The 144,179-nt window shown below is 36.3% G+C and overlaps 4 protein-coding genes and 1 long non-coding RNA gene across 8 annotated transcripts; 4 read left to right on the forward strand and 1 right to left on the reverse strand.

Annotated features, from left to right (window-relative positions):
* Positions 1-37,939: 37,939 nt before the first annotated feature.
* LOC131152002 (double-stranded RNA-binding protein 4-like) lies at positions 37,940-56,289 on the reverse strand. 2 transcript variants are annotated; one of them, XM_058103553.1, is made up of 5 exons: positions 55,620-56,289; positions 53,123-53,385; positions 38,907-39,120; positions 38,605-38,733; positions 37,940-38,520 (listed from the first exon to the last, which is right to left on the reverse strand). In XM_058103553.1, exons 1-5 carry the CDS (start codon positions 55,642-55,644, stop codon positions 38,486-38,488), a joined length of 666 nt encoding a protein of 221 aa, XP_057959536.1. In that variant the 5' UTR covers positions 55,645-56,289; the 3' UTR covers positions 37,940-38,485. The 2 variants fall into 2 exon arrangements, with proteins under 2 accessions (XP_057959536.1, XP_057959537.1); XM_058103554.1 differs by having other exon boundaries at positions 38,605-38,695; positions 55,620-56,286.
* Positions 56,290-58,579: 2,290 nt separating this feature from the next.
* On the forward strand, positions 58,580-66,546 carry LOC131151328 (uncharacterized). Its single transcript, XM_058102576.1, has 3 exons — positions 58,580-59,020; positions 65,690-65,839; positions 66,163-66,546. The coding sequence occupies exons 1-3, from the start codon at positions 58,595-58,597 to the stop codon at positions 66,238-66,240; spliced, it is 654 nt and encodes a 217-aa protein (XP_057958559.1). The 5' UTR covers positions 58,580-58,594; the 3' UTR covers positions 66,241-66,546.
* LOC131151329 (uncharacterized) lies at positions 62,661-64,963 on the forward strand. The gene is made up of 2 exons (XR_009135714.1): positions 62,661-63,909; positions 63,982-64,963. It is a non-coding gene; the product is annotated as an uncharacterized LOC131151329 (long non-coding RNA).
* Positions 66,547-70,201: 3,655 nt separating the features above from the next.
* Positions 70,202-94,986, forward strand: LOC131151590 (WD repeat-containing protein 55). Of its 2 annotated transcripts, none has more exons than XM_058102838.1 (15): positions 70,202-70,550; positions 70,650-70,682; positions 70,822-70,886; positions 71,023-71,110; positions 71,249-71,321; positions 74,993-75,099; positions 75,285-75,327; positions 75,430-75,486; positions 76,259-76,335; positions 76,541-76,589; positions 76,667-76,713; positions 76,838-76,911; positions 81,687-81,742; positions 82,292-82,412; positions 94,603-94,986. In XM_058102838.1, the coding sequence occupies exons 1-15, from the start codon at positions 70,456-70,458 to the stop codon at positions 94,671-94,673; spliced, it is 1,056 nt and encodes a 351-aa protein (XP_057958821.1). In that variant the 5' UTR covers positions 70,202-70,455; the 3' UTR covers positions 94,674-94,986. The 2 variants fall into 2 exon arrangements, with proteins under 2 accessions (XP_057958821.1, XP_057958822.1); XM_058102839.1 differs by having other exon boundaries at positions 70,212-70,550; positions 70,628-70,682.
* Positions 94,987-96,271: 1,285 nt separating this feature from the next.
* Positions 96,272-104,685, forward strand: LOC131151591 (uncharacterized). Of its 2 annotated transcripts, none has more exons than XM_058102841.1 (5): positions 96,272-96,780; positions 102,077-102,328; positions 102,604-102,672; positions 103,569-103,761; positions 104,010-104,685. In XM_058102841.1, exons 1-5 carry the CDS (start codon positions 96,385-96,387, stop codon positions 104,441-104,443), a joined length of 1,344 nt encoding a protein of 447 aa, XP_057958824.1. In that variant the 5' UTR covers positions 96,272-96,384; the 3' UTR covers positions 104,444-104,685. The 2 variants fall into 2 exon arrangements, with proteins under 2 accessions (XP_057958824.1, XP_057958825.1); XM_058102842.1 differs by having other exon boundaries at positions 104,013-104,685.
* The last annotated feature ends 39,494 nt before the right edge of the window (positions 104,686-144,179 follow it).

Below are 144,179 nucleotides of genomic sequence, written 5' to 3' on the forward strand. Positions count from 1 at the left end.
AATTTGGATAAAATTGAATACAATTTTAGATCTTATTTTTTTCTCAAATTTGTATAAAAATTTAAATTTGTATTTAGTAAGATGGATTTTTGAGATTCGGATTTAAGTTGTATGAATTTAGATAAAAATTTAATACAATTTTATATTTTATTTTACTCAAATTTGTACAAATTTAAATTTAAGATTCAAATTCTAAACTTATAATCAAATAGAGGTGAATTTATGCTATGAAATTCAAAAGAAAATATAATTTTTTTGCTCATGAAAAGTGTTTGTTTATGTTGTGTTCTCTAATGAAATAATGCTTGGCTTGAAGTTGAGCATGCCCAATCCATCATCTTCTTCAAATTTCAAAGCTTCTGTAATGCCAATGTGAATACCCTTTTTGTTTTTTGTTTGTTTTTCAAAGGTGGTGTAAAGCCTCTAACCATTTCTGCTGAATCCACCATCATGTATGTTTCTTATTCTATGCCAGCTTTTGATTGCAACCTTGACTGCTTGTGCTTTGGGAAAGACCCCTAATAGTAAGAGGGTTCCATGATTCCCTTATTTCAAATCTCTATTTCATTGGGCCATTGGGACACTCCTTCTGAAAGAGGTCACCTACCCCAATGTCTTTGTAGGGGCTAACATAAAGAGTTCATTTCATCCATACTATATATCCATTACCAAGCCCCACCATTCATATAATCTAAAAGGTGTTTTTAGCATTTTGTTTCCCCCAAAAATACTTCTTTTGGCACGTCTATGGGGGAACCATATTTATGCCATCAATTATCAAGGATAGTAGAAAGGGTCTGTCTAGTGACATCGACCCAAGAGATATCCCACGGGGTACAACTAAGAAATTATTGGTCAAGACCATTCCTAAGAATGGACTAAATAGGAAAGGAACCTAGTTCCAAATCCCATTTGCCAACACCCACTAGGTTAACAAACACCGGGTAGTAGATGGCTGAGGAGAACTAGTATTTGGCCTCACATGCCTCTAAGAGGTAATAATAGTTATGAAGACCCTTTTAGAATATTTCAAGGCCACAATGAAGGCTTGGATGGAGGACACGTTCAAGGTCTCATGAAGGACATTTTATTTTTTGAGGCACATTGAAAGGTTGAGAAATTTGATTGTTAGTTAGCTTGGGGGCTTTTGCTTGTTGATGCATATGATTAATGACTTATCCCATTTTTGGGAGTTCAAAGTTCACACATTTGATTTGAATTTATGTGAATTTGGGTGAAATGTAGTATAAAATTATGCTAATACAAGTTTGAGACTACCTATTATCATTTATGACTAAACAAATAAAATTGAGTTCAAGTAATCAAAATTTCAAGGTAAAATAAAAGAGAAAATAAAACTTCACATAGCAATCGATCAACCAATTATGGGTAGTTGACCGGTACCCTTTCCTAGCCCCAGCCTCAGGATTGTTAACCAGACCCTTAGGGGCAGTTAACCAAGCTAGATAATTTCTAAAATTGTGTTAATTTGTAACGCCCTGATTTTGTACCATTTTTTTTTTCCTAACATAAAATATTATTACTTTGATACCCTTAAAACGTAGTCAAAGTCAACTAGGACTCATAGGTTCTGGGAATTTACCTATTTATACATATATGTCATCTAAACAACGGAAACTCTAATATACTTAACTTATATACAATATCAGAGTTTCATTGTTTCTAAATATATACATATATCCCAAAAATCCATCCTACCACCAACCCCTTGTACTTACCCTGCAACAGAGGTAATACTAGTGAACTCCTTTATCATGGAGCTCGCTCCACTCGTCTGTCGGGATTTCGTGAAATATTTGTAATGCTGGAGTGAGACACCTCTCAGTAAGGGAAATAGACTAATATCAGTGTGTGGCAACATGAGTTTTATCATATTATAAACATATACTACAAATAATATAACTATAATATATATCTTAAACTGTAACTGATAACACATGGAAAACTATACTTTTAAACATAATCTTACTAAACCATAATGAATTTTTGTATCATTTAAATCATCTGTTAAATCTGTATATTACTGAATTCTTACCCTAGATGTATAACTGCAAATCATGAATTAACCCGGCATGACTTGGGTTGTGCGGCCCGTAAGCTAGACTTAACACTAGCTGGCCTACTAGGTTAAGTCAAACATGACATAACTACGCATGATTGCCCACCCTTCCTGGCCTACCCATCCTACTCTCTATCAAACCTCTAACGGATCAGTACACATAGGGTATCCTACTCACTGCCTACACTTTCGGGCTAATCGGCCTCCGACCCACACTTCCTAAATATTGCGGTTGCACTGTCAGCTATACACCAATCTGGTCCGCCCATCCTACTCTCCGTCAAACCTCTAATGGGTCGGTACATAGTGGGTATCCTCTCTCCGATCTAGCTAGCTAGCAACGATGTCGAGCTCATAACATACGTAACCATCTAGATTCTGTTACTATATAATACATTTTACATAATATATTTTTGTTCTTAAATAACATTTTCATATTTCTAAAATAAAATTTGTTTTTCACATATTTCTGAGTAAAAGCTGTCATTTTATAATTTCTGAATAAATTGTCATACTAAAACTGATCACAACATTTGCACCGACTTATCATATCACGGCATCTGCGCCGGCTATCATTACATGGCATCTGCCCCGGCTATCATTACCCAGCATATGCGCTGATTGTCATATCACAATATACTACAAATATCTTAACTTATGTACTATTTATGATCTTTCTAAAAATTGCTGTAAAATCAAACTTATTCTATGAAATATAACATATTCTGACATACTGTTACTCCATTAAACTTATACTCATGCCACACGAGTGAGTTCTACTCTGTATTATACTATAATATGCTATCAAATCTATTCAATACCAGTATTCCCAAAAACTACATTAATTCATAAATAAATTTCTGAAAATAATTGACTTAATTTATTCCCTTACCTGTTTCCTGAGAAGCTTGTAGAAAAACCCTAAATCACGTATGTGGCGTTCAGAACTCCAAACCTTGAAATCACATTAACCCCAATTTAAACAACTCAAAAACCCAAGTATATTACCATCTAACATCTTTCTTGGGTTCACATATTCCAAATAACTGCATAAACCCTAAAATAACTTACTTTCCCTGATTTTGGGATGGTGCCGAAGAATCCCAAATCAGCAATTTCTTCCAGTTAAGTTATAGAGAATCTCCCTAAGATTAACATGGTAACTTTCGATCGTCGAAATGGGGTAAAACAGGGTCGGATCAGAGGAGCTAAGGAGGATAAACCGGAAGTAGAAAGAGAGAGAGAGAGACTATGAATTTCTCACCAAAAATATGATTTTTCTCTATATATAGGCGGTTGTCCACATGGCCTCGTCGATAAGACGCGTGTACTCTTCGACGAGTCGAAGAAGGGTATTCATCGATGAAGATCATGAGTTCGTCGACGAACCCTTAATGACTTGAATTTCTTGCTCTCAGTATCTTCTCGTCGACGAGACACGTGTACTTCATTGACGAGATCTAGAAGGATGTTCATCGACAAGAACCCTAGGTTTGTCGACGAATTCTTGCCGATGCTCCTTAATATAATTCATTTTCCTTCTTTTCTTTTCCTTTATTATTTTATTGTTATTATTTTTTTTGGTCTCTACATCCTCCCCTCCAAAAAAATTTCATCCTCGAAATTCGCTGACTATACATGTACCAAACTCTAAAGAGAAAATTTTCCTGTACTTTTATTAATTACCCTCACTTATGGCGGAGGAATACCATGGTTACACATACAGCTCTGAGAGATTACAATAACTAACCAATATTCTCCTAAAACCCAATATATCCTATAATTCAAAACATAATTTATACATATATTACCCTGCACTGCATAAAATAAAATCGAAAGAATACTTACCTTACCTGAGTTGTTACTTTACTTTTCCTGACTAATGCTAATCCCCATGGAACAGATGTGGGTACTTCTGTCATATCTCCTCCTATAACTCCCACGAAGCTTCCTCCATTGTATGCTTCCTCCACAATACTTTCACTATTGGAATTTTCTTGGTGCGCAACTCCTGTTCCTTCCTATCCAGAAGTTGCACTGGTATTTCTTAATATGTTAAAGTATCTCTAAGATCCAACTCTCTATAGCTAATCACATGGAAGGGATCTGAGACGTATTTCCTCAGCATAGATATATGGAATATATCATGAATCCTAGACAGTGTTAGTGGTAAAGCTAATCTATAGGCAACTGGACCCGCGCTCTCTTAAGTATTTCAAATGGGCCAATGTACCTAGGGTTCAGTTTGCCCTTCCTCCCAAACCTCATGACACCTCTCATCGGTGCTACTTTCAAGAATACATGGTCTCCTACATCAAACTCTAATTTTCGGCGACAAGTATCTGCGTAACTTTTCTGCCGACTCTAAGCTGCATTAATTCTATCTCTAATAAGTCGAACTTTATCATATGCCTGTTGTACCAACTTTGGAACCAAAACTCGCCTTTCACCCACTTCATCACAGTATAGTGGAGAACAACATCTCCTACCATATAATGCCTCGTAAGGCGTCATTCTAATGCTGGCCTGATAGCTGTTATTATACGCGAACTCAACCAGCAGCATAAACTGGGTCCAACTACTCCTGAAGTCTAGCACACATGCTCAAAGCATATTTTCTTGTATCTGGATCGTCCTCTCTGTTTCCCATTAGTTTGGGGATGAAACGTTGTACTGAATGATGATGTACTAGTCTATTCAAGGAGCTATGAGGAGCATGAGACACATTCGAGGCAGGTCTTACAGACGCTTAGGGGAAAGAAGTTGTATGCCAAGTTCAACGAATGTGAATTCTGGCTCGAGAAGGTTGTGTTTTTGGGGCATGTCATCTCAGGGGATGGAATTTTTATGGATCTTAGTAAAATTGATGCGGTAGTGAATTGAGCTAGACCGAGAAATGTCAAGGAGATCAAGAGTTTATTGGGGCTAGCTGGATATTATCGTTGTTTTATTGAGGGATTCTCAACTTTATCAGAGCCTCTGACGCGACTAACTAGGAAGAACATCATATTTGAATGGGACGACAGCTGTGAGCAGAGCTTCTAGGAATTGAAGTAAAGGCTTTTCACGGCACCAGTGTTGATCATTCCGTCAGGGGTTGAGGGTTATGTTATCTATAGTGATGCGTCTGTGAATGGACTTGGCTGTGTATTGATGCAGCATGGTATGGTGGTAGCATATGCTTCTAGGCAGTTGAAAGAGTATGAAAAAAACTATCCTACCCATGATCTTGAATTGGCTGCAGTAGTACATGCATTGAAGATTTGGAGGCATTACCTGTATGGCAAGCGATGCAAAATCTTCTTCGACCATAAGAGTTTAAAGTACTTCTTCACTTAAAAGGAACTGAACATAAGGCAAAGAAGATGGTTGGAACTTATTAAAGATTTTGATTGTACTATCAGTTACCACCTAGGAAAAGCAAACATGGTAGTTGATGCGCTGAGCATGAAGTCTGTGAGACCAGTGTTGGCAACTATGGAAATTTAGTATCCGATCATAATGGATCTGGAGAGCTTCAACATAGAGTTGGTTAAGAGTGATCCTCAGGCATGTATTGCCAGTCTAGTGGTGTAGCTTACTCTACAGGAAAGGATTAAAGCGGCTCAGAAAGAGGACCCAGAATTAGTAGAAGTGATAGCCAGAGTACGAGATGGTCAAGGAGAGGAATTTTGTATTACAGATGACGGAACTTTGCGATTCCGTTCTAGATTATGTGTTCTTGCTGATGCTGATATCAGAAGGACCTTCCTAGAAGAGGCTCACAGATCTCTATACACAATTCATCCCGGCAGCACAAAAATATATAGGGATCTGCGAGACTCTTATTGGTGGAGTGGTATGACGAAGGAGATTGCTAAATATGTAGCATAGTGTTTAACGTGCTAGCAGGTAAAAGTAGAGCACCAGAGGTCGGCAGGCCAATTGCAGCCACATTTTATCTTATAGTGGAAATGGGACCACATATCTATGGATTTTATTTCAGAGCTTCCGTCAACATTGCATGGCCAGAATGCAATCTGGGTGATTGTAGATCGTTTGACCAAGACCGATCATTTCCTTCCCATCAAGATTAGCTAATCCATTAACAGACTATCAGAGATTTATATTCAAGAGATAGTCATTTGCATGGTGTGTCAGTGTCTATAGTGTCAGATTGAGACCTACATTTCACGTCCCGATTTTGGAGGAGCTTGCAGAAGGCTCTAGGGTCTCAATTATCTTTTAGCACGACATTCCATCCTCAGTCAGATAGGCAAACTGAAAGGATGATTTAGATATTAGAAGATATGCTTCGAGCATGCGTGCTAGATTTTAGGAGTAGTTGGACCCAGTTTATACCGCTGGTGGAGTTTGCGCACAATAACAGTTATTAGGCCAGCAATGGCATGACATTGTTTGAGGCGCTCTACGGTAGAAGGTGTCGTTCTCCTCTATATTGGGATGAAATGGATAAACAATGAGTTGTGGGACTAGAGTTAGTCCATCAAGCATATGATAAGGTTGCTCATCAGAGATAAAATCAGTGCAGTTCAAAGTTGACAAAAGAGTTACGCCGATACCTGCCGCAAGAAATTGAAGTTTGATATCGGCAATCATGTGTTTTTGAAAATAGCTCCGTTAAAAGGGGTTATGAGATTTGGAAGGAAAGGTAAACTTAACCCTAAGTTTATTGGCCCGTTCGAGATTCTAAAGAAAGTGGGGTTGGTTGCCTACAAGCTAGTTTTACCACCTATGTTGTCCAGGATACACGACATATTCCATGTCTCCATGTTGAGGAAATACGTCCCAGACCCTTCTCATGCAATCAATTATAGTGAATTAGAGCTCAGTGATTCACTAGTTTATGAAGAGGTACCAGTGTAGATTCTGAACAAGAAAGAGCAGGAATTACGTAATAAGAAGATTCCTCTAGTAAAAGTCCTATGGAGAAATCACGCAATAGAAGAAGCTTCTTGGATGCTTGAGGATCAGATAAGGCAGAAATATCCGCATTTATTCAGTAGGGTTCTGTTAAAATCAGAAAAGTGTAAATGGTTATGAAATGTTTATTTTGCAAGTTAGTCAGTATATGTAGTAGTTTAGTTAGTAAGTAGTATTTTGGAGAATTTTATTTTGCATATGTAATCTCCCAGAACTCTGAATGTAACCACAGTATTCCTCCGCCACAAGTGAGGGTATGTAATAAAATAAGTAGATCGTTTGTTTTTAGGGGATGGTGAACCATATGGATAGTAAATTTCTAGGACGAAATTTTTATAAGGAGGGGAGAATGTAGAGACCCGATGAATTAAATTAATTAAATAATAGAAGGAGGAGAGAAAATAAATTGTAAATAAGAATTCAACAGGGTTTCGTCGACGAACGTAACACGTTCATCGATGAACGCGCTTTATGTAATCATCGACGTGGACATATGTCTCGTCAAAGAGAAGTTACCGAGGGGCTATTCTCAGTTCTGAATTTTGTCGATGAGGAATAAGCGTTCGTTGACGAACTCCCTTCATGGCCTTATTGACGAGGTGACATGTCTCGTCGACAAGTGTAGGTGTATAAATAGCCTAAACTCGGTTTTCACGGCAGAATTTATGCGAAGAACCTCTCTCTCTCTCTCTCTCTCTCTCTCTCCTTTTCAATTTTCCTTCCTTCTCTCTAAGATTTTGGGTCCATTCTTTGCCGACTCGACGATCTGAAGCCGCCAGGCTACTCATGGGGAAGTTCTCTTCAAATCTATTAGAGGAGATCGTTGGTGGGGCTAACTTGGACTCCATCCCAAGTTCAGGATAAGAATTTATGTTGAGTATTTGGCATTCCTACAATTGTAGGAAAGGTAGCACTCGAAGAAATACTAAAGTTTTGTTCAGAGCAATGTTGTTTTTAGGGTGTTGAACAGGGAACCCTGCTGGTGCAAGACTAGTCATTTTAGGGCTTTCCAATAGTCAAGTAAGGGAGTAAACTAAAGCAGTAATTTTTCATGAAAATTTTTATTAATTAATAGCATATTAATTTTTAGAAAACATGTATTATGTATGAGTATATTTGGGAAAATGTACATTTGGAAAAATGCTGCTATTACACAGGAATATATATTTTTGGTATAAAATGTCAGAAAATGTAATTTCAGAACAGAATTCATGTTTTATTAAGTTTGTGTGGCATGAATATTATTTCACGTATATTGTATTATGTTAAGTCATATTTACAGAAAAAGCATGTTTACAGTTATTTTCAGGAATAACACGCTAAAACAGGAAATTATGATTTCAAAATATATGATAAACAATAAATATTTTCAGTTCAATATTTATGATATGTTCGGCGCAAGGTCGTGATTATTTATGTTATGAAAGAATATAGAAAATGCTATTAATCTATTTATGTTAAAACGGTATATGATTATGCATTATATGTTATCAGAACTCGGATGATAGTTCAGATCAGTTTTTAGGAGCACGATACCGTAGCTATACAGTTCAGTTTAGTTCAAACTAACTTGTGCTAACTACCCCTTCCAGTAGAGGGGATGGGAGATAGATAGTCGATGTGGCTTTCAGTGTAGAGTTGTAGACGTCCACCTGACAGTCCAAACCAAGGTGTTGCGGGCCTATCATACTTACAGACATTTCTGACTCGGCAGTGCTCGACCAGCCATTATCGAGTCTCGCCTTCGGGCTGCACAACCTGTCATGGGGGGTAATACATGACATCAGCTAGCTATTCATCTTAGGTATATTTTAGTACTACTAGTTATATCAAATGATTTTATGAAAAGTGAGATACAATATGATTTTGTATAGCTATGAAAGTGTATGTTTATTTGGTTATGATATTATCAGTGTTTTCAAGCATGTAATATGTACTGTATATTTATTATAGCACGCAAATATTCATGTTTCCACACAACTGTATTTAGTTTACTTCCCTTACGAAGAGGTGTCTCACCCTAGCTTAAACCATTTCAGGAAACCCAGACAGACAGGCGGACCGAGCTCTGCGCCATTAGAGATAGTTTTTACTACCCCGCTAGGAGGGTGAGTTTTTGAGTTAGGATCAGGTTTTTGATGTAAGATCCTAGTTTTATCTTTTGGTATTTTTGGGATTGTATATATACATCTACAGAAGTATAGTAGAATGTAAGTATCTCTGGTATTGTATTTTATGGTTGGGTGGATGAAATTTATATTTACTGCTGCTTAGGTGTCCGCTGTGTATAACAGGTGTGCCCCTGTTACCCACGGGTTCGGGTTGACTTTGTTGTATTATAAGCTATGGTATCATGGTATTTAATATGATTGATTATGTAGTAAATTAAGCAGGTCGTTACAATTATGAAGCATGAATCTTGATATTGATATATGAGTATGAAATTAATTCTTGACCATATCAGTTTACATGCTAATGAGGGATCACATTATTTATCACTTGCACGATTAACTAATGGATAAGCATATAATGATTGAAATATATGCTGGCTTATGGACCTTTGCATTGCAATCTAAATGTGAAAATTTTTTTGGTCTGTAGTATCTTTGCATAATATTTATTTTGGTTTATCTTCTTGTTGATATAAAAAGGGAGAGATATTTGATTTGAAAACTTGATATCCATGAGCAGCGCATGATATGATATTGGTATTATTCTTGATATTGGTATCCATGAGCACTTACATGAAATAAATTAATATTTGAAGCATGACATGATAAATTTAAAAGCACAATTGGTATTTTCATGAATATAGAGTTTACAATTCACGAATGAAAGTCTGCATTTATTGAATATAAAATACATGTCATTCAAGGGGAGTTAGAATTGTTAAATAATGATATCATGATTTATGTTCATTACTGAAAATCATTGAAAATTATGATATACAATCTTTTGTATTTTCTCATACTACTTTGGAAACTTATTGTCTATCTTTTTATGCATGTTGAATGCAATGTTTTTGTTTTAATTATTCACTTGATCTATACTTTTGCTTATGATTGTTCATTGCCTTAGTATTTATGTTTTTCTTGATATCTTACTCTTTTTGATTGGTGTCAAAAGGGGAAGAAGTTTAGGGTAAAAATTGAGCATGATACTGCATACCTAAGCATGTATATTGACTCAACTATGAAAGTATTTGATCTTGAATGATGTGATCTTGATCTTGAATGATGTGATTTTGATATATGAGCAATGATATTGAAATTGATCTTGATATTGCAAATATTGTTAAGTTGATGCTTATTGTAAGGGGAAGTCTTTTTAAGGCTTACTCAATTTTTAGCTCCTTGTTTGTTATCATCAAAAAGGAAAGAGATTGTTGGCCTTGCAAATGATAACAAATCGGAAGAACTTAACATATTTGGTTAAATGATGATATTTCAGGACTCAAGTATGTGAATACAAGGTCAAGTGCTCACAAGGATCATTGAAAGCTTATACTCCAAAGAAAGATGATCCAAAGATAGCTCAAGCAACATCAACATGATTAAAGTGTGTAGAAATCTAAAGCTGACTCAAGCTCAAGTCAAAAGAGGACACAAAGCAATATACCATGGAAGAATTCAAGTTTAGAGTTTTAGGCTTTTGGACCATGTTGTAAGTACTTCATATTAAAATATCTTATGGAAATATGTTGAAGCTCTTTAAGGGTTATTATGGACTTAGAGAACTTTATTTCAAATCCCAGAAAATGTTTTTTAAGTAATCAAAGGAAGAGAGCAAAAAGGTTTTTGAAAACAAATATGAAAAAACCAGAATTTGGTCTGCTCAGACGATTGAAGTTTTACTTCAGAAGACTGAAGAATAAGTTTAGTCTGCTGAAGAATTTCCTGTTGAAATTTTGAAGAGGCAGTACACCCTCAAAATACTGAACTGGTAAGCCCAATCAACTAATCTTGTTTCTAGTTCAAATTTTTTGATGTTTTAAAGTACTTCAGAATACTGAACCCAACACTTCAGTCTACTGAATACTGTTAACGGTTAGAAATTTTAAATGTTTTAAAATTCAAATTATGGTTTCTTGTGCTCCAAATTTTATAAAACTTGGGAAATACTCCAAGTAATCTTAGGCAACACGAAAATACTTTTATTAGCCTGTAAATACATGGTTTTAGCAAATCAAACACACCAAGAATTAAAAATTAGCAATCAAGTTCTCTTTGCTTTCAATCTTTAGAGGCTCAATTGCACACATCCTTGCTGAAGTTTTGCTACTAAGTATTGCTAAGATTTAATCACTGAAGTTAAGCACAAATTCTGAATCTTTCAATCAAAGAAGGAAGATCCCAATGATAAATTCTCTTGAGCTTCAATCTATTTCAATTTGATATTTGATATTGAAGTATATAGTGCTTTAAATTGTATTAATCTACTCTTGTGAGAGTGTTATTGTACACAAGGATTGTTTCTTGTTTCCTTGTAGTGAATTGATGGTTCAGGTTGTTGGATCGTTGTGCTGAGCATGGGCTATCGCTTAGAGAGGCGTTGCTCTAACCTATTGAAGGGGTCACCAAGCGTGGGGTATCGCTTGGAGAGGCGTTGCTCTAGCCTATTGAAGGAGTGACTAAGCGTGGAGTATAGCTTGTAATGGTTTGGTCCGTCCGAAAAGGAGTGTTCTAGTGGAATCCTTAGGTGGTATTGGCTTAAGGCGAGGATGTAGGCTGGGGATAAGCTGAACCTCATAAAAATATTAGTGTCTCTCTTTCCCTTCTATTTACTTTCAGCATATATATATATATATATATATATATATATATATATATATATATATATTGTGTGGAGTTTATGCAAAGTGCAGGTTGCTGAAAAACAAAACCGAGAATAAGAAGACTCTTAATATAAGAAAGTACGTTTTGATTAAATTTTTGCAGAAACCCAAAATGGAGTACATTGTTTGATCATTTGCGGAAATCTTATTTAAGAGAGTGCAAACAAATTTCATTAAACTTACATATATTCACAAGGCTACATACAACCAAATACCTTGAGTTCAATTTCCAAAAAGCTATCTTGATTGGGTATTTTGTTATTGATTACTTTAGTTGTTGATTGGTTGTTGGATTGTTCAAGGTTTTTTTTTACTTGTAGTGTTGCTTTGTGGATTGATTATTCAATTAAGCTTTTGTTGTGTGTTTTCTAAATCAACAAGAAGTTAGGAATTCTTAAAAAGAACTAAATTTTTTAATAACTCAATTCACCCCCATCTTGGGACAACTACTTTACTTTCAATTGGTATCAGACATGTGTTATAACAAATCTTAAAAGGTAGTTATATAAAGATCTACATGGCACATGTAGGAGTAGCTCCCTTTGGAGAGGGCCAAGACCGTCTAACTTTTGTGGTTGAAATTATAAATTTTGGAAACAATGAATGAGGATATATATTCAAACCATGGATTGGAAAGTAAGGAAGGTTGTCACACACGGTGACTACATTCCTACTAAACATGTAGATGGCAAAGAAGTTCCTAAAGAAGAAAAAGACTTGACCAACAATGATTACAAAATTATGCAAGTAAACTCTAGTGCCATGAATGCTTTAGATTGTGCTTTAGATGTTAATGAGTTTAATAGGGTCATGACATGTAAGTCAGTCAAAGACATTTGGGACAAGCTAGAAGTAACCTATGAAGGAACTATAGATGTTAGAGATAGTAGAATCGATATACTCACAAGCGAGTATGAGGCTTTCAAGATGAACCCAGATGAAACCATAACAAATATGTATACTAGGTTTACACATATCATAAATTCCTTAAATGCTTTAGGAAAAACATACTCCAATTATGAGATGATCCGTAAAATCCTTAGAGGTCTTCCACCCATTTGGGAACCAAATGCCACAGCTATAACGGAAGGAAGAAATCTTTAAAAACACCTCATTAGATGAACTCACAGGATCCCTTCTCACATATGAGATTGCTATGAATGAAAGAAGTGGAAAATATAAAACTCAAGAATCCATTGTTTTTAAAGCATCAAATGAAAACTCTAGTGATGAAGATGAAGAAGTGATGGATGAAAATGAAATAGCCTTCATATCCAAGAAACTTGCAAAATTTCTTAAAAGGAAGAATAAATTTACAAGAAAAATCCAGAACTCAAAATTGGATGAAGAAGAAATAAAGGAAATAAGTAAAAGGAAAACAAAGGTTGAACCTCCAACATGCTATAATTGTAAGAAAGTTGGACATATAAATCGGATTGTCCACAACTTAAGAAAGATTCCAAAAATAAAAGGAAAAAGGCAATGAAAGCAACTACTTGGGATAATATGAGTACAAGTAGTTCAAACAATGAATCAAGTGACCAAGAGGTCGCTTGCTTTAGGGCATGGGACGATGAGGAAAGCTCCTCATCCAAATCAATTAATGATTCTTGCAATGATTCATCTGACAAATCCAATGATGAAAGTATACCATCTTATGAAGAACTTCAAAATGAATTATTCAAGGTGCATAAGATCTTAGTTAATGTGACTAAAAGATATAAATCATTGAAAAATAATAATGAAGGTGTAATGAAAGAGTTGGAATCTCTAAGGCTTGCTGAAAGAGAAAAAAATTTAAAAATCAATAGACTAGAAAGCAAGAATGAGAATGTGATAAAAGATCTAGAAGATTTAAAGTCCAAAACTTCTATTGATAAAGAAAAAGACTTATATATTTCTGAACTAGAAAATAAAATTACCCAGATGTCTCAAAACCAAGAAAAGCTATAAGATAACGGTAAAAATACCCTAGACTCAAGAATCAATGATCTTAAGAGAAAATATGAGGATCAAGCTAAAATAATTTACAATTTCACTAGAGCAAAAGAGAACTTTCATAGAATGATTGGTGCACAAAGAATGTCTTTAAATAAAGAAGGCATATAGTTCAATGGAGTTGAAAATACAAAGAAAAAGAACCTCTATTTGGGGTACTTTATAAAAGCCTCTAAAGACTATGCTAGCACCTCTTCTAATGCTTATACTCACACTATATGTTTTCTATGTAAGAAGAAAGGAAACATTAAGTTCGAATGTCCATTAAAGAGGAATGTAAAAATTAGACAAGTTTGGAGAATAAAAGAATTAACTTCTTCTAAACCATCCGGACCCAAGAAAGTATGGGTGCCTAGATAAAAAGCCTAGTTCACAAACTAAGGACTTCAAAGAGATTATGATTAGTCATTCCCTTTTAGAAATTAATAAAGCTACTTAATCCAAATCAATAACAAGAATATTGAACTAGGTGAAATAGAAAATCTCAAAGAAGAGTTTAAGAGCTTATTGACGACTGTAACATTGAAACAAATAAAAACAAAAATGACGTTGTTGGCCAAAATCATAGGATAATTCGTACAAGGTTTAACTTAGAAAATATTAAGATTTGAAAAGCAATATAAATTTTGGGAATTCATATGAAATCAAAAGAAAGAAAATCTAAAGCAAATTGAGCTTATTGCATGAGTATTGTTGACCTGATAGGTCATACCCTGTTTTGATTATGACAAATATTCTGATATTTAATGGTTGATGAGTTTGTGTGCACGATAAATTGGAAGTTTCAATATGATGCACATGGACTTGAAGAAGCTAAAGACTCAATCCATTTATTTGTTGTAATTTAATTAAGGTTTATTCAGATCTGTAATAATTAAAGATCAATGGTCTGTAATAATTTAATGCATTACATGAATGATAGGATAGATAAGCTTAAAGGCCTTAGATCGACCATAGGATTCAAAGTTTTGCATGAAAAAGTTCCCTATTGTCTTTGAATTAAGTATCATGTGATTAGGGACAATTTCATAAAAGGAATAGGACCGAAATGCAAGGTGTTGGCATGTTCGGTCGATCGAACTCCAATGCATAGAGCTCTTCAGTCAATCGAACCTTCCCAGGGTCAATTGTTTGACCCTTCGGTCGACTGACCTTAAAGTGTGCTACAATGCCCTGGTCGACCGAACGAATACGTGGGAAGTCCCAACGTCCTGGTCAACCAAACCTCCATGTTCAAAAGGACTTGATCGACCAAAGTATATGAAGTTCGGTCAACTGAACTTAGTCTGGTCGACCAAACCTCGGAGGGTTTAGAATCGCCTTTTATTGGTCGACCATCTTCCCAGTTCAAATTCATCTTGGTCGACCAAACTGAGCACCCCAGTCAATCAAACCATGAAAATGGTCGACTGACCCTCTCAGGTTGCTCGAATTTTACCGAGGTTAAAACGCTGTTATTTTTATTAACCTTATTTAAACTTTTTCAAAAATACCAGATAGGTCCCGAACGGTTATAATTTTTGGGGTGTCAATATATAGCCTCTCATTTGGTTGGATTAGCATCTAATTAGCAAATATCATTAGCAAATTTTCTCTGAATTTCAAAAACCCTAGTTCTCACATTCAAGCTCTCTACTTCCATTCTTACTCATTCTTATTGCAAAAATCGTTTAGTAAGAGTGCTCTTGTGATTATTCAATAAGTCTTACACTCTTATCTGCTCTGTTGATTGAGATTCATTTTATTTTGAGAGTAAGCACTAAGTTTTTCTAGGAGACTTTGTTTATAAGTCTTCCGTAGGAAAACTTCTTTGAACCTGTGAGTTTTGTATAATCATTGCAATACTTAAAAGCTCGTATTGCATTTTTTTTGTAAAATAATTTTTTTGCAAACCATTTTCAAATATCTCTTGTGCTTATTTTTGAGAAAAATATTTTTGAGATATTTGCTTGTGTTGTGAAAGATCTTTGTTACTGAATATTGTGATTGATATTATTGTCTTGACACAAAGATCCTAACACTCACACTCTCACGCGCTAATTGCTATACTTGCATTATTTTTTAGAGTAGAACATCAAAACTACATTGAGCTTATCATATCTTATCATTCGGTAGTGTGTTGATTATATTGGTGCAAATCTTCTTGATTGAGAAGCATATAGTTTGTACGCAAATTTTATTGTAAATCTGTTGTATTCCAGGCGTGGCCTAAGGGGGCAGTAATCTAACCCGGAAGGTTTGTTGTGTAGGTTGAGGTCAGCCCTGTGCTAATTTTCCTAATTGTATTTAGGTGCCGCTGCACCCATTAAGTGAGCCTATAGTGTAATCATTGTGCTTGTAAGCCAAGGCGGGGATGTAGGCAGTTTGCTGAACCTCGATACCATTTCTGGTGTCACCTCTATTTACTGCTTTATCATGCATGCTTAATTAAATCTCTTGTGCAGTTTAATTTTCACTGAATATATATACTGATTTATTTTATATACATTAGATTAACCTTAGGCTTGTGTAATACTGCTGCTAGCGGATTGACTTAGGATATTAAATTTTAAAATACCAATTCATCCCCCCTTTTGAGATTACGGTAAAGCTAACAATTGGTATCAAAGCCTAGTAGCTTAGATTTAATAGTTATTTTGCAAAAGATCTTGATGGCTCATAACACTGTAACCCCTTTCGCTGAAGGACCCTCTTCCACACGACCTCCTATTTTCAATGGTGTCAATTACACCTTCTAGAAACAGAGGATGCGCATATATCTTCAGAATATTTACTGGAAGGTGTGGAGAGTTGTCTCTAAAGGAAACTATGTTCCTATGAAAACTGAAGGTGAAACTAGAGTTCCTAAAACTGAAGAGGAATATACTAATGATGATATGAAAGCTGTTAGTTTAAATGCTACTACCATGAATAATCTATATTGTGGTCTTGATGTGAATGAATTTAATAAAGTTATGGCATGTTCATCTGCTAAGAAGATATAAGATAAGTTAGAGGTCACATATGAGGATACTAGAGATGTAAAAGATAGTAGGATTGTTATGTTGACCAGTGAGTATGAAGCATTTAGGATGAACACTGATGAGTCCATTCAGAACATGTATACTAGATTCACACACATCATTAATTCACTACATGCATTAGGTAAGACCTATCCTATGTATGAGATGATTAGGAAAGTCCTTAGAGGTTTGCCTCCTATTTGGGAAGAAAAGGCTACGACCATATCTGAGGGTAGAGACCTTAAGGTTATGTCATTAGATGAATTGATAGGTTCATTTATAAACCTATGAGTTAGCTATTAATGAGAGACTTAATGAGCACAATAGGATGAGAAAAGTAACTACATTAAAAACATCTGCTAATACATCTAGTGAGTGTAGTGAACCCGAATCTGGCGATGACATGGCTATGCTTACTAGAAAATTTAGTAGGTTCTTGAGGAAGAATAGTAGACAATACAGAAAGTACAGAGAGTCTACATCTGAGAAGGGAAAGTCCAGTAAAAGAAAAGAAAAATTGAATGCTCTCACATGCTATAATTGCAACAAGGTTGGGTACATGAAACCTGATTGCCCTTTGCTGACAAAGGAGTCTAGGAAAAAGAAGAAAGTCATGAAAGCAGACACTTCATGGGATAGACTGAGCAGCAGTGACTCAGATTCAGACCACAGTGATTCAAAGGTTGTTAACCTGTGCTTGATGGCACACGGTGATGAGGTATTATCTTCCTGCTCATTATATTCATATTATTCTGATGATGATGATTGTGAATCCGATCGCATGCCTAGTTATAAAGAATTGCAATATGAATATATTCGCGTGAAAAAATTGTTAAATAAAATGACCAAGGAAAATGATTTTTTGAAAAAGAAATGTGAAAATTATTCAAATCTTGTTGAAATGGGAAAATCTGTTCATTCTTCTTGGCAAGAAGAAAAGACTTTGAAAATGACTGAACTGGAAAGAAAATTGGAGGATAGCTCCAATATTATTTATAAATTTACTGAGGGTCAACGCAATTTTGAAAAACTCTTTGGGGCCCAAAGAAACTCTCTTAGTAAAGAAGGTCTTGGATTTAATGGTATTTAAAACGTGAGACAACCTAATCTTTACTGGGGACACTTTACTCGAAAATCAAACTCCCAAATTCCACCTAAAGATCCTCAATGTCGATTGATATGTTTTAAATGCAAACAAATTGGTCGCATTCAATTTGACTATCCATTCAGAAACAAGCATGTAAAAATTAAAAAAGTGTGGAGAGTCAAAGGTGAATCAGGAACTAACCCCTTTGGACCCAACAAAATTTGGGGACCAGCGTCAGTTACTTAAATATTTTTGCAGGTATGCTTAAGGTCATCATCCTCCAAGGACAAGTGGTACTTGGATAGTGGGTGCTCATGGCATATGACCGGCGACAAATCCAAATTCGCATCCATCACTCCCAAGGAAGGAGGATTCGTGACATTTGGCGAAAATGCGAAGGGGCGAATCATCGGCGTAGGTAAGGTTGGTAAGGAACCTTACCTGGTTATTGATAATGTACTGTTTGTTGATGGTTTGAAACATAATTTGTTGAGTATTAGTCAATTATGTGATAAAGGGTACAAAGTGTCTTTTGAAAATGATAAATGCATTGTTGAGAGTAAATCAAATAATAAAATACTTTTTACAGTTGAACGTCATGAAAATGTATATACAACTAGTTTTGATGATTTAGCTTCTCAACAAGTTACATGTTTTTCCATAATAGACGAAGCTAGTTGGTTATGGCATGGACGTTTAGGACATGCTAGTATGGATCTCTTATCAAAACTTGTGAAAAAGGACTTAGTTAAAGGCTTGCCAAAACTCATTTTTTGAAAGATAAGATTTGTGATGCATGTCAAATGGGTAAGCAAACTAGATCAAGTTTTAAGAAAAAGAAATTCATATCCACCATTAGACCACTTGAAATGCTACACTTAGATTTATTTGGTCCTGATCAGGTTCAAAGTCTAGGTGGTAAGTTGTATGCCTTTGTTATTGTGGATGATTATTCTAGGTTTACATGGATACTATTCCTTTCTCATAAAGATGAATCATGTGAACAATTCACTTAATTATGTAGAAGAATTCAGAATGAAAAAGGCTATAAAATCACACACATAAGAAGTGATAGGAGAACTGAATTCAAAAATGATGGCATAGAAAACTATTGTGACTTAAAAGGCCTTTGATATAATTTTTCTGCACCTAGGACCCCACAATAAAACGGTGTTATAGAAAGAAAGAATAGGTCACTGCAAGAAATGGGTAGGACTATGCTGAATGAACATAAATTACCCAAATATTTCTGGGCTGAGGCTATAAGTATTGTATGTTATGTCATGAATAGAGTATTAATCAGGCCTTCACTTACTAAGACTCCATATGAATTGTGGAACAACCATAGACCTAATATTTCCTATTTTCATGTTTTTGGTTGTAAATGCTTTGTACTTAGAGATAATGAACATTTAGGGAAATTTGACTCTAAATCTGATGAAGATATTTTCCAAGGATATTTAGTTAATAGCAAAGCATATAGAGTTTTTAATAAAAGAACATTGGTTGTCATTGAATCTATTCATATTGTATTTGATGAATCTAATTCGTTTTCTAGAAGAAATGATGAATATGATATTGATATTGATATTAGAAAAGGTTTAGATAAAATTTCTATTGAAAACAATGTGGATATCAACTCAGCAGCAAATGATAAATCAATTGAAAATGAGAAAGTGAAAGTGAGGCTCAAGAACTGCCTAGGGATTGGAAATTCATTAGGAACCATCCTTTAGATTAAATTGTTGGCCTTATAGGCTACGTAAGTTTAATTGTTTTATTTTGATGATAACAACTTATTAGTGGTTCTAAGTAAGCTTATCTTTGCACAATAAGCCTTAGTAATAAAAAACACAAATGCAAAGATTAAGTAGATTCTTAATAGGTCATACATCATCAAAAAGGGGAGAATGTTAGCCCTAACAGCTACACTATTTTGGTTTATATGTTTTGATGATATTAACCTATTTGTTGCTCATAGTATTTTTCATCCTTGCGGATCTTATCTAGTACAGGTACAAAGTGTTGGATACATGAAAATACCAAATTAGAAGCAAAGATTGGACCGAGTAGACATCAAATAGGAAAGATCGGAAGGATGCTGACTCGAAAGCACCAAAGCACATCCTGAAGTTTTTATTAGGTATAAATTAATTGTAATAAGGGTTATGTGAGTGAGTGCATATTGTAGCTCTTGCAGTGTGTGTCTTGCATGATTTCTAGGTAAGAGTTGAACCATTGCATAAGCATACTGGGACACATGAGCATATAGGATTAGGGGTGAGCAAACGGTCGGTTTAGCCAAATTCGGGTAATTAACCGAATTAACTGAAAATTTTGGTTAAATAATACCATTAACTGAACCGATTGAATTGGAGGAGGAAACCGAACCGAACTCGACCGAATTACCCATTTAACCGAAATTATTTAAAATTGATTATTATAAAAAAAAATTAAAAAATCAAATCCAGCTTTAATACCTTATTTATTAATTTTATTAATAAAAATGATGGCTGGTGGCTGAGACGCAGGGGTCCGAATTTGCACGGCGAGCTGGTGGCTGAGACGCTGGGGTTTGGTTTGGCACGGTGAGCTGGTGGCTGAGACGCTGAGCACCGAGAGGCTGGACTTCGGAGATGCTGCTGCTGCAAGCTTGCAAGCACCGGGGCAGTCGGCAAACCTGGCGACGAACAGCCAATTACTGAGTCAGCTACTGAGTCAGAAGCTGGTGCCCACCACGGAACCCAAGTACCCAACCTGCTCCAGAGAGGCTACCGCAACCTCCAGTACTTCGTGGAGGACAACTAGAAGCGTGTGTGGGTGATCCAACTGTGGCTCGCTGTCTGTGCCACCCTCTTTACCTGGAAGTTCATCCAGTACAAACCGGCCGGTGTTGGACGTCATGGACTTATGCATCACCACCGGTCCACCACCAAGGGCACTGCCGAGACTCTTAAGTTCAACATGACCCTCATCCTCCTCTCCGTCCACCGGAACACCATCACTTTCCTCCACAGCCGCACCAAGCTCAGCGCCGTCATCCCTTCGACGACAACATTAATTTCCACAAGTATATCCATGTTCATAATAAAAAAATAATTATATTCATAATTTATACTTAAAATTTGATTAATTAATAATTCGATTAATCGGTTAACCGAATTATTTTTTGTTGTTAACTGAACCGAAACCGATTAACCGAAGTTTTGTAAAATCCCAACCGAACCGATCGAACCGAGTTTTTTACCCGAACCGAACCGACCAAATTCGGCCGGTTAATTCGGTTTTCACCGAATTATGCTCACCCCTGTATAGGATCTACACAAAAGTAAGAAACTCACAATTCATAGTTTTCTAAGTTAAAACAAGAGTTTGTTAAATGAATCCTAAAACTAAAATATGTTTTTAAAGGGATAAGTTTTTAACATCCTAGTTTTAGGAACATTTTTACACTTAATCCCAATTGTGTTAAAACAAGTTTTATGTCCCAAAGGTTCAAAGAAAGTCAAGTATATTTATAAAAGGACATACTAAGCATATAAGATATCAAAATGGATTTTCAAACGTGTTTTATTAATTAAGATATCTTATATTCAAAAGGAAACTCATTTGGACAAGTTTTAATCTTCATTAGACTTCATATATTTCATATACTTTTGTCTAAGTATGTTTTGAGTCATTAAAACCCTTTTTGATAAGGAAAAACAAAGCAATCGTCACTACCATAGTGCAGCCTTGAGTCCTAAACAACCTTTGGTATTTTGGGCATAACTTTTTCTAAAAAAGTTCAAATGGGACGATCTTGGTGTCCTTGTAAAGTTAAGACAAAATGCCACAACTTTCATGTTGATGACTTTTTCTTATTCAGGGACCTCATCGACGAACACAGAGGATTCATCGACAAGGTGCAGTATATGATTAGTCAACGAGTGCAGAGGCCTAGTCGACGAGTCCAACAGGCAGAATGACACTAACGGACTAAAAATGGCTAGTTTACCAAATAAAATATATTTTCTACCCCCCAATGGCTAGTTAACGGCTCCTAAGGATCTTGGGCTATAAATACAAGCTATTAGACTTGTATTAACATGGTTTTGAAGGCTTTTGGTCATTCTTAGTGAAAAATATCTTTTTACACCAAAACTTAAGCACCTAACACTTTGCATTATTGTTCTTCATTCACAAGTGTTCATTCTCTCCTGCTCTTTAATTGTGTTTGATTCATTACTTGAGAGATAGTGTGAGGTTTTCTTTGTATATAATATTTGCTCATTTGAGGAGCATCATATTATATTTCCATCATCTTCTTATAAGGCTCTTTGTGGACCATTTGGTGAAGGTTCTTTATGAACCGAAAAGGCTCTTGGTGAGTGGGTAGGGATTTGTTCCTGAGTTGTAAGGCTTTTCCTCCAGTGAAGGAGATCGTATAGTGGAATCCTTGAGTTGGTCTCAAGGCGTGGATGTAAGCTTGGTGTTGAACCACGTAAAAATACCGGTGTTGATTTTCTCTCCCTATACTCTTTATTATTTGTCTTGTGCATGATTTAAATTTCATATATTGTGATATAATTGTATACATCTTGCCAAGTGTTTTAGTTTGTAGAGAAAGTTTGTAATTCTACAAAAGAGTCCATTCACCCCCCCTCTGGACTATATACTCCCGGGTTAGGACAACGAACAAGTGGTATTAGAGCAAGGCGCTTGTATTTTCGGAGTAAAATCCAGAGCGTTGTTAGCTTTGGTGTATTCCCAAGAGGGGGGTGAATTGGAATTTAAAATTTTTTCCTAGGTTTGACCTAAATAGTATTAGTACATTTACAGCCTAGGGTTTGTCTATACAGTTCCAAATACGCAGATAAATATAACGTGCGAAAGTTAAAATCATGTGCAACATTCACCAACTATAACATACATGTGCAGGAATGTAAATTGCAAAGAGATAAGCAGTGCACACAAGATATGTTATTGGGGTTCGGCCAACTGTGCCTACATTCCCGCCTCTAGCTCGCAAGCCCGAGAATTCCACTAATGGCTCACTTAACGAGTGGAGCGGCACCTAATACAACCAGGTCAATTAGCACAGGGCTGACCTCAACCTTTACAACTCTCCTTGAGGGGCGGAGAAGGCCCTAGGTCAAATTCACAGGGCTGACCCCAACTTGATCCTTCCAGGCTACATCAAACCCCCTCAGGCCACGCCTGGAAATACAATAATATGTTTCTCAATCAAACTGGTACAGTGATTATGCTTTCATGTAAAGTAAATATGTACCCAATACGCGCAATATACTTAATCAATCACATACACATCAACAATGTAGGTAAATGTAAGCTTAATGATGTGTATTTTTGTGCAAGCCACACTCAACAAGATATGATCGCTAATATGCTCAAGAGTGTTCTAAACAAGCAATACCTTGGAATTTAAGCAAAGCATAAATCAATAGAAAATCAATATTCCAAAGATATCAATTCAATATTCAAACTAGTTCAAGAAGATTTTCCTCAATGAAATACACACAATACTAGTTTGAAAAATATTTTGCTTGTTTGGAAAATATTTGCACAACAAAAATCCAAGCTATTGGACACTTGTAATAACAATGCAAATATCCTAAGCTTACTAGGTTATCCCAACACAAGATTTATAGTATGAAAATATGTGGAATAAATCTAAGTTAAAACTCCCCAAGAAAGGTATAACAATCAATCAATCAAATGAGAGTTTCTAGCAAAGTGTAGCAATCTCAAGCACTCTAAATATGCTCTCACAAAATCAGAATATATCAATGAAGTGAAGATTTGAGAGTATTTGAACAACAAGAGTGTTTTCAAAAGAGAGGATTTTTGGCTAATGATTTTTGGCTAATCTCTTACTAATCCTCACAAATGAACCCTTATTTATAGACAAGGTAAAAAATATAACTGTTTGGGACCTATTGGGTATTATTATAAAAGTTCCAAAATACTTAAGCACATTTAACCCTCATTAACCCGTATTTACCTTAGTTAAAAACTTTTTAACTCAGCGAGGTTCAGTCGCCCGAATAGACACAATCATAAAAGGTCTTTAAATAGGTTCGGTCACCCGAGCTAGAGTTCGGTGGCCCGAATTAAAATCAGAAACATTTGCTGCACGGTTCGAGTGCCCGGTGCTAAGTTTAGTTAACCAAATTGACAAATTTGGTCGCTCGAGGCCTGATTTGAACTAAAAGGTTCGACAGCCCGAGTTGGTGAAAAGCACCTGACAGAGGTTCGGTCATCCGAGGGAGATACGTTCATTCTTGGTTCGGGAGCCTGAACCCAAGTCATACTATTGACTTTTCAGCAGTTCGGGCGCCTGATGAGTTTTGAACTCCTGTGGTTCAGTCGCCCGACCTCTCATGTATTTTTGCAATTTTGTCCAATTTTACTTCAATTAATTCCCCAGATAAAATATGTGTTTGTGGGGACAATGTGCACCAAGTGTAGGGACCTAGGGTCTTTTCAAGTACGCCCAAAAACCTAGCGTCGGTCGACCTTCGGTCATTGGGTCTCTATGGTCAGTCTATGGCATTTTTGAGCTTACAAAACCTACATGCATAACAAGAAGGGATTATTACAGACCATATACTTAGTTACTATTACAGACCCATATTACAATCATTGATTTGACAATACAAATTAAAGTCTTCAGGGTCTTCACACTTTACTTTCATGTGCCATCAATTTAATCTTCCTAATATGGTCCTACACACAAGCTTGGCAAACGTTAAATACCAAGAGTATTTGTCCTTATCAAAACTGGGTGTGACCCATGGGGTCAACAAGCGTAAAGATCAAATGGAGTATTTGGCGAGTACCTCCTCCCAAGGACAATTTGTCGTAAGACCTTCATTGTTCAATGGTTCAAACTAGCCGACTTGGAAAAACCGAATGACCATCTTCATCCAAGCACACAATCTCAAAATGTGGTGTGTCATCTCAGAGGGAAATTACGAATTCAAAAATACCAAGGGTGAACCAAAACATCTTGAGGAGATGTCGGGCATAGAAATAAGGTTAGTTGAGCTTAACTTTCAAACCAAAAAAATTCTTTACTGTGCTCTAAGTGATAATGAATACAATTGTGTTTGTGGTTGTGATACCGATAAAGAAATATGGGAAAAACTTAAAGTCACATATGAAGGTACTTCACAAGTTAAGAAGTCTAAAATTTATATGTTAGTCAATGAATATGAAATGTTTAAAATGGATGAGGGAGAATCCATCATGTCCATGTTCACTCGGTTCACACACATTATAAATTAATTAAAAGCACTCGGTAGAACTTATTCTATGGAGGATAATGTTCAAAAAGTTTTACGATCTTTACCCTAGTCATGGCATGCTAAATCTACCGCCATTGAGGAGGCAAAGGATTTAACCAAAGTCACACTTGATGAGCTTATTGGATCACTTATGACTTATGAACTTAAAAAAAATACGACTTTGAATCCTCAAAAGCCTAAGAAGGATAAATATGTTGCTCTTAAATTATCTAGTCCAAAATTCAAAGAAATGCTAGAAAATGATGAGGATAGTAAGGATGATATGGAATCACTCATAAAAGACTTTAGAAAATTCCTTGAAGAAAAACAACACTTTAGGAAAAAAGAAATAAGAAAAAAAAAAAGAGAAAAAAACACATTCATGCTTAATGCTAACGAACAAGAAGATGAAGTAAGTTCGGATGAGGAGGATTATGCACCTTCTTTTGATGAAGTAATAGAAAATTGTGCTAAATTATATGATGAATTAGTTTTAGTAAAAAGAAGGAACAAAAATATGGAGAAGGAACTTGCTTTGTCAAAACATAGGGAATCCTCATTGATAGAAGAAACTAATTTTTTTTTTTAAAAGAATGAGAAGCTTGTTTTAAATTCGCAAAAGGAGCAAGTAAAGATAGAAAACTTGGAGGAAAATTTGTCAAAATACAAAGGAAAAGAACCTTGTCTTTGTTCCTCCTTGAAAAATGAAAATGCTTCCCTTAGAAAAGAAAATGAGTAGCTTAATGAAAAAGCCCAAAAAGACCATAAACTTTTTCAAGAGTAAGTTGAAAATTTGAAAAATCAAATTGGAAATATTATGAAAGAAAAGATTCTTGAAATAGAAAAAAGAAGATCATAGCAAAACCATTAAAGGAAAAGAAAACTCTAAAGCATTTTTCGGAGTTAAGAAAAATAATTTTTGCAAAAAAAATTTTAAACCACATAGTCATGCCTTAACAAGCAAAAAATAATACAAATAAGTTAAGACCCTTACATGAAAATAAAATTTGTTTATATTGTGAAAGAAAGGTCACATAAGATATTTTTGCCCTTATAGAGGAAATAGAGGCAAACAAAAGAAGTTAGAATGGGTAGTGAAGAAAAACCCATTGGCACCCAAGGAAGAATGGGTACCCAAAGGAAACACGTGATCTTTGAATTCTTATTTTCTTAGAACCTAAGATTAGGAATTAGTTTTAGGCAGATTTTATTTTACCTAGGTAAAAAGAATATGATGACTAAGATGTGCTTAAAGGATAAAATCCCAATTTATGCATTCTAAATTGTTAAATTACTTTGTTGGGAACTTTTGAAAAACATGTCAATATTGATGAGTTCAAATTATAAAACCATTGTGATGCTTTAATTGTATATGTCATTATCAATTGGTTCCTTTTTGAGAATGTTGGCTATTATTTATGAGATAAATAACATGTGCTCCAAGCTTATTAAATGGAAATACCTTGTTTTTATTATATAAGTTACTAAGGTTTTGAATTTAAGTTCAAAGGCATGCTATGATAGGTAAATCCATCTCTTATGGAAAAGAGATGTATTTCTTAGTCACCTAATTCATTTTGATGATATATGCTCTTATTTGAATACATAGTAGAATATCTAAACATAGCATTCATGAATTGAGTTTTAGTAAAAATAATCATAACAACAAGTGGCATTCTAAAATGAAGCATTTATTTGTGATATCATATGTTTGAGGAATACCTTCCCATTAGTAGCAAATTAGGAGAACATGTCTCCTATTTTCTAAAGAGCATTGTCAAATAAAGCTAAGTTTACATCTACATGCTCTTTGCCAAGTTGTTAGGACATAGTTACCATGCTTAAATTTTCAAGCATAAATATTTTGTGCTTATTTTGAAAATGTCCATTTTTGAATGATCATTGAATGATTGATTCAACATCAAGTGGAAATAAACCTTAGAAATCATCATTCATGAGTAAGTAAGGAAACCAATCTGGGCATTTCACATGTTATAGTCTAGCACCAACAATTGGTTTATGTGTTTAGCACATACTCACCTCACCACCATGGAATCTTATATTAAAGGGGAGAAATCATTTTTAGCTAAAATGAATTGCATCTCTCTTTTTTATGATGATCAAAGGGGGAGAAGATTTTTGGTGTCCTATATGTTAGGAATAAGATGTTTGATGTTATGTGTGGGGGTGAAGTGAAATGCATATAGGGGTAAAATGCATATGGTGATATGATAAGTTCATTTTGTTTATAGTTTTATCTTAAATGAACTATTTTATGGTATGCATATTTAAAGCTCTAATAGATATGAAAAATATAGATAAATATTTTTACCTTATATGCATATAGTAAGGGGGAGCAAATGTTAGTTTTATCTAAGAATATGCATAAATTGAGGGGGATCTTTAAAATATACCCATAGGAGAACACCAATGGTTTGTCATCATCAAAAAGGGGGAGAATGTTAGCCTTAGAGGTTACGTAAGCTTAATTGTCTTGTTTTGATGATAACAACTCATTAGTGGTTTTAAGTAAGCTTATCTTTGCACAATAAGCCTTAGTAAGAACAAACACAAATGCAAAGATTAAGTAGATTCTTAATAGGTTAGACATCATCAAAAAAGGAGAGAATGTTAGCCCTGATAGTTACACTATCTTGGTTTATATGTTTTGATAATATTAACTTATTTATTGTTCCAAGTATTTTTCATTCTTGCATATCTTATCTAGTACAGGTATAAAGTGTCGGATACACAAAAGTACCAAATCAGAAGCAAAGATCGGACCGAGTAGACATCAAATAGGAAAGATCGGAAGGACGCTGACTCGAAAGCACCAAAGCACATCCTGAAGTTTTTATTGTGTATAAATTAATTGTAATAAGGGTTGTGTGAGTGAGTGCGTATTGTAACTCTTGCGGTGTGTGTCTTGCCTGATTTCTAACTAAGATTTGAGCCATTGCATAAGCATACTAGGACACATGAGCATATAGGGTTTGCACAAAAGTAACAAATTCACAATTCATAGTTTTCTAAGTTAAAACAAGAGTTTGTCAAATGAATCCTAAAACTAAAATATGTTTCAAAAGGGACAAGTTTTTAACATTCTAATTTTAAGAACATTTTTATTCTTAGTCCTAATTGTGTTAAAACAAGTTTTATGTCCTAAAGGTTCAAAGAAAGTCAAGTATATTTATAAAAGGACATACTAAGCATATAAGATATCAAAATGGATTTTCAAACGTGTTTTATTAATTAATATATCTTATATTCAAAAGGAAACTCATTTGGACAAGTTTTAATCTTCATTAGGCTTAATATATTTCATATACTTTTGTCTAAGTATGTTTTGAGTCATTAAAACTTTTTTTGATAAGGAAAAACAAAGCAATCATCACTACTGTAGTGCAGCCTTGAGTCCTGAACACCTTTCGGTATTTTGGGCATAACTTTTTCCTAGAAAAGTCCAAATGGGATGATCTTGGTGTCTCTAGAAAGTTAAGAAAAAATGTCACAACTTTTATGTTGATGACTTTTTTTTATTCAGGGACCTCGTCAAAGAACATAGGGGATTCGTCGACAAGGTGCAGTATATGATTAGTCGACGAGTCCAACGGGCAGAATGACACTAACGGACGAAAAATGGTTAGTTTACCAAATAAAATATTTTTTATTTTCCCCAACGGCTAGTTAACGGCTCCTAAGGCTCTTGGGCTATAAATACAAGCCATTAGACTTGTATTAACATGGTTTTGAAGGCCTTTGATCATTCTTAGTGAAAAATATTTTTTTACACCAAAACTTAAGCACCTATCACTTTGCATTATTGTTCTTCATTCACAAGTGCTCATTCTCTCTTACTTTAATTGTGTTTGATTCATTACTTAAGAGATAGTGTGAGGTTTGCTTTGTATTTAATATTTGCCTATTTGAGGAGCATCATATTATATTTCCATCATCTTCTTGTAAGGTTCTTTGTGGACCATTTGGTGAAGGTTCTTTGTGAACCAAAGAGGCTCTTGGTGAGTGGGTAGGGATTTGTTCCTAAGTTGTAAGGCTTCTCCGCCAGTGTAGGATATTGTATAGTGGAATCCTTGAGTTGGTTTTAAGGCGTGAATGTAGGCTTGGTGTCGAACCATGTAAAAATACCGGTGTTGATTTTCTCTCCCTATACTCTTTATTATTTGTCTTGTGTATGATTTAAATTTCATATATTGTGATATAATTGCTTGCATCTTTCCAAGTGTTTTATTTTGTAAAGAAGGTTTGTAATTCCGTAAAAGAGTCCATTCACCCCCCCCTCTAGACTATATACTCCCGGGCTGGGACAACTAACACAAATCATAGGTGAATTTTCACGTGGTATAGCCACCCAATCTTCCTTAAGAAGCCTAGTAAGTCATTTTGTATTTCTATCCCAGGATGAACCCAAAAACATTAAGGAAGCCATAGAGGATGAATCTTGGGTAATGTCTATGCAAGAAGAATTTAACCAATTTGAAAAAGTAAAGTGTCGACCCTAGTTCCTTGACCCGATGATCATACTCTTATTGGAACTAAATGGGTTTATAGAAATAAAAAGGATGAAAATGTGGTAGTCACTAGAAATAAAGCTAGGCTAGTTGCCTAGGGATATAATCAGGAAGAAGGGCTATATTTTGAGAAAACTTGTGCTTCTGTAGCTAGAATAGAAGTCATTCGTATGTTGCTTGCTTATGCTGCTTTTAAGAACTTTAAATTGTATCAAATGGATGTTAAAAGCGCATTTCTAAATGGCTATATTAATGAAGAAGTGTATATAGAACAACCTCCCGATTTTGAAAATCATAAATATCCTGATCATGTATACTGGTTGTCCAAAGTCTTATATGGATTGAAACAAGCTCCTAGAGCTTGGTATGAGAGGCTTAGTGGGTTTCTATTAGAAAATGGCTTTACCCGTGGCAAAATTGACACTACTCTTTTCATCAAATCTAAAAATGATGATATGCTCCTTATGCAAATCTATGTAGATGATATTATTTTTGGAGCAACAAATGATGATTTGTGTAATGAGTTTGCCAAATGCATGCAAAGTGAATTCAAAATGAGCATGATGGGTGAGCTGAGTTTCTTCTTAGGACTTCAAATCAAACAGGCTAAACATGAAACCTTTATATGTCAATCTAAATGTGTAAGGGACTTGCTAAAAAAATTTAATATGGAAGATGGTAAAATTCTTAGTACTCCTATGAGTTCTTCCACCAAACTTAATAAAGATGAGTAAGGAATCCCTGTTGATGTGAAATTATATCATGGCATCATAGGTAGTCTCCTATACCTTACAACTAGTCGTCCTAATATCATGTTTAGTGTGTGCATGTGTGCTAGGTTTTAGGCTGCTCCTAAGGAGTCTCATTTGTTAGCAGTCAAAAGAATTCTTAGGTACCTAGTTGAGACTATAGAATTAGGTTTGTGGTACCCTAAGCATATGACATTTGAGATTGTGGGTTACACTGATTCTGACTTTGCCGGTAGTAAGGTTGATAGGAAGAGTACTAGCGACACTTGTCACTATTTAGGACAATCTCTAGTTTCTTGGTTCTCCAAGAAACAAAACTCGGTTGTCTTGTCCACAAACGAAGCAGAATATATTGTGGCTGGAAGTTGTTGTGTTCAAACACTTTATATGAAACAACAACTTATGGATTTTGGATTGAACTACGATACAATTCTGATAAAATGTGATAATACTAGTACAATTAATATCTCTAAAAATCCTATCTCACATTCACGAACCAAACATATTAAGATTAGACATCACTTCATTCATGATCATGTACAGAAAGGGGATGTGGCCTTTGAGTCTGTGTGCACAAATGAGCAGTGGGCTGATATTTTGATGAAACCCCTTCAGGAAGATAGGTTTATACAGATTAGACAAGAACCAGGTCTAATGCATAGTAAGGGGAGCTTCTTAACATAGAAAACATGCGGCTCTGAACTTTAAATCTATCAACACTTTATACTTTATGAGTTTGTATGTGTTTTGCAAATGCATAGCTATCATATATCTTGCATGTTGATAGTTATATTTATGTTTTATGTCATACTAGACTGTTTGAGTTAGTAGTTATGGATAAATTGTTAATTTAGAACTCAAACAAATCATTTCTATATAGGTATTTTTGGGAAAATGTTTTATTTTCAAACGGCATACTGCTGAAATTTCTAAAAATTTTCCCAAACATATCTTGTATTCAAATGATTCATACTTCATGCCTATGCTTGTGTGCTTTATAGTTCTTATAGCCTTTTGTGTGCAGGATCAATTGGAGGTTTTAATATGATGCAAATGGACTTGAAGAAGTTAAAGACCCAGTCCATTTATTTGTTTTAATTTAATTAAGGTTTATTCAAGTCTGTAATAATTAAAGATCAATGGTTTGTAATAATTTAATGCATTACATGAATGATAGGATAGATAAGCTCAAAGGCCTTAGATCGACCATAGGACCCAAAGTTTTGCATGAAAAAGTCCCCTATTGTTTTAGAATTAAGTATCATGTGATTAAGGACAATTTCATAAAAGGAATAGGACCGAAATGCAAAGTGTTGACATGTTCAGTCGACCGAACTCCAATGCACAGAGCTCTTCGGTCGATCAAACCTTCCTAGGGTTAATTGTTTGACCTAGGGGATTAAATATTAAAATACCAATTCATGCCCCTCTTGGGATTACAATAAAGCTAACAAGTATTTTGATAAAGAAAATATATTTAAGCAAAGTGAGAGATATTTGAGAATGAGAGATACTTGAGCAACATAAGAACAATTTGAGCAAAATTGTAACACAATGCACAAATGATAATAATATGCTCCATGCTTATATGATATGTTGATATGCTACATACTTACATGCTAAATGCTGATATTCTGATATGCATATGTGCTGAGATACTAATGATATGATAATATGAACTAAATACTGAACTATGACTATGCTAAAATGTTGACATGTATATATTGTCAAAGACATGATAATGACTTAACTTATACATTGCAAATTTGAGCATGAAATTATTGAGCATGATTATGAAGTATGAATCTTGATATTGATATATGAGTATGAAATTAATTCTTGACCATATCAGTTTACATGCTAATGATGGATCATATTATATATCTCTTGCATGATTGACTAATGGATAAACATATTATGATTAAAATATATGCTGGCTTATGGACCTTTGTATTGCAATCTAAATGTAAAATTTGTTTTGATCCTTAATATCTTTACATAATTTTTATTTTTGTTTATCTTCTTGTTGATATAAAGAGGCAGAGAGATTTGCATTGAAAACTTGATATCCATGAGCAGTGCATGATATGATATTGGTATTATTCTTGATATCAGTGTCCATGAGCAGTTACATGAAATAAATTAATACTTGAAGCATAACATGATAAATTTAAAAGCACAATTGGTATCTTCATGAATACAAAGTTTACAATTCATGAATGAAAGTTTGAATTTATTGAATATAAAATACATTTCATTCAAGGGGAGTTAGAATTGTTAAATAATGATATCATGATTTATGTTCATTATTAAAAATCATTGAAAATTATAATATACAATCTTTTGTATTTTCTTATACTACTTTGGGAACTTATTGTCTATCTTTTTATGCACGTTGAATGCAAAGTTTTTGTTTTAAGCCTTCACTAGATCTATACTTTTACTTATGGTTACTCATTGCCTTAGTATTTATACGTTTTTCTTGATATCTTACCCTTTTTGATTAATGTCAAAAGGGGGAGAAGTTTTGGGAAAAAATTGAACATGATACTACATACCTAAGCATGTATATTGGCTCAACTATGAAATTGTTTGATCTTGAATGATGTGATCTTGATCTTGAATGATGTGATTTTGATATATGAGTAATGATATTGAAATTAATATTGAAATCGATCTTGATATTGCAAATATTGTTAAGTTGATGCTTATTGTAAGGAGGAGTCTTTTTAAGACTTACTCACTTTTTTGCTCCTTGTTTATCATCATCAAAAAGGGGGAGATTGTTGGTCTTACAAGGCTTAAAATATTGTTTTGATGATAACAAATTAGAGGAACTTAACATATTTGATTAAGTGATGATATTTCAGGACTCAAGTGTGTGAATACAAGGTCAAGTGCTCACAATGATTATTGAAAGCTTATACTCCAAAGAAAAATGATCAAATGAAACTTAAAGATTATTAAGGCATGAATTCAAAGAAATCCAAAGATAGCTCAAGCAACATCAACATAAGTAAAGTGTGTAGAAATCTAAAGCTGACTCAAGCTCAAGTCAAAAGAGGACACAAAGCAATATACCATGGAAAACTCCAAGCTTAGAGTTTTAGGCTTTAAGACCATGTTGTAAGTACTTCATATTAAAATCTCTTATGGAAATATGTTGAAGCTCTTTAGGGATAATTATGGACTTAGACAACTTTATTTCAAACTCCGAAAAATGTTTTATAAGTAATCAAAGCAAGAGAGCAAAAAGGGTTTTGAAAACTAATATGAAAAAACCAGAATTTTGTTTGCCTAGACGACTGAAGTTTCACTTCAGAAGACTAAAGAATTAGTTCAGTCTGCTAAACAATTTCAGTTGAAATTTTGAAGAGACAGTACACCCTCAGAAGACTGAACTGGTTAGCCCAGCCGACTGACCCTGTTTCCAGTTCAAATTTTTCAATGTTTTAAAGTACTTCAGAAGACTAAACCCGACACTTCAGTCTACTAAACACTGTTAATGGCTATAAATTTTAAATGATTTAAAATTCAAATTAAGGTTTCTTGTACTCCAAATTTTATGATAACTTTGGAAATACTCCAAGTAATCTCGGGCAACACGAAAATACTTTTATTAGCTTATAAATACGTGGTTTTAGCAAATCAAATATTCCAAGAATTAAAAATCAGCAATCAAGCTCTATTTGCTTTCAATCTTCAAAGGCTCTCTTGCACAAATCCTCGCTGAAGTTTTTCTACTGAGTATTACTGAGATTTAATTACTGAAGTTGAGCACAAATTCTGAATCTTTCAATCAATGAAAGAAGATCCCGGTGATAAATTCTCTTGAGCTTCAATCTATTTCAATTTGATAGTTGATATTGAAGTATATAGTGCTTTAAATTGTACTAATCTGCTCTTGTGAGAGTGTTATTGTACACAGGGATTGTTTCTTGTTTCCTTGTAGTGAATTGATGGTCCAGGTTGTTGGATCGTTGTGTCGAGCATGGGGTATAGCTTGGAGAACCCGCCACCGAAAGTGAACCGGCAAGCCGAGAGAGGAGGGAGAGATGATCGGGGAGCGATGACGGACTCCGAGTGAGCCTATAGGAGAGAGAGGGTCATGGTAGAGTGAGAGTAGAGAGAGAGAGAGAGAGAGAGAGAGAGAGAGAGAGAGAGAGAGAGAGAGTCCCAAAAGCTAATTTAGTTCCCGCACGCGCGCGCGCGCGAGAGAGAGAGAGGACTTTTCAGTTATAAAAATAAAAGTTAGCTTTGCCCTTAAGTAAGGCCAGCCCAGAGGAAAACTGTGGTTTTCCTAGGCTTCAGAAAACCGTCAACGATTTGGTCCTGCCAAACCATCTTTCCTTCTTTTTCTTTTCCTTTCCTTTATTTCTCTTTTTTTTTTCTTTTATTTTCTAGGTTCGGATCCCTACAACAATAATATTAAAAACAAGGACAAGAAACATTAAAATGAAAAAATAATAATTATTACTATTTTAAGGGTAATAATTATTACAAAATAATGATCATAACTAATAATATTTACAATTGCAATAATACTTATTATTTCAAAACAATAATAACAAAAATAACAATAATAATAAATAAAATTAGTAAACAATAAAAGTGTATTTTTTATTCTAGTATACAATCTATTGAAGAATATCAAATGTTGGAAGGAAATTGAAATTGCATCATTCCATATTACTAATCAAATTGCATTTCAAAATCAATTTCATTTATACCTTGATTCCATTCTTTCCTCGATTACTTTTGTACTTCAATTCCATTATGCAAATCAAACGAAGGACACAAGAAAGAGAATTATTATTATTATTGTAAATTGTAATAAATTGAAAGTTCAAAAAGATTAATAATTTTTTAGTCCTCGTTTCAAACTCAAAAATTACTAAAAGAAAAAAGAAGAAAAATATTAAGAAATTCATATTTTCATATTTGGTTATTAAAAAATAAATGAAATAAAAAATGTATCAAAACCAAATTATAAAGTAGATTACTAAGAAATACAATGTACAAAAAGTAAAAGTTGTTGAAGTAAAAATGTTAAAATGGATAGGTGATTAGCAATAAAAGATAAATTAAGAATTAAGAAACGAGTATACCCAATAATCTAAACATAACACTAGTTAAGATGAGATAATGAAGGAGCGGTTTAGATGATTTGGGTATCTGAAACGTAGGGAAATTATATAGGGGTTCTCCTCCTCCACGTATCCATGTGCCTATTTTTTAGATGTTAGATGTAACTAATTGGTTTGACATTCATTAATATCATACATGTAATAGGTGAACAGATTTTTATTATGTGTAAAATTTAGGAATAGACACACGAACATGTCGGGAGAGAGGTTTTCTGTATGATTTCTTTAAATCATTGGCCTAGTAACACATCTATGAAGAAAAGTGAATTAATTATGTTTCTGATGTGAAAAGGAGAGAGAGAGACTTAAAATATATTGCAATGAGATAATCAGAAAGGATTTAGTAGTTCTTAATTTTATAAATAAAAATATTTTATAAAGTGGTGAAAAAGAATTTATACAACTAATCTCATGTAGCGGAACTCAAAGATTGTTGTTGTTATTACTGTTTTTGTAATAATGTTTAATTTTTTTTAATTTCTAATTATATTAAAGTAAAATTTTATTTTTAATAATATTTGATATATTAAGAAAATATAAAAAAATAAGTTTATTTTTTATTTTTATTTTTTTTAAATAAAATTTTAAGATAAATAGACTTTTATGTTTGAGAGAAATTTTAAGTTTAGATTTATATGAATTTTAAAAAATATATAAAATTATATTAAATTTTATTTAAATTTAAATTTAAAACCCAAAACTTATGCTTCTAAAATAAGTTAAAAAATTAAGAAGAAGAAAGAAACAAGAGCCCTCGGGCACAAGTTCGGGTGGTAAGGACTTGCGTCAGACGACCTTAGACAGATGAATTTTGGGGTTCGAACCCTGCCGCCTATAACGCACAACCGCGATTTACCTCCTATGTGTTGGTCGAGGGCACGGCTGGTGTAGGCGTGGGATTAGTCTAGTAAGTAAGCCCAGGAAACCGACAATATCAAAAAAAAACTAGAAAGAGGAAGAAGAATATGAAGAAGTTTAAATGTCTCAACCAATGGAAGAAACCCAAATCTAAAACTCAATGTACGTATAAATTATAAATCAATATTAATATATATTAGCGGCCAATCAGATTTCTTTTTTAGGAGAGAGAGAGAGGTTGCAACGGGGGCAAGGCGGCCTAAAAAAATTATTATATAATGGGCACGCTATTCTACTTTTTAAAACTTCTAAAAAAAAAAATTTAAATAATAAAAAAATTAAATATTACATGTCCATTTTGGAATAGTTAGAGGGAAATTTTGAAATAATTATTAGTTGTAGGAATAAATTTGACATAATTATATGAGTATTTTAGGAGAATCGTGAGTATTTAAAGAAGTATTTTAAAATAATCACTACTAATTATAGGGATAAATATGATATTTTTAAAAGATAACACTAAATAAAGAATCGCCTTTATAGTAGTATAGATACACCCAAATTAATGATTAACTTAGAATCACCTTTATAGTAGTATAGATACACCCAAATTAATGATTAACTTATATTCTAAGTTACAAATGATGCTTTGTTACACAATAATACGGATGGGTCAGCTTTCGATTACTTTATGAACATTTACAGTACCTTTAGTATGTATAAACAAGACAAAATTCATACGCGATAAAATCGACCTTACCATTTAATTTTGTTAATACTTTTCATCTAATTTTTTAATATTTTATTTCTTTCTTATTCTCATTTTCTTGCATAAATCAAACATGATTTGACTTTTGCAATGAACGGCGCTCCAAACATGATGTTTTGACATAATAAAGTTCATCTAATATTACGTCAAAAATAAAAATAAAAAAAATTCTTACAAACCATGTTTTAATTATAACATATTGCATCATTCTAAAAGTTTATCCTTCCATCCTCTCCCCAAAACAAGAAAATAAAAAACAAATGCTCATTATAGCTTTTTTCTCTCTATCCCTCTCAAGATTTTTTTTCATCCTTTTACGTAATTCCTATTTTCACAAAAATCCTTTCGTTCCTTTCTCTCTCTTTTTTTTTTTTTTTAACAATTTGAATCTAAAAATATTATAATTTTTAACCCACACCCCCCCCCCCCCCGCCCCCAACAATCAAATTCAATCCAATAGTAAAATATGCTTGTTATTGAATTATGATGTTAGGTTGTGTTTGGAAAACTTTAATTCTTAGATTTGGACAAACTTAGTAGTACATTTTGTCAAAATGCAAACAAACTCAAAAGCCAATGTATACTCCTAAACACATTGATGACAAATGGACAACACCCACCTTCTCTACATTCCATTTCTATGTTGAAAAAACAAAATGTTAACAAAACCCAAATTTTCATCACAAAGAAACAACTTTACGCAGCAAGTATTATCAGAATTTCACAAAGTATCGAAAAAATAAAAGCAAAATTCCATGCTTTCTGTAAGAGTTCATCATCCAATCTCCAAGTCCATGCTTTACAAACACCAAAACACGTTACTTAAAATCAGGAATGCTAGCTAGAACATAGTCCTAGCATGACACCAAATCCGCAAATGTTGGACCATACTTCCTGTACATACCCATGTTCTGTGTTTAGAAATGCATGGGAACATAAAGATAGACATCAGACAATTAAACTTTCCAGCTTCTTCACAAAGAGAATACCAGTGAGCAGAATATTGGGAACAGCAAACCTGAAATCCTAGAACAATGGTAGCAACTATAACAAGTTCACTGCCCATGACGCTACATTTTCCTCTCTTGCAAACCACAATCCTCACTCGTAAATTCCTTCTTTTTTCAGTAGAAGAGAGGAAAAGGACACAAACATTTATAGCTAAGCCATTCTGCCCTCTGGAATCACCGCCAAATTTTTTGAGTTTTTGGAGAGGTGTTTTACGAGGGCATTTGTTGCTGCAGCAAAGAACCCACTGAACATGCCGCCAATAGTATATGATTAGCTCCTATAAACATAAAAAGTACACTAGCTAAAATCATTTATGTCACGACATTACCTGTCAGATCATGGATGGGAATGATGCCTTGGGTGAAGCCAGGTCCTCCACCCTTGGTTTTTCGCGGTTTGGAGATAAACCTGAACTTGGACTTGATAGAATTAATAAGAACACCAGTTGAATCAGATCCTGCAAATTTTTTTTCCTAAATGTAAATATAAAACATCTACAGTGCGCACACACAGGTGTCATAATCCTCCCTGGGGGAAAATAGGCTGGAGGAAGATGTAAATAAGAAGATTTAAGTGAACAATGAAAGCTAAGCTTAATGGCTTATCATGTGAACTAGCCTCCCTATTTACCAAGAAGCGAACGAATTGCAGCCCGTGCAGCCCGCTGTTCTGCCTCTATCTTGCTTCTGCCAACGTCACCGGTGTAAGTTTTACCATCAAAAACCACTGATGAGAGAAAAGCAGGACGAGACTCTCCCATCTGGCTAACTGTATATGTCGGAATTTTGGGATGTCTCAGCATGACAGCATATTCATTCAAGATCGACTTCCAAAATTTCGAATCCTAACAAGAATAAAGGGAACCAAGATAACAAGATCTCCCAACCAAAATTAACGTGCATGTAATTTAATTAATAATGAAGGAAATAAAAAACTTCCAGACAACAAGCATCACGACTGAAAATTATAAAATTATCTCACTTTTGAACATAGCATCTGCAGCAGATCAATGAATCTCATGTACAAGAAAGCAAATGTCAGAATTGTGGCACATGAAGTAGTAAAGAAAACTTTTGCTCACACATTTTCAGCACCTATACGGGATTAGAGGCAAACAACAAATAACCAGAGAGCTCAGAAAGTGCTACCAGTGAAAAAAAAAAAATCATTAACAAATGTTATTAGAGAATATCTGTAAGATTCACATGATAATAATAATTCATAAAACATGAAGCCAATTGGTATGCACTGGATAGGCAGCAAACTAGCCTCCTAAGTACTTGAGCCTTCCACTAGTATTTGTTTCTGACTCTGCTTTGCATAGAAGATGGACTTGATACATCCTAATCCTAAAAGTTTGCTAATAACCTGGCATTTATTCATGTATACTGTATTACAAGATACAGCTGCAACTTCAGCCACGTGTTGTTCAGCTCCAGCAGCAGCTACGTGTCGTTTGGAAGAGCCAGTAGAAGGCAATTTTGGATGAGCTGTATTTTATTCCTTCTTCTCTCTGTTAGTCTTTTCTGTTGCAGCTTATGCGCTGTATATTCTTTTGGTTGCTGAGTGTACAGATTCTGTTAGTTTGTTAGGCATAGACTTATATATGTGTAGCCTCTCTCCACCGTAATTTTTTATCACTTTTTTTCTCTGTCATTGGAAATATACAGAAATTCCTCCATGCAAGCTCGTTAACTCCTCTGTTTCTTTTCTTCTTCATTTCTTTGATTTGTTACATGGTATCAGAGCAGTGAGCGCAATCATCCATGGCGGATTCATCGACTGAGACTGAGACCCCTATTGCCGCACCTGCCAACCCCAAGACCAACAATAATACAAACACTTCATCTTCAAATTTCTTAAACCATGGTGATCCTGCCAATCCATACCAATTGGACAACGGCGATAACCCTGTCGTCAACCTAGTTACTGACGTTCTTACTGCGGAGAATTATGCCACATGGTCACGTGCAATGCGTCGAGCATTGAGAGCCAAAAACAAAATCGAGTCTATCAATGGTGCGATTCAGAGGCCCACTGACCCCTCCGACCCTTTATTGGAAATCTGGGAACGCTGTGATGATATGGTTGTCTCATGGATTCAAAACTCCATTAGCAACACCATTAAGTCTAGTGTTGTTTTTGTGGATGATGCTAGGGAGATTTGGCAAGAGCTGCAAGATCGTTTTTCTCAACAGAATGGACCAAGAATTTTTCAGTTGAAGAAAGCTTTGGCCAGCTTGCTGCAAGAACAAGACTCTGTGAGCCTCTAGTATGGTAAGCTCAAAACTCTCTGGGATGAACTTTCAATTTATGACCCAATTCCAGATTGTTGTGGAAAGATATTATTTGAACGCTATCGGCAGGACTGTGTCATCCAATTCTTAATGGGTTTGAATGATAGTTATGCTAATGTCAGAGATCAGATTATGCCACCGATGAACAAGGTATTTTCCTTGGTTCAACAACAGGAATGCCAACATCAAATGGTGTCTTCTGGTCCTTCACTTGAGTCCATGGCACTTGCTGCCAGAAAATCCTTCATTCCCACTAAGTTCACTTCAAAACCCGTGGCCCCTCAGAAAAGGGACAGACCATACTGCACTTATTGTTGGATTCAGGGGCATTCTATTGAGAATTGCTTCAAGGCAGGCAATGCAGCAGCTCCAGTTTGTGGTCACTACAACATCACAGGCCACACTGCAGACAAATGTTACAAGCTTCATGGTTACCCTCCCGGCCAAAAGCTTCATAACAAAGCCAAGGTCTCTCACTCCTTTGCAAACCAGTCAGCTCTCTCTGCATCTTTTGAATCTGAGGAAGGAAGTGATGCTAGGATTGGTTTAACCAAGGTTCAATATCAGTAGCTTATGACCTTGTTTTAGCTCAAGGATCCTTCATCCAACTTGAACCCCCCTAATCAAATTCAATCCAATCTTATTACTGCCTCCACCGAGCCTGGCACTTCAAAAATGTCTGGTATACATTTGAGCCATTCCACTAACACACAAAAAACCTAAGTCAGGAAATATACCTTGGATTATTGATATAGGTGCAACAGACCATATGGTATGCAACACCAATTTCCTTTCTATGATTACTTCAACTGTTTCATGCTCAGTAAAACTACCAAATGGTAATCAAGTCCCGGTCACACATGTTGGAGTTGTTAATATTTCTAAGTCGATAACTCTCCAAGATGTTCTTTGTGTACCTTCTTTTTCCTTCAATTTACTTTCAGCCAAGAAGCTTGCATCCTCACTGACTTGCTGCCTTGTTTTTTTTTTTTTTTCTGATTCTTGTTTCATTCAAGACCTTTTATCTTGGACAACGATTGGGATGGGTGAAGTGAGGAATGGCTTGTACCACTTGCTGAGAACTGAAGTGCCTTCTTCAACCTTAGTAGCTGTTTTTTCAAAGCTCCTCAAAAGGGACATTTCCATTCTGCTTCTGCCTTAATACTATCACTGTTTCAGACCTATGGCATTGTCGCCTAGGTCATGTTTCTTTTCCTAGACTAGGCTTGATTGAAGATCCTATTGTAAAAGAAAATGTTTCCCTTATTAATGAAAAGCCTTGCTATGTTTGTCCTATGGCTAAGCAACATCGTCTTCCTTTTCCCTTTAGTCAACATCATTCCTCTAAACTTTTTGAATTAGTACATTGTGATCTTTGGGGCCCATGTACAGTCACTGCCCATGATGGTTCAAGGTACTTCTTGACCATTGTTTTTTTTATCAGTAAAGGTAAATTTTATAGATCAAAATGGAATATGTATAGAAAAAACTCCGAACATACACCGCGCAGGAAGGCCAAGGCTCCCAATCTAAACAAGAAGCATCCAATCTAGGAAAACCTAGAAGCAAGCACAATCAAACCAAGACATACCCAGGGCATTACAATAAGGAAAGTAGAAGCAAATACATCCAAAAACTAGGCATACCCAGAAATCCAAGGGAACACAAGATTATCAGACCTCAAGGAGGCCTAGACCTCTTATTCCTGATCTTACTTTTCACAGGTTGAACAACCGTCCATCCATTTCCCATAGTCAAAAGGGAAGCATGCCCTGTGCCGTCAATTCTTTCAGCAACATCCGAATTAGGAATGGAGTTCCTACTAGCAATCAATTTCTTTCCAAAATCCTTCACACTCAAAACAGAAGGGGTAGCAATAGTCTTCTTTGTTTCTTTAGACCCTGCATTATTTGGGCCATCACAACTCTTCCCTTGTCCAACAACATCCACCAAGCCAGAATCAGGTTGGGAAGCAACCAATCGTTGCTGACTAGAATGCTGGAGCTCCGTATTATTTCGATTCACATCCAAACTTCCACACCCCTTCAGAGCGACTGAGCCAGCAAGAGGAATGCTGCCATCAACACCAGCCACCCCGGAATGCGACCTCTGTTGCTGCACTTGATTCATATCTTCATCCTGCAAAGAGTGATTCCCGTTTCCTTCCTTTAATTCCTCACCATCAATCAGTTCCTCAACTTTTTCTGTCTTCTTTCTTTCTGAGATAGGCTTATATTTTACCAACGGACACTGGCCCTCCGTGTGACCTATAAGCTTGCATCTCTTACAATATCTTGGAAGATTTTCATAAAAAATCTCCTGTTCAATGCAAACATCACCAGGAAGACACACCTTGATAGATCTTTTTAATTCTTTAGCAACATCAATCTCAACAAGTACTCTGGCATACAATAGTCTACTTCTTTCAGTGGTGAGCTTATCAGAATACAATGGATCCCTAATTACCGAACAGATTCTACCTAAAGCATTTGATGTCCACATCTCCATAGGCAAGCCCTTCAGCTGAATCCAAACAGGGAGGGTCGTTCTCTGTTCAGACTTAAACTGGAAGAACCTAGGCATTCTTTTCAGCAGAAAAGGTTTGCCAAAGATTAAATACGGTCCCTTTTTGTAGCACCTCAGATAGGTCTTCTTCCTTCTGAAAATGGAGGATTATCCAACCTATATCATGTTGCATGTAATCAACTTCAACTTTACATGATCTAAGCAAGGAGTCAAATGTTGTTTTACCCGGAAATTTGCTCGTAAAGTATCCAAGCAAGTATTTGTTAGCCACACTCTCATAGCTAAACAGATCCTCAGGTGGGATTTGAGCACAGGTTCCATCGTTTGCAAATTTCGGAATTGATCCGCAGCAATTGGGGTGTCTATTATTTGCAAATAAATCAGCCCACGCCACTCTTTTGTTGTTTCTCATTATGGTTTTGCCCACACACTCTATCTTCTGCTTCTGAGAGTCAATTCCAGGTTCAGTTGTCTCACAGATCTGCTACTGATTCTCCTCACTGAAAAATTCCTTCTTTCTAGAAGGAGCACCTTCCACGGCAGTTTCCTTTGTATCAAGCGACTCAGATACTGAGTCATCCTCATCTACCCATGATCTGAATTTTGGTGTCGAGCATCCACCGTTATCCACTTCAATTTTATTTCTCAGTGCTTCAAGAAATAGTTTTTTCCACGCTGCAGACTTGTACAGGCCATCAAAGCCTGTAAGAGACTTCTTAATGCACTCGTCAATTTCCTGATTCCTCTCGGCCTCGGTGTTAAATTTACCACCCTTTTTATTTCCCCCACGTTTACTCATTCTTACCCCTGCAGGACGAAGCTACTCAGCAGTCACCACACTTCACAACCCCACCAGAAAGGACAAACACATGGCACACACCCAACCACATGGCCAGACAGCGAGAGAGGAAATATCAGAGCGCAGAGGGACAATCTGTAAGGTCACTGGGAGTAATAACTACACTGACCTAACTCCAACACGTGGCGAGACCAGCGGAAGGCACGCCAACCAGAACCACCTAGGCACAAATAAGACGCGCACAGGGACTTCAATAAAATCACACGGAAAAACTAACACGTGGCACCAATGCATGCAATCGGACAGGAGAATAGCTGACAGGCATGAGGCGACCCATGAGCATGTGAAGGAGACTCGGACCGCTTTTTAATTTCAAAAAACCTGCCCATAAACAAAAACAAACCCAACAGTGACACGGCGAACGGATCAAACAGGCACTGTTAGCCACCACCGAAACAAGAACTGAGGAACAAACCTGTGCACTGAAAACAGGACTATCACCTGAAACTTCAAAACGCAATCATAATTCTAAAATGAAAAGGAACCGAGGCAAAATCCGTTTTCAATTAGAATGGCTCTATCATCTTAATCTTTCAAAAAATCAACTCAACTTCAGATCTGGCCTAGCAAAACCGAAGCAACAGAGCAGCCCACAGCCAAGAACACTCCAAAACCAGAGGGAAGCAGGTCTGAATCAGAATCAAAACCCACTAGCGGACTTCTATGTTTTTCTGGATCAGTTGACGGGTTTAGAAAATCACAGCAATCCATTGACGGTTTTGTTTCCGAGTGGAGAGAATCAAGAGATGGAACTTAAGCTAGAATGGGAATAATAAGTTGGTAGAGTATGTCGTCATTAGGGACGTTAAGTTATTAGAGTAAGTCTTATGGTATTATAGTGGTAGCAGATGTGTAGGGTACAAAGATTCTAAACAACTTTCTTGATTATCTCTTCAGGATGGAGTCAGGGGATAACATTGCTAAAGCCGGAGGAGGTAGCGGTGAGGGAGCTAGCCATGAGACTGGTAGTGACACTATGGTGGTACTTCAGGACTTCGCCCAGCAGTTTATGGCGGAGGTTATGCGGAATTCTAGGGGGCAGGACCGTCCCATGGCTGAGCTAGGAGGTTCTATTGAACAGTTCACCTGACTAAAACCCCTTACCTTCATAGGGAGCACCGACCTGATCCGTGCTGAGAATTGGATTCGGGAGATTGAGAAGATCATGGTTGTTCTGCATTGTATAGATGAGCAGAAAGTGCTCTACGCGACGTTTAAGTTGATTGCAGAAGTCGAGAGGCGGTGGGAATCGGTAAGGATGCTAGAGGAGCAAAGACCGGTACCAACGACTATGATGTGGAGCCGTTTCAGAGCAGTGTTCTTTGAGCGGTACTTTCCGGCCTCTGTCAGGAATGCAAAGATGGAAGAGTTCATGAGTCTGACTCGGGGGCAACTGACAGCTCAACAATACACCGTCCGATTCATGGAGCTGTCCCGCTTTGCTTCTTTTATGGTACCGGATGAGGTGAGGAAAGCTTGAAAGTTTGAGAGGGGTCTAAAGAAGGAAATTCTGAAGCAGGTGGCGATACTACAGATACAGGACTTTGCTACTCTAGTGGATAAAGTCATTGTGGCAGAGGAGAACCTGCAAGGAGATACAGAGGTCCAGAACCCGAAGAAGAGGTCGACGCCTTCCAGTTCTTACTCAGGTATGAGGCAGGGTTCTTGGAAGAAATATGGTGGTGATGGAGGCCAGCGGCGAGAGCCAGGTGGTGGTACATCTCAGGGTACCACATTTTCCTTTGCTGGTCCTACTTGTGGCAAGTGGCATGCAGGGAAGTGCATGATGGGTTCAAGTGTTTGCTACCAGTGTGGTAATCCAGGGCATCTGGCGTGAGATTGTGGCACACCGAGGAGCAACGCACTCCCACAATAGCCATATAGGGGTGGCTATCAAGCACCATGAGGTGGATATCAGAGGGGTACGACTCAGGCGATGGTGTATTCCTTAACTCCTGGTGACGCTGAGAACGCATGAGATGTGGTGACAAATAATATTTATATGTTTTCGAATAAAGCTGTTATACTATTTGATTTAGAAGCGAAGCATTCCTTCATTTTCCGAGGATTAGTCAAACTATATGGGATAGAGATACAACTATTAGATGATGAATTAGCAGTGGCTACACCATCAGGTTCAGTAGTCATATGTAGTAGAGTGATTCAGGATTTTCCAGTGGAGATTTAGGGGAGAGTATTGCCGGTTAATTTAATTGTGTTCGATATGCACAGCTTCGATATCATTCTGGGAATGGACTGGCTAGCGGTCAGTTATGCAAATATCGACTGTCATAGAAAGGAGGTAGTATTCAGGCCTCCCGGGGAGCAGGAATTCAAGTATGTGGGGTCGTGTGTGCGTTCAGCACCACGGATCCTCTCAGCCATTTAGGCGAGGAGGTTACTTCTGGAGGTATGCCATGGCTACCTTGCGTTTGTGAAAGAAACACTGAGAGAGGAGCTTAGATTGGAGGATATTCTCGTAGTAAAGGAGTTCTCAGATGTGTTCCCAGAGGACTTATCGGGATTGCCTCCTGACCGCGAGGTGGAGTTCGCTATTGAGTTGACTCCAGGGACGGCACCAATATCGAAGACTTCGTATCGAATGGCTCCAGCAGAACTGAGGGAGTTAAAGGAGCAGCTACAAGAGTTACTTGATAAGGGCTACATCCAATTGAGTGTTTTACCTTGGGGAGCACCGGTGTTGTTTGTGAAGAAGAAGGATGGGTCAATGAGGATGTGCATTGACTACAGAGAGATTAACAAGGTAACAGTGAAGAATAAATACCCGTTACCTAGGATTGACAATCTGTTTGACCAGTTACAGGGCACACAAATCTTCTCCAAAATCGATCTGCGATCCGAGTATCATCAGCTGAAGGTGAAATTGGAAGACGTACCAAAGACTGCATTCCGTACTAGGTATGGCCAATATGAATTTATGGTTATGTCTTTCGGATTGACCAATGCTCCTGCAGCATTTATGGAATTGATGAACAGGGTATTCCATGAGTACTTAGATCAATTCGTAGTTGTCTTCATTGACGACATCTTGGTTTATTCGAGGAGTCTTGAGGAGCATGCAACTCAGTTGAGTTTGGTACTTCAAGTGCTTAAGGAGAAGGAGTTGTTGGCAAAGTTTAAGAAATACGAGTTCTGGTTAGAGCAAGTGGCATTTCTGGGGCATGTTGTGTCCAGAGAAGGGGTATTAGTGGACCCGAGCAAAATAGAAGCGGTAGTGGACTAGGCGAGACCGAAGAAAGTGCAGAAGGTTAGGTGTTTTCTGGGTCTTACTGGATATTACCGCAGATTCGTAACGGGGATTTCAAGACTATCAGGTCCACTAACACGGCTCACGAGGTAAAACATGAAATTTGAGTGGACCGATGAGTGTGAGCAGAGTTTTCAGGAACTGAAGCAACGACTGGTTACTAATCCAGTGTTCCATTCCGTCAGGAAAGGGTGGATTTGTTATCTCAAGTGACGCCTCTAAAAAGGGACTCGGGTGTGTCCTAATGCAACAAGGAAAGGTGATTGCCTACGCTTCTCGTCAACTCAAGGAGTACGAGAAGAATAACCCGACGCACAATATGGAGCTGGCAACGGTGGTCTATGCATTAAAGATCTGGAGACACTACCTATACGGTGAAAGGTGTGAGATTTTTACTGATTATAAAAATTTTAAGTACTTTTTCACCCAAAATGAGTTGAATATGAGGCAGCAGAGGTGGCTTGAACTGATAAAGGATTACAATTGTACAATTAGTTACCACCCAGGAAAAGCTAATCTGGTAGCTGATGCTCTAAATCGGAAGTCAGTGGCTGCGTCAGTCTCAGCAGTGGGTGTTCAGCATCAGATCAGCATAGATCTGAAAAGGTTAGGCGTGGAGTTAGTGGAAGGAAATCACCAGGCATTCATTGCTAGCCTGATTGTACAACCGACCTTACGGAAAAGGATCAAAACAGCTCAGACGGAAGACGCATAGCTGGTAGGGGTTATGGAAGGGGTTCAAGATGGTTCAAATCTGGATTTCAATATCTTCGACGATGGGGTATTGAGATTCCATACCAGGATATGTGTACCGAATGATGCCGAGGTCAAGCGAGTCAATCTAGAGGAGACACATCGTTTGCTCTATACAGTACATCCAGTGAGTACAAAGATGTACAAGGATTTGCGGGAATCTTTCTGGTGGTCTAACATGAAATGAGAGATTGCCCGTTTTGTAGAGCAATGTCTGACATGTCAGCAGGTGAAGGCCGAGCACCAGAGACCAGCGAGACCGTTGCAACTACTTCTCATTCTAAGTGGAAGTGGGAGCACATTTCCATGGATTTTGTCATGGGATTGCCATTAGCATTTCACAAGCAAAATGCGATTTGGGTTGTGGTTGACAGATTGACGAACACAGCTCATTTCATCCCAGTTAAAGTCAATTATTCCATGAATATGCTAGCAGAGCTTTATGTTCAGGAGATTGTCAGATTGCACGGAGTACCGGTGTTTATTGTTTCATATAAGGATCTGCAGTTTAATTCCCGGATTTCGAAGAGTCTACAGCATTGAGATCTCAACTCACGTTCAGTACTGCATTTCACCCACAGGCCGATGGTCAGTTAAAGAGGACCATCCAAATTCTAGAGGATATGCTGAGAGCATGTGTCCTGGATATAGTTTTCAGGTCAGCATCGGGATAACACCGTATGAGGCACTATATGGCCGGAGATGCCTATCACCGTTGTACTGGGATGAGGTTGGTGAGCGACAGATTTTGGGGCCAGAGTTGGTCCAGTAGACCTCATAGAAGGTCAAGCTCATCAGAGAATGGATTAAAACGGCTCAGAGTCAGTAGAAGAGCAACGCAAATATACGCCGGCGAGAGTTAGAGTTCGAGATAGGTGATGTTATATTCTTGAGAATCGCTCTGATGAAAGGAGCAATGAGGTTTGGTAGGAAGGGCAAGCTAAGCCCTAGATACGTCGAACCGTTCGAGATTCTAGAAAGAGTCGGTCCGATGGCGTACAGGATAACACTACCTCCAGTACTATCTAGGATTCACGACGTGTTCCACATATCTATGCTTAGGAGGTATGTTCCAGATCCTTCGCATGTGATCAGTTACGAGTCTTTGGAGTTCGGGGACACGTTAGCATATGAGGAGATACCAGTTCAGATCCTAGATCATAGGGAGCAGGAGTTACGTACGAAGAGGATTCCGTTAGTAAAGGTACTGTGGTGTAATCACGCAGTGGAGGAAGCTTCATGGGAATTAGAGTCAGAGATTCGTCAGAAGTACCCACAGTTACTCAGAGACGCTCAGAGCTAGACAGGTAAACAAAACGGTAAGTAAGTGGTGTGTATGTATCGCAGTTAAAGTAAGTTTGTTTATGATTTAGAGTATGTTTGGTCTTCGGGAGAGTTTTGTATGGATATTGTAATCTCCCGAGACATTATGTGTAAACCACAGTATTCCTCCGCCATAAGTGAGAGCAAGTAATAAATTCGGGATGGGGCTGCCATGTGGGTGGTTGTCGACTCTTTCTAGAGTCAGAGTAGTGATAGTTCAGATGATGTAATAGCAACTGGTAGCAAATTTCGAGGACGAAATTTTTATAAGGGGGGAGATTATAGAAACCCGAACCCGAAAAATAAAGAAATAAATAAGAAAAGAAGAAAAGGAAAGTTAAAAATGAAATTTTAATAGGCTTCGTTGACGAATCCCCTGTTTTCGTCGACGAAGGCCCTTCTGTTATTCGTCAACGAAGTTCAGAGCATCGTCGACGAAGAAATCCCGAATGGCTGAAAATTTCAGGTTTAGAGTTCGTTGGCAAAGGTCTTCTCTCGCCGACAAACATTATTCTGCGGTTCATTGACGAAGGCGTCATTTCGTTGACGAATGTGACCGGGTCTATGACTTATAAATAAGATTTTTGGTTGCTTAGTGATTAAGAAATCACTTTCTCTCTCTCTCTCTCTCTTTCTAACCCGCGCCCACTCTCTTCAATTCACTCGTCGTTCATCGCCTGATTCGACGATCGAAAGCCGCTACGAGGATCTAGGAGGAATTCTCTCCCGCAGAGCTTCTTCTCCTCTGCTCTCTCGACAATTCCTCTAGACAATGCTTCTAATCTCTCAATGAAGCCTCCAGTCTTCTTCGACAAGTCGACGAAGCTTCCGTAGCTTTCCTCCAGCTCCTTCTCCCTCTCCGACGACTCGACGAAGCTTCCGTAGCTTTCCTCCAGTGCCTTCTCCCTCTCTAACGATTCCTCCAAGCAATCGTGGACCCTTCAATTTGATCTACCTCTGTTTATTTAGTTTTATATACTTAGAAATTAGTGGATGACTTTAATTTGGCTTTTTCTATTCTTTTGGATGATGCCTTAATTTGGTTTTTTTTTATTCTTTTGGTAATGTGGCTCATGTTTATTTTTTAACATGTATTATTTGTGTTTGTTATCTAAAATTGGCTTATATGATATTTAAAAATTATATTTTTATTTTTTTCTCCATTATTCTAAATTTTTTCTCATTTTTTTACTATATATAAATTGATTTTATTTATTAATTATTTAAAAAAATACAGTCCCAAAATACTTGCACCTCAACGCCTTAAGGCTTACACCTCGCCTTACACATTTTAAAACACTGATCTAGACCGTGGGAAAGTGTCTCACTAGACTTCCTCACCAACCAGCCCAGAGTGGGAGATGCAGGGTCTATACTTTTGGTTATAGACAGGTTTTTGAAGCACGATACGTTTCTATCCGCACCAAAGTACTGTTCGGCAAAGGAGACAGCACAATTATTCTTCAAGAATATTGTGAAGTATTGGGGTCTTTCTTAAGATATTCTCAATGACCGAGACTCAAGATTCACCGACAAATTCTGGACAGAACTTTTCAGAATCCTCGGTTCACAGATTGACATCTCTTCAAGCTACCATCCGTAGACAGACGAACAGACGGAGAGATTCAACGGACTACTAGAAGAGTACTTGCGCCAGTTGTCAATGCAACCAAGAGAATGGGTGAAACTACTTGATGTGGCTCAGTTTTGTTTCAATGCCCAAAAGAGCTCAAAAACCAACAAGAGCCCTTTTGAACTTGTTACAGGCCAGCAACCATTGTTACCTCACACAGTGGATGAGTCGTCTATAGGAAAGAGTCCCAGAGCATAAATCTTCACCAAAGAGTGGAGACAGAATGTCGAGATTGCCCGAGCCTACCTGAAAAAAGCTTCTAAGCAGATGACGTGGGCAGATTAGGGGAGAAGACCGCAGCACTTCAACATAGGTGATTTGGTGCTTGTTAAGATCAATCCTAAACAGATCAGGTCACTACGAGGATAAGATAGGAGACTACTTCGTAAATATGAAGGACTAGTCCCCATCTTGCCCAAGGTCAGGAAGGCCTTTTACAAAATTGACCCTCCGGCTTTGATGAAAGTGCATCCTGTGTTTTACATTAGCTACCTCAAGCCGTTCAACGCTGACACCTAAGATCCAAGTAGAGGTAAGCCAACCAGAGCAGAATTGAAGACAATGCAACCCGACAGACGAGAAGTTGAAAACATCCTGGCATATTGAGAGTTCACATCCTTAAGGAAGAAGCAGCAGAGTTCTTAGTGAAGTGGAAAGGCCTTGGCGATGAAGAAATCAACTAGATTTCTGCGAAAGATATTCAACCGTTAATGAACAAAGTTCAAGTATACCTAATGCCAAAGTTTATGAGGACGTCGACCACATAAATGGGGGGGGTCATGAGCCGAGCTTGCTCAAGGCATTATACTTGCCTGTGACCGCTTCTTTCATGCATTTGGGATGGGTTTTCATCATGTAAATACTAGTGTAGGGTTATTTTTCAGAGATAGTTTTTCCCTAAGCTAAAAAAGGGAGTATGACTCCTCGATCATATTGATGTTTCCTAGTGCCAGAGTGAGAATTGCATAGAAAGCTCTTTAGGGGACGGTGAGTGTTCATCAATTTGTAAAACTCACTAGTTATTGTCAACGTGTTTAGCCTACTTGCCTCCCTCGCTAGACACACATTGTTAACGGAGGTGTTGATAATGAATTATGTTGCTTTACTGCTTAAGCGTCATTGCTTTCATAATTTGCTTATTACGTTTGCTTACATTTGCTTGAATGACAATGAAAGTGTTTTGTTAGTGAATTGTAGTAAACGCTACGCTAGCTAGTTAAACAAGAGGGCTTTAGCTAGCGCCGCACGGTCCTTTCACAAAGGTGTGAAATATTCGGCCCGTGACACCCTGCATTCCATTAAAAAATCCAAGTAGAAGATATAACTTCTGTGATGGCTTGATATACATGATTGGCCTACAACCTAACAACTTCAGCTTTTAGATCAAGTATTATTGTAAATGGTATTAGATACACAGTTGCTAGGAGGTCCTAAGTTTTATTTTTGTTGCCCACATTTATCATCTACTTTTCAAAAATAATCTTTTTCCCAAAATGAATGTATTTGTTGTTGCTTCCCTTTCCACATGACACTGGGTTGCACATGTGGAGGAGTAACTATTAATCCTTGATATACACATTTATAATTATCATTATTTCATGCCTATAACAATTGCAAATAGCCTGGAATTCGCTATTAAGAAATGTCTCTTTCAATCAATAGTAAAAAGTTGTGCTTTATTATAAAAGAGCCCTCGCCAAAAACTAGTCCCTGTAAAATAGAACAAAAAAGAGCATATATATCTAAAGGCTTTGTGATTTGAGAACTATATGAAATACTAGCGAACTAAATCATGTCTACAAACTATCAAAACTTGAATAAAATATGAAATATTTTATGCAAAATCCCCCATCCATGCATATAAAAGAGCTAGATCACGAATATACTTCACAAACACCAAAAACAAACAACTTTCCGAACACAATCTAATCGATTCCCTTGAAAATATTACGTAAAATCCCATCACTAATGCAGACCACAAAATTAAAATAATACATGGGCACATGCTGAATAGTACAGAAAAAAGTGCTAAAGGAAACTTGAGCATCATAGAAACATAAACCTTACTTCTACACATTGTTTGAGCAATCAATTTTAATTAGTCAAACAAATGCTATTCAATCGATTTTCATTAGTCAAACAAATCCTAACACATGTCAAAAAAGATTACAAACATCATGCAATAACCTGATCTAGAAGGAGGGATTCTTCTTGCTTTGTCTGTTTCTTTATGCACTCAAGCGCATATTTTGCAGCACTTTGCTCAGCGTCTTTTAGTTTGAAAAATGTTTGCGAAGAAGGGTATGCTATTCCCTCAACAAAAACAGTTGACTTGAACTCTGGTGCATGCTGATACCCTTCATTGATAGTATAGTAAATTGGGAATGGCAAATTTAATTTTTGTGTATACTCTTGGAGAAGGTTCTTGTATGCCAGCGGCTTTAGGGAATCTAAACAAAGATAGCACAAGTGAGATGCCTCAACATTCTACCAGCATGCCTTCAAAAAGTAAAATAAAATACAACATCAAGAAAAAAAAACTAGCTCACACAGATACTTGCAGTAGATCCAATGATTACTAAAAGGAAATCCAAATCAAGCATCCCAAAGAAGTTATAGCCTTTGGTTTGCATCCTTATTGGAACATATCAATAGAAAACTTTCTAGCCAATCCCCCAACTCATTTTAATACTATTAACTACAAATATTGGCGAATATATCTTGGGAAAAGGGATATGTACCTTAGAATGGGATATGCATCTATATTTAATTGGGTCATTCATTCACAAATTTCATAACTTCATAATATTAGTTAAGTAAATGTACTTGAAACTTACATATGTATCTATTTATTTTAAATACATCTTACTTATTAATTTCGTGTGTAATGAAGGGTCATGTGTACCAGTAAATACACCCTAAGGCATTGACACTTCACACCACTCTTCTCATACTATTCTCAACATAACATTCTCTCATGCCAACACAATCATTTATAACTAGAAAGTTTGACAACCAAAGAAAGATGTTTTTTTGTAGAGATTTGAACTCCTCCATTTGCACAGGATTGGAGAGTCATGTGATTCAAAATAGGCTAGATATCTTGGGAAAAACAAGTCAAGAGGAGTTTTGCTACAACCATTTATGGGCTAGGCCAAAAACCTCAAGGGGCTTGAATCACCTTAAAAGAGAGCAAGATATATTGTAAAAATTGTGTTTAGTTTTTTATTTGTATTTTGTTTAATATTTATTTGTACTAAATTCTCAACAATTTCAACTTCCCAAAAGCTCCCAAATTCAACAATCTCACGAATTTGTGGCACCACATTAAAAATGACATCCATCTCATTTCCAATATTCCACCCCAAAGATGAGCCCACGCCCTTGAGATCTCTCAAAACATTTCCCATCTCAAAAATTTGGGGTTCACATCCCAAGTTTCTTAAAGCATGCCCAATATCCTCATAAATCACAAGATTCTGATATTCATCATTCAGTCAAAATCCAACCCCAAGATATCCACTTGAATTTCTTCGAGACCTCAAGCCTCAATAGTTTAGCTCACACCTCAAATGCCCAAGCTCAATATCATTTCATATCTTCCGTGTCCTCTTTCTTCAGATCCAAGAGTATCATCTTTCTCTATGGGTTCAAACTTCCTAAATTCAAGGAAAGACGCCCTTGGCAGAACTCCTACAACCATCCTCTTAGCAACATTTGCAGTTCCTTCGAGTCCATACATACAAAGGATCGACAGCCTCGACAGTCTAGACTCCAAACAAGTTTCAGATGACCCTGCCCAAGAGTTCACCCAAGGGCCACACGAGAGGAAGTCTCAACTTCCAGGGAGAAAAAGGTTGTCGCTAACACTATCTGTATTATTTTCTATAGGTGTGCATGTCCTAAGATACATTACAAGGGAATCAGAATTTCTAAATTATGTAGGAACTTGGACCTTTATGAGTATGTTTGCTGAGGATCATATGGCATTCTTTTCATTTCTAATTTTCCTAGTCCTGGAATTTAAATTTGCTAAACAAAGAAAGATTAATAACCAAAACAGTGAAGCATGCTGTCACATAGTAGTCTCAAGTGGAAAATTTCTTTGAAGAAAAAAAAATTAAAAAAAGGAGGAAAATATATCCAGTTCCACTTGGAAACAGTGATTTTATCCCTGAACCCTCATAAATGCTTCTTTAATGCATTTTTTTTTTTCATATAAATGTCATTTTATTATGCATTCAAGATCAGCTGGTACATCTTGGACTGCATTTTTTATTTTTGTACAAACAGCACTATCCATCTCAAGAAAAATCATCAATTATGTCCATGATTCATTTGTATCTGTTTTTTTTATTCTTAACCCATATCAGTTGGTCATGTTTGTTAGGGGAAAAAAAACAAAGAACAAAAAGAAAAAATTAGAAAAAATTATGAACTTGCATTTGATGAACCTTGATCAAAAAAATATGTTCTCATCTTTTTGAAAGAAGCAATCGTCAAACACTAGAAGACAGGCGTGCATGAACCCCACCGATGAAGGGATTCCAACTTCCAACTTAAATGAAATAATATAGAATAAAACTTGACATATACCGGAGGCCTTAACCATAAATATTCTACACAGAAAAACCTAAAACTGAACAAAACCCAAGAAGCGTGAAGCTAAGGAGAAGAAACTCACCAGCACAGGATGAAGAAGAAGCCATTCTAGTAGAGAAGGAGATGGTGTGAAGACCAATGAAAACTAAAATGAGAGTTGGGTTGCTGGAGCAGCAGACTTGCAGAGAATGGGGAAGGCTTTTAATGGTTTGCTATATATAAGCAAACCAGAGCAACGCAGAGCAGTGCACGAGGTGTGGGCGTCGCCGATTGGCTGTGGAGGAGGACGTAAACATCGTCTGGGCATCTTCCATTGGCTCCTCTGGAATTTCCGTACTTGGGCACGCGATGAAAGATTCCTTTCTTTTCTGTGTAATCTGTTTCTGGCGTGGCCCTTGCCCAATCCAATTGCGTCATTTTCGCATCAATTCTTTTCAGGAGTTGATTCAAAAATCTGGGTTTCAAAAAAATCAACTGCGAAATAACAAACAAAATATCAGTTTGAATCCTGATTTACTCCCTGCAGGGCCGAAGGGCCGAACTGTGGGGCGTGGGATTAGTCTCCGCTGTGGTGCATCCTAGGCTTGCTCCGGTAGATGCCGGCGAAGGACACCCGGCATTTCTCATAAAGAAGAACAAAAAATATCATTTTAAGCAATTTAATGCACATGAGAGATTAAGAGAACATGAGAGAATAAGAGAAAATAAAGAGTTTGGACACTAGAAAATTCAATATAGGTATGTTGTCTAATATTCTTTAAGCTTTAGAGGGCATATATATAGAGATTAGAATAAAACTAGGTAGCTTACACCTGTTATAAAAATTTTCAAGTTAAGTTGATTGATTGCTTACTGAGATCAGTCGACCGTTAATTAGTTGTCAAAGAGAAAAATCATATGTTAATTTGCAAAACTGTGCACAAAATAACTTTTCACCAATGTGAGTCAAATAGAGAAAAAATTCAAAACAACTTTTCTATCGATGTGAAACTTTTCTACCAATGTGGGATACACACAATACTTAGTCTATTTGTGCCATGTTTTTAATATTTTCAAGTGTTTTACAATATATAAAAGAATGAAAGTGCAAATAAATAGGATTTTAACTTTTAAATCTTTTCTCAATTTTTCAACTTCAATGACTTAATCCTATTAAAAACAAGTTAAGCACAAATCCTTTAGTACACGATAGTTCATTATTATCAATCCATTTTTATGAAACCTAGGGACAAACAATCTCCTCGACAAACTATTCACAAAAAATATAAATAAACATAAATCATTTATATATATCACACACAAGTTCTTAATTTTCATATTTTTTTCCCATTTGACATTATTAAAATTAGATTATGAGGAGTGAGACGGAAGATTTTATATATTTAAATAGAAAGGTACAATTTTATCCACAACATGTTCATCATAAAAAAATATACCAATATTCTTCGTATAAAAATTTTAACATGGTCGAATCTATGACAATTGATGATACCAAATTAATGCACACTGATATGAAAAAAAAAATAATGCTAATTGTTATTAATCATAAGTCACTCGAGAAAGTTGAGTGATCGAATAAAATAAAATAAAAAGTGTTCGAGTTTTGCAAAAGGATATTCTCAATTTTAAATTCAGTTAAACATAAATTATAAGTTTGAAACCCAATGTAGAATTAAAATCAAGGTGTTCAGTGTTCATAAATCAATCTAGATTTCTTAATACTCCATAAGAATAATGATTTTCAAAAATGTCAAAATTTCACAACAATCGTTATGATTTAAAAATATTCAAGGTTCGAAATGAAAAATTCAACCAGTGTTCTTTAATTATTCAACCTTTATGATCAATGCTCACAACACCAAAATATTTAATATTCGACAATGTCATGATATCCATTTAGAGTGCTCCCCTTTCGTAGATATAAAAAAGAATTTGGGTGAGAGAAGGTCACACAAATGAAATCCACTCGAATAAATTTTTAACTTCCTCAAAATACATCAAGATATTCAACATAATCAATTCTTATAATAAAACATTCAATCAAACTCAACTTCAATAATAATATGTCCACTTTTCATAATAAGATATTCCTATAAGCTCAATACCCAATATCTTCATATTCCAAAATGATCATCATTCAAATATTTTCAATCTCATCAATAAGTTATTCAATCATGACAAGATATTCACTTCAAACTTAATAGTCACAACAAAATATTCATTTAAGTATGCTCTCTTTAAAACAATGCATATATATATATATATACTCGAGATTTACGCATGAATTTTATAATGAGCATTTCAACATAAAAGGAATTTTAATTTTTCATCATCGTCCTCAACATTCAACAAAAATTCATCAAAACAAATAAAAATAAAAATAAAAAATCACAAATTTTCATCATATTTCAAAAGGTATCAAAAGATTTGTACAAATGTATCAATCAATCTAAGGAGAACACGACTTCAAAAATAATTAAATACCTTATTTAAGATGAAATTTGGTACAAAAACAATCAGTTTGAAAGTGCAACAATTTTTAAAAAACCCAAATGGTTTCATTTTTTTTTAATCATACTCAACTAAATTTGAAATTTTAAGGTGTTAAATAAACCATTTAAAAAAAAATTATTCAAGGAGAAAGAACTTATCCCTTTCTTCAATAGATATGAGAGAAAGATTTGTTGTCCCTTCATTGTAGTTTGAACCGAAGTTGCAATCTGACAAACATCATTGAAAGTCTTCTTCTTTAACCTCTTCATTTCTTTCTTGAGATATGGCCATTTGGGGTCAGGAAGTGATTTTCTCTTATTTGTTTATTTATTTTTATTTTTTTCATTCTTTTCATCATTATTAATTTTGGAAAAAATTTTAAACTTTTGGTGATGAGTATGATTTTTCGTCAATATTAAGTAAATTATAAGAATGTAGAATGACAATTATAGTGATAGTGAAAATATTAACTACTAAGTAAAATAAACAAATAAAAAAAATTAAGCCAATAGAGATTTACGAATAATAATAATAATAATAATAATATAAAATGTTAAATGCAATATGCTCTTGAAAATTTTGTGTTATGTCATGGTTAGTAGAATTTTGTTTTGTTTTCGGTTTTTCAGGCCAGCCAAAGCTGCCAGAGTCGTCCCTGTCTACATCCTCCTCGCTTTTTGTATTGTTCTTCTTCCAAAAACAGGCGAAATTTCTTGCAGAACCGAAAACCACCGCTCTTACTCTTCCCAAACGAAGAAGGAGAATCGAGGTCTGAAAATGGCGAGCTGCCCGTGCTGTAATCCTTCGATTTTTGTAAAATCAATGAACAAAACCTTCCTCAGATCCAGGACGTCACTAGTTGAGATGAGGTCGTTCCGTACGAGGCCAGCGGTTTCTAGGGTTTCAGGTGCTCGAGCTTCGATGGTGGACTCCTACGAGAGCTCCTCCAATTTCGCTAAGCGCATGGAACAGGCATGGGTCATCTCTCAGGTACTTCCCCCCCCCCCCCCCCCCCCCACCGGGGGGCGCCCCTCCTCCTCCCTCTCACACTTTCTCTATCGTGCTTAGGTTTTCTTGAAATTCCGTTTGAGGAGTTTCGCATGCTGTGCCGAAATGATGATTTTTCATTGCGTATGTTATTTTCCGATGATATAATAGTAGACAATGAGGCTGAATTAAAGATGATTCTGGACTAGAACTTTGTAGGTGAAAATCTGGAATTTAAAAGCTTTTGGACAAGAAAGAATAACTCGGGAATGTAAATTTACTATTGATGGATGAGGCGATGAATCGGTGAAATTGAACTTTTTTCATCTTTGGCTTAGCCATGAACTTTGCTAAAGAAAGGTCAGGCAACGAGGTAGATATGTGATTGAATTTCTTATCAGGTATGGGCTCAGTGAAATTGAACTTTTTTTTCTTAGGGTAAATTGCATGGTACAGCACATACGTCCCTCAAGCTTTAGAATAATTATAATCTATTCCTTTGAAGTTCTCTATCATTTATGGTACCCTTTACAATCAGTTGACAATATAAAGTAATCCAATATATCTCATAGTAGTATCATTGACTTTTTTCAATGACAAATATATGCACATTGGAGTAAATATGACTCTTTGGTTTTTAAGTTTATAGATTAAAAATAAACTGAAAACCTGCAGTCCTTTAAAACCTAGACCATCACTTTAATCAATCGGTTTGGTTTTTATTAGTTTTAATAGAATTTTAAGTGGTGCACCACACGTATATCTCACTGCTTAATGTAGAAGCTGACTCCAGCATTTCCTGTTGGGCTAGAAAATTAATTAACAAACTTAATACCCAAGCTTGTGTTTTCTTGGGTGGGTGGGATTGTGTTGGGGAAGAGGGCTTTTTCATCCCCACGCCTAGTCCATGTGGGATAGGCGTCACTATGTAGCAAAGCAGGTAGCCACATTGTAAATTGTAATGGTCTCAGCCCAACTCAAGTTAGTTATTGTCCACTTTAGCCCACTAGCCTCACAGTTTTGTCTTGTAAAAGCCGCTCCACAAAGTTGGAGCCTGAACCATCCTAATAACTCCAAGATCTCCCTGCAAGACATTCAATGTGGGATTGTGACAGGCTCTCCTGTTTGATCTTTGATGCTCTTGTTATAGTGGCCTACACTTCTGTGTAGGATTCACCCAAATGACGGTAACCCTAGGTGGCTCTATCTGCTCTAATACCAAATGCAATGGGTTTGGCCCAACTCCAGTTAATTATTCTCCGCTTTGGCCTATTGAACTCATAGACATAGTTTGTCCCACAAAAGGTTCCTCTCATTGGAGCCCAAATGCTTTTCATAAACCTAAGATCTTCCTAGTGCACGTTTAATATGGGATCATAGCACAAAGCATTGAGCAATGGAAGGGGGGAGGATCCCTCCCTTGTCCCACATCAGCTGGGAGCAAGGTGAGAGACCCTCTCATCTTCTATAAGAGGCCCACACCTCTGCCTATTCATTCGCAAAGAGAAACTACTCCACATGTTTGAATGAGTTGAAAAATTGAAACTACAACAACAACAACAATAAAACCAAGCCTTAGTCCCACTAAGTGGGGTCGGTTATATGAATCTTTTCCGCCAATTTATGTGATTGTGGATCATTTCTTTTGATAGATTCAAGGATATTAAATTTTTACTCACTATTTCCTCCAAAGTTATTTTAGGTCTACTCCTACCCCTTCTACTGCCCCCCACAGTAACTAAGTCACTCTTTCTCACAGGTGCACTATATGGCTTACGTTGTAAGTGTCCATACCATCTAAGTCGTCCCTCCTTTATCTTATCTTCTATAGGATTTACACCTAACTTACCACGAATATGTGCACCTGTGAGGAAGAGTTGAAAAACTGAAACTGAAATAATAATAAAAAAAAATCAACACAGGAATAGAAATAAGAATATTGATAAATTATGAGTGTCACGACGTTCCCGAACGCGAACTTGGGATGACTCAAAAATGATAATGAAATAAAGTGTGTGGATTTTGAAAATGTGATTTTCGTGGAAAACAAAGTGTATGGAGTCGCCACTAACCTTTTGAAGTGTGGTTAGAACACTTGATTACTATCCAATTAAGGGTAGAATTGGTCTGCGTTACTAGAGTCAAGTTCAGGACTTCAGTTACGCAAGGGGAAGGTAGTAGCACCCCCTACACGCCTGTTCTTATGAACAATACCAAATTAATAAAAACTTATCCCATAAATCAAATTTAATAAGTCTTTAAAAGTTACTCTCTTTCAAAATGTGTAAAAAAAAAAATGCACAAAATGAATACTATATAGATATTCCCTCAAAACCGGAGCATACCGTATACTGAAGAGCTCATGTCTCTCTTTTAAATCGCTGGGATCGGAAAATTGAGAAAATAGTTAGAAAAATACGCTCCCGGGATTTTGAAATTTTATAGAATTTTTTAAGTGTGAAAAATAATATTCCTGGAGGTTTTTGGAGTGCATTTGGGGATGAAAAATTTGCAAAAGATGAATTTCCAGTCTCAAAATATTTTTATAATTTTCTACAATTTTCTTGAATTTTAATTACAATTTTTATATTTTCCCCAAATTTTGAAATAACAAAAATATAATTAAAGGAAAACAATGAAAATCAAGTCAAAAAAATATTTTTGGCATTTTCTTATAAATTTTTTAAATTTTTTGTGATTTTCTGAGCTTTATGAATTTTTTTGTGGATTTTGAATTATTAAATGTTTAAATAATAGCATACCAAATAAAACAGTTAAACCGGTTCCATACCAGTTCAAGGGACCCAACCGGTTCAGGAATAAACCGATCAAAGGGGGTCAACTAGTTTTAGGCCCGGTCAAGGCCATCAAGTCAACACGCATTGCCTTCCGCGTGGGGGATGCATGATGCATGTATAAGCAGGAATGAATGAATATGTGTATGCATAGATAAGAATGAACATGCATGTATGGCGTGTGAATGGGCATGCATATGCATGCATGCATGAATGAATAATAAAATGATGTAATGCATGAATATATGTATGCATGGATAAGAATGAACATGCATGTATGGTACGTGAATGGGTATGCATATGCATGAATGGATAATGTCATGGATGATGATGTATGTACGCATGCATGAATATATATGTATATGCATGTGGGTATGTGAAAGTGCGTCAGGCTGTGAGTGCAAGTGTGTGCATGAGTGTGTGTGAGTGGTGCCAAACTCAAACTCCACAACTCAACACCTCTAGCATTTCATCAAACAGTTTGCATGCATCGGACAAATTCCCACATTATTAATGCAGATGAATCATCGCATTTTCCAAAAGCAACAACAAAGGCATTGTGAACTATACTATTCATCCCCAAACCAATCAAGACCACCATACCAAAAACCTAATGTAGCAATTCTAGTAAACCCGAACAAGCACAAGTACCCAAAATGCCAAACACTATGGAAATCAAAGAAACATAACTAAACAAGTTTGATTTAGGCATTTTATCAAGCAGGTGGTAGAGATTTAAAATCCAAGAACATGTATAAAGGAATTGAAATTTTGAAATACCATCCATTAATCAGGCACATAACAGATACCCGTCATCCACACCAATTCAACAAAACACGGTGATGATAAGTTCAATAATCAGAGTCAAAAAACGCAGAGCATACCTAGCTGTTAGTTTGCTTCCCATAGTGGGTGGTTCTAAAGCCGTGTGTGAGGTATGTAGGCAGTGAGTAAGTTGTTCGTGGCTGCTGGAGGGAATCTGCAAGTGAACGCTGCCTTGCGCAAGGCAGGAAATGATGGAGCTACTGGAGTGTTTGCCGGGGGCGGTGTGCTGGCATGGATGAAGCGGGGAAGGTGGCCATGCTGTTCGTGTCTCCTCCTTCGACTGCGTGTGTTTGTGAATAGAGCTTGGAGCGAGAGGTGGTGGCCGGAGCTGCAGAGATGATGTCGGCGTCACAGAAACAATGCCGGAGACGAAAAAGAGTCACGTGGGTGACGACGTGTTGGGTTTGCAGGAGTGTGAGATTGGCCAGAGTCGGGTGGTGATGTCGGATGCTCACGGCTGGGGGGGTGACGAGAACGAAGCGTGGAGCTGGAGGTTTTCTGCGACGCTTGCAGGCGGTGGTAGAGCTCGAGACGACGAGGGTGGTTGACGGCGTTAAGGGACGAGGCTCGGCTGGGGCTGTGTGCGAAAGAGAGAGTGGTGAAGGGGAGCTACTAGTCGTGGGGCAGTGAGATGAAGATAGAGTTGTGGTAGGCTGCGAGGGAGGCTGGTTTGGAGGTGCGGTGATGGTGGCTCTGGCTCGGGGAGATGGAGATTATGGGAGTTGTAGCTAAGAGTTCGTGAGGGTGAAGGTAGTTGGGAGCTGGTGGACCGCGAATTTGGAGCAGGACACTGCTGAGGAGGTGGAGATGGTGACAGTAGAGGCTCTCTGCGGCAGTGTGGGGTTGTTGGTTTCGAGAGGGAGACAGAGGCTCTGCGGGTGATGCTTGTGAACCGAGAGTGAAGAGAGGTTGTGCAAGGATCACCATAGACTTTCGAGGATCCGCGAGTGGGCGAATTGTGAGCCGGCGAAGGTACGGTGAGGTGAGGATCTATCACAGACTCATGAGGATCAGGATAATGGCGGTGACGCAGCCGTCGCACTTGATGCATCTCCGCCGGCGCCAGGTTTCATGATGCACGGCCACGGCGGGGGATCCTCTTCGTCTATGACGGCTGGGCGGTTGGTCACGGCCTCGGGTGAGAGAGTGGAAGAAGGCTTGTTGGAGATGGCGCTCGAAGTTGCAGGGGGTGGCCGGAGTATTGGAGGCCATGAGGTGCTGGGCTGGTCGTGGGAAAATCGAGAGAGATGGGAGAGAGATGAGGGAGGAGAGGTTGAGAGAGATCACTGGGCTTTGGTCTAAGGGGCGAGCCGAGAGAGATGGGAGAGAGATGAGGGAGGAGAGGTTGAGAGAGATCTTTGGGCTTGGGTCCAAGGGGTAAGCAGCAAAAAGAATGAGAGAGAGAGCCAGCGATGGTGATGGTGAAGGTGGCGAGTTTGCCGGTGGTTCGGGCGGTCGTGGATGGAGATGGTGGTTTTGGCTATGGTGGCGCGGCGAGAGAGAAAAAAAAAATGGAGAATGGGAGAGGGCCTGTGCAGGTGGTTAGGGAGATAGGGAGACCAGAGTGAGGATGAGGATGAACAGTGAGAATGGAGGGAGAGAGAGAAAGAGAGATGATATGCGAGGGGGGAAGCTGGAGAGTGCCAGAGAGGAAATGTGACGATGAACAATAGGAAAATATTCCCCCCCCCCCTCTAGTGCGTGCGTGTGTAGGCCTTTTATAGGGCTTCTTGGGCGCTAGTTTGTTTTGCATGTTACCCCCGGTTTCCCTTGGGTGCAACCATTACATGTACATTCTTTTTCTCTTATTTTTGAATTCTTTTTGATTTTTGCCTTGTTTCTTCTTTTTGTGTTTCTTTTTTTCTTTTTTGTTGTGAATACGAATAGTACTAACACTAATAATAATAATAATAATAACGATGCCTTTGTTATATTTGGCCCGGACAAAATGGGGTGTCCACAATGAGTACTAAATATATTAATATAAATTAATATTTATAATTTGGTTTTTCGTTCGTGTAAAACTGAAATCAAAAATTGGTTTTAATAAAATTAGAAAGCAAAATCAGAAATTAAAACCGAAAAATTAAATCAGTCTGAACGTCAGTTTTCGTTAATTTTTGTACACCCGAACCTAAGATCCTTTGTGGCCTAGGGTTTGTATGGCAAGAAAAGTGTATTTGGGTTTATTAGTAAAGGAAGATAGAGCAGGCTAGGATTTGAAGTTTAGAAATAATCTCACCTGGAGATTTTCGGTTGCTACTAGTTTAGGTTGTGGTTGTAATTTTTAGTTCTTAAAAAGAGTGACAATATATATATATATTTTTTTGGGAAGAAGGTAAGAAGAATATGTTAGTTGAATATGGAACAACACGAGAAATCTAGACAAAGCTTGAACAAAAGAAAACAAATAAGAAAAGAGCTAGATTCTCATACTGTTTATACTTCAGTATCTACTTTCGATGTTATTGAGGATACAAGAAGTAACAGAATTAGCATTTTGATTCATATTTTTTAAAATAGCAGCATTCATTAACTTCTAGATATGATAGACTGAAGCTGCCCATACCAACTTGTTGATAATTGCATAGTTGGAATTACCAAGAGGAGAAAGCAAGATCCATATTCCAGTCTGAACAAAATCTAAGGACAGACAATCAGGATTATTAAATTTGACATTTGAATTTTTGTAAAAAATTTGAAAATGCAATTTTGTTGTTCATATCTTATAATTAGGTTCACTTTGCTAGATAATAGAATTGAATTGGGAAAATGGTTCAGGAGAATTCCCACCAAATTGTTCTCATAGAATGAATGATATAGAATCATTTTTTTTTGTTGATGACTACATAATACTCCAAAGTCCAAAGTGGTGGGAAATTGCTTCCTTCATTAATTGTTCGGTGCTGCTTTCTGAATTTCAAGTAATTGGATAGGAGGGATATGCAAACCCCATGGTCTGTTTTAAATATCTTGTATTGGTTATCCAATTATTCTCATCTGATCCTTTTTGTTGCCCTACTAAATTCTCCAATGACGGTGATGCATGCAGCAACCGAGGCCAATTGCATGCTCTTCTTGCAACACAAGCGGGCACGTTGAATGCAAATGGTGTGGAGGTACAGGCTTCTTTATTCTCGGTAATAATATGCTCTGCCAAGTACCCTCCAGAAACACCAATTGTGTTATTTGTGGTGGAAAGGTAAGCTGATCATTTGGAATTGCTTTTATCTATAATTAATTTACAAAGCTAATTTTAGGCTCATTTTCATCAATTCTGTTGGTTAATCACATTCCAGGGGTTAAAATTTTTTATTTTTAACTAAAATCACTCTGGATAAAAATCAACTGTTGAAACTACATATGTTGTTGCAAGTTTCAATTTTGATTGAAAGCTGTTCCGGATTGCCCTAAGGCTACTCATAGAGATTTTTCTATGTTTGTAACTCTGTATTATACTGCACAAGATTTATAAACAAGATGACAGAAACCCTTCTCCCTGTTATAATGCATTTGATCTCCCAGGGTTCGATGTGCTGCTCCGATTGCAAAGGAACAGGTTTTCGTGCCAAGTGGTTGGGGGAGCCTCCCATTTCTAACTAGTCTAATGGTTCTGGCTCCCTGTAGTTCAAAAGAAGGCAACCATCAAGTAAAGTGACAGATGTTTTATGCTGTGATTTGTTTATTTCCAATCTGGAGTTACTGGCCTCTCCCGATCAGAGTGTAAATTCTTTTAGGATTATGCGACAAATCACACCCATGTTACCTTAAAGAAATTACCTCTGTTGTACCATTTTCAATCTTACAGGATGCAAGCAAAGTCTTGTCCTACGGTTGTCATGTTTTGTGAGTTTCAATTCAGACCTAAGATCTCAATTTGTTTACATAAAATATAATGCAAATTCAAAATGGCTGTCCATTTGCATATTCAATTATGCCTTATAAAAATATGTAGTTGTGATAGTGCTAAAATTTTGATGGCATGCATTGCCTAATTAAGTTTTTTTTTTTTTAATTTGAGAATTTCAATAATTGAAGAATTATAAAATATCAAGAAAAAAAGAATATACTTCACCAACCTCGTTTTTGGAGAACATCCTAGGCACACACAGAAGCTTGGAGTGGACCCTACCATTAGGTGGGTCCTTTTTAGGTGTTTGTCCCACTTGAACCTTGTTTATTTTTGGTGCAACTCTTTAACTCACATTCTTGAAGGTCTTTTTTTATTTTTTTTCAATATTTAAGCTTAGCTAGACTTACAATAAACACTATAATAATTAACAAAATCTAGAGATTGAAATTTTGTTAATCAATATTAACTTTAAGGATCTGTTTGATATCGTTGTTGTTTTTTATTTCCGATTTTTGTTTCTCCACAATAAAAAAACAGATTATAAAAATGTGTTTGCTTCTGCCGTCAGTTTTCTATTTCTATTCTCAACATTTAGTTATTTGTCAAAAAACTGAAAATCAAATTTTATGATTTTCAATTTTCATGTCCAATAAAATTTTTATTATATATTAAATTTTGAAAGTAGAACAATTAAGTAAAATAATCATAATAAATTTTATTTTTATTATAGTAGTTTTTTAATGTGTATAATTTACAATTTTGTAATTTTATTCATATTTTCAAAATATTTTGATTTAAAGATGAAAATGAGCATTTTTTAATTAGGTTTTTAATTTGTATTAGATTTATAAATGTTAACCAAATAGTTTGCTGATTTTTAGTTTTTAGTTTCTGTTTCTGATTTTTAATTTTTGTTTTTGATTTTTGTTTTCTAATTTTTGATTGCGATATCCCAAATGTTAAAAAAATAGTGAATTACAAAAAGTCTTTTATATTTGATAGTGACTATATTTATTGTCACATATTTTCAAATAACCTTTCTCTAGTTTTGATGTAGTGTGGTTGATAACTACAAGTTCATCAACTGTTTCAAGAAATTAATTAGTTAATCAGTGTTCATATGTTGGCATCTTAAATAAAATTGAAATTTCTCAAAAAGTAAGAGTAAACTTGACTCTTTTTACTTTATTAGTTGAAGAAGTGGGGTTCTTTGCCCTCCTCATTATTAGCCCATTGCAAGCAATTTCGTTTCTCATCTTTGTGCTTTATTTTTTTTTTGGGTGCCCTTATTTATCTCTTAGTTTTTTTCATCATCCTCAAATGCATTCATTTTCAAAATCTATACCCTCTCTTGTGTAGTCGTCTCTGATTTAATTATTTTGTATGATGCTCTGTACTTTTTATGCAACTTCACAAATTACATTTGTAAAATCTTAATATATAAATTCATAAAACTTGCAATTTAATTTTTATAAAAATCAGGTGTATAGTGCCCATATATATACAATGGATAAGGTTAGGAAATAATTGAATTACTTATGAGCTATTTGAACAAGCCTAACTCAATTTAACTTTTGACATATTTTATATGAGTTGAGATTAAATTAAGATATATTGACTTGCAAATAACTTTTAGATACCATCAAGGGGGACTATGGTGTTATAAATGATATTTAATCATTTGTTTTTCCTCTCACAATGAAATGATGATTTCTTTTTTTTGGCTTTGCACATAGCGGTTGGGCACGGTTGGTTAATCGAACAACTTGCTTAAATCATCAACCAAATTAAATAGTTGATTCACAACAGATGTAAATTGAAATTATAATTAAACCAAACTTTGATTAATCAATTTTTGGGTCATTGTCGATAGTAAATCAAATTAATTACAAAGTGTAAAAAAATTACATTATTTTATTTACATCTAATAACTTTAGATAATATTTTAATTACATAAAATATTTATAATATGTTTACTTAGTTCGATTAACCATAATTATTCAATGGATTGAACAAAAAACCAAACATTTAAGCAAAAAAAGAAAAAAAAAATGCAAACTAAAGCGAACTAAAAAAATGGTTAAGAAATTTTTTGGTACAATTAGTTTAGTTTTGTGATTAATTCTTTTTTGCTTTTGGTTTTTTTGTCATCTCCGCTTGCAATGCAAAAATTAAGGGGTAAAATTATCATTTAATCTTATATATATAAGTATGGATGGTGTCAATTATTTTGTGAATAAACATACTCTTAACTTTTGAAAAAAAAAAACTAAAAATTCATATAAAATGTATTTATAAATCAATTTGTAGAGATAAGTATAATTATTTTCAAAACAAAATTTATATAACCAACATTTTAAAAAAAAATCCTACACCACATATAAAAGTATAAATTGTATAAATTATCCTTTTGACATAAAAATTCTTTTCTTTTAAAAGTAAGACAAAATATTATTAAAATAAATAAATTTCTATATATATATATATATATAAATAAAGTAAGTTATTTAAATTAAATTTATAAAATTCTTTTTACATATATGTTAAACTTTGAACTTAAGAAAATAAATTATATTCAGCCAAAAAAATGGCAGTACATATATATATATATATATATAATTTATTTATTAGTGTCACTTGAAAATACAAATTTTTTGTTGAAAAAATAGATTTTAATTTGAATCATTATCGAAAATAAACAAATATTCTCTTGATACGTTCGAATAATTAAATTTCACAATTAAGAAATCTTTAATTTTAATATTTAATTGACAATATAGTTTTACCATCATTAGAGCTTATTGCTAAAAAAATATCAAAATTTTTTATTTGTGAAGTTTCTAGTGCATAATTAGTATAAAATAATTAATAACTAACTTTTTTTTCCTCAAATTCCAAAAGCACTATAATTAATAGTGGGGAGAAACTTCTCCTTAAATTTACCATCAAAATTCATAAAATATCATTAAATTGTCTTAAATGAGAAGTTTATTAGAATAACATTAATAAACACTAAGTCTTTAATTATACTACTTAAAAATATAGAGGCTGACTTATTATTTCATTATTTAAAATAGATTTGAATTACTTAACTTGTATTGTAAAAGTATTTATTGTAAAAGTAATGTTGAGTTTGAGTACATGAATTTCGGATTTTAGATTCGGATTTGAGTGAATTTGATTATTAAGAAATTTCAATACAATTTTATTTTATATTTTATTAAAATAGAATACAAATTTAAATTTAAAAGTTATTTAAACATAGGGTAAGTGAATTTTGTAAAATAATAAAAGATAATATGTGGGTTTACTTATAAGTGACGTTATTCATTAGCGAACTTAACTTTATAAATATAGAAATTTTTAGTGATTATTTTATAATTTTAAAATATATTAAAATATAAATATATATTAAAACATATTAATTATTGTTTAAACGATTCAATTATGAAATTAATAAAAAAATCACATATAAAATTAAAATTAATATTAAATAAATTAATAATTAGTATAATTATTTTTAATATAATATGTTATACATATATATTAATAATAATAATAATACTATTATTATACATATATATATTAAAGTTAACACTTTTTTTGAAAAGCCCCTTGATTTTAAACTATCATTTTATTATTTTATTATATTCTTAATTAACATTTAAATATTTTAATTAAGTAACAATATATATATATATATATATTCTTATTTTTTAATGGGCAATTATTTTTGATTGACATTTTATAAATCATCAGTAATTCCTACTTATCGATCCGACGGCAGAGCAAGCGGCCCAGCTCCCGCTCTACACACAAGCCCGAGAGATAGAGAAAGTGAGAGAGGGGGGCGGCATCAGGGGTGCGGCGGCGGAGGCGGTGGAGAAGGAGGCTCAGCCCCTCCATACGCACTAGCCCTAGCTGCAGGTTGCAACAACGTGATTGTGGTATTGAAATAATTTCTGATGGAGATTAATTTGGGAAAACTTCCATTCGACATCGATTTCCATCCTTCGGACGCCCTTGTCACTGCTGGCCTCATCAATGGCAACCTTCTCCTGTACTTATGCTCACTCCCCTCACTTTTTTTGTCTGATTGCCTTTTTTTTTTTTCCTAATCGAACTTCTCCATCACAGTGGCTTGTTTTGTTTCCTGTAGATACCGGTACAGTGTTGATTCCTCGCCTCAAAGGTAGAATTGACCTTCTATATTGAATTTGTGGCAATTAATTTGCTTGCGTTGTTTGTGACACGCCTGTTTGGTTGAGTAATCTCTCTTATAAAGTATAAACTGGAATTGAGAAATTTGTGTTTACTTTTGGAATCCTTAGGTTGTTGGAAATTCATGCACACAGTGAGTCTTGTAGAGCTGTTCGATTCATTAATGAAGGACGTGGTAATGTCTACAATTTGCTGTTATTAATAGTTTTTTTTGTTCATAAACAATTTAGTTCTTGTTATCCAGAGTAAAAAAATTCATCTAAAAATAATCCCACTAAGTTGCTTCTCTTTGTAATCTTTTATTTCATTAGCCATTGTTACGGGTTCTCCGGATTGCTCTATCCTCGCTACAGATGTGGAAACAGGGTCTGCAATTGCACGTCTTGAAAATGCTCATGGGTACGGCTTGTGTCTCTAGTGTGCTTATCTTGGATTTCTAATATAACTATACTTTTATCATTTACCTTTCTAGCTTATTACTTTGATGGTCTGATTATACTCATTTGAAATTTGATGTGACACTATAATGTTGTACAGGGCTGCTGTCAATCGACTTATTACTTTTACAGAGTCAACAATTGCCTCAGGAGATGACGAGGGTTGTATTAAGGTACATTACCTGAGCTTTTCATGCTACTCTCTTTGTTGTGTCCTTTAGACATTTTCTATGTTTATTTTCCTTGAAATTCTCACATGAACAAAAATATTAGGCCATCAAAAAGTGGAAATACAAGTTACATTGCTTCTTGTTATAAGGAAGAATGCATTATTTTTGTTTTATTTTTATAGTTAGTGAGAGCTCAATCTGGTTGAAGCTTTTCATAAGGTGCATCATCAGCGATTCAGCCAGCATGATGCGTTCCAGATGAGAGGTTTCAATGTTAAGAGTAAAGATTTTACTCTAGTGATATCCACTAACTTCTGGATCAATAGAACTGCTGGCTCCTTGGTCAAAGAACAAGGTGTTTTGCCAATGCTCACAATTCAACTTCATAATTCAGTGTCTTGTTTCACTTTTAATTCCCCCCTTCTATTGGTGATATGGAGCTGTTGGTGTATATTTCTAATCATTTGCAACAATATCAAGTAAAAATATATGAAAGATTTGCATATAATAATGTTCCTTTTGTATCTTAGTATCTTCTAATATGTTTCTAATTGTTGTCTATAATATCCAATGAAACATGCAAAAAAAGATAATTTTCCTTTTGTATCTTACTATCTTCTAACTGCTTTAGAAAATTTGCTGCAGCAGAAAGTGAAAATCAATTAAGTAACTTGGCCCTTGTGCTAACTGTCAATGGAAGAAAATATGATGTTTTACGTTGTATAGGTTTTCAAATTTTTGTGCAAACTCTATCTTCATTTTGATTTTGGCTTACCTTGGAATGGAATAGCTAAACAGAGACTAGAGATTTGGGTTTTATTTTGTTTGTTTGGAATTGTGCTTCATTTTCTATTGGCTCTCAAATATCTTCTTATGTTGGTCTTTACCAAAGTTAAAAGCACTTCTACCAAAGTTAAAGGCCACCCTCCTTCTTCCCCCTTTTGTTCTTCACTGAAATTTGTATGAATAATCTGATGAAGCCTAGTGTCACAGACCGCCAATTTCAATTCAATTAACAGGCTGCGCGGCACTCGTCGAGGCTCTCCCTCGACAGAGTCAGCCAATAACTACATGTTCAATCCGGCTGTCATGAACACTCGAGAGGTTTCCGAAAGCCATCATAGGCAAGAAATATCAGTTCCAACAATAATGAATTCATGAAGACAAGCGACCTTTATACTCAATGACATGTGGAACTAGTTGTTATATTCAATCAACAAGACAACCACACAAGCCATCATCTGAGTTATTCAACATCCAGTATAAAAATCCCTGGCGAGGGCAAGTGAAGACATCTCTCCTCTCCGTTTAACCGATGTTACACTGTCAAATCGTAACATTATCCCCCTACTCACTCTATTGATGACCTCGTCGATGTATTTATAAAAAGACTTCACACTCTTGTTGATGACCTTCATCATTGACTATATGTCTACTAGGTTATACTCTACATATTTAGTATCTACTCTATATGACTCGTCCACGGTATGAGGGAACCATGAATACTCACTTGTAAAGAGCTAGAAAGGGACACAGATGCATCCATTGTGTGAGATTACGATGACTACTGACTTGCAAAGAGCTGAAGAGATAAAAGACTTATCCACTGTGTGAGTTAACTACGATTATTGACTGGTAAAGAGCTATAAAGAGGGTACAACTCATCGATTATGTGGGATAATGACGACAACTAACAGGTAAGGATTTGAAAAAGATACAACTTATTGACTATGTGAGGTAACTACGACAACTGACAGATAAAGAATCGAAAAGATCTGCAACTCATCCATTCCAGTTGGTTGTCTTTTGGGTATTGAAATCTACCGAAACTCTCATTGTAGCATTGTTCAAGTCATTAGAGGCTTGCAAATATCTATCTTAACTTGGTCAGAGCGTGCGACGTTCACCTTGCCTACCCCTTTTCGCGCGTTTGGCATGTCATCGTGCCTACTTTCCTAGGTACTTGGCGGGAACCATTATCCTATCTCTGCCATACCAACCGAAGCATGCATCATTTACCCTGCCAACCCTTTTGCGCTTGGTGTGACTCCCTACCTTCTTTCCCGAGCATTTGGTGTGAACCAATGCCCTTTCTCTACCATGTTGATTTACAGAGCATGCAGTGTTCACATTGCCTTCCCTTTTGCACTTTTGGGTGGCACCTTGCCTACTTTCCGACGTGATTGGTGTGAACCATTACCTTCTCTCTGTAGTCTTACTAGAAGTCCTCTGCTCACTTACCCATCAAATTGTCATGGATTCTTTTCCCATCCTCTGTATGTTCAATATAGCAACGATCTCAATTAACTTTCGTAGGGCGGCCTCAAGCTCTATTGGAACAAACCCATGGGATTCTAGATTGCATCCGACCTCGATGTCTTTCAGCCTATTCAAGGCTTCCGACAGCTCAATATTCTCTGACGGACCTCAAGCTCTATTGCTCTGTTTCCCACTGGGAGGCCTCAAGCTCTATTGGCTTTACCCTTTGGGACAATGAATGGAATCATGCCCTCAATATGTTTCAGCCTACTCAAGGCTTCCAATGACTTAATATTCTCTGGCAGACCTCAAGCTCTATTAGTTTGCTTCTCGTAGGTAGGCCTCAAGCTCTATTGGCAGTACCACTTGGGATGATGAATGGCATCACGCCCACGATGTGTTTCGGCCTACTCAAGGCAACAACTCAATACTTTCTGGTAGACCTCAAGCTCTATTGGTCTGCTTCCCGTAGGGAGGCCTCAAGCTCTATTGGCACTACCCCTTTGGGACAAAGTATGAAATCACGACCACGATGAGTTTCCGACTAATCAATCCTCCTTTCGAATACCACAAGCACTGTTTGTCCGTCTCCATCACGAGATAGGAGATAATATCATGCCCTCAATGTATTTCAACCTATTCTCGAGGCTTCCAACTACTCCTTACCAGGGATTTTCATACATGGAGTGACTTACTCGAGTTTCACAATTCTATTTTCAAAATCAATTTTCTCTTTGGCGGCCTCAAATTCTATTGGCACTCCTTTCTTTTGAGTCATCCCTTGCTTTACATGCCTCTACATTGTTCTGTTTTACAAAGTTTTAAATTCTCATTTTTTAACTCATAGTGTTCACGCCCACCGGGCTCATGCATATTGTGCTTTGATACCAACTGTCACGGACCATCAATTTCAACCCAATTAATGGGCCGCGCGGCACTCGTCGAGGCTCCCCCTCAACAGAATCAACCAATAACTACACGTTCAATCCGGCTGTCATGAACACTCGAGAGGTTTTCGAAAGCCATCATAGGCAAGAAATATCAGTTCCAACAATAATGAATTCATGAAGACAAGCGACCTTCATACTCAATGACATGTGGAACTAGTTGTTATATTCAATCAACAAGACAACTACACAAGCCATCATCTGAGTTATTTAACATCCAGTATAAAAATCCTTGGCGAGAGCAAGTGAAGACATCTCTCCTCCCCATTTAACCAAGGTCACACTGTCAACCCCTAACACCTAGCTTCTTGTTCCGTTTATTTTTTTACAGAATGCTGGTTGATAAAAATGTGAGCATATATTGTTTAGACATAGAGTGTCTTGCCTTGTACTTGGGCCTTTGTTAACCAACATTTCTGTCTCCCCCCTCCTCCCAAAATTAATATTTATTTCTGAATTTTAATGCAGGTATGGGATACCAGGCAGCGTTCCTGCTCCAGTTCATTTGATGCCCATGAAGAGTACATTTCGGATATGACTTTTGCATCTGATTTCAAGAAATTATTGGGAACAAGGTAGCCAACATTATACAACCCCTATTTTCTCTTCCTTCTAAAATTATTGGAACATTCTGTTCAAGGTTTCAGTCAGCGGGTCAGAAGTTTGATTACCTGGATTTTATTTTGTTCTCTGCTCTATTTTGGCTTCATTAAATCTTAGTTTAAATTTCTGATGTTCTATCTCTTTTGACATTGGTCAGTGGAGATGGCACTTTATCTGTCTGTGACCTGCGAAGAAATAAGGTGGGTGGAGAAGCAAAATATTTCATCTTTTATGCTTATATCGTTCTTCAAGAATTTTTTTTAATAGGATTTTATTATATAATCCATCTATGTGAAGGGCAGGTCCAAAGCATGTCCGAGTTTTCTGAAGATGAACTGCTTTCAGTTGTCATTATGAAGGTAGCATTTCTTTCGTATGTTTAAAATGCTTTTTTTTTTTTTTGTCTTTTTTTTTGGGGGGAGGGGGGATGGTGCCATAGTATTAAATTTCTATGAGCAAACCGAAATTTCCTCTTTCCACCACCCTTGAAACTGAAGTGGCAATCAATTTCTTTTTTTTCAAAATTGAAAATTTTGAATTTCCAGAAATAATTGATAGCTTTTCAACTTCTGAAGTTTTATGCAAGATTGAACATAGATATTAGCTGCAACATTTCATTTAGCCTTTTATGTCTAAATAAGGTGTACTTGCACAATAATTAATGTCTAACTGGTTTATGAATTCTATTTATGTTAATTGGACATGTTTCTATTAATGGTTTCGGAAGTTTAAAATAAAAAATTCATGCATTTCCATAAGTTTTCAAAATTGAAATCAAAATTGACAATTTGAATTTTGAAATCAAAATTGAAATTGGTATTGCATCAATGTTGAACATGTTTTCCATACACTAACCTTAAACGTGTTTCCTGCAGAATACATTTGAGAAGAAACTGAATAGTATTTGATAATTGGACATAGGTCTCTCCACTTTATGAAGAATTTCTGATAGTTTTCCATCTTTGAAATTATTCGTAACTGAAAATGCACCAATTTTGAATAAAGAAGGGCAATACTTTTGTGAACCCAGATGAATTCTATAAAGTGGATGATCATTTATAACCTTTCTGTGCTACACTACAAATGTTTTTATTTTTCCGATTTGCCTGGCTAAATTTTTTTTGTGGTCAGAATGGTAGAAAAGTTATCTGTGGAACACAATCGGGAACTCTATTATTGTATTCATGGGGTTGTTTCAAGGACTGCAGGTATTTTACAATCATTTCTGTTAAATTTAAAATTGGAAGACATTCTGTATTTTGACTTTTTTGATTTTACCATCCATCAATTATTATAGCTCCTAATGGCATGCTGGGTCCTTAATGTCTCTTCTGAATTTTCAATGATCGTTTTGTTAATCTCTGTCCATACTCTGTTGATGCTTTACTAAAGGTGAGTGTTGTGAATTTTCAGTGATCGTTTTGTTAATCTCTGTCCAAACTCTGTTGATGCTTTACTAAAGGTGAGTGTTGTGTATTTATTGGTTTCAAAATAACAATTATGTTGCCTTAATTAAAATCTAAATGATTGAATTGTTAGCTTGACGAAGATAATGTCATCACGGGTGCAGAGAATGGACTCATTAGGTGAGAAAAATCCATGTACTAGAATTGAGGATAATAATTCTTATTAAATCATATATATTTTTAATTTTTATCTCTTTTATAAACTCTATTGCACTTTCTTTAATTCCTCTTAATTTATTTTTAGCTTGGTGGGCATATTACCAAACCGAATTGTCCAACCAATAGCAGAGCATTCGGAATATCCTGTTGAGCGCCTTGGTATGATTTGAACCTCTACTCTTAACATGAATCCAGCCATATATGATTTTGTTTAGGGAATTTCTGATCTTATGGGTTTTGTTCAAGTTAAATTTTTCAAGTGCTGATTCTCTCCAACCTTAATTCTTTTTTTTTATTTATTTATATTTTGGATAAGAAAATGTATTACCAGCTGTCCAAATGGGTACAACTGGGGGCGGACAATAAGTCCTCCAAAGTACCAAAGAAGAGAAAAGAAAACAGAAGATGACAAAACAAAAACTAAAAATTAAATTAATGCTGCTTGTCAATCCCTAACCAAATCAGGCAGTGGTGCTCTGTGAAAAAATTCAAAGAATGGACCCAAAACAAGACCAAGTACACTGCCCTATCCAACAACAAACTAGGAGAGGTAGTTCAATCCCTTGAAAATTATTGCAATCCTCTCTACCCATAGTCCACATGATAGCAAAAACTGCATTGCACCAAAGGTCTCGTCCCTTCGTACTTTTTCTTGAACCCCAATATCTTATTGAAAGCAAATCGTCACCACCCCCCCCCGGGGGGGGGGGGGGGAGCGGTGGTGGCACTGAAGCTTCACCAAAACTAGAAAACAAAGCATTCGAGAGATGAGAAGCCACCTTTCAAGGAAGGAAGAGGTGAGAATTCGTTTCAATGGACTTACGATACACATCACACACATGCCAGGGTTGACGGCCTTCAGGTCTGTAACAAATTCTGTGTGTTAATCCTATTCAATGTCACCGTCCAGGTGGAAGTCCGAGCCTTGGAAGGAACCTTAGCTTGCCAAATGTTGTGGCTCCAAGGGAAAAGGATTGGGGAAGGAAATCTAAGGAGAAAGAAAGAAAGATTTAGTGGAAAAATGGCCGGAAGAATCACCCTCCGTGACCCCTCTTGTCTCCCTTATTGATCGGAACAAGATGGTCCAAAGACGTAAGCATGGTGGAAAGCTCATCAACCTCTCTTTCTTTGAGATTACTGAAAAAATGGAAATCCTGAGAAAGAGAACCCTTTTCAGAAGAGAAAAAAGCGGTGATAGGTGCATTATGAAGGGTTGAAAGTCTGAACAGGCAAGGCACCTTCAGCTCCAAAGAATTCTAACCCACCCACATATCCTCCAAGAGATGAACTGTGCTGCCATTACTCACTTTGAAATGGTTAAGGGGGAAGAAAAGACGGGCAAATTGAGACATGTATTTCCAAGGGCTTGCATGAGAAACATTGCCACTTCCTGCGAAGTCCCACCCATTCTAATGAGCCCTGCATTTACTTTTGATTCTTTGTGTCATAAAGAGTTAATCTCTAAGGGAACCTCCACAACCATTTTCCTATCAGGGAGATGTTCTTGGAAACCACATGACCAAGCCCCGACCCTCCTTTTGACTTCGGCCTACTCACCACCTCCCAAATCCCAACTAATAAGATGATTGTTCTTATTCTCCTCAAAGCTAGACCAGAGAAAGCATGCTTATCCTCTCAAGGGTCCTAGCAACACACTCGGGCACTCTAAAGAGGTGTAGAGAGTAGATAGGAGTATTAGAAAGGGCTCCACTGTCAATGACCTCCTAAGGATGAATATGTCTTTTTTTCACCCTCTCGAACCTCCTATCAACCTCTCAATCACAGAATCCTTGAATGCACCTGAATTGGGGTTGCCACCAAGTGGGAGACCGAGATATGGCACTCCATGGTAGCACAATCCACCACCGCCTTATTTTTGTTATTTCTATTTTTTGATCAGTAAACCTGCCAGGGCCTTATGCATCTTTAAAACCCTGTCATCCACATTAATATCTGCCACTCCAGTCTTTGACAAGTTGATCTTTAATCTTGAAATCTTTTAAAAAATTTCAGCATAATAATTGCCAAAATTCACAATGTTCTTGAGGAACAACATAGTACATCATTTGCAAACTGGAGATGAGAAACCTCCACCTCCTCCCTGCCAACAGAAATACCCTTTATCACCCCCAACTCTTGAGCATGCAAGAACATCCTGCCCAGAATATTTGTTGCCAAGGTAAACAAGAATGAGAATAGCGGGTCCCCTTGTCTTGACCTCTAATGCCCCTAAAGCACTCCCTACGTTGTCCATTGAGATTAACCTAGATGTTGGTGGAGCTTAGGCATCTTCTAATCCATTTTCTCCTTGAAAGCCCCTACCCTTTCCTACTCATCACTGTATCCAAAACCCCAACTTACCCAGTCATAAGCCTGCAGAAAATCCCTTTCCTGCCTCTCCTCGTATTCTCTACCACTTGTTTGGCTACTAACACAACATCTAAAGCTTGCCTGTATTTAATGAAAGAAGATTGAGCCATGGTCACTGGCTCCCCCAAACAAAAACACAGCTTCTTAGCTAAGACCTGAGAAAGGATCCAGCACATGCAAGTAACAAGGATAATACATGCTAGTAACAAGGCTAATGGGCTTGAAATCCGTCACCCTCAAAGATCTCCTTTTCTTGGGGATGCGGGTCAAGAAGGTAGAGTTCACACTATTACTCGCCACCCCATTTCTATGGATTTCTTCAAAGAACCTTGTAATATCCTTATGCAAGATCTTCAATTCCCCTAATGAAAGGTCACTGTGAACTTGTCCGGGCTAGCAACCCAGGGGCATTCTCCAACACATCTCCATCTGTTTCCCTAACTTCTTCTTCTTCTTCTTCTTCTTCTTCTTCTTCAAAAGGCTTCTCTAACCATTGAGCAGAGCTCACTTCGATGGGTTTCCAACTGAGGCCCTACAACAGCAGCCTCCTCGTGCAATCTTTGGTAAACAGATGCTTATATAATTTCTTAATCTCCTTTCCAATTTGAGCATGCTCCCTAATCTTTATCCCTGACTCTAATTCTAACTCCTTGATGGCTTTCTGCCTTCTCCTTCCAGCAGCTATTTTGTGAAAAAAACTTGAATTGTGGGTCCCTTCTCTAGCTCACTTCACCCTCAATTTTCTAATGCCAATTCATATCCTCTCCAAAGAACATCTCTAGGTCATTGCAAAGACTATGCCTTCTAGCCCTATCCTCCTTCTCTAGCAGGCCACGCCTCTGGGTCCCCCAACATATCCAACCAATGATTTCAGAGAGGATGTTATTTTTAGCATTTTTGACATCCCCAAACACCTCTTTATTCCATTGTTTCAACTTCATCTTTACATCAATTTGAACCTCTTGTAGCCTTGAACTTGACGCTCCCCCTGTCAACTCTTCACACAATTCATAAATGAAGGGTGCGTCAGCCACTTATTTCATATCTAAAAGGGGCAGGCCCCTATTGCATTAGGTTAGAATCGAAGAGCATGGGACAGTGGTCTGAGACAGCCATAGGGAGGGATTCCTGCACTATGTATAGGAAAACTTCCCACATAAAAGTGAAGCAACTTGTTTGTCTCTGGATGCCTATCCAAGTGGAGTTATGTATGCTAACAGGAATATCCCTAAGTCCACAGTCACGTATAAAGGAATCAAGCCTCCTCATGCTGCCAGTGACCCTAGAAACCCCCTCCCTGGATTTGCGAGTAACACTAAAGTCCATCCTCCCACCCATTGCGGCTACACAAGCCAAGGACACTCAATAACTCTTAAAAAAAAAAAAGAGGGCATTCTGTTAGGATAAAGAGTTTGGCTCATTGACAGATGTGAACAGTGAACCACTACCGCCCATAACCTTTAAGGTCAAGCAAAACTAACAAATAAAAGAACCCCAGTAGACACTCCTGAGAGGCGGCCCTCGTGTCCCAAGCCACCATTTGATCTCCCGACATGCCTGAATAGGGTAGAACCGCTCAGTCTCTTCCCCTGGAGTCTTAAATGCTTTGAATCAAGAAGGCATCAACTATTTTGAGTTTGGTCTCTTAGAACAAAATATCAGGATTAGTATTATTTACAACCCTCTTAACCATTCTCCTTTTTAACCCCTCCGAAACCTTTGACATTCCAAGGTAGAATCTTCACTTCTCACTCTCTGGTACCCCTGAGGACCAGCCTCCTTCATCATAATTAACAGCTAACCTCCTTACCATCTGGTATGCAGATCCTTTGAACGGCTTCCTTAGCTGGAATCCTCTCCATTGAAATCAAGAATCCATAGGATTAGCCCTAAACTGATCCAGCTCAAAATGATTGGGAGACCTAAAGGTCTTCACCCATGGTTCAATGTTTTTGTGAAGAGAGACAAGTGTATCTCCTTCAATAGACATAGTTGATGTTTGGTTTTCTTAATAACATGCCACAAGTTGCGGCCTTCTTCAAAGAGGAACTGTTTTTTGTTGATTGAGAGACAGTTCTGACGATATATCAGAACCTTAGTCATCTTAGTCTGGTTGAATATGTGAGAATGCCAGGAATTGTGGTAAGAGAAGAAATTGAAACGTAAAAGGGGACTGGGTTTTTTCCCCTTCTTACCTCCTTAAGAAGAACACTTTCTAGCTCATTCTTCAAACCCACTATTCTCACTCTCTCCTCTGTAAGACCCTCCTTGATCTCTTTCCTATCCAACACTCCGCAATCTTCACCCTTACACTTGTGACTGTGGATCCATCTACAGTGGGCACTGATCTGCATGTCTGTCCACTTGTAGATACTAATTTTTTTTTTGACAGGTGCAATACATGGAACTTCAGATCTGTCTGGCCCCTCTTCTTCCCTCCCTCTTGTTTTGTTTTTAACTGAAGATTTGTTTGTAATTCTTTTTGTCCCATCCCATTCTAGTTGGTTATGTTTGTAGTTATTTAGACAAGCATGTCTAATCTTTGGTTTTGTTTGGTCTTGCAGCTTTTTCACACGATAAAAAATTTCTTGGCAGTATATCACATGATCAGATGTTGAAGGTGTTTGACTCTCTCTCTCTCTCTCTCTCTCTCTTTGTTCGTGTGTGCACTTGTGCATGCATGTGTAAAAAATCTATGCAATCTTGTGCTGGGCTTATGCATGGAAAATATTCTTAATAAAACTCCAAGTAATTCACATTGGAGAGTTTTTGGTCGATTGTATGACAGTACGAAGTGCTTGTGAAAAAAATGGAGTAAAAGTGTTTACGGTATTACTATTACAAAACAAAATTTTCTTGCACTTTGTTTGGGATCATGGATTCTTGGATTTGGCATATCTGTTGCTGCCTGGATATTTTGCATCCGTCTCCTAGTCCCAATATGTAGTAATGGGACAAAACGACACTATTTCTATTTTTATTACATAAAAAACAGTAGAAAGCTAGTTATTGATTTCATATTTGCTTTTTATTTTTAGTATATTTTCCTGGCAAATTTTATATTTGATTTTTAATTTTCTACTTGCATATATTTTTACATCTTTATTGGATCTTGCATTTACATCTACTATTGCATTTGATCTCAACTATCTGCATTGCCTCCTTATAGCTCTGGGATTTGGATGATATACTGCAAAGTTCGGGAAATACTCTACATAGTCATTTGGCTATGCCAGACAGTGACAGTGAGGAGATGGATGTGGATACCAGTGTTCCAAAATCTTGCATAGGTACGATTACTGTGTGGAAATTGTGAAAATGCATTTTAAGGCGGTTTGTCACATAAAACATTTGAAACTTCCGTAATATAGTTTGACAAGTGATGCATGTGCTATTGTATCACGGGTTGATGATGATTCTAAGAAGGTTATCAGACGATTTTTCAACCTTTGGATTCGAAGATATAATGACTGAATAAAAAAATGTTCATATTTCTTAATTTGATTAGTTTGTGGCAATGTAGTTCTCTTTGGTGGAATCCAGCAATGACTGGATCCTTGTTTGCATTGTTAATGCCTTAATGGACCTGCACTGGATGCTAAACTTTTGGTGGCTATTTCTTTAATAGTTTAATCATTGGCTGACATGGTGAATTCTGAAATTTTAAACACAGTAAGTTAAAAAAAAATAGTTAAGATGCATTCATTTACAAGTATTGTTATATTAAAAGAGAATTGTGGATCTTTGGTGTTAATAACTTGATATTTATAATTATGGTGCCCCAATATTCTGACAAGAAAATTCAAATTTGGTTGGACCGTTGCCCTTTTGGGTTGTTCATATGCATTAAGCCCATAGTCAAACCTGGTCTTGGCATATTAAAGCTTTATCCTCGATGATTCACCAGATCAGTAATTAGTTGGTTTCTTGTGGAGACCTCTTTTTCCCCTTGAACTTCTTTTCCAAAACTCTCCACCAGAATCCCTTACCCCATTCCCATCTTACTTGTGATAATGCCCTCGTCAAAACTCATTCCCAAAGCAGTAATAGTTACCAGAGTTCCTCATACAAGATCCTTTACTGTATTTTTTGCCCTTTTTTCCCAACTACAATTGCTTCTATACAACAATCATCCCTAATCCAAACCTCGCATTAGAGACACTCACTCTAGAATCCTTTTAGGTTGTTTTTTAGCCATTTTTTACAACCCAAAGAGCTCTTCATCTCGGACCCTATCAAGCCCAGTGTCTTTCAGTCAGCTTGGAATCATTCGGAAATTGGGAAAATGGAGACGTAGAGCTCAATCTCGATTAACAGAAAACATTTCTTGTTTGAAGCGAAAGGGTACTTGGAGCCTGGAGGTAGGGGTGTAATCGGTTCAGTTTGCGTTGGTTCTGACTTATACTGAAAACTGAACTGAGCTTCTTGGTTTATTAAAGTAATGAACCAATACCAGTTTGAAACTGACAGTTCACTGACCAAAAGAGCTGGCGGTTTAGCAGTTCAGTTTGGTTCTTAAACCAAAAAAGGAAAAAAACTATACATTTATAAAGTAGGCAGAAAAGACAACAAAATTTACAGCCATAATTTCTTTATCCGGGCCTGCTTACTGACTCATGCTGGCTGTAAATCAATTGATTGGGTTGGCCAGAAGAAGCATGCAGGACAGTGAACAGTGAAATCCTACCCAAGGGGCAGACGGAATTTATAAGGAGAATAATGTCTCAATCTTTTACTCACTTCCAATGTGTGAACTCACTAGTCACTATGGGGAGCAAGTGCAATCAGGCAGCAGTATTGTATCTCCTCGTCCCACGTCGAATTTTGGGAGGGGAGAGTGCCTCCCTGCCTTAATAAAATCTCCTCTAGCCTCACCCTTCTCATGTCTCAACTCAAAACTGAACCAAAATTAAAATTTTTGTAAATAAGTAAAATATATGAAATTTAAAATTTTCATTTTAATATGATTTAAAATTATATATATTTTTTTATAAGTAAAGGAAACTTCACTGAAGAGGCATCAAGGGGATGCCATAGTAGGGCTGTTATTAATGATTCTAATATGGTTTAAAATTATAAAAAATTAAATATTCAAAATACATACATACATATATATATATATATATATATATATATAAGTACAACCAGTTTTTTAGCACCTTTTATATTCCAGGATATATATATATATACACACGCGCACACACACACACACATACATAAATATTAATTAATTAATTCATTTTTTGGTTTGGTTTGGTTTGGTTTGGTTATGTGTTAGAAATTAAAGCTATAGCTGAAAACTGTAAATTTTCATTTTTAAGAACCAAAACCAAAACCAAAACCGATTACTGAAAACCGCACCAAATTCATTTCGGCCCAGTTTCAGGTTGGTTTTTGATTTTTCAGTAATTTTTGTACACCCCTACTTGAAGGATTACAGACCCTACTTGAAGGGTTATAGGGAAAACTAAGAGACCTTTTCTCCATTATGTTCACAGATGAGGAATGATTGTGGTCATTGAAGGAGATGCAACATTTCCTTTTTCTCGAAAACCTCTAACCCTTGGGTGAAGACATTTAGAATGCTGAACCAGGTCATCTTGGTTCGCCTGATCAATGCCTCAGGGAGATTTATATCGATGGAAAGAATACTTGTCAAGGGGGGTCATTCATAGGATCTGCTTACCAGGTTGGAGTGGAGGTGTTGGGATGGAGGAAATTCTGGGAAGCACCTCTTAGGAAGAGGAGAGAAGTCCAGCCAACCCATAAATGAAGATGTGATGCCTGGACTTGGCTCCATTTTCAAGACTGAAAGGTCAGCATTGCCAGCCATGGAGGATTGTCGATGAGGTGGATTGTGAAGGGGGAGTTACCGGAATGTCAAAATCGACCATAGGGGGAGCAGATATGAAAAGTCTATAACCATTTTGGATAAGTTTTCAAATTTGAAAGACTTACCCAGCTCAAATAGATGGCGTCTTTCTGGATTTAGGCTCAACCAAGAGTGACCAATTTAACAAATTATGCTAGCCTAATGCTTAGGTGGGTTCTAAGGAGCTCTTTACAATTTGACCCAAGTTTCATATGGAATAGGCATGTTTGAGTGCCCTGAGTTATAAAGTGGCATTGATGCTAGAGGCTCCCAAGTCCAATTAGGACATCTTACCTAAGACGCAGACCACTTGGGCATGTGTTAAGAAGGGCAGGCAGGATAAAACGATTAGCAATTTGAGCACCGGCACTATCGGCAATCAAAAGAAGCAGAAGCAAGTCTTAGGGAGTCTGGGGATTTTGCAGGATGAAGACTTGCATGTGCTGGACTAGACCTTGAACTGAATGTTAGAGGTTTATATGAGGGTAAAATCGAAGATGTAGGTTGGTGGCCAAATGAACTTGATAATGATGGGTTACTGATTGAGCACTTGCGGAAGAATGGAGGGGCATTTGACAAAATTGAACTTACAAATTGAAAGCAATGTGTAGGCTGCATAGAAACTGAAGTTAGTAACTTTGATGAAGGTGGTGGTAATTTTGTTTAGGGAGGGTACGAGTTCATATGGTGTTTTGAATTGAGAAGAAAATTGCCTTTTTTTCATCGGGAACTCATTTTTCCATTAAAAATCATGTTTTGATTTGTTGATGATCCCCAACCCCAATCCAATTTGGAGTCAACGTACCTATGCAATGATCTCCTTGAGGCTCACCAGGAAAAACAAAGTCTCTTGTAATTGAATTCACCCAAATTTGATGTTGTGCCAATGACCTTTGTGCCATAAGGAGTCTACCACTGTGGGGTCTTCCAAAATTGTGGACCTATTAGAGAATAAGAGGGAAAACCAATATGCCAGGATCTCCTAGATGAGTTGGGTTGGTTTTCAGTGAACTCTGATGAGGAGAGAGTTAGGCCAATGATGAAGGAGCTTGAGATTAGGTAAAAAGCTAAGATGCTGTGTAGGGAGTTGGAGAGACTCACTTCATCATTTATGAGTAGGGATGTGTAGGGGTGTGCGATCGGTCGGTTTGGCCAATTAACTGAATTAATCAAATTTTTTCAGTTAATTCTCGATTATAACCGAATCGTACCCGACCAGACCAAATTTTCGGTTAATTCGGTTAACCGAATTCAACATAATCAAATTATAATTAATTATGGAAAAAATATGATTGTATAATTTGTATGCTTTCAAAATTCAACTTAATAATTTATATTCAATTATTAATTGATTACATAATTAATTAATTACATAATTTGGGAATTTTATGGATTTAGGGAATTGTGTGAACCCTAAATTATATAATTTATATTTAATTATTAATTAATTACATAATTCGGTTAAGTCGGTTAACTGAAATTCACTTTTTCCATAACCGAACCAAAAATCAAATATCCAAATTTACCGAATTACAAAATCGAACCTAACCAACAAAGCGAACCAGCCGAATTTGGTCGGTCAATATCGGTTAAAACCGAATTATGCTCACCCCTAGGGACTTTGGGGTCCCTAGAGTGTCAAATGAAGATCTTGTCCTGGAATTAGGGGCTTAGGGTGATCGAGTAAAAGAAGAATGATTGAGGAGCTAATTAATGATTACTAAACCCAACATCCTATTCCGCCAGGACGCCTAACTTTAATAAGTTGATGCTTTCTTGATTCTTGCGATTTGGGTGTAGAGAGGAAAAGATTGGATGGTGGCTTCTATAAAGGATTGTCTAGTAGGGTCTCTCTCTTTTGGTTTTGTTTGACGATAGAGGTTCTGGGAGCGGTCCAAATTCCTCTTCTTTGTGGGGTTTTTTTTTTTAAGGAGGAGTTGGTGTTTTAGGTGTATAGCTTGCAGTGGGTGGTTAGGGGTGAGTTCTATATTAATTGTAGTTCCAGGGATAAACTAGGGAAGGGTCACTAGTGTTGTAAATATTATAAAAGGAAAAATATTTACTAATAACAATAATATTAAATAAAAATATAATACTTATCAGAAGTTGAGGCATGGAAGGACCACTGCCCTTAAAGTTGATTTCGCGCCTACAGAGAACATTTCTCGGTGCATCGTGCATGATCTCCAGGATTGCTCAGCTGACTCTGTTTTGCATGTACTCACAGACACCAGAGTTTTAGGAGATGTAGTGTCATTTAATTACCCAACAAAATATAATTCTCAAGAAAGTGTAAACAATAAAGTTATCTCAAGAAGAAAAACCATATTTTGAAATGAAGCTGAATCACAATTTATATAGATAAAATTAAGTATAACTTCCAGCACCATAAATATGAAACATTAAAGTGGTAGTTAATAGTCTAAAAACGTTAAAATTAATATATTAAATTTAACGTATACTCAACTAAAATAAAAATCGATGACTGTTATATAATATTTATTAAATTGATATTTTTTTAAATTGAAATATCCAAAATAAATATCAACAATCCCCCACATGGTTCAAATTTAAAAAAACCAAGAAAGATAAAAACCAGTGTTGGGTAATTACAAGATGTAATGCATTGGGTGACAATACCTTTCGGTTTGAATTGCACTTAGAGAAAATATGTTATGATTTATAAGAACTTGGTGAATATTAAAATACAACAACAACAAACAAAACCAAGCCTTAGTCCCACTAAGTGGGGTCGGCTATATGAATCCTTTTCCGTCAATTTATGCGATCATGGACCATTTCTTTTGATAGATTCAAAGACATTAAATCCTTACTCACTATCTCCTCCCAAGTTATTTTAGGTCTACCCCTACCCCTTCTACTGCCCCCCACAGTAACTAAGTCACTCTTCCTCACAGGTGCACTATAAGGCCTACGTTGCAAGTGTCCATACCATCTGAGTCGTCCTTCCCTTATCTTATCTTCTATAGGAGCTACACCTAACTTACCACGAATATGTTCATTCCTTAATTTATCTTTTAATATTAAAATCTTGAACCAAAATCTTTTAGTGTAACACTATAAACGCATCACTTACCTAACATCTCTAGACACAACTCCTGTGGGTTGGTACGAATGGGCCATGCACCATACTTGGATATTCATGAGTGCTCTAGAAAGTTTTAGCCCAGTAAACTCTCATAGGAAGCACTCCCACTTCCACACTCACATAGGTAAATCCATCAAGTGTGTAACTATAACTAACACACTACCTAACAAAGGATATGAATTTATTAAGAGATAAACTCAAGTTCACAATTGTTATAGTTGCACAAATCAGAACACCATAGGGATGATCAAAATAAATAATAGTGCTCACTAAACTACTAAATGACTTGTTATTACCCATCGAACCTTATTCATGTGATCTCCAATCACATAGGTTGGGTTGCCATCATTAGTAGTTTATCTTAAGGGCCTAAGACACATCCCCCTCGATGTTTATTTTTTATTAGCTTTTTAGCTAGTCTAATCACATAGGTTAGGTTGCCATCATTATTAGTTTATGTTAAGGGGCTAAGGCACATCCTCCTCGATGTTTATTTTTTATTATTTTTTTAGCTAGTCCTTTAGTTAAGGAAATCATTAATCAACAATTGTTTCTCGATTCTCATGTTTTGATCATATTGCTATTAGGTTCCTCCATATTTTGTGATTACACTAATAATAGCTCAATTTGATTATTCAATTAGTTCAGGTTAGTCCACAAATATACTAACTAAAGCCAATGCTATGGTTATGTGTCTATTATCCACTTGGATAATGCACCACAAAAATAAATAATTTACCCACCTATGTGTGTTTTCACTTTAATTTCGCCATGCCATTTTATTACTAAGCGACTTCATCCCCACGCAATTGCTTCTATGTATTATGCCTTATTTGCCCCTGTTAATTTTCCTCTCAAAGACATAAAAAACATTAATAATAATCATGGAGCATATATATATATATATATATATATATATATATATATATATATATATCTGCATGTTTATGCATCATCACACATTTTCATAAATGAACAAGAATACCAAAAAAAAAAAACACATTGGATACCCCTACAACTAGAGATAATAAATTTGTGTGACTTATGGGAATACGCCTCATAATAGCAAATATGAAAAATTAATATACTAACTAAAGCCAATGCTATGGTTATGTGTCTATTATCCACTTGGATAATGCACCACAAAAATAAATAATTTACACACCTATGTGTGTTTTCACTTTAATTTCTCCATGCCATTTTATGGCTAAGCGACTTCATCCCCACACAATTGCTTCTATGTATTATGCCTTATTTGCCCCTGTTAATTTTCCTCTCAAAGACATAAAAAACATTAATAATAATAATCATGGAGCTTATATATATATATCTGCATGTTTATGCATCATCACACATTTTCATAAATGAACAAGAATACCAAAAAAAAAACACATTGGATACCCCTACAACTAGAGATAATACATTTGTGTGACTTATGGGAATTCGCCTCATAATAGCAAATATGAAAAAAAATAAAATAAAATTATCACTATGGAAATTTAAGAACCTAAAAACATGTGATAAATATGCAACATATTTGTACCTTTCGCATGAGTGAAGGCCGCATAGCACATCCATTACCAACTAGAGAAAATTCTTACTTCAAATCATTTGGCGGATTCCTTTTCAATTTCCTATTCTAACTTAAAATCATTCGGCAGATTCCTTTCCAATTTCCTTATTTTATGATCTCATTGGAAACAAAGTTAGGATTAAGTGGTTATGTAGCAAGGATGTGTAGATATAGTAGGTTGCTATGATAAGTAGTTGGGTATTTTAGAAGGTGAGCTAATTTAACGGCTATTAAGACGTAGGCATGTGCAATTATGGGTATTATGAAAATGTCCAGGGTATTTTTGTCAAATATAATGTCTTGCAATCTTAATGCATTAGAACTTATATATGTAATATAAATATGTATTATTAATATTTACCTGAAATGTGAAATTGCTTTGCATTTGAGATTTAAGTCTTCATCATGATGGAAATTGGTTTTGCTGAAGCTCCTGCTATGCTGGCCGTTCAGCATAAAAAATGTAGTTCTTTGGTGTTAACAATAGTGAACTAGAAAACAATTGTTTGAAGTTTTTTGTTTGCTTGTGTTTTTTTTTTTTTTTTTTTCTCTTTTCTTTAATATTATTCGGCAACACTTCCCCTCACAGATTATAAACTCATTATCATAAAATAAATAATTTAGGCATCTTATAAAATTTGAAAAATTTCTTCTAGAGATGTATGCAGATACTCGACTTTATAAATTTTAAATTAAGAATAGAATCTGCTAATATTGTGTTACAAATATCATCTAATATCTTAATAACAAGCCTAAACACAACAAAGTATTACTAATATATAAAACAACTTAGTGAGTATACAAGAGAGTTAAATTATTTGGTATAGTAAGATATTATAATTCATTCGTCCCTAGATATTAAAAAACTCCTACAATTAGGTGCACATATTAAACCTTATTCTAAAACTCCAATTTTGAGAAAAATGGAATTTATTACAACTTGGTGACCTCCATTACATCTAATGTCACTGATGTCTAAATTTAATAATCACGATGTCATTTTCTCGTTCCTGAATGGGTCTCCTCAATTCTTTTAGGTTTATGTAGCTACGAACCACGGTGTCGGGGGTTCAAATCCCTCCTCGCCCACAACCAGCCTAATGCATATAGCGCCCCAATTCTGTTTTTTTGCTACATTTGTTTGATTTGATAGAATGACAGATGCTTTCGTTCTTCATAAATTTCCCATTTATGGCCAATTTTGACATGTAGAATCGGCTTTAAGATTGTTGGAAATATTATAGAAGGAAAAATAGTTACTAATAAAACTAATATTAGATAAAAAGTATAAATATGTATCAGAAGTTGAGGCGTGAAAGGAATACTGTCCTTAAAACCGATTTCGTGCCTACAAAGAACATTTCTCGGTGCATATGGTCACTGCGCATGACCTCCAGGATGACTCAGCTAGCTTGGTTTTGCATGCACTCATAGACACTAGAGCTTTAGGAGATGTAGTGTCATTTAATTACCCAACAAAAGATAAATCCCAAGAAAGTGTAGACAATAAAGTTATCTCGAAGAAGAAAAATTGTATTTTGGAATGAAGCTGGATCACAATTTATATAGATAAGATTAAGTATAACTTCCAACATCATAAATACGAAACATTAAGTAGTAGTTAATATTTGAAAAACGTTAAAACTAATATATTAAATTTAACGTATACTCTATTAAAATAAAAACCAACAACTGTTATTATACTATTTATTAAACTGATATTTTTTTAATTTAAACATCCAACATAAATATCAATAACTAGCGGTCTAGGAGGTTTGGGTTCTTGATTCAGGACCAAGCAAGGATATTTTATTTAGCTTGGGCGGTTTCACCTGGATAGTAGTGGGAGATAGACAAGCTTCCTCACGTATTGATAGATTCTTGTTCATCAATGCATAGGAAGATGCCTATGGCTTATCAATTTGTTGTACAGGAGACCATTGCAAGCCCTGTCTAAGATCATTGTCCAGATCCCCTTAATTCCAACTTGATGCAGTGGCATCCTCCACCATATAAATTGGAGAACATGTGGTTGACGCACCCCTCATTTGGGAAGTGTGTGAGGGTTTGGTGGGGGAGTGTCTGGTGAAGGATGGGAGGCATTTAAAATGATGAAAAACCTAAAGTACATGAAGATGAAGCTGAAACAATGAATTATAGATGTTTTGGGGGATTGTTAAAAGAGTCTGAATGGTCCATCTTTGGTGAAATTGCTGGTTTGGATAGGTTGATGAGTGCAGTTTGTTAGATGAGGAGGCAGGGACAAGAAGGGCTAGGCTTTGTAATGAGCTGCTGTTATTAAGGGACTACATGAGCTGGCACCACAAATCAAGGGGGAAGTCGGCCACTGAAGGGGCTGCAACACAGGTTCTTTCATGAGCGGCTAAGGGCAGGCGGGGGAATAGTTTTGTTGAGGAACTGGTATTAAATTTCAGGAGCTAGGGTTTGGGGCCATATTCAGATTGAGGTGGAGATTACGAACGTCTATATACACCTGTTTCGTACCAAAGGAGAGATCATCTTGAGGGTGAGGGATTTCAGGCCTATTGGCCTGGGCACTAGCATTTTTAAGATTCTTTCTAAAGCCTTAATTAAGAGGCTGAGAGAGATTTTGGTTGGCAATGACTACAGCTCAGTTTTCCTTCATTACGGATAGACTTGATGCGATCTTGGTGGCCAACGAGGTGGTAGAGGATGTGAGGAGGAGGGGCAGGAGGGGAATTTTCTTTAAGTTAGACTTTGAGAAGGCTTATGATAGGATGAACTGGGTTTTTTGGATGATGTGATGTGTAGGAAGGGATTTAGGGACATGTGGAGGAGATGGATAAGAGGGTGCTTGAGCTCCACAAACATTTTTGCTGTTGTCATGGGACAACCTAGTGAGTGCTTTAGAGCTTCTTGAGGGCTTATGCGAGGGGATTTGTTGTCTCCATTTATTTTCGCCCTAGTGGTAGATGTCTTGAGTAGGATGCTCTCACATGTGCAGGATTTGGGTGTGATAAGGGGACTACCTGTTGGCAGGGAGGTGGAGCCATGGAGGCGTCTCATCTCCAATTTGTTGATGTACATCCTAATGATTTTCGAGGACAATGCTGAGAAATGTCGAGAGGCTCTTATCTTGTTAACAGTCCTTCAAAAGGATGTTAGGATTAACCGTCAACTTGTCAAAGAGTGGGATAGTGGGTGTTGAATGTTGATGTGGGAAGCAGGAATTTTGTTGAATGGCTTCTATCCTATCTAGGCCTCCCTCCTAGAGAAAATCGTAATTTCGTGGCCTTTTAGATCTTGTGATTGACAAGGTCAGGAGGAGCCTAGAGGGGTAGAAAAGGGGATACATTTTTGTTAGATTACCACTTTACCTAAAAGCTTAAGCTATTAGGTTGTGGGCCAACAATGTATATCAAGTTTTAACACTCCCCCACACATGTAGCCTAATAGCGCATGAAGAGATAAACACATGGTAGATAACACCCATTATAGGGAACTCAATAATTTTTCTTAAACACCACACAAAGTTAGAACCCAGGACCTCTTGGTAACCAGCTCTGATGCCATATTAAGTAATTGGGTAAAATGGAAGACCTAAACTCAATGATTCCTCTTTTATATTATATGCAAGTACAATAGGAATGACCATAGTACCCTTACTAACTCAAACTTATTACTATCAAAACTCTTAACACATAGCAATAATGCTAAAAGACTAAATAACCATTAAGTGCTCCTAGCTTGTTACGCATGAATTTCTCATGAGCACCTCCCAAGGCTTTAGTGACTAAATCAGCAAACTGAAACTCAGACTTCGCACGAATGATCGTAATGAGCTTCTGTACAAGTTTCTCTCGAATAAAGTGGCAATCAACTTCAATGTGCTTTGTTTTCTTATGGAAGACATGGTTGGAGGCAATATGAATAGTAACTCGATTATCACGCATCAATTCCATAGGTCGAGAATGTGGGAAACCAAGTTCTTTCAACATGTTCTTCAACCCAACAAGTTCACATGTTTTGGGAATTTGCATTGAATCCTGTGATTCAATTTGTTTCTTGATTTTGATTCCTAAAATTAGGATTTTGATTCATGATTTGAATCTTGATTTGACGACTATGCTCTCAACCCTGATAACTGCAAGTCCAATGAAATGAGTGCTCACCTATTCCAACATTGCAAGGTTGCTACCTTGGGTTTGCTATTTTGGGTACCTTATGGATCGAAAGGGATGTGAGAACCTTTTATGATTGCATAACCTCCCTGGATTTGTTGTAGAATAGAGCTGTCTTCTTGGCCACTCTTTAAGTCCATTCTTTTTGGGTTTTTTAGGGGTTTGCCACTGCCCTTATCTTGGTAGGGGCTTGCAGGCAGCTTATGTAATTTTTGTGGTTGCTTTTCATTTTGTTATCGGGAGGGCATCTTGTCTCTCCTTATTGTTGTACTATATGGTTTGTTGTTAAGATAATTATTTTCTTTTAATAAAAAGGAAAAAGATTTACCAGATCTATTAATGGGAGCAGGTTACTTGATCCTTAGCCCAGTGTTGGGATTGTCTGGGTTAGCGCTGCAGAGAAGGTACAAATTTTTATGTAGGTTCCAGATTTTAATGGCGGCTATTTTCTGATTCTCCTGGAGACATAGGGGAGTCTGTGGAATCCCAATTCCAATTTATTTGCCAAGAATACGATTTTCTATAATTTGAAAATGTTCAATAAGCAGCATGTTTTGATGAGGCTATGCTAACTTATGCTGAAAAATGCCATGATGTTTCTGGAAATTCATTACTGAAATAAGATTCATATACGGATGATGTGCTTTGAGTATGTTCTGAGATGAGATGCCCAGTAGACTGGTTTCTAAGTTTTTAGTTTTGTTTTATTGGTAACTTTTGAAGTTTGTTTTTTCATTGGCTGATGATGTCCTTACCTCTGCAGGGACCAAGAGGAAAAATGCGAGTAAAGGGAAGAATGTTAGTTCTTCAAAGAATTTTTTTGCAGATTTGTAGTTCAAGTGGTGGCATTCTTGTTTTGCAGATTGAACTAGTCTTGGGGCATTTGTGTTGAGATGTCTGCCATAGTTTTGACTTGTTTGGAGGCATATTTCACGGCTTCTATTTGAACAATGGCTTACCTCACTTACCTAACATGTTCGCCAAAAATATAGTAGGTAGTCCTGCTAGGTGTTCTTGTGTTTCGTAGGAGGGAAAGAGGAAAGAAAGAAGTGGGCTATTTTTTTTTCTTTCTAGGGCTGGGAATGAAATAATTTATGATAATTTATAATCTAAATTGAGAATAATGAAAGGTAATTTTTGCTATAAATTGATACGAGGGAATTGTTGTAAACGTCAATGTTTCCCTCTTAGAAAGAATACCCCAATGCTTTGAGAGATTGGCATATTTGTATTTTAGCAAAATAATTTTAATTTGAAAAATTTTAAATTTTTTAAATTACTTTTCATTATCTTTTACAATTTTTTATTATATTTTAGAATATTAAATTTAAAAATATGGGGCACTGGTTGTTTTAATAAAAACAAAAAATGAGAGCATAATCAAAGATATTGTTCAAGAAAATGAAAATGGGAACAAATGAAGACATTGCCTATTACCAATTATGACTTTTTCAACATTTTAGACGCATCACTTGATTAGTATCACACCACATGATGAGTAGAGCGAGGAGGATCTTGTGCCTCACAACTCTCCTCCCTCTATGGGCGTGCGGTGAATATATTTGCTCTTCCATGGCTAATTCACTATTCTTAAGGAAGAGAAAATGAGAATGTAATGAGAATTGAATGAAGATATAGTAATATCTTTTTTATTAAAAAGAAGTCACCTATGTAAAAGTTTGTATTATTTTATCGAATCTAGAGTAGGATTACCATATAAAGAGTCATCCGAGCAAAAGTTTGTGTTATTATATCCAATATGAAATAGATGTTATCATTGTTCAACTTTAGAATGCAGGTGAGTATTTGGAAAGAACCATGGTTCCAAGTATAAACGAGTCTTCCCTGTCAAGGATGAGTAATAAGAAAGGTTTCGCAACTCATTGACAAATATTTTTTGTTTTTTTTAAAAGAGAACTATCAACATTTATGATTGGATCATAGAGGAAAAAAAAGATAAGTCATTAAAACCTCTCATACCAATTCCTCTTGTAAGATAGGATGATTTGGTGTTACACTAAAAGTGGAGCGGAGAATTCACAAGGTTAGTGTGTTTAGTATTTTATGAAAAATCAAGAAGGGGAACAAAGTGAAACGGGAGATCAAAGAAGGAACCAATTAGAGGAAATTATATTTTAAAAAAATTATGTAATCTTTTAAAGATTGAGGAGACACCCAAGATGTTTTTCTAGGAAGGTATTAATGAATATATTGTGAATAAAAGTTAATTTAGTTGACTGGAGAATAAAGAAAACAAATTCTAATAATATATTTTTTAGTTATTGAATGATGCTAGGGATTTGGTTCCATCATCCTTCAAAACTAGATTTGTGCATGGTATCGATTGAAGATATCCTCCTCTTTCCTAAATTAGGTTGAATGATAGAAAAGTGTTCTCTCTATAAAGAATAAATTTAAAATAAAAAAAAAATGTAAATATGCCTATGACATCCTAGGTTTTGTTTGGGGATAACAAGGCATTGGTGCCGCCCCGCCTTTCCCTTGGCGCCTGCTCCTGCTGTTGCCTCGCGATGTCGTTAATGGGATGTTGAAGATGGCCGCAGCAACATCCATGGCAAGGCTCTTCCACTCAGGTTCTTTTTGGAATCCCATCCGCCGACGCCTCCCCGCTTCCTCCTCTTCAACAATTACCTACGCCACTGCTACGACGAGCCCTAAGAATAATAAGAAGAAGAAGCAGCAGCAGCAAAAGCTCAATGTCGGGGTCGGCGGTGCTGCGGCGGACTCGAAACTGGCGGCGGCGAAGAGGAGGACTCGGTCCGATAGGGAGTTGGACAGAGAGCAAGTTGAGCGCTACGGAGACGGCGGCAGCCATATTCCGGTCATGCTGGGTGAAGTCCTGGAGGTCTTCGCTTCCTCCGCCACACCTCTGCGCTCCTTCGTCGACTGCACTCTCGGCTCTGCCGGCCATTCTTCCGCCGTCAGTAATTCCTTCGCTTTCCTACTTTTTCTTTCGTCATATGCATTTATTGTACGGTCTCTCTGTTTTGGATTGCGGAATGAAATTTAATTTTGTTTTGCCGAAGGAATTAAAAATACATTTTAAGCAATTTGTCGGCATTCACTTTCCCCTTGTCCTTCCCTTCCCCCGAGTTTCTCCATTTTCTTCTGTCTGCCGGTGATTCGTCATTTTTGAAGAATTGAATATGTGCGCGTAGCTTGCAATGTAGCTTGTTGCAATATAGGCTAGATGGAAGCAAGAAGAGACATAGTGAAGAAGAAGGAGAAGAAGAAGAGGAGGAGGAGGAGAAGGAGAAGATTATAGGAGAGGGTTGGAAGAAGATCGCGAGGGAGAGAGATGTGGGGAAGACGCAGTTACTACATTCTTTCAGAATGACCAACCTGTTTGTACAGTACAACAACGTTCTAATTTATGGAAAAGACTAAAAACAAGATAATTATAAACAAACCCCTAATGCATGCCTATTTTTAAACCTAATTAATTAATTAAATCTAACACATTTGGATTTAGAAATCAACAACCCTTGGCCCTATTGTGTTGAATTGAACCCCAAATAGGGCTGATTCCATACATCTAATTGCCAATTTTCCACCCTACATCAATTCCCTCCTGCCTGAGACAACTTGGCTATGTTGAATTGGTGAAACACCAAGGAGTCTACAACCTTATGAGGAACCATCTTACTTTATAAGAAAGAAACCACTAGTGCTTTTCGGCTTAATTAGTAGAAGATCTTGAGAAGGCTTCAACTTGTATCTCTTCTATTCAATGGAGAAGTTATAGGAATTTTCATATGCATAATGCTTAGTGTCACGGACCCCCAATAATTTAAACTCAATTAACAGACCGCGCGGCACTCGTCAAGGCTCTCTCTCGACAGAGTCAGCCAATAACTACACGTTCAATTTGGCTATCATAAACACTCGAGAGATTTTCTGAAGCCATTCAGACATGAAATATCATATCTAACAATAATGAATTCATGAAGACAAGCGACTTTCATACTCAATGATACGTGGAACTAGTTGTTATATTCAATCAACAAGACAACCACACAAGCCATCATCTAAGTAATTCAACATCTAATATAAAAATCCGTGGTGAGAACAAGTGTGGACATCTCTCCTCCCCATTTAATTGAGGTACACTGTCAAGCCCTAACATTCTCTATTTCTCCCCCACTCACTCTATTGATGACCTCGTCGATGTATTTGTAAGAAGACTTCCCACTCTTGTTGTTGATGACCGTCTTCATTCACTATATGTCTACCAGGTTATACTCTACATATTTAGTCTCTGCTCTATATGACTCATCCACGGTATGAGAGAAATACAACCACTGACTTGTAAAGAACTGAAATGGGATACGACTCATCCATTGTGCGAAGTAACTACAACAACTAATTGGTAAATAACTAAAAAAGGTATTCAACTCATCCACTATGCGAGGTAACTACGCCAACTGGCTGGTAAATGACTGAAAAGGATATGACTCATCGATTGTGTGAGATAACTACGACAATTGACAAGTAAAGAACCGAAAAGGTATACGACTCATCCACTCCAGTTGGTTGTCTTTTTGGCATTGAAATAAATTGAATCTCTCATCGTACCATCGTTCTAGTCGACAGAGGCTTCCAGTTCTCTATATTAACTTGGTTAGAGTGTGCAACGTTCACCCTGCCTACGCTTTTTGCGCTTTGGCGTGTCACCTTGCCTACTTTCGTAGGTACTTGGCGTGAACAATTATCATTTCTCTGCCATACTAACTAAAGCATGCATTGTTCACCCTGCCAACCCTTTAGCGCTTAGTGTGACACCCTGCCTACTTTCCTGGGCGCTTGGCGTAAACCATTGCTCTTTCTCTGCCATGTTGACTGACCAGAGTGTGTAGCGTTCACCTTGCCTTACATTTTCTCACTTGGCGTGACACCTTGCCTACTTTCCTAGGTGCTTGGTGTGAACCATTACCTTCTCTCTGTAGTCTTACTGGAAGTCCTCTGGCCACTTACCCAAGAATTTGTCATGGATTCTTTTCCAATCTCTGCAGGCATAAACATAAGCAATGATCTCCATAACTCTCGTAGGAAGGCCTCAAGCTCTATTGGTACTATCCCATAGGATTATGGAAGGCATCATGCCCACGATGTGTTTTAGCCTATTTAAGGCTTCTGATTCCTCAATATTCTTGGACAGTCCTCAAGCTCTATTGGTCTGTTTCTCGTAGGGAGGCCTCAAGCTCTATTGACACTACCCTTTGGGATTCTGGTTGGCATCACGCTCTCTATGTGTTTCAGCCTGCTCAAGGCTTTCAATAACTCAATATTCTCTGGCAAACCTCGAGCTTTATTGGTCTGCATCCCGTAGGGAGACCTCAAGCTCTATTGGCACTACCCCTTTGGGATGATGGATGGCATCACGCCCTCGATGTGTTTCAGCCTACTCAAGGCAACAACTCAATACTTTCTGGCAGATCTCAAGCTCTATTGGTCTACTTCCCGTAGGGAGGCCTCAAGCTCTATTGGCACTACCCCTTGGGATTATGTATGGCATCATGCCCTCGATGAGTTTCCGATTGCTCAATCCTCCTTTCGAATAATGCAAGCTCTGTTTGTATATCTCCTTCATGAGATGGGAGATGGGATCATGCCCTCAATGTATTTCAACCTATTCTCGAGGCTTTCAACTACTCCACCCCAGGGATTCTTATACATGGAGTGACTTACTCAAGTTCCACAATTCTATTTTCAAAATCAATTTTATTTTTGGCGGCCTCAAACTCTATTGGCGCGCTTTTCTCTTGAGTCATCCCTTGCCTTACATGCCTCCACATTGTTCAATTTTACAAAATTTTAAATTCTCATTCTACTAGTGTTCATGCACACCGGGTTCACGCACACCGTGCTCTGATACCAACTGTCATGGACCCCCAATTTAAACTCAATTAACGGGCCACGCAGCACTCGTCAAGGCTCTCCCTCGACAGAGTCAACCAATAACTACACGTTCAATCAGGCTCTCATGAACACTCGACAGATTTTTGGAAGTCATTCATAGACATGAAATATCAGTTCTAACAATAATGAATTCATAAAGACAAGCGACCTTCATAGTGATATGTGGAACTAGTTGTTATACTCAATCAACAAGACAACCACACAAGCCATCATCCAAGTAATTCAACATCCATTATAAAATTCCCTAGCGAGGACAAGTGAGGACATCTCTCCTCCCCATTTAACCAAGGTCACACTGTCAAGCCCTAACACTTAGCCTTGTATTTAACAACTCGTGACATCCTTAAAAACGTTACATATCTCGAGGGGAAAGGTCTCACACTAAGTTGTCTCCACAATCTTATCAACCTTGAAGGCTAGCAAACAAAAATCATGGACTTTCAAGTTGATCTTGTTCACCAAAGCAATCTTGTATGGGTTAAAATGTGGCTTAACCTTCAAATTCAACTTCTTCACATTTTCTTGAAAAACTATATTTGTACAACTGCCTAGATGGCTGGATCAATAATTAATGTGTAAAGTAAAAATTACTTGAGCTTGAAAGATGTTGGTTCTCCTCCAATATTGTTTCCTTCAACCTTGTGAGAATTTGTCTCTCACATACTCATCTTCATCTAAGTCACTTGGGAATTTTGTCTCAGCATCAATCACCTATGCTTCTTCATTATGTTCTTTTTCTGCCATTGTCCTGAACTGATAAGGACACTGTACATCTTGATGCTCAAAACCTTGGCACTTAAAAACTCAACTGTTGGCTGGATTTTAGAAGCTGACCTGGAGCATTTTTGACTGGCTTTTCTTGCATGACAGTAATAATCTTCTTAAACTGAAGGCTTGATGTGATTTTAGGAGGATTACGTAGCACATCCTCCTTTATCTCAGTGGCGACTTGAACTGCATCACCAATTGTAGACAGATAACAAGTAGCAATCTTGATTCAATGCTAAACCTTTGAGCAATTATGGTATCTTATGTTCATTCAATGCCTGCAAGAGTAGCCAAATGATAAAATCTACTCTTTAAGCAGCTACTGTCATGTCTTCTAGCATCAAATGGAAGAGCTTATATGGACATAATGCTACTGACTGTTTAAGAGTACAGACTCCTGCATGGCTCATTCATCTCATCTCAAATCTTAATCTCTCCATATTTCTTCTCCTAAAGATCGCCTGTAGTAAAAACCACCAAATTTCACATAATTTCCTTCAATTTGGATTTGTTCCAATAAAACTTTTGAGTTTCATTCATATCACACCACCGAAAATTATTCTTCAAGGAGTTTCCCAATCATGTAATTCATCAGGAGATTTATCTCCATTAATATCTGAAAATTTCAATTTTATTCCCCTATTTAAATGATTATAATGGCCTTTATGTAGCTTAATTGTTTGGGGAACCACAATGCTTTTACCACTTATCTGTTTAATACGATATTCAATTTGTAACTTGCCAACTTCAATTAGCCTACTCAAAGAATTAGTTTTATTCTTCAAATCATTCTCAATTTTCTGCACCCTGTTGAATGACAGTTCAGCTGTTTCAGACAACTCCCTGTTAGTAATTGTCTTGCTGGATTTTTCACTGTAGCTGTTTTCCCAGCAATGGGCTCAAACTAGAAAAAGCTACCATGGAGCAAAAGGGGAGATAGGTTTGGGGGGGGGGGGGGGGGAATTTATATGGAAGGGGAAAAAATTATTTTTTTTTTGGGGGGGGGGGGGGTCAAGGTTGGAAAGCAAAGCAGTATGAAGGAAAAAGAAAAGAAATTACAACCTGGATCTCATGTTGGCTGTGTCGGGGTGCAGATCAGGGTCAATTTGCTGTTTGAACCAGGTTGATGATGTGCTAGGATTGAGGATATGGTTGATGACGCATCCCATTGGCAGCTTGCATGGCAGTGCGATCTGGGTTAATCTGGAATTGGGTTCGGTTATTGCTAAAAGAAAAAAATGGGTTTGAGTTGTTTGTTTTGTTTTATTTCTTTGCCTTTTATTCCTCTCTGTTGTTCTATGCCACATAAATGCTACCATTCATTTGAAAAATTTTGTTTTTATTGTATTCAGTATTCACTGCTTGATTAGTCCTCTTAACAGAACCAACAGCATCATCTCCCTTTGTGCTGTTATTAATCTTCTCTGGAGAATCTGCTAATATATTTAAATTCCATTTTGAGTATTTCTTGCGGCATAAGTGCCCCTATTTCTTTTTTAGTATTATTGCACTGAATAAGTGGAAAACAGATAATTCAGGCGCATCCTGAATTGCAACTATACATTGGATTGGATGTTGATCCTTTAGCACATGAAAAGGCACGGGCTCGGATCAATTCTTTTTTGCACTGCGATTCTTCTCGCCCAATTTCCCACCTGAAAGCACATATCCTTTTGAAGAACTTCAGAAACATCAAGACTGTGATTGCTGAGGTCAATGACCAACGTTTAACTTCTGGAGTTGATGGGATCCTAATGGACTTGGGGATGTCATCCATGCAGGTTTGTGTGCTTTAACTAACTTTGTTGCTTCTTGAATAAAAATGCTTTAATATATGTCAATTCCTAAGCTCTTGGCTCGCAGCATATATGAAATATATCCCAAGCTTTTAGTTCTTCTAATGCAGGGTGTCCTTGCTTGTCTAGCAGTAGAATTTAATTCTCAATTTATGTGATTTTTTCTTCCAGTAGTTGTAATAATTCAATTATTCATCAATTGTTTTTTTTTTTTATCATAATGTTTCACTTTCCTTGAGTTTCATCGTCCCTCTTTACAGGTGGACAATGCTGCGAGAGGGTTTAGTGTGCTTTGTAATGGTCCCCTTGATATGCGGATGGATCCTCAGGTATGAGCTGTCATGAACTCTTTGAAGTGTATATTATTAATTAATCACCACTTGCTTGTTTGAGCAAAATGACAACTATGTTAGTTCAACAGTGTTGCATTGGAAAATTACAATGCACATGAAGACCAAAATTTGTGACTTCCGGCTACAGAATCAATTGATTTCAGGCATTGGATTGAAAAATTAAATTGTGCTTTTTACAAATATGTTATTAATTGATAGAGCAAATAATGTGCGCATAAAACATGCACTAGTATTTTGGGTAGAGGAATATCTTATAATAATGGAAAGGGTTGAAGAAATGAATAGTACTATTACCCTTGGTTGGTGTAAAGAAAAGTGATGATAGGACCAAATCCTTTATACAATACCCCTGTCATCTGCCACAAATTGATCAACAATTTCTGCTTCTAGCAACTGCGCACCGGTCCTACAAGTAAAAAACATGACCTTGGTTCTGATACACTTGTAGGACCAAGCATTTGCTGCTATGGTAAAAGTTTTCTTTTTCCTGGATAGGAAAAAAATTTTATGAAGGACGCAGACAATGTACAAAAGAAGGGGACAAGATGTCCTCAGGAAACGATAAAACTATAAATCTGTTGGTATAGTAAAAGTTGTAGCTGGTTGTTGAGTTACAATAAAACTATAGATGTGCTGCTACAGTAAAAGTTATAGCTGATTGTTGAGTTACGATAAAACTATTAATCTGCTGCTACAGTAAAAGTTATAGCTGATTGTTGAGTTAACCACTGAAATTCTCCTGGACATTTTCTTTTAATGCCATTGTTTTACAAGGCTATAACTTTTGTAACTAATTGTCATTTGTGGTTCCCATGTGTAGAGTTTTTGTTAATTTCTATCTCATTCAACTGATTTGTACAGGCATATGACAGGCAACTTTGAAAGCAGAAGACATATTGAATTCTTGGCCAGATACAGAAGTGGAGCGAATACTCCGGGAATATGGGGAAGAAAGCAACTGGCATGCTCTCCGGAATAAGATTATTAAAGCGCGTTTAGGTGGTGGATTGCATTCTACTGGTGAACTAGTGGAGCTCATTCGGAGTACAACTCCCAGGCCAAGAGGTAGTTTCCTCTCAGTTCTTCTATTGTGGCTTTTTCTTGTTTTTTCCTTGAATGCCTGCTGATTCATACTTTTGTGGCCATCCTCAAACGAATTGTGCTCCATGCTTGTGTGATAACATACCCCCTGGTCCTGAATGTGCATAGGAGGATTTTGATACTCATGTATAATTGCCAATGTATGTAAGTGCTATGACTACAAAGTTGATTTGTAGTACATTCGTGGTTGATTAGTGGCATATGATTAACAGCAGCAGGGGGGAGACAAGGTTGGATAAAGACAGCAACACGGGTGTTTCAAGCCCTGAGGATAGCTGTTAATGATGAACTGCGAACACTGGAAGATTCCCTTTATGCTTGTTTTGATTGCCTTGCACCTGGGGGTAGACTTGCTGTCATCTCTTTCCATAGTTTGGAGGACAGGATAGTGAAGCAGACATTTCTCAATATCATCAATAGTGGCCGCAGAGATGAACAAGAGGGGGCTGAGGAGACGTCTAGAAGAGATATGATGAAGAATGGAAGTAGTGATGAGGAAAAGGAAACATGGATTAAACAAATGATACTAGGCTGGAACGGAATTATTCTAACAAAGAGACCAATAACGCCATCTGAAGAGGAAGAGAGATTGAACCGTCGGTGTAGGAGTGCTAAGCTCAGGGTGATTCAGAAGGTTCGATTATAGATGAACTGGTCAGGTGATTCCCTGTGTTACATATCTTGCTCTCTGTGCCTCTGGTGAGCCATACTATTTGTTTACCATTAAGCACCCTTGCTCTAAGTCATTGACATAAATTGGTATCCTCCAATGGAACTAATTGTCAGTAGAAATAATATCTTATTCCTTATTTAAGAATATTATTAATACATTGTCGTATTCTTCATTTTATGTGGGAACAAAAAGTTTCATAAGACTCTTTCTGTTAATATGCATGGTGGTCCATTTGCAAACTTATGGCTACTGGCACACTTGATGGGAGCTGCCTTAGTAAGTTTGTGGGGTTTGCTTTGCCTTTAATCTGATGGGGAATGCCGCTATGTTGCAAAAATATGTAGAAGTAAAAAGAATATAATATGATAGGAGGTTCATTTTTGCCTTGACAAGCATTCATCTGCCATCTTTAGTTCTCTTAGGCATTATTTTGATGCTATTTTAATGCTTTCGTATGTTGGAAGTTGGAAGGGGATCAATTAAAGATTGGATTTGAATAAAACAACTGTATGTGAAACATACAGAAATAAATTTACCATTTCATTCTAGTAGATTTTTATTTGCATTGATGTTTGGAATTTACGTGAAAAGAAAATGGAACTTCCATGAAAAAGTAATGAAATGAATTTTCGGAAATATGCAGGAGAATCAGACAATTGTTGGAGGAGTTCAATCTAGGGCTAGTTATAACTGTAAAAACTGCCATTTGTAATGATTTATTATTTAGTATGTGGGACCATTTAATTTAAAAAATTTCTACTAATATATTTAAAGCAACGCTTGCATCACAATTGCAAGCTATAAAAACACTCTTGGGATATGATGGGTGCCTTTTCCCTGTTGGGACAAGGGCTTGTTTGGAATGTTGGAGACACTAAATATGAAAGAATTTATTTTAAACTTGATAATAAAGCAAGTGATGAAAATTTATGATAACTTTACACATTATCAATATTTTGTATTTTTTACTCATATTAGAATAATTTTATTTCTAATGTAATTTGATAAAGAGAACAACGATAACAAAACAAACATCAAGTCCCACTAGGTGAGTTTGGTTATATGTGTTCCTTTATGTCAATTTACATGAGTCATTCTCTCTTATCTTATATCCTATAGGAGTTACGCTTAACTTATTGTGAATGTATTCATTCCTTAACTTATAATTTTATACCATTCATCCACCTTAACATTCTCATCTTGACCACTTTTATTAAATATTTTCATTTATAAAGCATATTTAGTTGCAATCGTTTTATAGAACTTTTCTTTTAATTTTAAGGGTTTCTACGATCACATTGTGTTAGTACTTTTCATTCTAACCGACCAACTTCAATTATGTGCATTACATCTTTAATTCTCACTCAGCTTGCACATAATTGATTCAAGTTATCAAAATCTATTACTATAACTGAAATTATACAATATGCTTAAAATAATTTTCATTTTGTCCAACCTGTTTTAATTCTATACATTACGTCTTCATTTCTCCTTTAACTTGCATATAAGGTATCAAAATTTACTAATGTTATTGATTTATTGACCATCAAATTTAAATTTTTTTTTTCAATATTCCCCTTTTGACTGAAATTACATTTCATAATTCTAAAGTTTTTCTCTATAATTCTAACTTAAATATTATTCCATCCCTAGTTTCATTAATAAGACAATATCATCTGCAAACAACATATATCATGTCACCTTATTTGGATACTCCTAGTCATTCATCATTAGAGCAAAAAGACAAGGACTTAGCGGATTCTTACACCGCCTCCCCCCCGGCGCATTTGGTTTGTGGAATGAGACCTGGAATGAAATCAAATATTAGGAATGTAATTGCATTCCGGCGTTTAGTTTGTAAAATCCAAGGTAGAATTGTATTTCGGCTAGAATATGATTCTTACAAATGGGGGAATCGTGATTCTAGTTTAGATGTGCTAGATTAAATTTTCATTCCATGGAATCAAACTCATTATATAATAAAAAAATTCTGAAAACAACAAATGCTTATAGTAAATTATTATTACTATTATAATAAAAATAATAACAACTAATAATAATTGTAGTAACAATAATATTTATTATTATAAAAATAATAATAAAAAATCAAATTTTAATAATAAAATGCAGATAATAATAATTATTTCAAGGATAATACATTGTAAAATAAGAAAAAAAAATAACTAATAATAATTACTATAAAATAATAATTACTATTGTAAAATAACAATAACAATAGGAACAATAGTAGTAATAGAAAAGGCAAAAACTATAATAACTGTTAGCCTTAGAGGCTATGTAAGTTTAATTGTCTTGTTTTGATGATAACAACCCATTAGTGGTTCTAGGTTAGCTTATCTTTGCATATCAAGTCATAGTAAGTATAAATACGAATGTAAAGATTAAATAAATTAGTAATAAGTTAGACATCATCAAAAAGGGAGAGAATGTTAACCTTGGTGGCTACACCATCATTTTGTTTAAAGCGTTTTGATGATATTAACCTATTATATTGTTCCTAGTGTTTTCTTATCTTTGTAGATCATATTTAGTACATGTACTCGTACATGAAGTACTGGATCGAAGGCAAAGATCGGACCAAGTAGACATCAAGAAGAAAAGATTAAATGGACACATACTTGGAAGGACCCAAGCATGATCAAAGGAAACTTAATGTAGTTTTATATGTATTTGGGGAGTGTTTGAGATAGTCTATGTTGTAACTCTTGTGGGTGTGTTTCTTGCTTGATTTCTGAGTAAGAGTTGAGCATTGCATATGCATACTAGGACACTTGAGTTTATAGGATTGCATTAAAATCACAAACTCACATTCATGGTTTTCAAAGTTAAATTCAAAGAGTTTGTCAAAAGCAATCATAAACTCAAAATATGTTTTCAAATGAATAAGTTTTTAACATCCTAATTTTAAGAACAATTTTATATTTGGTCCTGGTTTTGTCAAAGCATGGTTAATGTCCTAAAATTTTAAGAAAGTTAAAGTATATTTTTGTGAAAGGACATTTTAAGTATATAATATATCAAATGATTTTTCAAATTGTGTTTTCATAAATCAATATATCTTATATTTGAGGAAAAACTCACTTGGACAAGTTTTTAATCTTCATTAGATTTTATATATTTTATATACTTTTGTCCAAGAATGTTTTAAGTGATTAAAATGATTTTTGGTTGGGTTTAAAACCTCAGTTATGCACCTATCAAATTTCCTGAATACCTTTTGGTATTTGGGATATAACTTTTGCTAGAAAAATCCAAAAATGGCGATCTTGGTGTCTATAAAAGGTTAAGAAAAAATTCCACAACTTTCATGTTAATGACTTTGACGGCTTGCGTCGGGATTTCCGCCTCAACGACTATAAACAACTAGTTTGCATAATTTTTTTTTATTGTTTTAAATGCCTAACGGCCATAAAACGGCTAGTAGCCCATTTTGCCTATAAATACAAGTCCTTAGGCTTGTTTAACAATGATTTTGATGATTTATACAAGCTTATAGTGAAAAATATCCTTGATTCCAAAACCTAACACATTGCATCTTAATTCATATTCACAAGTGCTCATCTATCTTGTTTTCCAATCTTGTTTGATACAAGTCTTGAGAGAGAAGTGTGAGGTTTGCTTTGTATTTAACATTTGCTCATTTAAAGGGCATTCTCATTGTAATCATCTACTTCGTGTAAGGTTCTTTGTGAACCATTGTGAGGGTTCTTAGTGAACCGCTTGGTAAAGGCTCTTTATGAGCAAGTAGGGATTTGTTCCCAAGTGTAGGGTTGTGTACCCAAGTTGTAAGGTTTGCTCTACCGGGGAAGGAGCGTTGATAGTGGATTGTGGAATCCTTGGCTTAGTGCTAAGGCGTGGACGTAGGCTTGAAGCCGAACCACGTAAAAATCCCGGTGTTGATTTTCTCTCCCTACTCTTTATTTTGTTGTCTTGTGCATGATTTATATTTTGTATATTGTGATATAATTGCTTGCCATCTTGCCAAGAGATTTTATTTTGTAGAAAAATTTAATATACGCAAAAAGAGTCAATCACTCCCCCTCCGACTCTACATTCTATATCTGCTGTGGGGCACATGTATATACTCCCGGGTTACGATGTTTAACAATAATAATAATTATTTTAAGGATAATAATTATTATAAAAATAATTAATATATATATATATATGATTTCTTAATGTAGAGTTTTAACCCAACATTGACACGTGGCACTAGTTTTTTTTTTTTTTTTGCAACTACCTTTTACATTTTAGAAAATCTTCTTATTTCTTTTCCCCTCCTTTGGCCCCATGTGACCCCACTAATTTTAAAATAGTTTTTAAATTTATTTTAAAATTTTTCCTTTTTCTTTTGTCCCACACGGGTCCCACTAAATTCCTCAATGTATTGATTTCATTAAATTTTTTTTAAAAAATTATTTTTAGAAATATTTTCTTTTTTTACTATACAAAATTTAAAAATTATAACATTAATAAATTTCACAAAATAATTTTTTGAAAAATAATCTCAACTCAATAACTTTTCATCACTTTCTTTTTCAATACTTTTATATATTATAAAATTAATTCAAATTATTAGTTTCTATTTTCTTCATTATTTTTTATATTTACATCTACTAAAAGTGTAGAATTATTTTTAATTTATATTTTTCACAAATATAAAAGTATATATATCGTGTTACATCTATGTTTGCATACATTATATATATTGAAATCAGCATAAAGGATTGAAAATACTTTTAAAATATTCAATAATATATATACTCCAATACAAATTTTCTCCACTAAAATTATAGAATTAATTTTAATTAATATTAATATATATACCATGTTATATTTCTTTTTATGAATATTATATACATTAAAATTAGAATAAGTGATTGTTTTCTCAGTTACTTTCCACCAAAAAGTTCTAATATTAAAAAATTACAATTATATATAAGTATATATTTAAATATAAGTACATAAATGCATGTAATTTAATAAGTGTTCAACTTTCCATATGTTATAAAATAAAATATTTAACATTTACTCAAATTTTACATTTTACATTTTCATTCAATATTCTTACAATTTATATCTAGATTTTATTTTTTCTCAATTAATTATACATTTGAATTCATTTGCCACAAATAAATTTATATATATATATATATATATATATATATATACCTATAATATTTTTTAAAGTTTTACGTATTACGTACATATTCTAGTATTCATATGAATTTATAAATATTTTTCGATTATGTTAAACAAATAATATAAAATAATGTGTTAAATTATGATATTATTGTCAAAACTAATTATTGAAATACATATATATGACAATTAATCTCACGAAAATAAATATTATTTGTATTATGACCCATATTCTTCTCCCACTTTTCTTTTCTGTTTTCTTTTCATCCATTTATTTCTTATTTTTGTACATGACAGCTGGATCTCTAACAAAAAAACGGAGTGCTACTGCTGGCCTCTCTTCAGGAATCATCTTCGGCAATTGATGGTGAAAATTTTCTCTTTTGATTAAATAGATTTGATTACTTATTTGAATAATTCCTTCGTATTATTAAAATTGTTAGCTGATCAAAGAAGGTAAGTTAATCTATTTTTTAAGTGATTTAATTAACAATTAATCTCACTAAAAAAAATTATACTTAAATATTTTTTATACCATATGTGTTTTAAAGGTACTGTTAACGAAATTGTCAATTCTATATATGTTTTTTCTATACACCTTTACTAATAGTAAGATTATATTTTTATTCAAGTTTCATGCTATAATTATATATTATTGCAATTTTGTATTGTTACCATTGGTCTTAATATCTAGATTTATTCTTTTAACTTATTTCATATGTATTTTATTTTTTTTCTTTTATAATATCCTGCCGCACAGGTAATCTTTTTAGTAAAAAATAATAATTACATTAATAATAATCACTATAACGAAAATAATTCAAAAATAATAATAAAATAAAAACAACAACAAATAATAATATTGATTGTAATATTATTATTAAAAAATAAAAAATGATAACAATTGCGACAACAATAATAGAAACGAATAATAATATTTATTACTATTGAAATAATAATAAAAATAAGAACAATAATAATAAAAAATGCAATAATAATTATAATAATAATTAATTTAAGGACAATAATTATTGTAAAAATGGTAAAAAAAATAATAATAGTAACAACTAATAATTACAATGAAAATAATATTTATTTCTCTCAAAATAATAAGAACAAAAAGAGCAATAATAATAATAATAAAAAGGAAAAAATAAATAATTATTGTTTTGAGGACAATAATTATTGTAAAGATTATAAAACGTAATAATAACAACTAATAATTACAATGGCAATAATATTTATTACTATAAAAATTATAATAACAAAAAGCAATAATAATAAAAGGGAATAATAGTAATAATTTAAGAATAATAATTAGTATAAAAAACAAAATAATAATAATAATTATTAACACTAATAAAAATCACTATTATAAAATAAAAAAATAAATACAAAATTAAATTTATGTTCGGGATTTTTATTAAAAAAAAAAAAAGGCTAATTCTTTGTGTCATTATAGAAATTATTGAAGAATACCAAAAGCTAACAAGAAATTGAAAATTGAAATTTACAATCATTACATGTTACTAATCAAACGCAGTAATTGCATTCCAAAAGCAATTACATTCCTATCATGATTCAATTTTTGATTCTTTTCCTACTTCAATTTCATTCCGCAAGCCAAACTAGGGGTTAATGTATGCTTATTGTGATTGAAAATTTTCTAAACTCTTGACCTCTAGTCAAAGCAATAGAAAAATAAATTTCTTCTTATTTTCTTTTGTTCTCAATAAAAAGATATTGATCCGAATAGAGATTAGTTTTAGTCTACGTTTGAAACTTAGAAAATATTAGAGAAAGGAAAACAAAATATCAAGGAATCTACATTTCCATGTTTGGTTATCACAGAAAATGAGAAAGAAAAAAAAAAAAAAAACCCAATCTATAAACAAAAATTTGATTTTACACGTCATTCATATTTAATTTTTCCTAATTGTTAGTCATATTAAAAAAAACTTTCCTTTTTAATAGTATTTTATATAGAAAAAAAAAATAGAAGGGAAAACTAAGTTTTCTCCTTATTTTCCTTTCATTTCCTTTTTCCAAACAAAATCCATAATTCAAACGGACCCCCAAAGAATAAGAAAAGAAAAGCATGAAAAATAGAGGAAAATAGTTTAAAATGTCAATATGCACAAGCAATTAAGACCATATCATTGCCATATTTAGTTTAAGCTTAATGAAAGGTGATCGAAATATTGCCAAACTTTAGAGGATGTTAGTCTAATTTATCCAAAAATAATAATCTCGAGTATTAGAATTGATTTAATACAAAATGGCTTAGCTCATTCACTTGGGGTTCTCGATTTATTGTTGAGATTTAATTCTTGGGTCAAGTTCTTAAGAGGAGAAAAATTATGGGCTGTGATCTTAAGAGGGAATCAAATTGGTTGCTAAAAAATTAGTTTAACATTGAAAGATAAATTAAGGTATGAATATATTCGTGGTAAGTTAGGTGTAACTCCTATAGAAGATAAGAGAGGGACGACTCGGATGCTATGGACACTTGCAACGTAAGCCTTATAATATACCTGTGAGGAAGAGTGACTTAGTTACTGTGGGGGGCAGTAGAAGGGGTAGGGGTAGACTTAAAAAAATTTGGGAGGAGATAGTGAGTAAGGATTTAATATCCTTCAATTTATAAAAAGAAATGGTCTATGATCGCATACATTGACGGAAAAAAATTCATATAGTCGACCCCACTTAGCGGGACTAAGGTTTGGTTTTGTTGTTGTTGTTGTTGTAAAGATTTACTAAATTAAACTCATAATGAATGATTGGTAAAAATATATGTGCTACTTAAAAAAAAAATTAATTCAATAAAATTTAAAGTTTAGCTAATTCTTTGAGTAGAAAGGACCAATAAATAGGTCGCTACCACATAGAAAAGAATAGTGATTTTTATTTTAAAAAACAGGAATTTTAGATATAAATGCACAAAGAAAATAAGCCCTCAATAAATAATATTCTTAAATTTAATAATTCCTAGTACTAATTTGTATTTTTATTAACCAAATTATTTCATATATGAATTAACAAATTATAATAAATATTTTCTAAACATAGCAGTACATACTTTGTGATTTCCCAATATCAATAATAGGTATGGAATGTTTAATTTATTAAAAAATATTATAGAATATTTATAAATTAATATATATATATATATATATATATATATATATATATATATATTCTGATGATAAAGGTTTGGAAACAATGTCGAAAGAAAGAAATAAAACTAAATCAATTAGAAACCTTAACATATAAGAATAAATAAGAAATTGAAATCACAAAGAAGCAATTAAAAAGGTGATCATCCAATTGAAATCACGTGTGTCACGCGCACACACACACTATAGAAATGTGTTAGGAAATGAATGGGTAGAAACATTATCGCATAACTAATATAAGAAATAAAAAAAATAGGAATTGACGTCAAGGTTTACGTGAAAAATCCTCAAACAAATTAAGAGAAAAGCCACTGACAAGAGTAGAAGAAATCCATTATGAAAAATGATATCACAACTCTCTAATTATAGAGAAGAGCAATGATAACTCTCTTGAATTAGGAGTATATAAATCTCTTTATAAAATAGGATAAACTAGAAATAGGATGCTTGAGATGATCTCTTTCTTCTCCACCACTTCCCTATTTATAGGGGTTTGTAAGCCTCCTTTTCAACAAGTAGGTTTGGTAGCTCACCAACCTTTGAATTGGTAACATGGTAGATAGCCTGTAAGAACACGAACCGTGATATATGGGTTTAAATAAATAAGAGAGGTGCAAATTGGGAATTTAACAGGATTCATCGATGAAGTCAGAGTTCGTCGACGAAGTCCATGTAAGTTTCGTAGACGAAATTCAGAGGCTCGTTGACGAGGAAAAGTTAAGAGATTTCAGAAAACTGGTGAAATCAGGATTCGTCGACGAATCCATCGTCTCATCGACGAGTTGTCTATATGACCTCGTCGACGAGGATACCATTTCGTCGACGAGGACGCCTGAGTCAAAGGGTTATAAATAGAAGTTCTCTTTACTTCCAAGCTAAGAAATCTAAAAATCTTCTCTCTCTCTCTCTCTCTCTCTCTCTCTCTCTCTCTAGAACTCTCCCTACACTTCCTCTCTCTAGATTTCTTCACCGTTCGTTGTGAGAATCGTTAATCTGAGGTTACCACAAGGATCTTGGAAGGATTCTCTACAAGTTCTATGAATCGGATTTTCGGTTCGGCCATTTTCGGGTTTTGACATAAAATCGAGGTAAGGCTCGGTTTTCAGTTCTGATCCGATAGTTTTGTAGAGAACAGTGTTGTGAGTATATTCTGCACTATTGGTTGTAGGTTTTGGAACTTGGTTCACTGTTTAGAGGCCTTAGAGTTTAGGATTTTCTATTTGGGGAAAGGTAAAGGGAATTGTGTTTATATCGGTTATTTTTGAAATCGGATTCGGTAGAACTATGGTTCACGGTCTTGTGTGTGTTTTGGCTACTCATTTGGGGGGATCTAACGGGGAAAACTATGGGTTTTTCATGATTACAGTTTTGGGAAAAAAGGGACGACAGACTGCATCCCTGGTTTTGTTGAAAACCAAACGTATATCTTGATTTATACTGTGTTATAGGGATGACCGTGCCTTGAATTGTTTAAACTTTATGTGTTTGGAAAACCATGGTTTTAGATTACCAAATGGGTGTGGTTTGTTTGGTTATATGAGCATGCATATGTGTGTGTGATTGGTTGAAATGCTAGTAGGAACGCGGTTCCGAATTGTTCCAAGTACTGAGAGTGTCCGGCTCTATATCCGAGGGCGTATGAAATCGCTGGCTATAGATTAGTAGAGTGTCTGACTCTATATTCGAGGGTGTGAGCCTGTTTCGGCAGATCAGGCCGAAAGGTGTGGATCCACCAGTTTAGCGCTGGTACGATGCCACAGGAGTCGGGGACTAGCCATGTGCTTGTGGCGTTGTGTTCGTGGGTTGGCTATAGGCCAACGCCGTATGTCGGGGGTAGGCTTCGGGCCGATGGGTGTGACGACATCGGGATTGCTGATCATATGTGTGTGTGTGTGTGTGCACTGTTGTGAAATTAGTACTGGAACTGCATTTAACTGCGTGTATGTTGCATCATGATAACACTCAAATGCCACACACGATATAATATGTGTTCTTCCTTACTGAGAGATGTCTCACCCCTACTATACGTACATTTTTACTGGTCCTTTGAGTAACTGGAACTAGCGTCCTGGTGTAGGGAGCGTAGTGGTCGGTGTACTGCGGGTAGCGCTTGGGTATGTGCTTGAACTTGTGTTTTGTGGGTTGCCATTCTGGTATATGTTGGGCACCCAGTTGTACGTTGTATGATAGAGCATGTTTCTACTCTTGTATAGAATCTGGTATGGTACCATATTTGTATAGAATGATCGTATTTTTGCTGCGTATATTCTGTTGTGTTTGGATGTGTATAGGGTGCCTAGGAACCCCATGGGCTCGGACCATCATCCTTGCTCTGTATCTTGGATGTTTTGTATGATACAGGAATTGGTTGGTTTATATTTTCAACCCTGGGTCCCATTTTCGAGTTCGGGGCGTGACAGCTTGGTATCAGAGCTAACCAGGTTATTAGGTCTTGTAGACTTGGTTAGGCTTAGCTTTGAGTACATACCAGAGTATAGGATGTTGGATATGATAGATTTGATTGAGGGTTGTTTAGTTGTTAGATCAGGATTTGTCGACGGTATTCCGTGTTTTTCCTAGGATGATGATTCTAGTAAGAGCAGGGCAGATCATTAATGACTTTCGTGTTGGTGCGATAGGACAGACCTGGACCTGGCAGGGGGCAGTTAACACGATTAGTGTAGATCATTGTGTTAACTGTATGTGTTGTAGGGATACTGATAGTTTCCTATCGTGCTGCAAAATGGAGCCCAATGATAATGACCTGGGAAGTGGCTTTGAGGAGACTGTGAGTAATGAGTCCCCTTCTGTGCCTCGAGGTTTGACGAGGCAGGTGTTACGGGAGATCGGGCGGAGTGTGAGGAGACACGAGCACTCTCCTACGGCTGCGGGGTGCACCATTGAGAGGTTCACATGCATGCATCCTCCGACGTTCTCTGGAGAACCTGACCCAACGATAGCAGAAGAGTGGGTGGAAAAGATTGAGAAAATCTTGGAGGTCTTGCACTGCACGGATAGGTAGCGAGTCCTTTATACCTTCCAACTATCTGGGGAGGCGGGTCGATGGTGGACTGCAGTGAGTCTGCTGGAGAAGCAGAGAGCTGGTCCTGAGGAGATGTCATGGAGCCATTTCAAGGAGGTGTTCTTCGACAGATACTTCCCGGCTTCTATACGTGATGTGAAGGCGGATGAGTTTTCTGCTCTAACTCAGGGGAGTTTGACGGTGCAGGGGTATGCGGCTCGGTACATAGAGTTATCCCGGTTTGCGCCATGTTTGATCTAGAGCGAGTACGAGAAGACTCAAAGGTTCGAGAAGAGTCTGAGGAAGGATATCCACAGACTAGTGGGTATGCTTCAGATCCGCGAGTTCTCGGTGTTTGTAGATAAAGCCACGGTGATTGAGACTGGTATCCAAGAGGATAAGGTGGATCAGGAATCAGGGAAGAGGACAATACCTTCTGGTTCTTAGTTTGGGTCTCATCAGGGATCGTGGAAGAAGAGGAACAAGGGCTTGGGTTACCGTCAGAATACCGAGCGCCAAAGTTCTCAGGGTAGCCAGACTTGTGGACGTTGTACCAGATGTCACAAATGGCACGAGGGTGAGTGCCAGTCATTTGGGGGCAACTGCTATAATTGTGGCTAGCCAGGTCACATATTTCGTGATTGTCATGCACCGAAGCGAGACGTGCCTGCATCTAGTATAAACTGGGGAAGTAATCAGATACCTTGGGGAACCGTTTAGATGAATACAACTCTGGCCAGAGTATATTCTCTTACGCCAGCAGACGCTGAGCATGCAAGGAACGTAGTGACAGGTACTTTATTATTGTTTTTAAATAAGGCTTTTGTTTTGTTTGATTTGGGTGCAACCCATTCTTTTATATCTATGAGTTTTATGGAACAATGTGGGGTTGAGACCCAAGTCATGAACGAGGTGTTATCTGTTACTACTCCATCTGGGAGTATATCATTCTGTAGGAAGATGTTGGAGGACTGCTCAGTGGTAATTCAGGGGAAGTTGCTACCGACAAATCTTGTGGTATACGACATGTCAGGGTTCGATGTCATTCTGGGGATGGATTGGCCGTTCTCTAGTTGTGTTGTGATCGACTGTTGTAGGAAGGTGGTAGTTTTTATACCTCCTGGGAAGCGGGAGTATGAATTCGTGGGATCATGTGTGCGTTTAACGCCACAGATTCTATCGGCACTACAGGCGAGGAGGTTACTCTTGGATGGGTGTCAGGGGTACCTAGCTTGTGTGAAGGAACCACCGCGGGATGAGTTGAGGCTCGAGGACATTTGGGTAGTCAGCGAGTTCTCGGATGTGTTTTCAGATGATTTACCCAGTTTACCTCCGAATCGTGAGGTGGAGTTCGCTATAGAGTTGCTACCTGGCAAGGCACCGATCTCTAAAGCTCCGTACTGGATGGCTCCAATTGAACTTTGAGAGTTGAAGGAGCAGTTTCAGGAATTGTTGGACAAGGGTTTTATTCTACCTAGTGTTTTGCCCTAGGGAGCTCTAGTATTGTTTGTGAAGAAGAAGGACGGATCAATGCGGATGTGCATTGATTATCGTGAGGTTAACAAGGTGACTGTGAAGAATCACTATCCTTTACCTCATATCGATGATCTCTTTGACCAGTTGCAGGGGACGCGAGTCTTTTCGAAGATCGACTTGCAGTCAGGATATCATCAGGTGAGGTTTAGAGCTGAGGATGTAGTGAAGACGGCTTTCCGAACCAGATATGGCCACTATGAGTTCTTAGTCATGCCTTTTGGGTCGACGAATGCTTCAAAGGTGTTTATGGATTTGATGAACAAGGTTTTCCATGAGTACCTGGACCGGTTCGTGGTGGTGTTCATTAACGACATGCGGGTATACTCGAGGAGTTCGGAAGAGCATGAGAATCATCTAAGGTTAGTATTACAGATTTTGTGGGAGAAGAAGTTGTATGCTAAACTGAAGAAGTGTGAATTCTGGTTGGGTCAGGTGACGTTCTTAGGCTCTGTGGTGACTGGTGATGGTATCTCAGTTGATCCTAGCAAGATCAAAGCGGTGGTCGACTCGGCCAGGCTGAAGAATGTGTAGGAGGTTCAGAGTTTTCAGGGACTAGCAGGTTATTATCATCGATTCATGGAAGATTTTTCTAAACTTTCTAGGTCTCTGACTCGATTGACCAGGAAGGGAGTGAAATTTGAGTGGACTAGTGATTGCGAGCAGTGTTTTCAGGAGTTGAAGCACCGGCTGGTTACCGCTCTAGTGTTGACCATTCCTTCGGGGGATGGTGGGTTTGTGATTTATAGCGACGCATCTCTGAAGGGTTTGGGATGGGTGCTTATGTAGCATGGTAATGTAGTAGCATATGCTTCTCAGCAACTGAAGGAATATGAGAAAAATTACCTTACGCATGATCTAGAGTTGACTACTATTGTATATGCACTGAAGATCTGGCGACACTACTTGTATGGTATGCAATGTGAGATCTTCACTGACCACAAAAGCCTAAGGTATTTCTTCACGCATAAGGAGTTGAACATGAGGCAAAGGCGGTGGCTAGAGTTGATTAAGGACTATGATTGCACGATTAGTTACCACCCGGGGAAGGCTAATGTGGTAGTCGATGCTTTGAGTCAGAAGTCAGGACCTGCGGCTGTATCTACAGTTGTAGCTCAGCATCACATCAAACAAGATCTGGAGAGCTTGGGTATTGAGTTGGTGTTTGGGGATCATCAGGCTTTCATTGCTAGCTTGGTGATCCAGCCGACTTTGTTTAAGCGTATAAAATCGCGCAGGCTAGTGATGTAGAGTTGGCAGAGGTTATAGAAAAGGTACAGCAGGGACTAGCTATAAAGTTTAACATCTCTGAGGGAGGTGTGCTGAGATTTGGGACCAGGCTATGTGTTCCGAATGATGATGAGATCAGAAGGACGATTCTAGAGGATGCGCATCGCTCTTTGTATACGATACATCCTGATAGTACAAAGATGTATCGAAACTTGCACGAGACCTTCTAGTGGTCTGGTATGAAGATGTAGATTGCTCAGTTCGTGGAGCATTGTTTGACGTGTCAGCAGGTAAAAGCTGAACATCAGAGGTCGGCAGGGTCATTGCATCCTTTGCCTATTCCGGTGTGGAAATGGGAGCATATTTCCATGGATTTTGTGATCGGATTGCCGCCAGCACTTCACGGGTAGAATGTTATTTAGGTGATCATGGATAGATTGACGAAATCTACTCATTCTATACCGATGAAGGTTGGCTATCCTTTGAGTAAGCTAGCTGAAATGTATGTGCATGAGATTGTGAGAGTGCACGGAGTACCGGTATCCATTGTATCAGATCAAGATCTAAGGTTTACTTCTCGATTCTGGATGAGCATGCGGGAGGCATTGGGGACGAAGCTTACTTTCAGTATAATATTCCACCCCTAGACTGATGGACAGTCGGAGAGGACGATACAGATCTTGGAAGATATGTTGCGAGCTTGTGTGGTAGACTTTGGTGGTAGCTGGATACAGTTTATGCCACTCGTAGAGTTCGTGTATAACAACAGCTTCCAGGCTAGTATCGGGATGGCACCATTCGAGGCTTTGTATGGTCGGAAGTGTCAATCTCCTTTATGTTGGGATGAGGTTGGTGAACATTAGGTGTTAGGACCTGAACTTGTGCAGCAGGCGTCTGAGAAGGTGGGTTTGATCCGAGAGAGGATTAAATCAGCTCAGAGTCGGCAGAAAAGTTACGCAAATGTTCGCCACCGTGAGTTAGAGTTCGAGGTGGGGGTAAGGTATTTCTACATATTGCTCCGATGAAAGGGGTGATGAGATTTGGGAGGAAGGGCAAGCTAAGCCCGAGGTATATCGGACCATTCAAGATTCTTAAGTGAGTGGCTCCGGTAGCCTACAGGATTCCACTACCACTAGCACTCTCGAGGGTCCACAATGTGTTTCACGTATCCATGTTGAGGAGGTACATGTTGGATCCTTCACATGTTATCAGTTATGATGAGTTGGAAATTGGGGATACCTTGGCGTATGAGGCGATACCTGTTCAGGTTTTGGACCGTAAAGTTCAGAAGCTTCGTACTAAATATATACCATTAGTGAAGGTATTGTGGCGGAACCACGAGATTGAGGAAGCTTATTGGGAACTGGAAACGAAAATACGCCAGAAGTATCCACAGTTGTTTTGAGTACTTGTACGTTATCCTACTTTGGGTTGGGATAGGTGGTTAGTCGTTGGGAGAGTGTATATTGTGAGTTCAGAAGCTTCGTACTAAAGATATACCGTTAGTGAAGGTATTGTGGCGGAACCACGAGATTGAGGAAGCTTCTTGGGAACTGAAAACGAAAATACACCAGAAGTATCCACAGTTGTTTTGAGTACTTGTACATTATCCTACTTTGGGTTGGGATAGGTGGTTAGTCGTCGAGAGTGTGTATATTGTGAACTCCTGAGACGGGTGTATATGTAACCACGGTATTCCTCCTCCATAAGTGAGGGTATGTATGTGCATGTGTATGATGGGGTTGCGTTGTAGCGGTCACCAGTTTCTTTTTAGAGTTGCGTGTATGTATTCAGTTGTATGAATGAGTTCATGAATGAGAGATTGCAAATTTCGAGGACGAAATTTTTGTAAAGAGGGGAGACTGTAAGAACCCGAACCGTGATATATGAGTTTAAATAAATAAAAGAGGGGCAAATTGGGAATTTATCAGGATTCGTCGATGAAACCAAAGTTCGTCGATGAAGTTTAGAGGCTCGTCAACGAGGAAAAGCTGATAGATTTTGGAAAACCATTGATATCAGGATTCGTCGACGAATCCATCGTCTCGTCGACGAGCTGTCTATATGACCTCGTCGACGAGGATGCCCGAGTCAAAGGGCTATAAATAGAAGTTCTCTTTACTTCCAAGCTAAGAAATCTAAAAATCTTCTCTCTCTCTCTCTAGAACTCTCCCTACACTTCCACTCTCTAGATTTCTTCGACGTTCATTGCGAGAATCATTAATCTGAGGTTACCACGAGGATTGTGGAAGGATTCTCTACAAGTTCTATGGATCGGATTTTTGATTCAGTCATTTTCGGGTTCTGATGTAAAATCGAGGTAAGGCTCGGTTTTCAGTTCTGATCTGGTAGTTTTGTATAGAACAGTATTGTGAGTATATTCTGTATTGTTGGTTGTAGGTTTTGGATCTCGGTTCGCTGTTTAGGGGCCTTAGAGTTCAGGATTTTCTATGTGGGGAAAGGTAAGGGCAATTATGTTTATATCGGTTATATTTGAAATCAGACTCGGTAGAACTATAGTTCACGGTCTTGTGTGTGTTTTGGCTACTCATTTGGGGGGATCTAACGAGGAAAACTATGGGTTTTTTATGATTACAGTTTTAGAAAAAAGGGGGCAACGGGCTGCATCCCTGGTTTTGTTGAAAATCGAATGTATATGTTGATTTATACTGTGTTATAGGGATTGCCGTGCCTTGACTTGTTTAATCTGTATATGTTTGGAAAACATGATTTTAAATTACCAAATGAGTGTGGTTTTTTTGGTTATATTAGCATGCATGTGTGTGTGTGAGTGGTTGAAATGCTAGTAATAACGCGGTTCCAAATTGTTCCAAGTACTGAGAGTGTCCGACTCTACATCCGAGGGCGTATGAAATTGCTGGCCAAAGATTGGTAGAATGTTCGACTCTATATCCGAGGGCGTGAGCCTATTTCGGTATATCAGACCGAAGGGTGTGGATTCACCAGTTTAGCGCCGGCACGATGCCATGGGAGTCGAGGACTAGCCATGTGCCGGTGGCGCTGTGTTCGCGGGTTGGCTACGGGCCAACACTGTAACAACCCAAATAATAATGGAATTTAAATAATAAGAGGAGGGGAAATGGAAATGGTAACATAAGGAGGAAGTCGACTTCGCGTTTGTCGACGACATTGCATTTTGGAAGGAAAAACTAAAGGGAGTCATCAGGGATTCATCGACGAATACAGGGGATTCGTCGACGAAGATTGAATTTCATCAACGAAGAAATACCGAGAGGCATTTTGAGCCAACTGAATTTCATCGACGAGGACTGAATTTCGTCGACGAAATTAATGAAGGATTCGTCAACGAATGACGTGGCTCGTCGACAAATCCAGTTCTATAAATATGGCAAAATCCGGATTTTACTTCATTGTTAAGCAAACAACTCATTTCTCTCTCTCGTCTTCGGTGCTCTCTCTCTCTCTCTCATCATTTTTGGGCCATATTTACACCGGATCGACAATCCGAAGTCACCATGACGCTTTTGGGGAAGTTCTCTCCAAATCTGCCGGAGCGGATCGTTGGTGAAAGTAAGTTGGAAATCATCCCTAAGTTGAGGTAAGACTTTTTAAGTCAAATTTTATATTATGACAATTATAGGAAGTGATGTACACGTAGAAATACTGAAGTTTAATACTGAAAGTTTTCAATTTCAGGGTATTGATCAGGAAACCCTATGGGTGTGAGATTAGAGTTTATAGGGGCTTTTCTCAGTAGTCAAGTAAGGGAATAAACTAAAGTAGTTACTTTCTTGCAAATTATTGTTATTTATGAGAAAAGTTATGTTCAGGAAAAGCATATATTTTGTCTGTATATTACGAAGGAAATGTACGTTTGAGAAAAATACTGTTATTATGTTGAAATGTATATATATGTATGAGATGCCATAAACTATGATTTTTAGAATACAATGCATGGGTTTTATATAGCAAATGTGTGGCATGAATATTATTTTACGCGGAAAAATATTATGATATGATAATGATACGAATGCAGTATGATTTGAGAAGTTGTGAAAGTATATAGTACATTATGATTCTGACAAATATGATTAAATGATTATTTTCAGAATGACGTATATATGTATGATACTGGCGCAAGGCCATGTGTATGTATGATTTCGGCGCAAGGCCGTATGTATGTATAATTTTGGCGCAAGGCCGTATGTATGTATAATTTCGGCACAAGGTCGTGATTATGAAAAATGCTATATTATCATGTACTATATGTTATCAAAATCCGGATGTTAGTTTAGTTTAGTTTCAGGAGCTCAGTATCGTAGCTAGTTATAGATCAGATATCTATGTTCAGACTTGTGCTAACCACCCCACGAGGGGGTGGGAGATGGATAGTCTGTGTGACTTTCAGTGTAGAGTTGTAGACATTCACCTAGTAGTTCGAACCAGAGTGCGGCGGGCCCATCGTACTTACAGACATATTTGACTTGGTAGTGGTCGGCCCGCCATTGTCGGGTCCCGCCTTCGGCCTGTACAACCCGTCATGGGAGGTAATACATGACATTAGCTAGCTATTCATCCTGGGTATATTTTCAGTATTACATTTATAACAGATGTTTTATGTACGTTATGGGTTATTAGCAAATATGAAAATGTATGATTATTCAGTATGATATGATGAATGTTTTCTGATTTATGAAATGTACTGTATATGTATAAATGCATTAAATGTTCATGTTGTCACACAGCTGTATTTAGTTTATTTTCCCTTACTGAGAAGTGTCTCACCCCCGAACTAAATATATTTTTCAGGAGACCCTGAGTGACCGGTGGATCGTGGCCGCCATTAAGTTAGAGATATTACCCCGTTAGGAGGGTAAGATTTTTGTACTAGGGTCAAAATTATTTTGTGTTTGACCCTAGAGTTATTTTATGTTTATGGGGATGTATAAAAATACAGTTTTATAATGTGTAGTAAACTCTGGTATTATGCTTGATAGATGGATGATTTAAATTTTGTGATTGCTGCTGCTTAGGTTTCCGCTGTGATTGAGTGGTGTCCCCGTTACCCATGGGTTCGGGTTGAGTTTTCCATTTATTATATTACATTTTATATTAAGAAATTGATGGTCGTTACATAACGTATGTCGTCGGCCGGCTTTGGGCCGATGGGTGTGACGACACCGGGATTGCTGATCATGTGTGTATGTGTGTGTGTGTGTCTGTGTATGCACTGTTGCGAAATTAGTACTGGAACTGCATTTAACTGTGTGTATGTTGCATCATGATAACACTCAAATGCCACACACCGATATAATCTGTGTTCTTCCTTATTGAGAGGTGTTTCACCCCTACTGTACGTACATTTTTACAGGTCCTTCGAGTAACTGGAACTAGCGCCCTCGTGTAGGGAGCGTAGTGGCCGGTGTACTACGGGTAGCGCTTGGGTAAGTGCTAGGACTTGTGTTTTGTGGGTTGCTATTCTGGGATATGTTAGGCACCGAGTTGTATGTTGTATGATAGAGTCTGTTTTTACTCTTGTATAGACTCTGGTATGGTACCATATTGTATAGAATAACTGTATTTCCGTTGCGTATATTCTATTGTGTTTGGATATGTATAGGGTGCCTGGGAACCCCACGGGGTCGGACCCTTATCCTTGCTCTGTATCTTGGATGTTTTGTATGATACATGAACTGGTTGGTTTACATTTTCACCCCTAGGTCCCATTTTGGGTTCGGGGCGTAACATACCCAAACCTAGACTTTGAATGAGCAACCTATTTTGGACTTTGAAGGCCCACTTTGGTTGATATCCCACCATATTAGAATGCTGGAAATGACTTTACAATTCAACAGAATGATACTAGTCGTGATCTTCACATGCAAAAAAGATAGTGGCAAAGAACATGACTTGCTTCACTAGCCAACTACTGCGGAACCATTAGGCTGGTCTTGGCAATTGACTTTTAACAAAATTAAGATAGGGTTTAGAAGTATGAATTTTAAAATTTTTATTTGAATTGGAATGAAATTTAATATAATTTTTTTATTGCATTTTTTCCAAATTCATACAAATTAAAATTTAAGGCTGAAAACTTGTTCCCAAACATAGAACAAATGTTTAAAGTCATACCCTAGGTTACATTCTAATAGTGTGATAATTTTTTGAAGTATATGCTTGATATGAAATAAAAATAAGATTAGAAAAACAAATCAATGAAAGGAGAAAATCAAAGTTTTGCAATTAGTTTCCAATTATTACCATTAAATCAAGATGAAACTCCCCACCATCAAAATAACTAGCAAATAAATTCCAAATTTAATAGGGGCATGTCGTCCCTAACTATAAAATAGACATTTGGAGAGAAGATAAGCATCTCTTTCTCATCAACTCTTTTTTACTGTTGCAATATTATCCTCTCACAGTCCTTAACTTAGGCATCAGAGCGATTCCCCAAGGTACACCCTGAATCCTCTAAGCCTTTCTTATTCGATTCCTTACAGGTGGTCGCAGTCAAAGATTAGTCTACATCAACTAGCCACTTTTTCATAGCAACAGTTGGCATCGTCTGTGGAAAACGAGAGGATTTCTATCTTTGACCACGATCATGTTGCATAATTCCAAGTCAGAACTTGTTATTGGGGATCAATCACCCCAATTTATTCATTTCACTCCAGCAAACAACTCGCCACCAAGTGTGCCCCTAAATGCATTTTTTGCTTTTCAAAAGAGGTTAGAAGACAAGTTCAATATAATCTTACATCCAAAATGGATTATACAGAACGTGCTCTAGAAGCCACCTAGATAGAAGTAGCACCTAGTGGGAAGGTGGTGATACGACAAGAAGTCGTTGTAAAGGTATCTGACTTGACCAAAAGTATAGGAGATTATGTGCCAAGCATTTGCAGCAACTTTAAAGCTTAAGGGGAATGCTAGGGCATGGTATTGAACTCTGAAGCCTCGCTCATTTAGGTCTTATTTTTAGATGGAGCAACAATTTATAGGGCATTTTGTCAGCATGTGAAAAATGGCGTGTTGACCTTTTTAGTCTGATCCCTGTTTTGATGCTGACAAAACACTCATATCTCATGTGTGCATTTAGTATTTGAACATGTTTATATCTCAGCACACACATGAGGTAAAGGAGAAATGGAAGCCCGAAGGACTTAAAGAACAAATTGTCCGATGTATTTCATGAAGAACCAGAAGAGCAAAAGAAGAAGAAGAAGACATTTATTGTTTTATCTTGTAATGCATTTAATTTTTATATTTAGTCTGTAATAATGCATATTGTTGCATGATATGCCATAGACAGACCTTAGGAGACCAAACCTTTAAAAGATAAACATTTTTATTAAATGCCAAAATCACACAAAGGTTTTCAAAATAATTTAAGGTCAAAAATAGGGGCAAAAATCATGTTTTCATTGGCCTCGGTCGACCGACCATTAAGTGTTCAAAATAGTTCAGTCGACCGACCACACACTAAGCTAGAAGTCAAAAGTTTGACTTGGCTCAGTCAATCGACAAGTTTTTGAACTTAGCTTACACAGTCGACCGACCTCTGAAATTGGCCCTTATACCTTTCTTAGCCGACCGACGTTTCCAATTCAAAATTGCCTCAGCCGACTAGTCATTTGGCCAGCTAGCCGAACCTACAAAGAAAGGGAAATCACCTTAGGTCAGCCAACTAACCCTTTGCTCGGCCAACCAAACCCCTTCAGATATTCAAAATTACTATGTATGGTCAGTTGACCAACGCTAGGGTTAGCCAACCAAACCTCTCGGGTTCCAGTTATTTTCCAATGCTAATCACATTTAATTTTTAATTAAATAATTTGAAAAATACCGAGCGTGTCCCCAAACGATCAAATTTTTTAGAAATTTATATATACCCCCTTCATAACTTTGTTTAGCAACTTTGATTAATTTCAAAACTCTCTCAAATATTATTTAATCAAAGTTCCCCCACTTTCATTTTTATTTCAAAAATCTTTTTGGGGTAAATTTTTACACTCTTCAACTCTCATTATTTTTGAAAATCTTTCAAGGGAGTAATCAATGGGCATTTATTTTTTTATCACTTACTCTCATTCATTCTCTTCTTTTTCAAAATCATTCCTTGAGAGTAAAATTTGTGTTTCTCCACATGTTTATTTGATAAATAATTTTTTGGAGAAACTTCATATAGCTTGTGAATCTTTGCACATCCATTGCAAGATTCAAAAGCTTATCTTCTTCTTTATTGCAAAATATTTTGAGAAAAAACCATATTTTCCCTTAAACCATATTTTTGAATATCTTTGGGAAAATTTTCTTTTGGGTTTTAAGATCTTTGAAAAACATGTATTTCCATATTTCACTTTTTCTTCAAAGATCTTATATATTTATTAATGTAAATATTGTTTGAAAGTAAAAACCCTAGGTTCTTCTGTTATTTTTTGAAAAATATTTTAGGGAGAAAATTTTATTAGGGTAAAATCTTTGAAGCACCTATTATATACATTATCTTGCAAAGATTGAAAATATGATTTTGAGAAAAGCACCCTTACTCTCTTGAGAATTATCATATCATATGAGAGTGCATTTTAAGAGCTTTATTATGTACATCTCTGCTTGTATTAGAAACATTCTTTATGCACAAAAACAGTTTTTATGTACCAGTTGGGTTGTAGTGACTCGAAAATAATAAGAATAAATATAAATATGGAAAATAGGGAAAATGGTTTGGTGTAGACCAAACCATCGACGGTTTGATGGGAGTTCAGAAAATTGTCGACGGTTTCATATGTTACCGCAGTCAGGTAAAGGTAAAAAGGTTAAAATTTGGTTTGGTTAAAGACCAAACCGTCGATGGTTTCAGAGAGCCTAAGAAAACCGTCGATGCTGTTAGCTTTGGTGTATTCCCAAGAGTGGGGTGAATTGGGTAATTAAAATTTCCTAGATTGATTTCAATTCCACAATCAGTAATTCCCAACCTAGGGTCTGTTGAAGCACATACCAATACCCCAAAAGAATGATACTGAGTAGATATATAAAATAGATGCAGCATACTTAGTATTTTTAAATCATTCACTGTATTCAAAGAATGCACAACATTCATATAACTATTCAAATATAAACATACATGTGCATAAATTAAATTGTAGAAATATAAAGAGTATTGGGAAAGAGAGAGCCGACACAGGATATGTTATCGGAGTTTGGCCAGCTGTGCCTACGTCCCCGCCTTTGCTCACCAGTACAAGGATTTTAGTAATGCTCACTTATGGGGTGGAACGGCACCGGTTACAACTAGGTCAATTAACGAGGTTGATCTCAACCTACACCTTACTAGGATGGTGCACCTAACTTTCCTATCCGGGTCTAAGCCAATCCGGGACTATTTACCAAGACTAGTCTCCCTCTTTAGGCCCTTTCCTTGAACACAATAATGAAATACAAATTTTTGTGTACAACCAAATATGCTTCTTAAACTAAGTAGATGTGTACCGATATGCTTAACCAAATAATGCACTCACATATGATATGAATTAAAGCTCAATGTGAGAATGTGTATTTTTCACTAAAAAATTATTTCTCAATAAAGACCGAGTGTAAAAAATGATTTTCTTACTAACAAGAGTAAGAGACCTTCCAAGCAGAGATATTAAAATAAAAATATGCTCAAGGTACTCTTTTTAATATGTTAGGAGTTTTCCCAAAAACTAGTTTTCCAAATAAAGGTTAGGGGAATTAGAATTCTTGCTCAAAAATAATTTTACAATGAAAAATATATGAGCCTTTCAAGTCTTGCAATATGTGTGCAAGATTTACAAGCAATAAACAAGTTTATCTCTAAAGATATTTATCAATGAAAATATATGGAGAAAATTTAGGATTTACTCTCAAGATAATGATTTTGAAAATAATGGAATATAACAGTATAAGTAATATGATTTGTAAAAATAAAATACCCAAGATAAAGAATACTCTCTAAAAAATTATTTTTCGAATATATAACAAAGAGAGGATGAAAAACAAGCTTAGGAAGATGAAAAAATGATATAAAAATTTGAGAGGATTTTCTAACTAATCATCTTACTAATTTTGAGTTATGAGATGGTATATATAGACTCCTTAGAAAATTTGACCATTAGGGACATATTAGAAAAGGTTTAAGTGAGGTTAGTAAAAATAAGAACGTTTTTAACCTCAGTAAAATTCGCCAACCCGAGAGCATCGATTGTTGACCAAGTGGCTAGGTTCAGTCAACCGGGAGAAATTTGAACTGGAAGGATGGTTGACCGGACTTGAAGGGCTCAAGGGCGATTTTTCAAATCCATGTGATTCAGTCAACCGGGTCAATTTGAACTACGAGGTTCGGTCGACCGGGTGGTTGACATTTTCCACGTGGGGGTTCGGTCGACCAGGGAGTTGCCCATATAATTCTGATCGGTTGACCGAATGGGTCAACTTGTTGACCCAAGGATGTTCAGTCGACCAGGGCTTATATACTTCTGGTCAGTCGATCGAGAGGTCAACACCGAGAGGTTAACCTGTTGACCCGGTGGGAGTTCGGTCGATTGAGGATCTCAGTGTAACTGAGTTTGGTCGACTAAACATGCCAATTTCGGCATTTTCGGTCCTTTTCTTTTTAAAATGTTTTTCCTATTCATATGATGATCAACTTAATTTTCATAGGGCACTCTTTTATGCATTGCATGGGAGACCTAAGGTTAGTCTAGGTTTTTCTGAGGACACCGAAAAAATTCGGCGTTAGTCGACCGAAGGGTGATCCCTAAGGTCTTGTGGCTCCTTATGGTCAATCTATGGTCATGTTGAGCTTTATTCATATCATGCATGCATATGCAAATATTACAGACCAAATAGAAAAACTAAATGCAATACAAGTGAAATTTAAATGTTTTCAATCTTCTTTACTTCTGTGACTTCCTTGGAATACGCCAACTGATGTACATGTCCTTCGAGTTTCTTCTGGCTTCCATTTTCAGTCTCCTTATGTGTGTACTAACATATCAAGCCTACTCAAACACTGGATACACAAATAAGAAACTTGTGGTTTGTCATTATCAAAACCAGGGATCGGACTCAAAAAGTCAACAGATGGTTTTGCTATGGGATAGAAAGCTATATAAGGCTGCATACCATTTTTTCCTTGTAAATTTTAAAACTCTCTCTCTCTCTCTCTCTCTCTCTCTCTCTCTCTCTCTCTCTCTCTCTCTCTCTCTCTCTCTCTCTCTCTCCTTATTTTATCACTCTGAACGCCCCACATTGACGATTAGACACTGTTTTTAAGGCCTAATGGCGATCCTCGTCAAGTTAACCCGGATAGATTCGTGTTTTGAGGATCCCATGCACCACTCCAAAACTAGGGTGAGGGAGTTGTTTTAAGCTTAATTAGTTATTTGATTTGTATGGAATTAGGAATACTAGGAGGATATGCATGTTGGGGTTGTGCTAACTAAATTAGGATTTGTAGAATACAAGGTTTTGTACAAACACCGCAGGCATTCATTTTGGATCCTTGCGAACTTTTTCTCAGGAAATAAGTCAGAGGAATAAATTATGTCAGGACTTTTGAAAAAATTTAACTGATTAAATTGAAGTATGATATGAAAATATTATATGTGAATTTCCTGACTTATCATGTGTATATATATATATATGAAATGATAGTTTTGGGAATATCCAATGTTTTACTGGATAATTATTTTATAGTTAAATATTATTGAAAATCTGTGTGGCATGAGAAACGATTGCGATTACTGAGAAATAAATTTGTAAATATTTTATATGATGAAATGGGGTTTTTGTTGAGATATAAACAGATATGATGCAAACAACTATGTTGATATGAGATATGTATAGATATGTTTTACATCGATATGATGAAATGAGATTTTATACATACATGTTTTTATTAGATATGATGTACAACCACGAGTTACAGACGAGATGTGATGCATACACATGAATACTCATGAGCTTGTGCATATTTATGAGAAATGAGCCATGAGTTACAAACGAGATGCGATACATACACATGGATACTCATGGGCTTGAGCATATTTATGAGAAATGGAAATTTTTGGAAATAAACTTATATGTATAACAAGTGATGGAAATGAGAGTCCGGTTGTTCAATGATATGAGAACACGGTGCCGTTACTAGTGATTGAGTTAGTGCAACCACATAACTTAGGGAGCGTGTTGGTAATGGAAGTCGATTGAGCCTTCGGAGAGATGTTGACTGCCCCTGGGTCCGAACTAGGCTGTGGTGGGCCAATTGTACTACAGACGAGGTATTTTGACTTAACTTGGCAGGGCAACTAGGGTTAAGTCCCGCCTTCGGGTCACACAACCCTGTCATGTGGGGTTATTACATGACGATGATATGAATGAGTTTCCTCATTACAAACGTGAACACTCATATGATTGTACTTTGATAGTTATGTTATTTTGTACACAAAAATATTTGTTGAGCATGATTATATTTTGAGAATAATATATGGTTACCGATGTACATATATATATACATGGATATGAGAACAAATTTTCGTGATTTTTCAATTAAATTAATATTTTATGAAAATGATGTGATACACTAAAATTCATTCACATATTGATTTTATTCCCGCTTACTAAAAGGTGTCTCACCTCGTAGATCTCAACATTTCAGGAAATTTGAGGTGTCAGGTGGACCGTGCTCTGAAATAGCAAAGGAGTAGAATTCTGTTGATCAAGGTATGTTTCCATTTTGGGACTGGGTATATGTTTGTATAGACTTTGAGGATTTGATGATTTTTGGGAGGGTTGGTATGGATATTTTTGGGAGATCGACAATAGTACTATGATATTGTACTTAAAGTTTAATTGAGTTATGTTTTCTACTGCATAGATAAAATATGGATATGGATAGGTGTAGTAACACGGAAAAAAAATTGTTATTATTATTAATCAATTTATTAATTAAAAATTATTAAATTAAGTAATTAAATAAACAAATAAAATGAATAGTATGAAAAAAAAAACTAATTGGAATAAAGATATATAATATAAGTTATATATATATATGTTAGGTTATTATATATATTTTAACTAAAGCTTCTAGAAGAAGCTTTTCAAATCTAAAATTGAATTTGGCTAGAGAGGGGCGCATCTCTTCAATCTCTCTCTCTCTCTCTCTCTCTCTCTCTCTCTCTCTCTCTCTCTCTCTCCTCATTTTCTCGGTAAATACTTGGCCAATCGTAAAATAGAAAATACCGCTCGGTTCCATTCTCTACCACCGACATTCCTACCGAAGTGGATTTTTCGTAGAAGCATTGTAGGCACCACTCCTGGGGTAAGGTAAAACCTCTCTTTCTCCTTAATTTCTCTCAAATCTTCATCCTAACAGACGATCTAAAACCACCGCGTGGTTCTAGGAGCATTTCTCTATAAGTCTAGCAGAGCAGATTTTTGAATTAGGTTTTTCAAGCACCATTCTAAGGCTAGGGTAAGATTTAGGAAATTGAGCAAATTTATGGTTTTTGGTAATTCAATTATTTATTTGAAGTTTATGAGTTTAGGAAAGGTAGAAAAGAATGGTATTTTATTTGGGGTGGTATTGATAAACTAGGATTTATGAATTCAGGGTTTGGGTGAGCGCTGCAGGTATAATTTTGGGATCCGTGCAGACGTAGTTCAGGAAACCAGGTAAGGGGAATAAAGTAAGCTTGTAATTTTGTAAATTTACCGGTTAAAATGAAAAAAATAATGTGTAAGTATATGTTTATTATGCGAATTTTAGGAAAGTTAACCGTTTGAACTGTGATTTTGAGCTTAAAGTTGTGTTATTAGTTATTATTTGCGAAAATGTAATGATGAAAGTAACGAATTTTCTGGATAATTGTGCAGATAATTAAATGCGTATTTTCAGTAATGTGAATGATGAATGCGGGTTGGTGTATTTTTAGTAAATGTATAAATATGTGTATTATTTTAAATCATGTGACATGAGTAAAAAAAAAAATATTGCGATGAATTATGATATATATATTTATGAGATGTTGGAAATACTGAAATGCGTTGAGAATATTTATTGTGTGTGATTGTTAAATCAGAGTTGAATGTGAATGTTAAATTGCAAGTTATGGTTTGAGAACTCTGGTGGATTGTGGTTTTGTGTTATGCACAGTACTGTTACGCGTGATTTCTGAAGAGTTAGTGCACCAACACGTCTCGTGGAGAGTGTGAAGATGGGATGGTTGATTGTGCTGTGTAGGGTAGAGTTCCCCCTGGAGTCCAGACCAGTCTTGGATAGCCAAACTGACTTACATACTGAAGAGGTTATTTTTTTTATTTAACTCTGGTGGGCCGACCAGGGTTAAGTATAGTCGTCGGGCCGCACAACCCGTAATTGAGGGAAGCATGACAGTGTGTTATCCATTTGGTAGTGAGTTCTAAATTCATAACTATTAATTTAACCAGTGAATAAAATGAGAACATAATATATGAATGCAAATAGGAATACATAGAAAGTGAAATGTGAATGTGAAATGTGGAAGTGATATTTATGTGATGATTATTGAGAAAGGTCTCAGGGGACGACAATACGTAACGCCCCGATGACGATTATTGTGAAAGGCAAAGGGGGATGACGAGATGTAATACCATGATTCTTGAGATTTAGCCTGAGGGTTTGCTGTGAGGGACAACGATAGGTAACACCTCTCAGCGAGTTCCCAATGTGTATGGTTGGATTGACGGATGACGATACGAAACGCCTCAATCTCAGCGAATGTGAATTGTAGTACTAAATGTATTATATATAGTAGTATTATATGAATTTGGGGTGAGGTAAACTCTCCGCCTGAGGGTTTGCTGAGAAAAGTGAGTGCCCTGATAGGTATCAGATGTAGCCATACCAGGCTGCATAATGTATTAAGGCATAAGGAAACTACTTGTATGGGTGGGTAATCTTCCCTATCCTCGGGAATCTTCGCTGATAAATAATTGTTTGAATGTGTGTGAATACGAGACAAACTATCCACCTAAGGGCTTACCGAGTAAGGTAAGTGTCCCGATATGCTTCAGTTGTAGTCATAGGTTGCATAAGGTATTAGAGCAGAGGGGTGCTACTTGTATGGGCAGGTAATCACCCCAATCCTCGGGAACTCTTATTACTAAAATATGCTGCATGTGTGTGAGTAGGGATAAAGAATGATTTCATAATTGTTAATTAATTTGTAATTGATGATTATATTTTGTACACTAAACCTCATGATAGCCGTACACCGATACTAATCTATTCCGACTTACTGAGATGTGTCTCACCCGATATGAATTTCATCTTTTTCAGAACCTCCGCATGATTGGACTCAGTGAGTTCGGGACTGGCGTAGCGTTTTTTAGAGAGAGAGGGCACAAACTTTTGATGTATATTTTTGGGTTTTGTTTAAGTTTTCTAAGATGTATATATTTGAATACTGGATGTTGGAGAATACTTTCTATTTTTTTTTGTGATATATATATATATATATATATATATATATAGAGAGAGAGAGAGAGAGAGAGAGAGAGAGAGAGAGAGAGAGAGAGAGAACTCTGGTATGTTATAAAGGATGTTAGTTTATTTTTCGCTGTGTTATTGGTGTTATAGTATCAGATATAGGTAAATGGAACATGGGGCACCTGAGCCCCACTTGGCAGGTTCGGGGCGTTACAACAAGTGTATCCTTAGTACCCCACCTTGGGTCTAGGTGGACTTTATTATTATTGTTATGGTATCCGAGGTATTTGACCGTAAAAAAAAAAAAGGAGCATTACATGGGTTTAGCCCGTAAATTGAACTGGGGGGTCTCTACTCCGTAAGGGAGACTGGTTGGGTTTAGCTTATAAAATGAACTGGGGTATCTTCGCCCCATAAAGGAGACTAGTTGAGCTCAACCTGGTAATGAAGTTGGGGTATTCCTCGCCCCGTAAGGAGAGACTGTATGGTTGTGGCTTAGCCCTATAATTGAGTTGGGGTATTCCTCGCCTCGTAAGGAGAGGTTGTAAACGGCTTCTGCTCTATCTGTTTAAGTGAGCAGGGTTAGTGGAATCCTTGTGGGGGGTATGCCCAAGGTGGGGTCGTAAGCTGGTTTGGCCGAACCTCGATAACAAATCGTGTGTGTCCTTCTCTCTATCTCATTGAAATTTTCACACTTTAATTTTCATTTGTGTATGCTTGTTTATTTACTGTTAAACTTATTTGCATGCACACATCTAATTTAAATGAGATATGTTGCACTCGTGTATGTTCGCATTAATTAGTAAATCATTTTACACACATGCTTATTCTTTGAATGAGATATGTTTTGTGGTGAATCGGCACAAAACTAAAATTAGCTAAATATTTTTAAATACCCAATTCACCCTCCCTCTTGGGATTACACCAATTACATCATGGTGAAAACTTCAGCCCACTTGATGAGTCTTGTTTAAGAGAAGAAAAAAGTATTAAGGGAGTTCACGCGTTGCTTTGTCAATGCAACTTTAGAAATCCAAAACTTAGATCACGGGGTAGTGGTAGTGGCTTTGACAACAACTCTTCAATCAGGGGATTTATTAAATTCGTTGGGAATGAAGCCCCTTGTCAAGATGGGTGAGCTGATTACATGAGCCTAAAAGTATATTAATTTAGAAGAGGTTATCACTACAAGAAGGAGTAGGACCGATTTGGAAAGGAAGAAATTGAGAGACATCTTAAAGTTCTGCAAGTTACATAGAGACCATGGGCATGATATGAAGGAATGTGTTCATTTTAAAGACAAAATTGAAGCTCTAATAGGACTAAGACACTTGTTAAAATTAGTCAAAAGGATCAATTGTTGAGTCGAGGGACACAATCAGCAAAAACTAGAAGCCACTCAAAAAGAACATGTTGTATGAGAGATTGCTGTGATTTTCAAAGGACCAGCTAGTGGAGGAGCAAGGAAAAGGTATGCAAAGAAACTTTTCTTGGATGATAACCATGTGCAAAGTTAGAAAAAATTGCAACAAGATGAGGTTATTACCTTCACAAAAGAAGATATGAGAGGAATTCAACAATCACGTAATGATGCTTTGGTAGTGTCATTACTTATTGTCAATTATTGAGTAAGAAGGATATTAATAGATAATAGAAGTTTAGTCGATAGAATTTTTTGGTTGGTTTTACAAGAAATGAAAATAAAGGTAAATGTTTGAAGCCCATTTCAAAATCTTTAGTTGGATTTGGAGGAGATGTGGTTCACCCTTGGGCACAATCACGCTCCCATTAACAATGGGGACGCTACAGTAGTAGATGACTCTAATGACAAACTTCCTAGTGGCGGGCTATCTTTTCATTTACAATGTAATATTGGGGCATCCCGCACTCAATGCAACTCGAGCTGTCACTTCCACTTGCCACCTAAAGGTAAAATTCCAAACCTTGGATGAAATAAGGGAGATAAAAGCGGACTAGACGACAACTCACAATTGTTATGTAATGGCCCTAAAGGGTAGAACAAAAGGGCGAGAGGCTTTGACCATAAATGAGCTGGACGTGAAGAGCACAAACCCACTAGTCAGTACACCAGTTGAGGATTTAATCAGCATCCCCTTAGAAGAAGACAACCAAAGAAGTGTGTTCAATTAAGGATCCAGTTGTCAAACTCATTGAAGATAAAGTTTTTCAGATTATTTTAGGATTCTGCACACATTTTTGCCTGATCTACTGATGATATGCCTAGGATCAATCTTGCAGTTTTTGAACACAGACTACAAGTGGATCCTTGCCATCGCTTGGTGAAGCAAAAGAAAAGGAACTTTGCTCCTGAGCGAATCAAGCTAATTGATGAAGAAGTAACAAATATTTTAAAAGCTAATTTCAACAGGGAGGATCACTACCCTAAATGGCTTAGCAATGTGGTGCTAGTGAAGAAGCCAAACGGGGCGACTTACTAGCGGTTGGTGAATAAGATTTTCAAGATCTCTTGGGAAGTACTATGGAGGCCTATATAGATAACATGTTAGTAAAAAGTTTTAAATTTGATGATTATGGGAGAGATTTGGGGAGAACATTTGAATTACTTCGTAAGAATGGAATGAGATGAAATGCCACTTAGTGCACATTTGTCGTGTTTGTAAAAAAGTTCCTAGGGTTCATGGTAGCCTATAGAGGGGATAGAGGTAAATCCTAACAAAAAATGTGCCCTAATGGAGATGCGTGCCCCATAGACTAAGAAAGAAGTGCAAATCCTAACTTGAAGGGTGGCATCTTTAAGCAGTGAGTTCTGTCCTGGTTCGAGAAGAAGGAATACAACTCAAACTAATATATTACACAAGAAAGGTGTTACGGGGAGCAAAGATCAACTACTAACCAGAAAAGAAAGCTACCTTCGCAGTCCTATCGACAACTAGGAAATTGAGACCCTACTTACAAAAGCACAGAGTTACCATGTTGATCAATGTGCCTTTGAGACAAACCCTTTAGTGCCCAGAGTTATCAGAAAGGATGATGAAGTGGTCAGTTGAATTGTAGGAATTCGACATCCATTACAAGCTTAGGCTCGCAATCAAGGTACAAGTATTAGCTGACTTAATCGTTAAGAAAACTTCCAAATACATGCTACTTGATGAGCACAACTAATAAAGCAAGCTAAGAGTGAGAATAACCAACTAAGAATGACTCATATGATAAGCATTGCTCATGAGGTCCAGATACATGCCCACTTGATGAACACAACTTATGAGGCAACCTAGGAGTGAGCACGACTCATCAGGAATGACCCATTTGATGAGCATTACTCATGAGGCACTAAAATATGTCCATTTGATGAACACAACTCATATGGCAACCCACAACTATGCACAACTCACCGAGAATGACCCATGTGATGAGCACCACTTATGAGACCCGAAGACATGCCCAGTTGATGGACATAATTTATGAGGCAACCTAAAAGTGAGCACGACTCACCAAGAATGACCCATCTGATGAGCACAATTTATGAGACCTAAAGACATGCCCACTTGATGAGCACAACTCATAAGGCAACTTAAAAGTGAGCATGACTCACCAAGAATAACCCATTTGATCAACACCGCTCATGAGGCTTTAAGACATGCCCACTTGATGAGAACAACTCACGATGCAACTCAAGAGTGAGCACGACTCACCAAGAATAACCCATCTAATGAGTATTGCTCATAAGGCCTAAAGACATGCCCACTTGATGAGTACAACTCATGGAACAACCTAGGAGTGAGCACGACTAACCAAGAATGGCTTATTTGATGAGCACCACTCATAAGGGCCGAAGACATGCCCACTTGATGAGCACAGCTCATGAGGCAACAAAAGACCATAACTTACCAAAACCGACCCATCCAATGAGCTTTGCTTGTGAGGCCAAAAAATGCATGCTTAATGAAAACTACTCGGTAGATAGAATTATTTGCTTGGCCAAAGAGTTGCTCAAAAAATAAAAAAGCTGCTCAAAAGATAGAACCTGTTCAGCAAAAAGGTTACACAATAGATAAAATAACTGCTCAGCATATAAAAGAGTTGCTCAATAGATAAAAGAAATGCTTAGTAGATAAAAGAGTTGCTCAACAGATAAAATCTGCTCAACAGATAAAAAGGCTGCTCAGCAGATAAAACTGCTCCACAGATAAAAGAGTTGCTCAGCAGATAAAATCTGATTAACAAAAGAGTTGCTCAACAGATAAAAGAGCTGCTCAGCAGATAAAAAAGCTTCTCAGCATATAAAATCTGCTCAACAAAAGAGTTGTTCAATAGATAAAAAATTTGTTTAGCAGATAAAAGAACTACTTAATAGATAAAAGAGTCGCTCAATAGCTAGAATTGCTTAGCTGATAGAATCTACTTAGCAAAAGAGTTGCTTAATAGATAAAAAGAGTTATTTAGTAGACAAGAGAACTGCTCAGATTGAGCCAAAAGTGGGTCAACTGGCTTAAATCAAACCAAACTAACTCGAAGTGAGCCAAAGAGTGATCAACTCTTGAGATAAAGGAAAAAATTTAAATTAAATTCCATGGTTATACAAGGTTTTTGGTCCCCCTCATGCAGCGTTGATTGAGCAGGAACCTCAGTAAGCTACTCAAAGATTCATTAATTAATTTGGCTTGGATGAGCCAATAACCCTCAAATGGCACGAACTGAGCTGAAGCCCCTTTAATAGACTCAAATTGAGCCATGAACCCTTCAATTAGCATAAATTGGGCCAAACTCAGTAGCTCGGATTGAGCCGGGGGCCTTAAGGTTATCCCATAATAAGTATCATGGTTTGGGTGAAAACTTATAAAAATGACTGAGCATTGATTTTCTCAAATAACATACAAAACCACTTTGATTGAACCAAGTCACCGACACAATGTAGACTTGAGTTTATGAAGTAAATTTCTTTAACTCGAGAGTAAAAATGGGGGACAACTGATATGGCATAAAAATAAGATTGGAAAAACAAGTTAATGAAAGGTAAAAATTAAGGTTTTTCAATTAACTTCAAATCATTACCATTAAACCAAGATGAAACCCCCCACCATCAAAATAACTAGCAAATAAATATCAAATTTAATAGGAACATGTCATCCCCAACTATAAAAGGGACATGCGGAGAGAAGGTAAGTATCTCATTGTCATCCACTTTTTTTATTATTATTACAATCTTATCCTCCCATAGTCCCTAACTTAGGCATTGGAGCGATCACTCAGAGTACACCACAGGTCGTTCAAGCCTTTGTTTTTCGATTCCTTGCAGGTGGTTGTGATAAAAGACTAGTGTACATAAACTAGCCAATTTTTGGCAGCAACAATGTTATGTGCTTATAATGAAGTGGTATGTCTCTGAAATTAAATTCATCACTAATACTTTCGTCACTAAAAACCTATTTTTTTGTAGTGTTATAATTTGAATTTATTGAAGTTGGTAATCTGATGGAATTAGAGAGAGAAGGAGAAAAAGATGAAAGAATAGGAAGAATGGAACTAAATAATATGGAAAGGATGCAATACCTGTAAGTAACAATTCTTACATGTAAGGTTTGAAATTTACTAATTGCATGATACCAAAATATACCTCTTACTTATGTGAGTTCAAGCTTATGGTGGTATTTTACAATTTGTAGATTTCGATTCCTATGCAGACCATTTCTTACAAGTCTTTTTCAGTATATCCCAACCTGCACACTTGGCCAATGTTCACTAACAACTCCACTTGCCCACTATTAATACTTTCATTCTACCACAAATTTGAAACCGACCAATTATAGGACGTCAAATTAGCACTTGGAAAAGTAGGATTGGAGCCTTGCTTTAAAGTGGATTTCAATACATCATTCCATTGGTCCCAATATTAAATTTTCTTTTTAGGTTAACTAAAAGCTCATACTGGATTCAAGCTATCTAACAAGAGAAAGCCCATCCTCGCCCCCGAGCATATGCTCGAGTGGTAAGGATAGAGTCTCGTACACCGCTTGATGGAGAGGCTGAGTGTTCGAGCCCTTTCACTCCGAGTGCACATCTGCGATTTCCTCCTGCACATGTGGAGGGCGTCGTGCATGCAGGCGTGGAATTAGTCTCTCTCGCCGATCCTCTCAGGTTGTGTGCCCCGAAGGGGAGTGTCCGCGGGAGTGTTTGCTGATGGTGATAGGGATGAGAGGAACTCGATGTAATTAAAAAAAAAAAAAAAAGAGAGAGCCCTTCCCATCCCTCCCAAAAATCGAACCTGAGGCCTCCAACAAATCACCTAATGGTTCAACGAGTAAAATATTTCCAAACATTAACGTATATAATGTCCTGTGATTGATGAATTCCAAATTCCATGTGGTGGAACTGCTCCTCTCTAACATTTCTTGTTTTACCCTGGGAGTCCTAGGAATGGAAAATTTGATTGATTGAAAATGATTTTTTTAATTTTCGAAGGAAATTGTGACCATCATATTATATATATATCTTAGTTTAGAATAAAACAAATTAATTTGAATTGTATGACTCTCCGATTCAGCATAAATGGAAGAGTTAAAGTTCTACACACACACACACACACACTTCTATGGTTGTCAAATTCTCTAAACTTGGGCTGTAAATAATAATTGAGTTTGAATGGGAGGATGGTACGATGAGAATGATGTGACGTACCAAAGCCTTAAGAGTCTAGTTATATGCATACATAACCTTTCATTATACATGCACTTAATAAATAACGTATATTTAAAATCAATAGATTCATATTTAATTTCAAGGTACACTCTTAAATTAATATTATAAATTCATGAATGAATGACTAATTAAATATAAATACATGTTCCATTGTAAGGTACACGTGATTTCCTAAGATACATTAATTCACTAATATTTATAAAGTTTAACAATCAAAAGGGATAATTATGCATGATAAAGGTGTGTTTTGCATTGAACCTTCATTTAGCAAACAATAATTTTTAGTCTAAAACCAATAGTGGTCTTAGACTCCAACTATAAATGATTTAGCGAAATAAAGAATTATTGCTCATACGTAATGATTTAGGTGTTCACACGAGCTCTAATAGCTGGAACATTTTGCCATTGTGTTAATATAATTTTATGAGCATATTTGGGAATAAGTCCAATTGTCATAAAGTGCAATTCCACTCTTCATAGGTGAAATCTATTGAGGACTCTCCTATAACTCTAACACCATACTAATAAGAGACATAAATTATAATTATTAGTTTTAAAAACTCAATCTTACATCTTATAGGATAAATGCACTTACATAACATGAATTTTTAAAATAATAGTGCATTTCTTATGACTAACATATGATTTATTCTTTCTATTGAACACAATTATAAGATCTATCATTTTTGGATTGGGTATTGTCATACATAGTTCATGGTTTTTCGAGCCCTAATTCCATTCCCCTCATTGTAATCGAGATCTTATACTACATAAATATGATCTCACGGTATTGTGTTTTCTTTTTATTGATTCTAGATTTGCCGTTATACTAATGGTCAATCATTCTAGCATTCGAAACCGTGTTATTATAATTAGTTAGGATAAGTGGTATTGACTTTTCCCAGAGTAGAATTTCATATAATATATCTCTCAATCAACTAGTTTACTCACTACTTCACGCTAAAGAAATAAGCACAACTTTCATAGTTGATTAGCTATTATTACTACATTTTAAGATTTCCAACAAATAACACCATCACCAAAAGTAAAAAATATAACTTGTGGTAGCGAGAGAATTACCTAATAAAGTATTACAATCAGCATCACAAAAACCTTGAAGTACAACATGCTACTTAGTAAAACAAGCCATTGTATTTAGTTCTAGCAAAATATTTAATTATACGCTCAAGAGCATATTTTCTACCTCACTTGCTAGAAAATTTACTAAGTTCTCATACTGCATATACAATATTAGGTCTAGTTAAATCAATTGCATATCTTAGGCTACCACTAATGATATTATATTCCTTTTGATTAACCACTTAATTTTTACTTTCAATAGGAAATAAGTGATTACTTAAATTGAAAAGAGTAGATACATGCTTACACCGATCACAACCATATTGATTCAAAATTTTCTCAATGTAATGCAATTGATTAAGAAATAGACCATCACATGATCTTGTAATGTTCATGACTAAAGTAGCAAATTTTCATTCATGATATGCAAATTTGAACTAAAGTTCTCCACATAGAAAATAACATGTGAGTCTTCCTAAGATTTATAATAGATAAACTTATTAGATTGATTTGTTCTATATTCATTCTCAATCATGGAGGAATCAATACTTTTTTATACCACTAATTTGGGATTTGTTTTAAGTCATTGAGTAACTTATTTAACTCGTACACTTTGTTTTATTAATTGGCAAGGCTCTATAAAGCCTTTGGATTGGTTCATATAAATTTCTTCATCTAGGCCGATGTGCAATAGATCATAAATTATAGAAATCACGATCAATAATTTAATGGATATACTTCTAGAAACTAGAGAAAAGATGTAAAAACCATCAAAATCTTATCTTTTGTTTAAAACCTTTGGCTACAAGGCCACCTTTTACTTGTCTATTGATCCATCCAGTATGAGTTCCTTTTCAACGACCTAATTGCATCCTTTAGAAGCCAGTTGTAAATCTATCAATTTTCATGTTTAGCTAGAAATTAGAAATTCCATCACATTATTCACATCCTCATTCCAAAAAATTGCATCAAGTGATAAAAATGCATCTTACAATGTAATTTAACTCTCCTCTTAAAACATCAACAAAATAGCACTTTTATGAGATCTTTTTTTATTATTTAAGTCATATTGCATGATTCATATTTTTTAAAAACCTTTCCAACACTTTGAATTAATTCTAAAGTTACTTATGATTCCTACATATCTACTACTAACATGGAATGATAAACGAGCATTTTATAAATTTAAAGAAGAGAGCACGTTAATAGAACTTGAGAATGTTTTATTGTCATTCTTGATACTTAATTTGAATATCCCATCACAAACATAACCTTTACCACAAATGTTTGATTCTTATTAATTACATATTAATTAGATTTCATGCTTTGTTTAAACTTAATCTTATTAAGAAGAAAATCTAACACTAAATTCTCTCTTGTTGAAGGAGTATAATACACATCTTTTGATACCTTATACTCTTTGAGAAGCAAACTTTAATTCAACCTCACCACTACCAAGTAATAAGGTGATATGAATCACCAAGTATAATATTTTTAGATTCATTAAAAAGAAGTGTAAATAAAGTTTTATCATAGTAGACATATCTATTAGCATCTGAATCTACTCACCACTCTTCAATATTTGGACCATGTTTATGTTAGTAATCAGTGCCACAAACAGTTCCTCAATTACATTAGCTTGAGGATTAGATCCATATTTTTGTAGTTCGCAAATTTGAGCAATGTTGCTCACTTTTGCCACGAACAAAGCATTGTTGTCTTGCTTATTTTGATTAAAAGGGGGGTCCTTGGTTACTATTCTTTTGATTAGGGCTTGGCATATTAATTTTGTGAGATCTATCATTATTTTTTATATTTTTCTTCTTAGACTTTAGCTAAGGATTCTTAAAAAAATGAGCATTGAGAAAAATATTATCTTGCCCTCTTACCCCGTCCTATATGTGGATTCTAGTGATCAAAGTTTCAATAGGCAAATCCTTCTTGTGAAATTCTCTCCAAGATGGTGTAACATGTCAATAATTCTAACCATAACAAGATTGTCTTCAATCTGGACGTCTTCAGATATAACTTCCGCCACTATCATTTGGAAATCTTGTGCTTGCTCCACAACTAATTTTTCTATCCATCATTTGAAAGCAGAAAAATCAACTAGTTGCATCTTGGTATCATACTTACTTTATAAAGTCATCCAGATTTTCTTGGCCGAAGGGAAAATAGTATAATATTAAATAATAATCATAAAAATGATCAGCAAGACAATTAAAAATATAATAATGACATTTATACTCATCTTTTTTGTTTTATTCCATCTTCTCATGGTGCTCAACCATCTCATCTTTGTTCATGTTATCGGTATTGATTTAAAGCTATCCTTGAGGAGACTGAGAAAAG

The sequence above is a fragment of the Malania oleifera genome, chromosome 3 (assembly GCF_029873635.1).
Source record: "Malania oleifera isolate guangnan ecotype guangnan chromosome 3, ASM2987363v1, whole genome shotgun sequence".
Classification (NCBI taxonomy): domain Eukaryota; kingdom Viridiplantae; phylum Streptophyta; class Magnoliopsida; order Santalales; family Ximeniaceae; genus Malania; species Malania oleifera.

What these genes read in the sequence shown, in the direction of transcription:
- LOC131152002 (XM_058103553.1), bottom strand. Translation starts at nt 55,644, where the DNA reads ATGGCTTCTTCTTCATCCTGTGCTG. An exon ending in TTCTTCTTCATCCTGTGCTG is followed by an intron (nt 53,386 to 55,619) that starts GTGAGTTTCTTC and finishes ATCTTTGTTTAG; the next exon opens with ATTCCCTAAAGCCGCTGGCA. An exon ending in TCCCATCCATGATCTGACAG is followed by an intron (nt 38,521 to 38,604) that starts GTAATGTCGTGA and finishes CGGCATGTTCAG; the next exon opens with TGGGTTCTTTGCTGCAGCAA.
- LOC131151328 (XM_058102576.1), top strand. Translation starts at nt 58,595, where the DNA reads ATGCTCTTGAAAATTTTGTGTTATGTCATGGTTAGTAGAATTTTGTTT. An exon ending in AGGCATGGGTCATCTCTCAG is followed by an intron (nt 59,021 to 65,689) that starts GTACTTCCCCCC and finishes TGATGCATGCAG; the next exon opens with CAACCGAGGCCAATTGCATG. An exon ending in GTGTTATTTGTGGTGGAAAG is followed by an intron (nt 65,840 to 66,162) that starts GTAAGCTGATCA and finishes TTGATCTCCCAG; the next exon opens with GGTTCGATGTGCTGCTCCGA.
- LOC131151590 (XM_058102838.1), top strand. Translation starts at nt 70,456, where the DNA reads ATGGAGATTAATTTGGGAAAACTTCCATTCGACATCGATTTCCATCCT. An exon ending in ATGACGAGGGTTGTATTAAG is followed by an intron (nt 71,322 to 74,992) that starts GTACATTACCTG and finishes ATTTTAATGCAG; the next exon opens with GTATGGGATACCAGGCAGCG. An exon ending in TTTCAGTTGTCATTATGAAG is followed by an intron (nt 75,487 to 76,258) that starts GTAGCATTTCTT and finishes TTTTGTGGTCAG; the next exon opens with AATGGTAGAAAAGTTATCTG.
- LOC131151591 (XM_058102841.1), top strand. Translation starts at nt 96,385, where the DNA reads ATGTTGAAGATGGCCGCAGCAACATCCATGGCAAGGCTCTTCCACTCA. An exon ending in CTGCCGGCCATTCTTCCGCC is followed by an intron (nt 96,781 to 102,076) that starts GTCAGTAATTCC and finishes AGTGGAAAACAG; the next exon opens with ATAATTCAGGCGCATCCTGA. An exon ending in ATATGCGGATGGATCCTCAG is followed by an intron (nt 102,673 to 103,568) that starts GTATGAGCTGTC and finishes GGCATATGACAG; the next exon opens with GCAACTTTGAAAGCAGAAGA.